At 42.7% G+C, this 138,818-nt stretch overlaps 2 protein-coding genes across 4 annotated transcripts; one reads left to right on the forward strand and one right to left on the reverse strand.

The window, feature by feature from the left end:
- The first annotated feature begins 54,103 nt into the window (after positions 1–54,103).
- On the forward strand, positions 54,104–93,672 carry RAB1A (RAB1A, member RAS oncogene family). 3 transcript variants are annotated; one of them, XM_081101121.1, is made up of 6 exons: positions 54,104–54,460; positions 73,764–73,836; positions 80,148–80,243; positions 89,959–90,054; positions 91,463–91,594; positions 91,848–93,672. In XM_081101121.1, the coding sequence occupies exons 1-6, from the start codon at positions 54,438–54,440 to the stop codon at positions 92,043–92,045; spliced, it is 618 nt and encodes a 205-aa protein (XP_080957247.1). In that variant the 5' UTR covers positions 54,104–54,437; the 3' UTR covers positions 92,046–93,672. The 3 variants fall into 3 exon arrangements, with proteins under 3 accessions (XP_080957247.1, XP_080957248.1, XP_080957246.1); XM_081101120.1 differs by lacking the exon at positions 54,104–54,460 and adding an exon at positions 62,775–62,922; XM_081101122.1 differs by lacking the exon at positions 89,959–90,054 and having other exon boundaries at positions 54,231–54,460.
- CEP68 (centrosomal protein 68) lies at positions 93,519–118,842 on the reverse strand. The gene is made up of 8 exons (XM_081101109.1): positions 118,738–118,842; positions 109,414–109,803; positions 105,867–107,393; positions 104,367–104,489; positions 101,757–101,853; positions 97,975–98,147; positions 96,850–96,917; positions 93,519–95,775 (listed from the first exon to the last, which is right to left on the reverse strand). The coding sequence occupies exons 2-7, from the start codon at positions 109,759–109,761 to the stop codon at positions 96,894–96,896; spliced, it is 2,292 nt and encodes a 763-aa protein (XP_080957235.1). The 5' UTR covers positions 109,762–109,803; positions 118,738–118,842; the 3' UTR covers positions 93,519–95,775; positions 96,850–96,893.
- Positions 118,843–138,818: the final 19,976 nt, after the last annotated feature.

The following is a 138,818-nucleotide window of genomic DNA, read 5'->3' on the forward strand; positions in this document are numbered from 1 at the left end:
CACCTCCCAGCCTGGGATGCCTAGATGACCTCAGCTGCTCTTTTCTACATCCATTCAGCTTCAAACCCAGAGGGAAAGAAAGAGCTTCTTTCCTCCAACAGCCAAACAAAAATCCTGATCCTCATTCTTATTGGCCCGATTTGGACCAATCACTCTAGCGCCCGTGGTCGGCAAACTGCGGCTCGCGAGCCACATGCGGCTCTTTGGCCCCTTGAGTGTGGCTCTTCCTAAGCCTTAGAAGTACCCTAATTAAGTTAATAACAATGTACCTACCTATGTAGTTTAAGTTTAAAAAATTTGGCTCTCAAAAGAAATTTCAATCATTGTACTGTTGATATTTGGCTCTGTTGACTAATGAGTTTGCCGACCACTGCTCTAGCCAATTGCTTAGTGACTTAGGAAGCACCTTAGCCTTCCAACCACAAAGATTGAGAAGAGAGGAGAGGTGGCTCTCTGGGGGGTGTTCTGGGGGTGCTCTTTTCCCAGAAGAATGGGGGATAGATGCTGGGAAACCAACAGAACCGCTGTCCACTACTTAATACTAAGTATCATACGTGTTTATCCTGAGATTGCCTTGTAGTTTTTTATAAAATCTTTATTGTTGCCAGACCGGTTTGGCTCAGTGGATAGAGCATCAGCCTGCGGACTGAGGGGTCCCAGGTTCGATTCCGGTCAAGGGCATGTACCTTGGTTGCAGGCACATCCCCAGTAGGAGGTGTGCAGGAGGCAGCTGGTCGATGTTTCTCTCTCATCAATGTTTCTGACTCTCTGTCCCTCTCCCTTCCTCTCTGTAAAAAATCAATAAAATATATTAAAAAAAATAAAATAAAATATTTATTGTTGAAAGTATTACAGATGTCCCCCTGTTTTCCCCATTGACCCCTTCTAGCCCACCCTCGCCCCCATCCCTGGCCTTCACAACAATAATGTCCGTGGCCATGGGTTATGAATATAAACTATCTTGTAATTATTGCTAACTTGTTTAGTGTAACTTTGAGTCTTTCAATCCAGAATTGTAGTATTTAAAAATGTCTCACTACTCATAGATACAGAGAACAGACTGGTAGTTGTCAGAGGAGATGGGGTTGGCAGGCTGGGTGAAAAATGTGATGGGATCAAGCAGTATAAATTGGTAGTTACAGAATAATCACAGAGATGTAAATTACAGCACAGGGAATATAGTCATAATATCATGAGAAGTATGTATAGGGTTAGGTGGGGGCTCGAAGCATTGGGGGAAGCACTCTGTAAAGTACATGTTTTTCTAACCACTTTGCTGTACATCTGAAACCAGTGCAGAATAATATTGAATGTAAACTGTAATTGAAAATTTTTTAAATTAAAAATAACTTTTAAATGTCTCACTAATTTTCAAAAGTTGAGAACCACTATCCTACAGTAAAAATTGATCTATTAGAGAGACAATTTGGACCTTCTCCCACTGAGTGTGTGATCAGACAGTGGAGAAAACAGGAAGAACAACTCCTTAAGATGCCAAAAAAGAAGAAGGCCTTAAGAGGAAAACCAACAAAATGTTTAAAATATTGATTTCTTAATTTTGGGTTGGAAAAGTGGGGGGTGTCTTATACACAGAAAAATACAGTACTCTTCTTACCTCTGGTTTCCCTTTCCCTTTCTGTCAATTCTGTCTTTCCTGGGTGAATTTATCCCCCTAAAACACTGTGTTCATCTTTTTACTTGCCTGCTGAAAACTCGTCCTTTCCCCTTGCTGTGGCCCAGTTTCTTACTCTGACAGCTGAGGACTTTCACAGTCTGACTCTGTCCCAGATTTCTAGTCTTTTCTTCTCCAGCTTCCCTGTATGAATCTTCCATTTTAACTAAATTCATCTGTACCCGATTTCCTAGTATGCCTTGTAATAGCCTATAAATGTTGGAATTAGGAGTAAGCAATTTAGTTTGTCACAACCCTCTATAAAGCTTTCCCCCACCTACGTCTCTCCACTCCACCCAAACTGTGGCGTTGTCCAGCCTTTGCTGCAAAAACAATCCACGCGTATACGCTGATCCTCCCTCCCTCCCCATCCGCCCATCCTCTCAACCTCTCCGGAGCTGAGGGCCATTCCACCTGCTGCCTGGTGTTCCTGCCTCTTTTCCCCTCTCCAGTCAGAGGCTGGGCTCATCAAAGCCACCCTCTCACTCGTTCATTTCCATCTGTACCAGGTTCATTGCCCCTCTCTTCTCCATCTGTAGCCCTCTGGGTTCTACTTTTTTGCTAGCTGTTTCTAATCTTCTCTGTTTCTGCTGGTTACCATTCTACCCCCGGCTTTCTCTCTCTCTTTTTTGCTTTTCTTTTCTTCCTTTATTATGCTTCTTTTCTCTCGGGTGAATGCCTTGTGGTTTCTGGGTGAAGAGACAGGCCTTCACCGTGCCAAGAGCATGCCCGTGTGACGGTTTCAAACATTGTCCTCTCAGAGCGCATCAAGCAAAACATGCTTCTCCATCCTTCTAGGCTCTTTTTCACCATTGCTTTCCTTCCTTTCCATCCCTTCCTTATAGATTCTACAGCTGTTCCTGGTGCTCAAATGCCCTGGCCTCAAAATAACAAAAACCTCTACCTCAGAGAAAGAGTTCCTATCCAGTGGGATGAATTGAGGGGAGAACATGTAATAACAACAAAAGGATTAAAGAGAGAAAAAACATTATTTGTTTCATAAGGTCTATCCTGTCATGGCCCTCGAGTTCCTCAAAGATTCCTGTGCCGGGCTCTCTGAGGACAGCTCCCTGGGCCTGGAACTGCCACTCCTCTGACTGCCATTTTAACTGCTCCCTTTCATCTTTCCAGCCACGCATCTGTCGGGGTCCCGTGGCCTCTCAGGACTAGAATTCGGTGTATAAGAAGCAGCATGCTTTGCCCCGCCCTCAGAGGGAGTGCCGTCCACACTCAGGGCAGCCTGCTCTTCTCTGCCACCACCGGCCACTTTGACCTGGAGGAGATTTTCAGGACTGGGTTTGCCACTCACCTCTGTACCACACAAACTCCACGGGGCACAGGCGAAACCCTCCAAAAGGTTCTCCTGGAGTCCTCTCTGTTGTTTGATTATACACCAGAGCACAGAACAAAAACCCAACAGTACCAAGAGTTAGCAAAAAATGTGGAGCAACCGAAATGCTCATACATTGCTGGTGGGAGTGCCTCTTCGGAAAACTTTTGGCGGTATGACAATTCCATATCTAGCTAGATACCCACCACATACATACATATATACAATAGAAGATATATTGAGGGGTGGTCATAGCAGTATAAAACTCACAAATTGAAAACCTGCTAGGAGGAATGGATAAATAATGGTTATATATTTTAAAAATAGAATTTAAAAAAGGAACGAACTACTATACATGCAATAAGGGTAAATTTCACAGACATATGTTAAGTCAAAGAAGCAAAATATGAAAGGGTAGATACTGCTTAATTTCATTGATATGGGTTCAAAAACAGACTACACTAATCTTCTGTTAGAAGTCACAATAATGGTTAGAAGTCAGAATATGGAGTAAGTAGTGACTAGGAAGTAAGCAAGAATGAGGTTTCTGGGTTATGGAATATTCAATCACATAATCTGGGTGATTATTAAATTTTGTAATGTAATGGGTTTATACATTCTTAAAATTTCATCTTGATGTACAGTTAAGATGTGTGCATTTTATAACATGTAAGCAAAAGTAGATTAAATTACCAGCCGTTGCCCTGATAGGTTTGGCTCAGTGGATAGAGCGTCGGCCTGGGAACTGAAGAGTCCCGGGTTCGATTCCGGTCAAGGGCATGTACCTTGGTTGCAGGGGCATCCCCAGTAGAGGGTGTGCAGGAGGCAGCTAATCAATGTTTCTCTCTCACCGATGTTTCTGACTCTCTGTCTCTCTCCCATTCTCTCTGTAAAAAAATCAATAAAATGTATTTATAAATAAATAAATAAATAAATAAATAAATAAATAAATAAATAAATAAATTACCAGCCATCATTACCTAAAAGATAAGGAAGGATATGAAATAAGACCAATAATACAAATAAATAATATAGCAATAAATAAATAAATAATACAAGAATAAATTCTGTGTTTCATGTACTCACAACTGTAAGCCTACATTGCTCACCCCTGTATGTTCTACTTCCCTGAGAAAGTAAACACAACATTTATGGAGAAGTTTGTGTTCTCCCAACTATTCGATCATTGCATTTTCATTATTTGATCACATGAGCCTGGGATATTATAAAGAACGCTTTAGTTATGAGGATATCCAAAGCCAAAAACCCTGGCAGAGACCTTTGTAAAAGTGAAAGTGTTCGGTCTGAATAAAGACAGCCCTCGTCCTTTGCTGCCTATGGTGACAGTTTTTGCTTCTCAGGGTTCCCCTTAGCCAGCAGCTCAGCTTCCAGAAATTACCAGCAGGGGTCAGCCTTGTACAAAAACCCACAGCTTGAGCCTTCCGTGAGTTGGAACTTCCCAGTTCTGTCAAGTTGTCCTGGCCTAAGATCTCTTGCTTCACATCTCCAGCTACACTTCCCTGCCACCACCATCCACTCCCATGATCATAACATGGACCGGAAACTTCGCTGCCTTCCTCACCCACTCCAACACACCCTCTTGTCCTTCCACGTTTCCAAGTAACCCTCCAAAAGCACCCCTTGCACCCTATCAAGCCCGGGGACCTGAAGCTTCTCTCCATCCTGCAGTTCCCCTCTCTCCTCACAACCCCTGACCCAGCCTTGGCATTACGGGCCAACAGTGTAATCACTTCTGCAGACACCTTCACCTCTCTGACCATGCCATTAATGACTTCCATGGCACTTGGCATAAAATACAAACCTAGGGCCCCCAAGGCCACGCAGGCCCCAGCCCTGGGCTGGTACTTCTCCCTCCTTGACTCAAACATTATACCTCCCACCCCACGCTTGGAATTCCTCCTCCACCAATATGAAAGTCATTTCCTCCAAGTCCACTTCTATTTTTTTTCTCTGACAAGGTGTTTACTTCCTTCAAAAGACGGTGTAAAAATATACCCCTATTCGTGTACTTGTTTGTTTAATGTTTGTCTTTGACTTGAGACCATGCGCTCCACAAAGGCAGCAACCATCCTGGTTTGCTCATCCGTTGTACAAGTAGTGCCAAGCACTTGCTGGGTCCACAGTAGATGCTCAATAAATATCTGTTGAATTAGAATATCACTCTAGACCTGGGGTGGGGAACCTTCCTCCTGCCAAGGGCCATTTGGATATTTATAACATCATTCGGGGGCCATACAGAATTATCAACTTAAAAATTAGCCTGCTGTCTCTGGTCAAACATTTAATTAACTCACATCTAGTGCCTTGGCAGGGCCAGACCAAATGATTCTGAAGGCCTGGCTTATACGGACGTTCCCCACCATTGCTCTAGCCCTTGACCCCACAAAGGCGGTGGACAGATGTGGGTCCTCTGCCCTTTAGAAAAAACGTAGCACTTTATATTTGTGTAACATTTGTGCTTTCAAAGCGCTTTCATATCCGTTATCATAGTAACTGCATAAGACAGGTTACATAAAATAGATAACTGTTATAACTCCCATTTGATAGAAGAAAATGAGGCACATAGAGACTGTCAGAGTAAAGACTAAAGCCAAAATCTCTAACCTACCCGACTGTGCATCTTAACTAGTATATGTAAATGCTCTCTTTTTTTCTTGTTCTTTTTTTCTTTTCCCTTCTTTTTTAAACATTCACAGTCTCTTGGTCAAACTTACAATGGAGAGGAAGGTTAATAATTAAATGCTCAGGCTCTAGGGGCAGACTGTCAAGGTTCCAAACCCAGATCCAATACTTAACCCGCTGTGTGACCTTGAGCAAATTACTGAATTTCCCCTAAGCTTCGGTCTCTTCATACATATTCACTAAAAGCCTCAGTTCTCCCTCTCTCTCTCTCTCTCTCTCTCTCTCTCTCTCTCTCTCTCTATATATATATATATATATATATATATATATATATATATATATAGATATATATATCTGCATAAGACATACACATACAGTGCTGAACATGGTACGTGAGAGGCACCTAATCAAAATTAATTATTAATTGTGGAAGTCTTTTGAGAATAATGATTATGTTTCATACTCCTCTATAACTAACAATTAGCACAGTGAATTTCATGGTGATATATATTTTCTAAATATGTTTTTATTGATTTCAGAGAGAGAAAGGGAGAGGTAGAGATAGAAACATCAATGATGAAAGAGAATCATTGATTGGCTGACTCCTGAATGTCACCTACTGGTGATCAAACCCAAAACCCGGTCATGTGCCCTGACTGGGAATTGAACTGTGACCTCCTGGTTCATAGGTCAACACTCAACCACTTAACCACACCAGCTGGGCTTCACAAAAGTGATATTTAACACTACATGACCTTCTGGCAGCACTGGGATTTCTGTTTTCTTGAATTTATCCTTATCTGTGAATGCTGGTGACTTTAAAGATTGGGGGAAAACAGTAATATATACCCTTGGTGTGACCATTCCCATGTGCATACCTTTTAAGACCTGATAAGTAGGCCCTGGCCAGGGCTATGCTCAGTTAGTTGAGCTTTGTCCCATGCACCAAAGGTCACCGGTTCAATTCCTGGTCAGGACACATGTCCAGATTGCAGGCTTGATCCCCAGTAGGAGGCATGCAGGAGGCAGCCCATGGATAATGTTTCTTTTTCACAAGATGTTTCTCTCCTCTCTCTCTCCTTCTCTCTCCCTTTCCCTTCCCCTCTCTCTAAAAAACTAATAATAATAAGAAGAAAACCTGAAAATTAGGAGCAGACTTTTAGTCACCTGTTCTCTATGAGTTCTCCCATTTTAGAGTCCATTTTCCTGTCCTTCTTTGGAAGGGTATAATTACTGTAATGTGCTTTCAGCCCCCATTTATCCTGGAGTGGCTTATATAATATAGCCAGGGCAGTTACCCTGAACTGACTTAATAAAGCATTGAGCTAATAGGTTAATCTCCACCCCCACAGGAGAGGATAGATAATTATAGAGTAGGATGCAAAGTAAGCAAGTCAGTTCTTTTTATGACCTTTTCTAAAGAAGTTTATTAGGATGGAAAAATCCCATGCCATTTGAAAAATCCCTTTATGCAGGATAAAGTGATAATTTAAAATAAACCTGCAAGGGAGAAGTAAAGGCCATGACCTTTTATTTCATTTGCTTGGTCCTTTTAAAAATACTTTATGCTGTAATATTTTTTGTTTCCTGCAGTTATTAATACAAATATATAGAAATAATGGCCCATAATGACCCTTGTAAAACAAACGAGTGCAAATTTAATGGAGGTTTCCTTGGAAGAAAGAACACAAATGATTAATAGGCTGCAATCTGTTAGAACAGAATAAAATATTTTTTTAACTATGTATGATGATGCCTCTTTCTCTATCTTTGTCATCATTAACATTTATTACATGGTTACCTGAGGTTACAAATCTGCAGTAAAAATTGGTTAAGAGTACAGTTAAAGCATTCTTCTCTATTCTGCTGCTTTTCTAGAATTTAGTAAACTACTAGCAGTATAGAACAGAACAGTCTCCATCTTAATGTTCAATAATCCAAAGTAATGAGGTCCAGCCTTCCAGTTTTAGTTTAAAAACTACAAATTAATTAGCTCCAATGGGTTCTCTTGTACCTACAATGTTTTGTTTGTTTGTTTGTTTGTTTTTAATGTATCTTTATTGATTTCAGAGAGGAAGGGAGGAGAGAGAGAGATAGAAACATCAATGATGAGAGAGAATCATTGATCGGCTGCCTCCTCCATGCCTCCTACTGGGGATTGAGCCCGAAACCAGGCATGTGCCCTTGACCGGAATCGAACCTGGGACCTTTCAGCCAAACCAGCTAGGGCTGTTTATGAGTTTTTAAAATAATGAATTGGGCCTTAGCCGGTTTGGCTCAGTGGATAGAGCTTCAGCCTGCGGACTGAAAGGTCCCAGGTTCGATTCCGGTCAAGGGCATGTACCTTGGTTTGGGCACATGCCCAGTAGGAGGTGTGCAGGAGGCAGCTGATCAATGTTTCTAACTCTCTATCCCTCTCCCTTCCTCTCTGTAAAAAATCAATAAAATATATTTAAAATAATAAAATAAAAAATATATATTAAAAAAGAAGATATAAGCCAAGTCAATTAAAAAAAAGATGTTCATTATTATTGAGTTAGTCATTATTTTGTAGGCTTCTTCAGAAAGCTATTTTTACCAAAAATTCTAATTGATATATTTAATGTATATTGTATCTTTATTATACATTACCTCACTTTATTTATTTTATTTTTTTGTTAATACTAACTCGAAGATATTTTTCCATTGATTTTTAGAGAGTGGAAAGGAAGGGGAGAGATAGAGAGAGAGAAACATCAATGTGAGAGGGACACATCAATTGGTTGCCTCTTGCATGTGCGAGGGCTATTACCTCACTTTAGAATGTTTTGTTTTCCCCAAGTTCTTTGTGACTCCTTTTATGGACTTGAACACTCATCTTCCTACCTGGTTTTTAATAAAGTACTGTACCCTTTTCTCCTCTGAATAAAATACGGTAATTGTTGGAAATCAGTATGACTTCTTTAAGGAGCCTATATGGCATAATTCTTAAAGGGGCAGACATTGGAACCAGATTGCCCAGATTTTAATCCATAATGTGGGATATTAGCATGATGCATCCTACCAGGCAAGCTATCCTAGACAAGATCATGGTGCAGAAAGGCTCACAGATCAAATGAACATGCTCAAGTCACACAGTTTGTTGAATCACTTCGTATATAGCGAGAAGCAAGTGGGTAAGAGATTCAGTAGATTGAAACATTTAGGAATAGGTCCAAGCTGGGTGGAGGACCACACTACCTGAACTTCCTGTTATGCAATGTTTGGCTCTTTCTGCCACACAGTCCCTGCTGATGGTGTGATTACAAAGACCAGGCAGGAAAGCGCCTGAAAAGCAAGAACAAGTACTTCTTGCCAAAAGCTGTAGCGTGCCAATTAGCCTGCTGAGCAGCTGTGAATTGTATCTGCATCTCTTGGAATGAGCACTCGTGGAGCCAGACCGGGTCTCTAATGGGTGTTACCAATGAGTGCCTGATTTTGGAGATGATAGTAAGTTATGTTAAACCCTGGCTGGTGTGGCTCAGTTAGTTGAGTGTCATCCCATGCACCAGCAGGTCGCCGGTTCCATTCCCAGTCAGAGTACATGCTCAGGTTTGAGGCTCGATCCCCAGTAGGGGGCGTTCAGGAGGCAGCTGATTGATGTTTCTCTCCCTTCCTTTCTCTCTAAAATCAATAAAAACATAAAAAAAGATGTTAAAGATATTGTGGATATGTTTGGGAAACATTTTTGAGATATATGCATTTGAAACAAAGCAGAAACACATGAGTATATCATTTTAGCACTTGGGGTCAGTAGAGCAGTTGCCTTATATTTCCACGTTAGTGATTTAGAAGGTGGTGTACAGAGTGTGCGCCTCAGCACTGGGCTCCTCGGGATTTTCCTAGTGCTCCATGGGGCCGAGGAGGCCTGGGGGAGACAGAGATAGGCGGTAGGGGTACAGGGTTGGGGAGACACCACCGTGTTCACCACTACAATGACTTAATGGTCTTATAGACAAATATGTATTGAAAATTAGGGTTGAACCAGCGTTACCACATTCTTGATTGCAGGACAAGTTTATGGCACCAAGGAAAAGCTTATTAAAGCTACAACTATGATTATCAGTAAGTTCTATCCAATTTAAAAACAAAGCATTGTTTTCCATAAACAATGCTTTAGCTACTACAGAAAACAGTATGGGGTTTCTTTAAAAATTAAGAATTGAGGCCAACAATAAATGGCGCCCGAGCACCGACAATAACTGGAAGCACCAACATTAATGGTGTTGGACATCTGGAAAAGAAGCATTCGCCTGAGCGGAAACAGCACCAATAATGGTGAAAACTCCTCCAAGCCCATGTGGATTCCTGCAACAACGGATTCCAGAGAGGAACTGACCGGACTGCTCCAGCCACAGAATAGCAGTGGCCCCACGAGAACAACAGAAGAGAAACAGTCCAGAAATGAAGATGGTGAAAACGCCATGCCATGCTAGCAGTCAGCAGATGTGCGTCGCTGCAGGTTACCCAGGTCCAAACCAGAGAAGGTCGTACCTGCATTGCCAACGTTTGTCCACCATCCAGAACTGAAATATCATTGCTGACATGTACACATAAAAAACTGTTGGACATTGAAATTGGGACACTCAAGAACTGTTGGCCCAGAAAGAAACTTACTGCAAACTGATTCCTTTAATGCCTGGCAGCAATTTAAAGGGACATGATAGAACTCTGTCCTTTCCATTGAATTTAAAAATCTTAAAACATACATTCTTGTTAAATTTAAAAAATCAAAAAGGGCGAGATGCCGTAGACCAATTCCAGCATGTCATAATTTCAAGAGTTTCATCAAAAGGTTGATGAAACTTGGGGACTCAACAGGGTTGAGTCACACATGTAGTCACCTGTTGCGAATGGCTAAAGGCATTTCCCCAAACCTGAACAGGAAACTGATTGTGGCTGCCAGACAGTTAAAGGGCATCTTAATCTACGTGTTATTGCCTCCTACTGGCCAAACACCTGAACAGCCGTAGGCTATTCCCCAAACTGACAATGCTTCTGTACCCTTTGAAACCTTACCCTTTGAAGTGTATTATCTCCACCTTGCCTTAGGACAAATTGTGTTAATAAAAGCAAGGGTCCTAGACAAGGAGGGACCCTTCAGTTCCTTTATCTGAAGGTCCTCTGACCCCCAATGCCTTTCAAAATTAAAAAAAAAAAAATTAAGAATTGAATGACCATACGATCCAGCAATTCTTCTTTTGGGTTTCTGTAAAAGATTATGAAGACACTAATTTATAAATATATAGGTAACCCTATAGCAGGGGTCCTCAAACTTTTTAAACAGGGGGCCAGTTCACTGTCCCTCAGACCCTTGGAGGGCCGAACTATAGTTTTAAAAAAAAACTATGAACAAATTCCTATGCACACTGCACATACCTTATTTTGAAGTAAAAAAACAAAACAGGAACAAATACAATATTTTTATTTGCATGTGGCCCGCGGGCCGTAGTTTGAGGACCCCTGCTCTATAGTATTATTGACAATAGCCAAATTATGGAAGCAACCTGAGTGTCCATGGATGGATAAATAAAGAAAATGCAAGTGAAATCAGACATACGAAGTTGGATTCTTTATGATTTTTTTTTACATAAAGTACAAAAACCAGTCAAAATTAATCTATGAGCCTGGCTGGCATGGCTCCTTGGTTGAACATCAACCTATGAACCAGAAAATTGCAGTTGGATTCCTAGTCAGGTCACATGCCCAGGTTGCAGGCTCATTCCCCAGTGTGGGGCATGCAGGAGGTAGCCAATCAATGATTCTCATCATTAATGTTTCTATCTCTCTCTCCCTCTCCCTTCCTCCCTGAAATCAATAAATTAATCTATGAGTTTGAGATCAGAATAGAAATGATCTCAGTGGGAAAGAGGGTGGTGATTGAGAGGGAACAGGGGGAAGCTTTTGGAATAGTGCTAATGTACTGTTCCTGGATCTGGGTGCTGATGACATAGTTGCGTTTAGTTCAGGAAAATTCACTGGGCTCTACACTTAGGATACTTGCACATTCCCATATGCACAATACACTTAGAAATACTAAGTGTTTTTCAAAGATACACAGCAACAAGAATACTCATATGTACAGTCTCTTTGGAAAACTGTTTGGCAGTATCTACTAATACTAAAAATACGTATACGTGTGTATATATAATTTAATGTATATTACCCAGCAAGTTCATTCCTAGGTATAGAAATGTGTATACATGGTTTAAAATGTTCATAACAACAACAAAAAAGACTGTTCATAACACCAGTATCCATATAACCAAAAGCTAGAAACTGCCCAAATACCCATCAGTGATAGGAGAAATAAATTGTGGCATGTATACATGATGAAATGAACAAACTACAGCTGCGTGCAAAAACACAGATGAAATTTATAACTTAAAGTTGAAAACCCAGGTATTGAAACATATGATTTCATTTACATAAAGTTCAAAGCCAGGCAAAACGAATCTATGATGTCAGAAGGGAAAATACGATTAACTTTGGGGGGTTTTGTGACTGGGTACCAGTGACAAGAATGCTTCTGGGGGTGTGATACGTACTGTGTCATGTCTCTGAGCATGACACAGGAGTGAGAACTTGGTGGAAATTCATCACGCCGAACACTGATGGCCTGTGCCGAGCCCTTTTCTGTACAGATATTACACTTCGATCAAAATTTGCTTTAAAAATGCTCTCGGGTCTGAAAGCCATTCTGATTTAAACATTCCCTAAATGCTATCTGGTCTCTGTTGTCACTTTTTTTTCGTTTTTCTTTTCAGGGTTATCAGAAAAATCATAGTACCTTCAAAAAGGGAAGGTCTTTGTTCCTCCTGGCAGCACTGTGAACATAATATACACGTGTGCTCTAGAACATTCTAGTGACACAGCATTAAGCGACATCATCAATGTACAACAGCTGACCAGTTTGGAAAACAGAATAAAATGCACCGTTGCAGTGGCACATGGCTCTTACCCCAGTCAGAGAAATCATTAACCCAGGCACTCAGTGGGGCAGGGTATTTGACTAACCTTGTAAACCAAGCCAAGGAGCAAAAGTGGGAGCTGTGGCTGCCTTCCTCCTGTGGGAACAGGGAAGAGAAATAATTTGGTGAGGAGTTCCAAGTCCAGCTGTTGGTTATCTCATTAAACATGTGACTGGGGACCAGTGACAAGATTTCTAAGAGGAAAAGCACCTTCAAGAAAAGGTTTAAGCGGCTGTAAAAACAAAAACAAAAACAAAAACAAAAACACAAAAAAACCCAACCAAAATCCCACCCACCCCCATCCCCAACCAACCCATGGAAAACTTTTAGGGGAGCTGAATGGCCTGTTGGTTTACCTACTACTACATGGTCAAAAACGAGTTAAGAAAATTTTAAATGTTTTGCCTTTTCCCAAAACGAACTTTCCCCTCCCTTGACCCCCACAGCCACGCCCGCATTTGTCAGCAGCTGCAATAAATGAAATGAATCACTTAGTGATGTGGGCCTACTCAGCCAGAAGGGGGCGGCAGAAACAGTTCGGGAAGGTTTCGATGAAGTCAGAGAGTCAGGCACTTCCTGTGCATAGCGTCCATCCCACGCGTGGCTGCCAGATCGCACCACCTGCAGTGAGCTATGGTGAAACTGCCTCAAACATGTTGAGCCGCAAAATAAACAAACACATGTTTAGCAGCTCTCCGCCGCTTAATAAATTAAGCACAAACTCCGTCTTCTTCCAGGTGAGCTCACGGTGACTGCTTCAGTGAAGGGTGGTGTATTTTGGTCCTGTTGGGACAGCCTGAAATCGGGCTGAGGATATTTTATGAACCGTCTAGGGGGTGGAAGCAATGACAACTTTGTTTAGCGACCTCACGTACTGCATGCCCCTGGCTGTTCAAAACTCCATGGTTTTTGAGGAGGGGTCCCCTGGGAACACAGCAAAGAGAACCAGCGTCCGTAAAGCAATGGCTTCCTCTGGTATTGAAATCGAAGCAGAACTCACCCCTAGGCCTTGTCATTACCTGGAAAGAAATCAGAATAGTTTCAGGACTGCCACCTTTTCAAGCACCACCAGAAAAACAAGTCACAGATTAAAAGTCCTCACCTGTGCGGGCCGGAGAGGCTCGACTGAGCGTCCTCCTGTACACGGAAATGTAGCCAGTTCGATCCCTGGTCAGGGCACATACCTGGATGTTTTTTTCTCTCTCTTTGTTTTCCTTCCTCTCTCTAAGAATGTCCTTGGTTGAGGATTTAAAAATTCCTCATCTGATTTCGTTGTATCGAATAGTTAATAGTTTTCTACTTCCTGTAACAAAATGTCAAACGGTAGAATAACTGCTGGGCTAATTATTTTTAGTGCTATATACATTTCTTTTTCATCAAAGAAAATTTGAAGACAAAAGTGGCTCCAACTAAGCTTTCCAATCTACATAGAACACTCCTTCCAGATCCAATCCAGGGTATCCGTGTGTGTCTGGAATATGGTGCTTTGCAAATACATCTATACCTAAATATAAAAAATAAAATAATTAAACATTAGAAGAAAATAGGAAAAAAATATTTGTATAACCTTGGGGATGGAAGGTCTTCTTAAGCAGGGCAGGAAATCCAGAGAAATTAAAGAAAAAAATATAGACATGTTTGACTACATAAAATTAATATTCTTTTGCAAGGTGAAAGACAACGTAAATAAAGTGAAAAGAAAAAGTGAGGGAAAATGTTTGCAATAAAAATGACAGAAAATAGCCTCATTGGTGTGGCCCAGGTTCAATTCCCGGTCAGGGAACATGCCTGGGTTGTGGCCTCGAACCCCAGTAGGGGGTGTGCAGGAGGCAGCTGATCAATGTTTCTCTCTCATGGATGTTTCCATCTCTCTTATCTGCTTTCCACTCTCTCTAAAAAATCAATAAAACATATTTTTAAAAAATGACAGAAAATAGTAAACATACTAATAAACGAAGACTCCTACAAATTAATAAACAAAAGACAATACAATAGTAAAATGATCCCATGTTATGAAAAGGTAATTCATAGAAGAGGAATTAGGAGAAGATGCTCAGTCTCACTGTGGGAGTCAGGAAAATGCAATCCTATATAATAAAAGGCTAATATGCAAATCAACCGAATGACAGAACGACTGGTTGCCATGATGTGCACTGACCACCAGGGGTTACCAGGGGTGGGCAAACTTTTTGACTCGAGGGACACAATGGGCTCTTAAACTGGACCGGAGGGCCGGAACAAAAGCATGGATGGAGTGTTTGTGTGAACTAATATAAATTCAAAGTAAATATCATTACATAAAAGGGTATGGTCTTTTTAAAGTTTTATTCATTTCAAACGGGCCGGATCCGGCCCGCGGGCCGTAGTTTGCCCACGGCTGGGTTAGAGGCTCAATGCAAGAGCTGCCCCTGGTGGTCAGTGCGCTCCCACAGGGAGAGCACTGCTCAGCCAGAAGCAGGGCTCATGGCGCGCGAGCACAGTGCTAAGGATGTCCAACTGTTGGCTTAGGCCCACTCCCCATGGTGATGATTATTATTATTATTTAAAATCTTTATTGTTGAGAGTATGACAGATCGTAATTATTTTTTGATTGAGCTATAATTCACACACAATAAAATTCACCATTTTAAAATATACAGTTAAGTAATTTTTTTCTTAGAGTTTCCTCAAGTCCATCTTCACTAATTTTTAGTACGGTATATTCACAAAGTTGTGCAAGCATTACCACTAATTCCAGGACATTTTAATCCTGCCGATCGACCCCCCCCCTCCCCCGCCCCCCCAACAGCAACAACAATCATTAGCAGTCACTCCCTATTTCTCCTGCCTCCCAGCTCCTGGCAACCACTAATCTACTTTCTGTCTCTATGGATTTGCTGCCTATTCTGCACATTTCATATAAATGGAATCATATAATATGTATGCAACTTTTTGTGTCTGAGATTCATCCATATTGTATCATATATCAATAGTTCATTCCTGTTTATGGCAAGAGCAGCAAGGGGAACTCAATATGTGGCTGAAACAAGGGGAAAAACAACCTGTAGAAGAATATGTAGTACAAAGTTAGTTCATTCACTTATTCCATCACTCAACCAGCATAACCTCTAGGCAGTGTGCTAGGGCTCAAGAACATGGCTCGGGCTCTCGCCCTGGTGGGTAGCTCAGTTGGTTAGAGTGTTGTGCCCATATGCCAAGGTTGCAGGTTTGATCCCTAGTTGTTTCCACATAAGAAACAACCAATGGCTCTACCTCAGTGGTCGGCAAACTGCAGCTCGCGAGCCACATGCGGCTCTTTGGCCTCTTGAGTGTGGCCACGAAGTTTCGATCGCACTGTACGTGCACGCCCGCACGTGGTATTTTGTGGAAGAGCCACGTTCAAGGGGCCGCAGTTTGCCGACCACTGCTCTAGCTGGTTTGACTCAGGGGTTAGAACGTCGGCCCTCGGACTGAAAGGCAATTGATGTATCTCTCTCACATTGATGCTTCTCTCTCGGTCTCTCCCCCTCCCTTCCACTCTCTCTAAAGCAAGGGAGAAAATATCCTTGTGTAAGGATTAACAAAAACAAATAAACGAAAAAGAAACAACCAATGAATGCCGAAATAAGTGGAACAATAAATTGATGTTTCTCTCTCTAAAGAAAAAGAAAGAAAGAGTCACAGAACCCCTAACGCAAGTCCCCTTCCAGGCCAGGTCCCCCCCTGGTGGGGTGCTGTCACTCAGAGAAAGGGCGGGGCTCCACACCTACCTCCCACCCCTCCATGGCCCCGGCCCATTCTCAACATACTCAGTGTCCCAAGACGAACAACAACTCCTAGGGACAACAGTCTAAATTCACATTAAGTGAAAAAGGAAGTTTGCATCAAAGGGACAAATCTGCAAAGGTTTCCGTGGCCCCATTGTAGACAACCTCGGAGGTTATTATGCAGAATGGTTTCTTTTCTCAACTTCCGGCTTCTAGAGTTGGCTCAGAAGTCTAACAAAGCCTTCTGCCTAACAAAGCCCATTTCAGTGCATTTCCAACACGATACATCCCTTGGCAACTTTCCTAGAATGTGCAAGCAGCTCATTTTAAAATAGAATCCTTTTTTCCCCCCCTTCGGTCTTTCTACATTTAGTAAGTGTATACAGTGTACTAAGTGGAAAAATAGAGTTGCCATAGTCCTTCCTCTCATTTTCTCCCCTTCTCTCTGCCCCTCCTCTTCTTCTGGACCCCTTTTCTCCCCCTTTTATTTTCATTATTTTTTGTTTCCTTGAATACATCCTTATGGCTCAGTTGTCCTGGACTTGTTATTGTACTGAACCAGATAGACACAAGTCTAGGAAATAGTAGTTTCTTTTCTGAACTTGGTACTTGGGTGAAAAAGGAGAGAGGATGCCCGGCCAGTGTCGCTCAGTGGTTGAGCTTCTCGCTCAGTGGTTGAGCTTTGACCTATGAATCAGAGGTTACAGTTTGATTCCCGATCAAGGTACATGCCCAGGTTGCAGGCTCCATCCCCAGAAGGGGGTGTGCAGGAGGCAGCTGATCAATTATTGTCTCTTATCACTGATGTTTCTATCTCTCCTTTCCTTTCAGAAGTCAATTTAAAAATTTTAAATAAATAAAAATTTTTTTTTTTTAAAGGAGAGAGGAGGGGTTTGGGGTAAAGGACTGGAGCTGGTGAGAGAAGCAACTCCAGGGAAGACACATTCCCTGCACTGATCAGTTCATTTCTGGAGCAATTACTCTTCAGCTTTCCAGGAGTGGCCAGGTTTCCAGATTTTGTTTTTCTTTCTTTTCTTTTTTTTTGGATTTTAGAGGATGTTTATTAAAGCTGGGACAGTGAAACCAGGACAAACTGGGGAAATGAGCCTAGGAGGGGCTGCTTTGGCTCACTAAGAAGTCAGAGAAAAGGGGGCCTTGGTTGACAGGTTCAGGGGGTTTGCCTGGGATGAGCTGCCACTGCCCACTGCTGCCCTGGTTGCAAGCCCTGTGGGTCCCTGAGAGTTAGGAGATGCATGCCTGTGGGGAAAGAGGAGGATGGGAGGAGGCGTGAGTGTGCTCCCGGGAGGGAGAGCAAACCAGACTTCATTTTTCTTACACTTCAAATAAAATGCACGATGCTGGGCCCAAGGCTTTCCCTGGTCTTCAATCCAGTGTCTTTTATCTCTGGATTTCAGGCTGTAGCTGACATCAATTCTCTTTCTTTATTATTTATTGTAAAGTTCCTGTCTGATCTTGGATCCACATATGATTTACTTTGTTGGTTGTTATTTCCTGAGTCATGAAGGGAGGGGTCCCAGTGTTCAGGAAGCCCAAGAGCAGATGAGATTTGCTTGACTGCTTAGCAACCTCTATCTAAAAATGAATCTTTTCAGAGTTATGTTTAAGGACCAGGACCAGGATGCGAATTTGTTCTTAACTTACAGATACGCTATTTATCCCAATTGAGATTAGACTCTGACAATATTTCAAGGGAAAAAATATTTGTTTTTAACCAGTTTATTTTGTGTAGGTAGATATGACTAACATCTTTTAAAAAACAAGTTTAGCTGTGTGATTCAAACAAAAAAATCAAGTTATCATTCAAGTTCTTTATTTTCTAAATTAGTTTCTGAATTTGATTGATTGGTTTTGTCTATGTAAGTATAAGGAATTTTTGTGAGTTTATTTGAGCCAAACTGTCGACATATGCCTGGAAGCAGAACCTCAACAAATTGAGATAATGCTCCAGAGAATGGCGGGGTTACATTTGTATTTATACATTTGCAATCTAAGGAGGGACGTAGGTGGGTTACATGAAATTCATTGGTGATAGATTAAGGAGGAGGGATAAAGCAAAGCAGGGAAACCCCTGGGATTGGATAAAAAGTAAAATGATGGACACATACTTAGGTGGGTATAGGATGAATTAACATGATAATGAAGGAATTTGTGGTATCTGTCCTGGAGCCCAGCACATTTGGTTGTGCCCCAGGGGCTCCAGAAAAAGGGAAGTTACAAGTTACCCAGACATTTCAAGGGTATGTTATCACAGATGCAAAAAAGACAGACAGGCTCAGTTAAGATAAAGGCTGACCTTGTCAGTGAAGATACTGGCCTAGGACGTAACTGCCCACCATAACTGCTCTTAAAGTTTAATTTCGGACCATCCTTTGTGGTTACTTTAGGTCTCTGAGTTTGCAAGACTGCCATGCAGGCCTCCCCTGAGCTTGTCACGTCAGCATATGGCCCCTTTTGTCCACATAAGAAATGTCCAAACCTGTGAAAATATTTATGAGTTTATTTCAGCCAAACCGACAGTAATTGCCAGGAAGCAAAATCTCAACAAATTGAGAAAATGCTCTGGAAAATGGCAGTTTCACCACTTATTTTACACATTAGAATCAACGGATAAGACATAAGGGGGTTCATAAATTCCATTAGTGGTAGATTAGGAAGACAGGGGAAAGCAAAGGGGAAAAATTTCTGAGATTGGATAAGAAGTAAAATGGATTGACACATACTTCTTTTACATTGATGAGTATAGGATAGTTAACAAGGAACACTTACAGATGGTATTTGGGGGAAACAAGGTAACAATGTGGGTTTCTGTGGTCTGCTCTGGTGGGAGATTGTGCTATGAGGTGTCTGGAAAAAACGGGGTTACTCTAATATTCCAAAGGTATGTTATCATGAAAACATTGATGAGGAGGAACCAAGATGGCGGCATAAGGTATAGACCTGTGCGTGCTGCCTCCCACAACAACATTGAAACTACCAACTATAAGACAAACAGCTATCATTCAGAACCATGGGAAAGCTGGCCCAGTGGAAGTTCTACAACTGGAAGGAAAGAAAGAAGCGCATTGAGACTGAGTAGGAGGTGCAGAGGCGCCAAGAACAGAGGTACGGAGTCGCGTGCCAGGCGGGCTGCAACTGGATGCGCAGTTTTTTTCAATCGGAAGAGGTTACAAACTCTCGAATCCACTGAGCTTGTTTGGGGTGGGATTCTGAGGTCCCAGACCCCTATGGGGAGAGGTGGGACGGCCTTGCAGCGGGTCGGAGAGTGAGGGTGGCTTTCTCGCAGAGCTGCTCGCCGGCACTTGGGGTCGCAGAGACGTAGAGTCGAGAAGAGGCAAGGAGTCGTGGAGACACCATTGCTGTTTGCTCCGCCCTAGTGATTCCTGGAGACCCTGCCCTACTCAATTTACATCCCCGCCCAAGCTGTGCCAGTGGCACAAAAGGAACCACCTGCGCTTTTGCAGCATAAACCAACAAACTGTAGATTTCAACTCCTCACATACATAAGGGACACACTCAAGAAGCAGAATCAGGTTCGGAGGAAGCCAGAGCCAGACCCGGCTGGGCCGGCGTCACGGAACCTCTGTACCAGCAAATGCACAGGCAGGTCCACCAGATCCAGTCTCACATGGGACGCCGGGAGACGGCAGACAAGCAGTCTGTGCACTTAGTAGAAAACAAAATCCAAGCAAGCATACCAGATATTCAGCCACCAAGAACACCTGGAGATTTTGTCCAGTAAGGAGCCACCCAACAAAAGACAGAATGCCAAACTTCGTGTTGACCAGTTAAAGTATGATATCCAGCACCTGCAGACTGCTCTCAGAAACTTCCAGCATCAGCGATACGCAAGGGAGCAGCAGGAGAGAGAGTGAGAGGAGCTTCTGACTCACACCTTCACCCCCAATGTGGGATGCGGCGCCCCCTGCGAGGCTGTGACGGCCCCTGTGAGGCTGGGATGGCCCCTGTGAGGCTAAGACGGCCCCTGTGAGGCTGCGACGGCCCCTGTGAGGCTGAGACGGCCCCTGGGAAGCTGAGAAAAATACCACATGATCTCACTCATTTATGGATAATAAAGACCATTGTAAACTGATGAACAAAAATAGATACAGAGGCAGAGCAGCATTGAACAGACTGTCAAACTATAGTGGGAAGCCTGGGGAGGGTTGGGGGGGGGTGGGTAAGAGATCAACTGAAGGACTTGTATGCATGCATATAAGAATAACCAGTGGACACAAGACACTGGGGGGTAGGGGAGGCCGGGGGAATGTCGGGAGGGTGGGGTCGGGGGGAGAAGGAGACATATGTCATACTCTTTGTAATACTTTAAGAAATAAAACAAAATTAAATTCAAAAAAGAAAATAAACATTGATGAGAGAAAAAAATAGGTATGTTATCGTAGATGCAAAAAGACAGTAGACAATCTCAGTTAAGGTAAAGATTGACCTTTGTCAAGGAACGCACCAACCTATGGCATGACTGCCTGCCATGACTAGCTATTAGGGAGTTTTAATTTTAGACCATTCTTGAGGTAGGCAGTTAGACAGACATGAGCAGAGCAAGGACGATGGGCCAGGTACAGAAAGTCACTAGGGTGAAAAGGACAATTGTAGAGTGGGACCTCGCCCCCAGGTGGCCTTTCCTCCCCTAACATATTGCTGGTCATGAGGTTTGGCCACAGTTGTACTTCAGCTCCAGGCACAGAAAAGCAACAAAACCAGCCACAGCTGCCCAGTTGGCATGGCTCAATGGTTGCGTGTCCACCTATGAACCAAGAGGTCATGGTTCGATTCCTGCTCAGGGCACAAGCCCGGGCTGTGGGCTCAATCCCCAGTAGGGGGTGTGTGGAGGCAGCTAATCAATGATTCTCTCTCATCAATGTTTCTATCTCTCTCTCCCTCTCCCTTCCTCTCTGAAATCAATAAAAATATATTTTAAGAGAGAGAGAGAGAGAAACAAACAGAAGTTGATTAACATGCATACCTCATGCATACATGAGAGATACCCAGGGGAGAAAAACTAACTCCCATGGTGCTTTAGAATTCAGGATTAAATACCATTTTAATGGGGAAAGGGAATGTAGGTGTCTTAGGAGAGAATAAACGATTTTTAGGAAAGATGAATGGGTTCTTAGAAGAACAGATGAGAGGTATTATAGTCTGTGGCATTTGTCTGGGTGTGGTGTCCACTTCTAATCTTCTCTCCTGAGATAAGAGTCCATCTTCCCTGGTTGATGAGATGCCTAGGGAGGGGGTTTAAGGCAGTAAATCCTCCTTCTTTTTGGAGGATCTGCCATCACACAGATATGGGGAGTTCAGAGAAAGCTCCTTTTTGCATTTTCTATTTTTTGAACGCTTTTAGCTCAAAATAATCAATACACCAAAGCAGCATATATGAAGGTGGCATATTCTGCTACCCTTCAATCCTTTACAGGGTCCATGACCTGGGGTTTATTAGGTTGCTCATTTAAAACAATTTAAGGGAGTGATTAGATTTCTTTCATGACTACTCAGTCTTAATTAGGCCAAGGAAATAGAAACTGCTGATTCTATGAGTGTGAAGGAGAAACTCTGAAGTTAGAAGAACAGTTTCCATCTTCCCATGAAAGAGTTTTGCATCTCTCCCTTTACATTTTGGTAAAATTAAGGAATCCAAAGAGAATGTCCACCAGCTTAACACTTTATCCATTTTGTTTTCTTCTCCCTTGATGGTTGCTCCTTCCGGGTTTTTCCTCCTCTAGTCACCTCTTAATCTTGAAGTGCCTCAGGGCTTCTTCTGTGGCCCTGGCCATTTTTGCATTCATTCCCTTGTTTTCTCATTCAGTCTTTTCACTGTGTTCCATTCAGGAATGCAAGAGTGTTTGGAGTGACAAGGCAACTTTAGCTGTAGGCTCAAGAGAAATTTCTGGTCCAGCTGGTATTGTTCTGTGGTTAAGCTTTGACCTATGAACCAGGAGGTCATGGTTGGATTCCAAATCAGGCACATGCTCGGGTTGTGGACTCATTCCCCCATAGGGGTGTGCAGGAGACAGCCAATCAGTGATTCCCTCATCACTGATGTTTCTCTCTTTCCCTTTCCTTTCCTCTCTGAAATCAATAAAAATATGTTGTTGTTTTTTAAAAAAGAGAAATTTCTGGCCCTCCCTTAACTACATAGAAGAATTTGAATTAGGGGTCTTACCCATAACAAGAAATTATCAGAGATAACATCTTTTGACCTATCTATGGGACAGGACAAACTTCTATTTACTAAGCATCTGCTGTTCTGAACATCCTCCGATGACCCTTTGCAACCCCCAAGGCATTCCTAGCACAAGATGTCTTATACAGCCATGTTCCTTTCTGCATCCGAACCTCTCCTGCATGTGGGATCTGTGACTCTCTCATGTATTTGGAGTTCCCATACATATGTGTATTAAGTTTGGTTATTTTCTCTTGCTAATCTGTCTCATGTCTATTTGATTATTAGAAGAGCCAGGGGGGCCAGGTAGTTCAGTTGGTTAGAGCATCGTCCTGATACACCAAGGTTGCACTTTAGATCGCTGGTCAGGGCACATACAAAGATCAGCCAATGAATGCATAAATAGTGGATCAAAAAAAATCGATATTTCTCTCCACCCCCCCTTCCTTTCTCTCTCTAAAATCAATAAATAGAAGAGCCAGAAGAACCTTGAGTGTAGAGGAAAGTTTGTTCTTCCCCTACATCTCCAATTCTCAAGTGATTCCCTTATCAAACAAAATAAAAGCATTTATAAATAGGGAAATGTAGAGCAAATATGGTAAAATGTTAAGGTTTTTGAAAGGAGATAGAAGGTATATGTATTAAATTGATGTACATGTTGAAAGAATGGAAATAAGTTTAAAAATATCATCTGGATACTGACAACTCCCAAATTGTGTCCCACACCTCTCTCCTGAACTCGACTCACATATCCAACCGCTTACTGACTTCCCCATTTAGTTGTCCAAGTAATAAACCCAAAACTGAACCCCTGATCTGCTCTCCTCCCCACAAGCCTGCTCCATCAACAGCTTCCCCACCACAGTTGATCACAAGTGCATTTTTTATAGTTGTTCTGGACAAAACCCTTGGAGGAGCTTGGAGTCTTCTTCCTCTCTCAGGCACATTTAATCCTTCGGGAAATCCTGCTGGTTCTGTCTGCAGGGCACTGTGGCCACTCTGCACCCTGGTCTAAACCAGTCCCAGCCCTATCTGAGATCATTGGGGTACTCTACCCTTTGGTCCCCTGTTTCTGCTGCTCCCGCTCAGTCTATTCTCAACAAAGAAGCTAGTGAGACCCTTTTAAAATGAACTCAAACTGTGTTCATCTGAGTAAACAAAGAAAGAGTGGAAGCTGACATTCTTCAGTAGCCCCAGGTCAGACCTGACCTCTTCCCACTTCCCTCCTGGCCCACGAAGTGTCCTCCCTGTTGTTTCTCATGCTCATGCTGCCTTCTGGGAATTCTATACTAACCATTGCCTCTTCCTGGGAGGCTCCTCCCCAAACATTTGCTCCTCTTCCAAGTCTGTTTAAAGTTACCTCTCAACAAAGTCTACCCTGATGATTAATCTTGCTCCTTCCAGCCACTGGATTCATCTAACCTTGCTCTTATTTCCTTGTAGCCCACTAATTTACTTACACACTAATTTACTTACATATTCTATTCATCATCTGTCTCTTCCACCTGACAGTCAGCTAGATGAGGACAGGGATGATTTGCTTGCTGTTATAGGCCGCGTCTAGAACTGTGCTTGACTCAATGTGGGGCATAGCACGTAGTAAGTATTTGTGGAATGAATGAATTGAATGGATTGAGCAAAGAACCTGTAGTGTGCATTTTAATAGGCCATACATTAAACTTAATTTTAAAAAAGTTTTTAAGCCAGAATCCTGAGCTACACTTCTTTTTCATTCCAGTTTGTCCTTTATTGTCTTACTACGGTGGTATTAAGCTTTCCGTGAATGGCCTCTTCTCTGAATGATTTCATTGTTCTTTTTCTGTATGTTGCAATTCTTGGAACTCTATCAATTCAGCTGTTTCATTGATTTCACTTACTTCCTTAAAACAAAATGGCATTACTTAATATTCGAGAATCAGTGTGGATTAAAGTCAGAATAAGGATGACCTCCATTTAACCTGAGAGAATTTAAATGAAGTGTCCCATGGGATATGAAGATGCACTATTGATATCCATTCTCCCTAAAACTCACCCATTGGACCAGAATAAAAAAATTATAACAGTAAGTTTCTCCCAACCTTTCTTGGCTGATTCTGTAACTAGCAGAAGCATTATCATTATGCTCCCAGGAAGAGCAATTTATATAATGCAACACTTTTTTTTCTATAGTAATTCCACTGAAAATCGTCTCTTCTACATTTCCCCGCTAGCTTAACCATATTCATAGGCATGTTAAATGCCTTTCTTAGTTTCTCAAAATAAATCTCATAGTTTTAAGTGGATGAAAACCCAATGGTTACATAGTAGATTAAGTTCATCCTATCCTTTTTACTCTGTTTTTTTCTCTTTCTATTAGGACCTGGAAACTGGTGAATTCAAAGAGAAAAGATATGTGTTATAAGGCACTGAAAATGAATTGTACAGAAGTAAGTTGAACAGAGGTTTTAAAAAAGGTCTGATCCTTGAGAGAAAGACAAAGTTAATGTGGCAAAATGTTAATAATTGGTGAACCGGGGCAAAGGATATCTGGGAGTTTTTTGCACAATTCTTGGAGCTTTTCTCTAAGTTTGAAGTTATTTCAAAATAAAGAGTTAAGAAAAGGCTTGAGCCTTAGCTGGTTTGGCTCAGTGGAGAGAGCATTGGCCTGCGGACTGATGGGTCCCGGGTTTGATTCTGGTCAAGGGCACATGTCTGGATCCAGTAGGGGGCATGCAGCAGGCAGCCGATCAATGATTCTTTCTCATCATTGATATTTCTCTCTCTCTCTCTCTCTCTCTCTCTCTCTCTCTCTCTCTCTCTTCCTCTCTGAAATCAACAAAGGTATATTTAAAAAAAAAAAAAGAAAAGGCTTGATCCCTTTGAGCTAAGTGTTAGTAAACAAGGCATCAACATGTGTTAAGCTAATAGTTGCTGGAGGTGCATAAACATAAATAACATGTGGCTCTTGTTCCCATATTGTTCACAGTCTGGAAGGGGAGAGAGAGATGTAAATAACTGTCACAGGATAATAAAGTGGGGCTAGTCTGTCTCAGCTTCCACTGAAGTGCCAGTGAATAGATATCAGTGTAGTAGCCCCACAGCCTCCTCTGCAGGGGAATGGTGAGAAAGGGGCCATTCACCTTTCCCAGGCCCTGACTTTGGCAGTAGTAGGGAAGGAAGGGAGCGAGGAGAAAGCAGAAAGACCTAAGTTCTCTGTTCCACTGCAGGGGGTTGTACCCCCAGTCAGGCTCTGAGTTTTGATTATTACAGGAAAGTGGACATTCTGATTTCTTAACTGAGAAATTGCCAATTTATTTGCTACTTAAATTGATTGTAGGGAAAGCGAGCATGTTATTGGGCAGGAACTGGGCTGACTGGCAGTGTGTGGGTTCTTGACTTCATGCAGGAAAGATTTCACAACATTTGTCCATGAGGTTTTGAGAGCATGTTTATTAAACTGGGGACAATGAAACAAGGAAGAACTTAGGTTAGAAGAAGCAACAGGAGTGACCTAGGCAAGGCTGCTTTAGCTCACTGGGAAGTCAGAGAAAAGAGGACCTCAGAGACAGGTCCTGGGGGTTAGCCTAGGGTAAGCTGCCACTGCCCATTTCTCCCCTGGTTGAAAGTCTCGTGGGGACCCTTAGATGATGCATGCCCGAGAGGGAAGAAATGTGTGGGCGTGCTCCCAGGAGGGAGCGTGCACCCTGGGCCCTTCATCTTGAAGTTTTTAAAGGCTGGGAGTTTAGGGGAGAATCTCAATAGAATACTCATCAGCTTTATGCTGATGTGGATGTGGCAAAATGAGATTTATTCCCTTAATTTCATCTGTCATTGGGTGTGGTTGGCACAAATGGCATTAATTGGATTTCTGCTATCTATCTCCATGAATAGGGTGATTTAAGGAATTTACCCCTCTGGTTCGGGAGGAGAAATGTAAACCATTTTCTCTTACTTGTCCTTGGTTAGGGAAGATAGGCTTCTGCCATTACTAGATGGCCATAAACTGCTTGGCCCTTTACCTACCTGTCTCAATTTGCCTATTCCACTGGTCCTGGCTTACGAGCCTGTCTCAAGCATAAGACTATTTTGTAAGACTGAGCAGAGGCCTCACGGGCCAATTGGACTTTCAACTAATGACAGGAGAAGAGAAACGCCAATGAATAAAAAATGACAGCATTTTACGGATATTGATCTATCAAGGAATTAGGGTTAATTTTTAAAGAGTGACAACAGTATCTATTGTTATTATGTTTTTTAAAAGATTTATCATTTAAAGATCCATCCTGAGATATCTGTGTAAATAAAATAAAATGAGATCTGAAGTCTGGTATTTGCTTCTGCATCACACTGTGGAGGGGAGGAAATGGGTACAGCACAGATGAACAACTTTGGCCATGAGTTGATGATTATTAAAGCTGAGGGATGGGAACATGAAGATTATTATAATACTAGAGGCCTGTTGCACGAAGAGATTTGTGCAATAGGCCTTCCCTTCCCTTGGCTGCTGGCACCGGTTTGCCTCTGGCACCCAGGACCCAGGCTTCGCTGCTCCGGCCCCGGGGCCGTCAGGCTTCACTCCACCGCCTGGAGCCTATGTATGCAAATTAACCGCCATCTTTATTGGGTTAATTTGCATACTCTCCTGATTGGCTGGTTAGCGTAGCAAAGGTATGGCCAATTTACATGTTTGCCTATTATTAGGTAAGATTCTCTTCATTTTTATTTTATTTTATTTTTCTCTCCACTTTTACGTATGTTGAAATTTCCCATTGTATAAACATTAAAGAAAAAGGAAAATGGGAGAAAGTTGGATTTTATTACAATCTAATCTAAGCATGTTCGCTCAACCTACTGGTTCCAGGTAAATTAAACATGTGGTGCTAGACAGGGGCTACAAGATGGCAATAAAGAGCCCAACTGGTTTGGCTCAGTGAATAGTGTGTCAGCCTGCAGACCACAGGATCCTGGGTTCGATGCTGGTTAAGGGCACATACCTTGGTTGCAGGATCCTCCCCGACCTGGGGTCTGGTTGGGCTTGTGCAGGAGGCAACCAATCAATGTGTTTCTCTCACATCTATATTTCTCATTGTCTTCCCTCTTTCTTACACTCAACCTAAAAATCAATGGAAAAATATCCTCAGGTGAGGATTAAAAAAAAAAAAAGATCAGAGCTATCAGCCCCAAACAAAGAGTATCTAATGCAGGACAGTCAACAACACTTTTCATAAGAGGGCTATTTATTTGGGTCTAGAAAGTTAATTTGTTAAACCAAAAGTGGGGAAATGATAGTGCAGGTGGAAGGAATCATCATATTCTAAAAGACAAAATTGTAAAGGGACATAGCATGTTTAGGGGATGGTGGTGACACCACAGGCCCCAAATGATGTCACTCATGCTAAAAGCCCTTGATACCAAATTTAATACCTGACCTAACTTCAGTTTCAACCTCTCCCAGAAACATAATCTTAACCAAACAGTATGGCAGTGTGGGATTTACTGGTAAGGTAATCTGACACATGGGCCCTCACAAAAAAAGGGCAATCTGCAGGAAAAAAACCTTCATGTTCTCCTCCCCCCAAAGAAAAGGTGTTCGGTCCAAAAGAATCCTTTTTTTTTTTTTTTTCTTTTTCTTTTGTTAACAGCTCCCCTGTCTCACACTTCTTCCTATGAAAACCTCCCTTGGTATGGCATGGAAAAATAAAATAAAATGAGAAAAATTAAAAAAGAAACAAAAAAATACCTCCTATGTTGCACACCCCTTGGAAAGTCCTTCTAGTTGCTTGATTGGTTGCTGCCCAATTTGTTCATGAATCACGTAATGAAACCAATTAGAGCTTCACATTGACTCGGCTGAATTTTGTTTTTTAACAGTGGCGAGCCTACCAGGGCCGCAGGGCGTGTGTACTGGTAAGATGGGGCAGAAAGGTTTTGTATCCCATGTGGCCGGAGAGTTTGCAGTGTCCTGTAACAGATTAACTAGAGCCTGCAGAGACTTTCAAACATGATTCAATTAGGTTTTATAAAGCTCCAGTGCAGAAAGAGCAAAAAATGTCCTACTATGTAGATGACGCTGATGACAGGGAGACCAATAGGGAAGTTCTTGCTGCAATGCAGTGCACACAGAATAGGTGATGATGGAGCCAAATTGAGTCCTACCAGAGCCTGCAGCGTTATTTTATCTTGTTTTCTAAATAATTCCTCTTTCTCCCTGACTTTCACAAATATCCCAATCACTCCTCACTAGGAATCCCACCTAAACTCTCCAGAGAGCAACCCTTCACATTCTCTTCCCCACCAAACAAAGATGTCCCCACCTCCTAAAAATCCTTTCTTTTCTTTTGTGAATAGTTCCCTTATTTCTATAAAACCTTCCATTCTGTACAAGTCCCTTGGCGCACCCTTACAGTTGGTAGATGGGGTGCTGCCTGATTCATGAATCACTTAATAAAGCCAATTAGATCCCCAAATTGACTCAGTTTAGTTTTGTTTTCTTGTATAAAATACAAGAGATAGCCCTGCCAGCATGGCTCAGTGGATAGAGCATCGGCCTGGTGGACTGAAGGGTCCTGGGTTTGATTCCGGTCAAGGGGACGTTCCTCATACCTGGGTTGCAGGAACAATCCCTAGCCCTGGCCAGGGTGCGACTGGGGTGCGTGCATGAGGCAATCAATCAATATGTCTTTCTCACATGGGTGTTTCTCTCTCTTTCTCTTTCTCTCTCTCCCCACCACCTTCCTTTCCACTCTCTAAAAATCAATGAAAAAATATCATTGGGTGAGGATTAACAATAACAACAAAAATAAATGCAAAGTATAGAGGATTGGGCTAATAGATACAAGCAAGCACTTGTTGTAATGTACCCCGCGAATCACACAAGGACGCCTCAATAAGTCGAATTAAGGAGTCACATTTATTGCAAATTCGGGATTACGAGGAGGCATTTCGCTCTCCCAAATCTCACAGTGATAAGATGGCCACAACACCAGATTTATATAGGCAAAGATCACAAAAGTATTGATTACATCCCAGGGTTTGGAATGAGGACCCTGGTTTGCACAAAGCAGTTTACAGAAGCAGAATTGAGCCGATTAGTTATCTACAAAGATTTATTATAGTTTTGGGTCTTTGGACCACTGAGTTGACAGAAACACATTATTTGGAGCCCTCGGGTCTTGGGATAATTGTGCTGTCCTGGTTCCCAGGTACAGAAAAATGTGCTTTCTAAAACCAGTATGACCATACCGATGGGGTATTCACATTACAATCAATAAGGTATTCAATCAAATGGGATTATTTATATAATTCAGAAAATCAAAATAACTTTTCTATTGTTAAACAAAGCAAATAAGTACAGAAGCCAAACAGCAGCGTTAAAGTTAAACTATAGTTTCTACCTGAGATGATTGCTACCATACCTCACACTCAGAGAAAATCGGATGTGGGACAAGCGGCTGAGTGTCCTCACAAGGTCAGAGTCACGCTCCCAGAGAGTGGCTGGATTAAAAGAGGTTTAAGAGACAAAATAAATAGATGTAATGGAAATCCTGGGCTAAATATTGTTGAACAAACCAGATGACACTGACAGTGTAGCATCTGTATATTTTAATTGAGATAAAATTTACTAAAATGGAAAAGGAGAGAACACACGGGGGAGGGAGGAGAAGCAGACAGCAAAGCATCATGCACAATGTAATCTACTTTTGGTTTAAATTACAAAGATAAAGGTTTAGAATATCATTAATATGATGATCTCTGTTTTTTATTTTTGTTTATCTGCATTTTACTTTTTTTCCGCACATAAAGTGCATCTGTAATATGAGGTTGTTTTAAAAATAGCAGAAAATACTATTTTTACTTCGATAGGCTGGATCCTAGTTCCATTTCACCTACCTGTGATTTCTCAGTTTACTGACTCTAACAAATATATTGCCACACAAAACGACAATGTTTAACTGGTTTAATTGTGGGAGGAATTCAACTTCATATGTAACACTCCTACGTTAGTTATTCATTGAAATTAATGAATGTTGCACCAAATGATGTTTAGTAGTGTACTTACGTCACACAAGTCAGCTTATGCATCGCATTCTGTTTGTGCTTCACTCTATATTTCCGCAGCTTTATTCATCATTATGTATTTTATGACTATTCAATAAATACGTGATGATTATATGTAGAAAAAGTTAAATTAGAAGATCTCATCTTTCTTTTCCATCAGCACTACAGTTTGGGGACAAAGTCCTGTGTTTTTGTCCTCATTTTCATTTTATTCTGTGGTTGAAGTGGATGACCCAGTTACTGTTTCCTGATTTTAAAGTAATTATATGCAGGCATGGATGCTATTGCTATTTCTACTTCTAATAGTTTTAGGACACAGAAATAGCAGTGGACTTGAAGCTAGCCTACTTGAATTCCAATCTCAATCTAATTTAGTTTTTCACATATTTGAGATGGAAAAGCAAGGCTAGATGACATCTAGAGTTACTCCTACCTCCAAAATTCCATAATCTTAAAACATTGCTTTCTTACATTTTTTCCAAAATGAAATCCTCCAAGCCCAAACAAACAACAACCACACCATATATCTATTGTGGGCATTTAGCCAGTAGCAATTTTTGTGAATGCCATCCCATAATTGGCACATGATGACTCCATAAATAAAGAGATAAAAGTCAGAAAAATTGTTATTTCTTATTCCAGAACAAATAAAAACAATAGGTTGTCTCTAGTTCTTCTGATGATCCAGTAAAACCCAAAACAAATACACTTGCAAACTGCATCTAATAAGCTTGGCAATATAAGATGCCCTATTCCTATCACAAGAAAATACAAGTTCATAATTCAGGTTAGATACTATTAACAAATGTAAAATATCTTTCTTTTATTTTCATGGGCTTTAGGGTCAGGCTAACTTGGATACAAATGATAGTTTTGACACTTTCTGCTTCATTTTCCAAAAGTATTTAGTTTTTTATTTCTACTTTTACTTTCCAGGATCATTCTCTGAATGCTAGTTTCTGTTATTTCCCAACTAGAGGCCCGGTGCATGACATTCATGCACTGGGGAGGGGGTCTTTCAGCCTGGCCTGCACCCTCTCGCAGTCCAGGACCCAATGGGGAGCCGGACTAAGCCGGCAGGTGGACATTCCCCGCGGGGTCCTTAGCACTGCCGCAGAGGCAAGAGGGGCTCCCGCCACTGCCACTGCGCTCAACAGCCATGAGCCTGGCTTGAGCATTTGCCTCCTGGTGGTCAGTGCACATAATAGCGACTGACTGGTCATTCTGCCATTCAGTCGATTTGCATTTTAGCCTTTTATTATATAGGATAGGGTCCTGTTCTTGTTTCATGGTTACTGATTGCCTTCTCACTGCATTATCTCTGTTTCCTATAAGTTCCTTTGTCCAAGTCCACATTAGAAGCTTCCTTCTGATGTCTATTAATCTTCAGGTGTCTGCTCCTATTTGATTGGGTTGTGTGTCTTTTTGTTGTTGAGTTGTAAGAGTTTTTAAATATTCTGGATACTAGATCCTTATCAGATACATGGTTTGCAAATTTTGGCTCTAATATTTTTTCTTTTACATGTGGATATCTAGTTGTCCCAGCACTATATTTTTTTAAAATATTTTTATTGATTGCAGAGAGGAAGAGAGAGGGAGATAGAAACATCAATGATGAGAGAAATCGAACGGTGATCTCCTGAATCATAGGTCAACCACTGAGTCATGCTGGCAGGGCCCAACACTATTTATTAAAGAGGCTATTCTTTCCCTTCTTGAATAGTCTTGCCACCCTGGTTGAAAAATCAATGGACTGGAAATGTATGGATTTATTTCTGGACTTCAACTCTATTCCATTGATCTGTATGTCTCTCTATATGCCAATACCACTCTGCCTTGTGTCTTGATTACTGTTTTACTGTAGCTCTTCAGAAAGTTTTGAAATCCACTCCTCACTAGGAATGTTTTCTTTTGCAGGATTATTTTGGTCACTCGTGGTCCCTTGCAATTCCATGTGAATTTAAAATAAGCTTTTCCACTCCTGCAAAAAAAAGGTTGTTGAGATTTTGATAGGGATTCCTTTGAATCTGTTAATCACTTAGGGTAGAGTTGCCATCTTAACAACATTAAATTTTCTAATCCACAAATGTAGGTTGTCTTTCTATTTATTTATAGCCAAACTAGCTAGGGCAATACAACTAATTTTTGTGTGTTGATTTTGTATCCTGTAACTTTGCTGAGTTAATTTATTAACTCTAGTAGTTTTTTTGTGGATTCTTTAGGATTTTCTATATATACGGTCATGTCATCTGTAAAAAGAGATTTTTAAAAATATATTTTTATTTATTTTGGAGAGGAAAGGAGAGGGAGAGAGAGGAACATAAATGATGAGAGAGAATCATTGATTGGCTACCTCCTACATGCCTCCTACTGGAAACTGAGCCTGCAACCTGGGCATGTGCCCTGGACCAGAATCAAACCTGGGACCCTTCAGTCTGAAGGCCGATGCTCTATCCACTGAGCCAAACCAGCTGGGGCTCTTTACTTTTTAAGGTTGAATAATATTTCATTGTATGTATCTACCACATTTTGCTGCTCCATTTTGTCCACCTGTTGATGGGCATTTAGGTTGATTTTACCTTTTGGCTATTGTGAGTAATGCTAATGTGAACACTGATGGAGGGCAAGTTGAAAAGTGCCTTAATTACTCATGAAGCACTTTTTAGTTATTTCAAAGCACTATGAAAATAACTTTTGCATGAGAAAATTAAAAAGAATTTAAGTAAATTTCACAAATAATGTAATTATTATACTTAAGAAAACAATAAAAGAAAATCTGTTATAAATCTAAAACAAATATAAGAAATAATTGGGAATGTTAGAAAAATGTCAAGAAATGACATCCTGTGTATGAGAATGGGCAGAAGAATGCAAATCTGTTGTTAGGTCTATGAACCATGCAGTTCAAAGACAGGTATCTGCTCTTGGCTGTCTGCTTAATTTAATAATTTCATTTGTATTCAAAATTCAGTCAGAGGAGGAATATAGGGGAAATTTTTTTTTTTTTTTTTTTTTTTTATCACAGCATAGAGTTCCCTTAATAAAAGAATCTTTTGTTGTCCTGACCGGTTTGGCTCAGTGGATAGAGTGTCGGCCTGCAGACTGAAGGGTCCCGGGTTCGATTCTGGTCAAGGGCATGTACCTTGGTTGCAGGCACATCCCCAGTGGCGGTGTACAGGAGGCAGCTGATGGATGTTTCTCTCTCATGGATGTTTCTAACTCTCTATCCCTCTCCCTTCCTCTCTGTAAAAAATCAATAAAATATGTATTTTTTAAAAAGAATCTTGTGTTATCTTGTCTATATCAATGCCAATTCTCAACTACAACTTTTGACCTTCAGGTATAAACTGAATTGACTCTGAAAATCTACTTAGAGCAGCGGTTCTCAACCCGTGGGTCGTGACCCTTTTAGGCAGCGGTTCTCAACCTGTGGGTCCAGACCCCTTTGGGGGTCGAACGACCCTTTCACAGGGGTTGCCTAAGACCATCGGAAAACACATATATAATTATATATTGTTTTTGTGATTAATCACTATGCTTTAATTATGTTCAATTTGTAACAATGAAATTGGGGGTCACCACAACATGAGGAACTGTATTAAAGGGTCGCGGCATTAGGAAGGTTGAGAACCACTGACTTAGAGCAAACACACTAAACCAGTGGTTCTCAACTGGAGAACTGTCTGAGACACGTGGCAATGTCTGAAGACAGCTTTGGTTGTCACCACTGCGTGTGGGGGTGGGGGTGGTGCTACCGGCATCTAGTAGGTAGAGACCAGGATGCTGCTACGCATCCTACAATGCACAGACAGCCCCCACAAAAAAAGAATTATGTGGCCCCAAATGTCAACAGTGCCATTGTTGAGAAACTTGGCACCAAAAGTATATTGAACAATTACAATCAACACAAACAAAATTTATTTTTGAAAACAACTGATTACAACGAGGCTAATTATGGGGCCCCAATATTTCCTTTCTCTGTCTCTTTCCCTTCAGCCTTCTTTCCTCCCTCCCTCCCTTCCTTCCTTTCTTCCTTCCTCCCTCCCTCCCTCCCTCCCTCCCTCCCTTCCTTCCTTCCTTCCTTCCTTTTCATACTGACATGATAGAAACTTACCTGCCATCTTCTCTACTCATTTTGGAGTTTCAGCTTTATTTTAAAGAGGTAAGAAATATGATGGGGGGAGGGAGTTCATATTGGAAGTCAGAAGCCTGGAACCAATACTACCACCTTGAAGCTGAAAATATTGACCACTGGCATAGTTTTCCTAATCATTCACTTCCTTCTCTCACGAATGGGTAGGATCAATTCTCCTTGTGGGCTCTGCTCTGGCTATACTTGGAGTTGTCTGCAAGCATCACTTCTAATTGGTTCATGCTTCAGTTGGACTGGTTGGTGCCTAACCCAAATATTTTTACTATCATCACAGAAAATAGCTATAAAAACTCTACTGCCCACCCAAAGGGTTTAGAAGGGTCCTGAAAAGCAACTGAAAGCACATTCAAAGAATAGCAACCATACACATGTAAGGTCCTAAGGAGTGAAGGATAGAAAAATACCTAGGATGACAACCCAAAGATCAAAATTTGCATGGCCCCATCTGGAGGTGCAGGCTGAGGTTCTTTTTAATTTGTTTTGATTTTTAAACGAAGTCTTTGTTTCTGCTACCATTTAATCTGGAGAAAACAAAGGCTGTTATGACCTTGAATTTGATCTCAGAGAACTTCAAATCCTTTTTTTTTTTTTTTTTTTTTTTTTTTTTTTTGTCACAGGAGAGCAAATTATGACAGAAAAGAAAAAAAATATTTTAAATAATTGGGTCATCATGGCATGGATCCATGTGAGCTCTGCTGGGACAAAATTTAATCACTTCATAAATTGCGCATGTTGATTGTGTTATAATAATCCTGTGTGCCTCATTAAACCCCAAATGCATGTCTTTCATAAACCTCATTTCTTTTCTTGCCAGCCTGACTGGATGCATTGTCTTTGAGGCTGTCTTGGGAAACAGGTGCACCTGGCTCAGAGGTAGGCAGGTGTGCAATGTCTCAAGAGCAGTGAAATTTTATGCTCTTCAATTTTGACAACCCGTGATCTAGATTAACTATTAGGGGTTCCCTCCTCTTTTTTCTTAATTGGTGCATCAATTAATAAAACTTTCCACATAGGAAAAGTAGCATAGCTCCTAAGATTTCGGACAGTCTGTCTTAGTCCATATTTAAATGGCTTGAGATGGAGTTTTCCAAAATGCATGCCTATGTTAATATCTTCTACCAAAACCATTTGAAATATATCTACTAGAATAAGCCAACTTTGTTTGATGCAACAATGAAAAATAAACCATAGAAATGGAATTATTTTTTAAAGGAATAAAGGATGTAATAAGGATCCCCACCACGTATAGTGGTGCATGTACAAGAGACTTATTTATCACAAAATTGGACAATGTGAGGTTTGCCTTCTTAAAACAGCAGTGCTACTCAACATGGGATCCATTGACTGGCACCATTCAGCAAACTGCTCGTTACTCGTCCATGACAACAAAAGCACAGAAATTGAAAGTAAGTGTCTGGGAAGTTTTACAGCAACCTAAGTATGTGATTATTTTTCTAGTGTGGACTTGCTTTTCATTTCATTTGGCAAAAGGATCAGTTCATATTGGATTGGAAATGAAAAAAATCTGGCCCTGAGATAGTGTGAGAAGTGCTACTGTAGAGGATTCTTTTGGCACTAAACTACCTTCCCCAAGGATGACTGTTCTCATACAAGTTTCTTAGGCAAGAGAATGATATTTTGTCCTTAGCTGCTCTGCTTCAAAGTGTGAAGACACAAACATCCAGTGTTTTTACCTGCAAATTCAGCTCTTTGATGGAGAACCAGCTTCCATTTCTTTTGCCCTCTAGTCTTCTTAATTCTTTCCAAATAAAACTCATTTCCTTTCAGATCTTATGCAATAGCAAAAGTATGCCCTTTGGCCCAGCTGGTGTGATTCAGTTGGTTGACTGTCATCCCGTGCACCAGGAGGTCAGGGTTCGATTCCATTTGGGGCACATGTCCAGGTGGGGGGCGTGCTGGAGGCAGCTGATCGATGTTGTTCTCTGTCATCGTTGATGTTTCTATCTCTATCTCCCTCTCCCTTCCTCTCTCTGAAATCAATTTTAAAAAGCATCCCTTTGTGAGATGCTGTGATGCTCTGGCTGGGCCCCTGTGTTTAGATGGGTGCTAAGAAATATCTCTTTCTCTGCTGCCTCCACTTTCCTCCCTCCCATTCTAGGAAGACCTGGTGTGTGATCATGCTTGCATCAGAGATAAGTTAGGTTAGCTGAGATGTGAGGTAACCTGTAATAGGATATGAGGTGACCTTCCTTCTTCTTAGTCAGCCCTAGATTGTGACTGAGGTACCCTCCTGGCCTCTTTGTTTATTCTCCTGGCCTGAGTTGCCCTTCTCCACCCTCACAAGCACATATGGGAGCCTCTCAAGGCTTCAGAGCTCTTCTGGAAGGCAACATAGCATCTAATTAAACATGAAAGGTTTAAAGTTCCTTTTGTATACATACTAGTATATCTACCTTTTGGAGGAATATATGCTTTGGGGGATGGGAGAGCTGGATAACAATTTTAAAAAAGAATTTTATTGATTGATTTTAGAGAGAGAGAGAGAAAGAGAATAAGAGAGAGAGAAACAATCGATTTGTTGTTCCACTTATTTTTGTATTCATTGGTTGCTTCTTGTATGTGCTGTGACTAGAAATTGAACCCACAACCTTTGCATATCAGGATAATGCTCTAACCAACTGAGCTACCTGGCCAGGGCTGGACAAACAATTTTTTTCATTAAAAAATTCAAACCCAGAATTAACATATACAAATTTTCTCTTTTTTCTGGATATGTTTTGTTTGTATTTAAAGAACTAACATACTAAGTCCTTTCTAGGCTCAATCTTCTTTCTTCCCTTCCCAGATGCATTTGATATCTTAAAGTTGACAGGTACGCTTTCTGTCTCTGTTTTTTTACTATTTATTTATTTATTTTAAATATTTTTATTGATTTCAGAGAGTAAGGGAGAGGGGAAAAGATAGAAACATCAATGATGAGAAAATATCATTGATTGGGTGCCTCCTACATGGCCCACACTGGGGATCCAGCCTACAACCCGGGCATGTGTGCTGACTGGGAATGGAACTGTGACCTCTTGGTTCAAAGGTCAATAGTCAACCACTGAGCCACGCTGGCTGGGCTATTTATTTATTTGTAATCCTCACCCAAGGACATGCTTAGAGAGAGGAAGGGAATGAGAGAGAGAGAAACATTGATAAGTTGCCTCCCATATATGCCCTGACCTGGAGTTAAGCCTGAAACCCAGGCATGTGGCCTGACTGGGAATCAAACTGGCAACCCTTTGGTGCACAAAAAGAGGCTCAACCAATGGAGCCACTCTGGCTGGGCACTATTTTATTTATTTTAATAAAAACTTATAAAACACTGTATCAGTTATTTATTGCTGCATTACAAATTGCTCCAGAATTTACTGGCTCAAGGTAATAACAATATTGTGTTATTATCTTTTACTGTTCTGTGGATTAATGGGGCTCAGTGAAGCAGTTTTTCATAAGATAGCAGTCAGATGGCAGCTGGGGCTGGAGTCATCTTAAAGACTTCCTCACTCAGATCTGGTGACTCATGCTGGCTATTTGCTAAGAACTCATCGAGGGCCATCAGCTGGAACACCTACGTGTTCCAGTAGGAAATGTTCCAAGAGGACCAGGCAGAAGTTGTATCACCTTATATGACGTACCTTCAGAAGTCACATTATTTCTGCCATCGTCAGAGGCCCACCCAGATTAAAGAAGAGGGAACATAGACTCCCGGCCACACACACACACACATACATATTTCTTAAAAATTTTTTTTAAACTTATTGATTGATTTCAGAGAGCAGAAAGGGAAGAGAGAGATTGATTTGTTGTTCCACTTATTTACGCATTCATTGGTTGTTTCTTGTATGTACCCTGACTGGGGATTGAACCTGCAACCTTGGTGTATGGGGACAATGCTCTAACCAACTGAGCTACTTGGCCAGGGCCTTACACACATTTCTTTCTTTTTTTTTTCCTTTTAAATATATTTTATTGATTTTTCACAGAGAGGAAGGGAGAGAGACAGAGAGTTAGAAACATCGATGAGTGAGAAACACTGATCAGCCGCCTCCTGCACATCTCCCACTGGGGATGTGCCCGCAACCCAGCTACATGCCCTTGACCGGAATCGAACCTGGGACCCTTCAGTCCGCAGGCCGACGCTCTATCCACTGAACCAAACAGGTTAGGACTGGAGTGATTTTTAATGTGGCATAATAGTACATATCCATAATCAAGATGTGGTACTAGTTTGTATGTTTTTAATCTTTTTATAAATGATATCATATGGTATGTATCATTTTGTAACATTTTTTTACTCAGCTTTATAGTTTTGAGCTCTACCTAGCACAAAAATTAGTGAGGAATAATTCATTACCCCCCTCCCCCATTTCTTTCCTTTTTTAAAAAAAGTATATCTTTATTGACTTCAGAGCAAAAGGGATAAGGAGAGATAGAAACATCAATGATGAGAGAGGATCATTGATCGGCTGCCTCCTGCATGCCCCCCACTTAGGATCGAGCCCACAACCAGAGCATGTGCGGCTGACCAGGAATCAAACCAATTTTTCCTGGTTCATAGGGCGATGCTCAACCACGGAGCTATGTAAGCTGGGCCCCTTTTCTTTCAATTGCTACTTTCTATTGCTTTTTAGGAATATATCAGAGATTGTTCATTCCCCATGTGCAAACATCCTTATGTTTTTAATTGAAATGATTTAGTATATGTTATTTTGTGACATCCTTCAAAAAAAAATACAGTAAGTGGCATGGCTCAGTGGTTGAGCATTGACCTATGAACCAGAAGGTCACAGTTTGATTCCCGGTCAGGGCACATGACCGGGTTGCAGGCTCAGTCCCCAGTGCGGGATGTGCAGGAGGCAGCCGATCAAAGATTCTCTTTCATCACTGATGTTTCTATCTCTCTCTACCTCTCCCTTCCTCTCTGAAGTCAATAAAAATAAAATAAAATAAAATAAACCTACTAAATAAATGGTCAGTACTTTCCCATGCCAGAAAATACTCTCCCAACACGAAATTTTAGTAGCTACATTGTATTCATCCATCATATGAATAGAACATAATCTTTTAACCCTTAGAGATGAAATTTTAGGTTGTTTGTAAATTTTTTCACTACTGTACTACTTGTCCTTTACTATGTATTGCTCATATAAGGCTTTCCTGACCCCTCAGGTAAGAGATGCTTCCTTCTTACAAAGCACTTAGCTTAATTTTAATAAGCAATTCATTACTTGTTTAATGTCTGTCTCTTCCACTCGACCATAAGCTCATGACAGCAGGGAACATGACTGTCTTTTTCACTTCTTCACTCCTCAGAGTCTAAATTATTGTTTGTTGAATAAATGAATGAGTGAGTGCATGAATGGAGAAATAAACAGATGGTTAGATGCATTATCCCCTTCCATGGCCTTAGTTTTTAGTATATTGCTGGCTAAAATGTATATTGCAAATTCTTTCTCTTTTGGAGCTGAAGGATAAAATTATATTTAGGGAAAGTCTCTTGCTATATTCTAAACGTAAGTGCTAGAACATCAGAATTCATGTAGATATTTTGAAAATGTCAAGTGTCAACAAAGGGGGCACACAATTTAGCTAGTGCTTGACATAGGAAGTGGCATTTTACTGCCTACAGAGTGTTGGGAGACAATTCTCCATGGGTCTCATGTTTCTTCATGTCTTATGACCAGAAGCATCAACAGTCCTTTATTCTGCACTATCTGTTGTTAATCCTTACCTGAGGATATCTTTTTCCATTGATTTTTAGAGAAAGTAGAAAGGGAGAATGCGGGGGGAGGGGAGAGAGAGAAAAACAGAGAAAAAGAGAGAGAGAGATCTATGTGAGAGATACACATCAATTGGTTGCCTCCTGCATGTGCCCCAACTGGGGTCAGGGGTCGAACCTGCAACTGAGATATGCTATGCCCTTGACTGGGAATCGAACCCATAAACCTTTGGTGTGTGGGCCGACACTCTAATCACTGAACACACTGGCCAGGGCTGTACTCTCTGTTCAAGGATAGTATAGCTTGGGAAGATGAAGAAAGTATCTCTCTGAAGAACAGAAGGTGGAATATTTGCAGTATAATAAAGATAATGTCTCCCTGTAGGACAAACATTGGGTTTGCCTACTCCCCATTATACAAAATTAGAGTTTCCTAAGCATGGGGTTCTTGTCTTGGAATGAAACCCACCATGTATACAGGCACTGCCTTGCTCTCATTGTGTCACCTCTAGGAACTAGAGTTGGGGAGTTGATGCAAGAAAATGATAGTCTCTGGATACTGCTATTGCTGTGAGTAATAAACTGCCACTAACCAAGGAGATTTGTCCTTTGTCACTAACCAAGAAGATTTGTCTTTGGTAAGTATCCACAAAACTGTGCCTGACTAACTTGTTAGCTTGCAAGTAGAATAAAAATCTCAAATCTTTCACAGTTCTCAACACAAAGCAGCTGTTTATAAACATTCATATTACTTATTTGGTGATCAGGGAACAAATGTTTTAAACATTTTATATCCTAATATAATTGATTGTCACATGTATAGATGCTTAGGGTGTTTTAGTTATGACTTAGAAAATTATGTAATTATGCTTTTCCCCTTTAAATAATACAAAATTGGCTTCCAGTTTGGGTTTTCACATAGAGTTCCTACTTTTTTTTAGAAGAGCTTTTCTGCCATTGAGTGGGAGGTGCCTGTGCCTTTGTCCATACTTTCAGGTATGTGGTTTTGGAAGTACCTTAACTCATTCCCACAGTGTAAGCTTAGCATTGCCAACAATCACCTCAAAGGCAAGGTCCATGCATACTCTTCTTTTGCATCCCTCCCGCCCCTCTTCTTATAAGGCTTGATACAAGCTTCTGTCCAGGTATTATCATTATTCCAATATGGTAGATTGTACTTTCCAAAGATCACTGCAGTGACATCTCCCACCCCACCACATTGCTCTTGTGCAATGTGACTCTGTCATTTTCTATCAAGAGGTGGAATCTCTTTCTCCATCTCCTTGACTCTGGGAAGGCCCAGTGTATGACTCTCTGACCAGTAGAATATGGAGGAAGTAATACTGGGGAAGTTCCAGGCAGAGTCCTTTGCTGGCACAGCAGCTTCTGATCCTGCCTCCTGGAACACTTGCTCTTGGGCCTTTTCCTCTCATAGCTCAGCCTTCATGCTGTGAGAAGCCCAGGACACATGGAGAAGCCACATGTAGGTGGCTCTGGGTGACAGCCCCAGCTGTGCTTCTGAGCAGCATTCAGCATCAACTGCCAGCCAGGTAAGTGAGTCATTTTGGATGTCTAACCTAGTTGAGCTTTCAGATGATTGCAGTTTCAGTTGATTGCATGAGACACCAAACAAGAACTGCTGAGCTGACCTAGTCAACCCGCAAAACCTGAGAGCTAATCCTAAGTTGTTGTTTGGGGGTAGTTTGTTACATAAACATAGAGAACCAAAACAAAGAGGTTCATGAATAAAGGATTTCAGTTAATTGCATAGTTCTAAACCCACCCTCAACCTTTTAGAATCCTTAACAACAGGAAGCGAATTTTACTCAAGATCAAGCGTGGCAGCCTGTACCTAGCAGACATTATTGAAGTAATTTTATGAATTACTAAATGATTGTGTATAAAATAAAAATCACTATAAAGTAGGGATGTTAATCCCAGATTTAAAGAAAAAAATTCATTTGGTCACCTATAAATCAAACACTTGGAAATAACTCTTCTTCCTTAATTTAAGTTTACCTGGCTTCTTGGGCATGGCCAGATATACAGGCCAGAAGCAAGATAACTTGTTTGATTACAAGTTTGAGCTCAGGTAGGAAGGTATTCTAGAACTGGTTTTGCTATTGTTGGGCAACAATTTGAATCTGATATTATTATGGTAGCCTACCATGGAGGCTCATTCATCACCATTTTTAAAGTTTTGAGAATGTTAGATCAAGATCCGGGGATACAATCTTCAGATCTCAGACCATAAAGTGTCTAATAAATAAATAAATAAATTACTCTGATGTACAGTAGTGAACAACAATTTCCTCCCAACCCCCCAGCCCATTAGCCTACACAGGGCTTCTTTCCTTTCACTACTTATGCTCCCACCTTGCTGCTCTTTCACGTTCGCAAATATACCATGCTCTTTCCTGCTATGGGACCTTTGCACATGCTATCTTATTGTCCCACCCTTGCCTCTCCATTTCTTCTTCTAGCCAAACTGTCATTTCACCTCAGTTCAAACACAAGTTCTTCAAAGATGCTTTTTTCTGAACGCTGCAGAGTAGTGAGGTGCCCCAGTTGTATGCTCCAATTATATCACAGCATGTTTTGCAATTATAATTACATATCTATAGTTGTGTAATTACTTTATTTCTCCTAAGGTCATGTAACTTATTACATGTTTATAAACAATCTACATAGCTTGTTGTATACATTGACATGACTACTATTCTATTGCTGCCATCCACATAACTACTATTCCAGGAAATACTTGACCAGGAAGATAAAAGTTACAAACATCTTTATTGTTGATTCTAGGATATTTTTAAAAGACCCATGAACTCTTTAAAATAAAGTATTAAATGAGAATTTATACAACAACATTCTTCGACTCCTTGCCTCAATTGCTGTGCCAATCCTAAACTATAATATCATGATTCTTACCCAATTTTAACTAAGACTTCTCTCTCTTCCCAGTGAAAGACTCACCTTAAAGCAGACTTTTAAAGTTTAATAAATAGCCCTTGCTGGTTTGGCTTAGTGAATAGAGCATTGGCCTGAGAACTGAAGGGTCCCAGGTTCAATTCCAGTTGAAAACACATGCCTGGATTGTGGGCTTGATCCCCCATGTGGGGCATGCAGGAGACAGCTGATCGATGATTCTTTCTCATCATTTATGTTTCTATCTCTCCCTCTCCCTTACTCTCTGAAATCAATAAAAATATATTAAATAAAAAAGATTAAAAGAGAAAATAACCAAATTTAATACTATGTATGCATGGGAACCTTGCATACATGAGAGAGTCAGAGACCCCACATGCAGTAGAGGTCTCAGGAGAGAAAGTTAAAAGGAGCTCTATATGACATTCTGAACTAAGGATGAGGTAAAGTGCCTTGGAGGCTTCAACGGGTCAAGAGCAGATGTTAGAAATGAGAAGTTTGCCCTGCCCTAGTGGATTTCTGGGAGGGATTAGGCTTCAGTAACTGAGTCCAAAAGCCCTCCTAATAGAAATCAGGTAAGGTGGTGAGAGCTGGGGAAGGTCAGGCTATAGCAAAGAGAGAGAGATGCACTCTGAAATAGGTCCAGGTTGGCGAGCCTAGCCCTTTGTCACCCTGAGCCAAGGGTATCTAGAAGGGTTCTGAAACCTAGTTAGAAAATTTCAGTCTGATTTTATGGGACATACCTGTGGCCCCTGAACACCAGGTGGCCTTGGCAATTCCCTGACGTTATAGGAATATTGCAAACTGGGGACAACTCTGTGGGAGGTGGAAGTCAGGGAACTAGGCATTCAGACAGAAGTTCTTTTCAGAGGATTGAAGACCTGGAGTTTGATATCTATGGCAGGCAAAGAACACTTTAGCCAATTCCTTCCTTTCTTCCTGCTGACCATGACTGAATGGACAGGAGTTTCTTATCTGTTAGGCTTCAACACATTGTTCCTCTTTCTGGGAAGATCGACTGAGTTTTATTTATGGGTGAGGAAAAAAACAAAAAAAAATTCAAGTAATCCTAGAGCTTACTAATAAGGCAATTTTTTCCTGAGGACCCAGTCAATGAAAATGTTGGATATTTCTTAGATATAAAGCTGTGTGCAAAGTAGTGGTGGGACAGGATACAGGGTTTGATAGAGTGTGGTCTCTGCTCTCAAAGAGCTTGAGTCTAGCTGCAAAAATAAAACATACATAAAAAATAGTAATAGTATGTAGTGCTGTCCAGTAGATCTTTCTGCAATGCAATGATGGAAATATTCTATAATGTTCATATCTAATACAGTAGCCACAGCCACATGTGGCTGTTGGGCACATGAAATGTGGATGGTGCAACTGAGGAACTGAACTGAATTTTTAACAAGTTTAATTAATTTAAATAGCTATATGTGGTCATGGCTTCTGAACTGAACAGTTTTGGGAGGACAAAGATCACCCATTTCAGGTTGATATGGACAGGGAAGGCTTCCAGGAAGGGGTGTAATTAGAATTGGGCCCTTAGGAATATGTAGGATTATGATGAGGGAATAAAAATAGATGGTACTAGCTTTTGGGAATTTTCAGAACACTGTTAGGGGTACCAGAGAGTAAATATTAAACAGAGTAGAGTCCTCTTCTGGTTTTCCTGTCGTCTATTGTATTGAAAAGATGGTAGGGCCCTGGTCGTTGTGGCTCTGTGGTTGAGCAACGACCCATGAACCAGGAAGTCATGGTTCAATTCCTGGTCAGGGCACATGCCCCAATTGCAGGCTTGATCCCCAGTAGTGCGTGTGCCGATTGAAGATTCTCTCTCCTCATTGATGTTTCTATCTCTTTCCCTCTACCTTCCACTCTCTGAAAAAACCCCCACAAACCCACATATTTATATAAAAAAAGAAAATATGGTAGGGTTTGATGAGGCAATTATCTCTCTTCAGTGCTCTCTGCCCCTTGCTTTTCAGGGGCCTGAGCAAATAATCTTTAAAAAAAATTTTTTTTTAAAATATATATTTTTAATGTGCGAGATGAGGACACATTTGTAATACCTTAACTAATAAAGAATTTATATCTATCTATCTATCTATATATATATATATATATATATATATATATATATATATATATATATTATTATTGATTTCAGAGAGGAAGGGAAAGGGTGAGAAAGAGAGAAACATCAATGATGAGAGAGAATCAATGATGGGCTGCCTCCTGCATGCCCCACACTGGGGATCGAGTCCACAACCCGGGCATGTGCCCTTTACCAGAATTGAACATGGGACCCTTTAGTCCGCAGGCCAATGTTCTATCTACTGAACCAAACCAGCTAGTGCCCGAGAAAGTAATCTTAAGGGCAATGAGAAAAGCACAAAAATGGGAATCAGAAGACATAGGTTCTACTCCTGCTGTGTCATTAACTCACCCATAAGGCTTAGTTTCCTTGTCTAAAAAGAATCAAGGGTACTGTTCTGTACCTGTGTTCCGATTCCCAGCACATTTTAGTGGAGTAGGATGGTGTAGCCAACATCACCCAGCTTAAAGTCTTGCTCAAAGTGAAAAAGAGGACTAATAGGGGGTGCAGGAATATTAAGAGTCTACATCCTCTTTACTTCCTATCTTGAGGGAGAAAAGCAGAGGTGAAGGAGTGGGTAAGCTCACTTCTAAAGTATCTCTCATCCCTAAGGCAATAGGGGTTTTCTACAGGTTGAGAGGGGCGGGAAAAGATAGAATAGAATTGGAAAATACATTAAACTGAAGTGGGGATGAGTTTAAGGTGTGTTGAGAGTATTTGGGATAAGGATAGGTATGGAGAGTGGGTGTCTGGAGGAAGAAGGTGGTGGTGATCAGGAAGTTCAAGTCCTGAAAACTTTTCCAACTGTACAATTTTCCTTAAGATTTATCATCACTGCAGCCTACTATCAAATATGGTGTTTTAGAGCAGGGGTCCTCAAACTACGGCTCGCGGGCCACATGCAAATACAAATATTGTATTTGTTCTTATTTTGTTTTTTACTTCAAAATAAGATATGTGCAGTGTGCATAGGAATTTGTTCATAGTTTTTTTTTTAAACTATAGTCCGGTCTGAGGGACAGTGAACTGGCCCCCTGTTTAAAAAGTTTGAGGACCCCTGCTTTAGAGCCTCTGAAATAAAGGGATATTTCTCACAGTCATTGGACTTCTTAAATCCAGAGTTCTGTTTGATAAAAATTCTCCTTTACCAAAATCTAGTCAGGCTTCTTTGAGCTCTATTCTCAACTAAGTCTTAAACTTGGCCTATAAAAACTATAGACTCTTAGCACAAATGATTTTTCCAATCCACCTCCCATAAACTAAGAGATCTGAACAAACACCAGGATACAGTCAAATCTCGGTTCTTGAATATCTCTCTGATCTTAAACAATTTGGTTCTTGAACAAGTTGTTCATGGAGAACATGTTGCAGTTATCCAATGAAACCTCAGTCCTTGACCTGACAACCCTTTCATACTGATACCTCAACATGATAAAAAATGTCTCTCAAGCCACAAACAAAGGAGAAAATGCATGAGTATGAGTCAGTTTACCACTAAATTTTATGTTGTTAACGTCTCAGGAAATCGTGCTGTGAATATTTTTGTGGGTTGTGTGTGTGTGTGTGTGTGTGTGTGTGTTTTGCTTTTGTTGTTGGGGAAATGAATGATTGGCACAATTTTAAAACATAAAGAGGCCATCAAGAATGCTGATGTGGTCCAGTTGGCGAGGGTCAGTGATTGAGTGTCAACCTATGAACCAGGAGGTCATGGTTCGATTCCTGCTCAGGGCACATGCCCAGGTTGCCGGCTTGATCCCCAGTGTGGGATGTACAGGAGGCAGCCGATCAATGATTCTCTCCCATCATTGATGTTTCTGTCTCTCTCCTTCTCTCTTTCTTTCTGAAATCAATAAAAAATATATATTTTTAAAAAACTGATGTGGCCTTTGCCAGTGTTTCTTAGTGGTTAGAGTATCCACCCATGCATGGAAGACTTTGGGGTTCCATCCCTGGTCAAGGCCACATACCTGGGTTTCAGGTTCGATCCCGGGCCCCAGACAGGGTGTGTGCAGGAGGCAACCAATCCATGTGTCTCTTTCACATGGATCTCTCTTCCTCCTTCCCTTCCCTCTCTCTAAAAATCAATGGAAAAAATATCGTCAGGTGAGGATTAACAACAACGAAAAGAATGCTGATGTGGCTAAGGGTGTGAAAGTGCTCATGAAACAGCAATCCCAGGCAATTGAAGAGGTAGAAAAAATGTTGTTGATTTGGTAAACAGAAAGCAATCAGCTGGTGATAGCATTTTGGAGGCAATGTTATATGAAAAAGTGAAGATGTTGCAGCTGACCTCTGGAAAGATGCCCCTGGAATGAGTGCTGACCAGGTGCTGAAAGTGATTCATTTAGGGCTAGTAGGAGGTGGTTCTTTAATTAAAAAAAATAAGTGTTTGTTTATAGATTAAACAGTATATTAGACATGTACAGTACATTAAAAAGGTTCACACAGGGAATCATTTGGGGGTCTGGAACAGATTAATTTAATTTATATTATTATATTATAATATTATATATTATAACAAATCACTTCTCAAACAGGCCTCTGGAATGAATTAAGTTTGAGAACCGAGGTTCCACTGTAGTTCTAACAGCTCAAGGCCACATCCTCAGGATAACCCCAGGTCCCCTTCCCCACCCCTTAAAATGCCTGCCTGGGAAAGCTCAATGCTGCCTGGAGAATTTACTATTTGTTCCAGCCAAAGCTTGGTGTTAGGCAGATAGGTCCCAGAACCCCTCTTTGAGCAGTTACTTTTGAAAGCTTGCAATTATAAATCTTTTGCTGCTTTCTTTCCTTTTGAAATGCAAACATTCAAGAGATAACTCATTCCCAGCCCAGGGCTCTTACTTGCATCACTGCCTCCTGTCATAAAGATGCAAAAAGAGCCTGTGATGAGTTGCTCTAAAAAAAAAAAATGCAAAAAGTTTGTCTTCCAGTTAAATGCCAATTAACAAACCCAGATGGCCTCATCACATGGACCAACCAACCCCCTTAACACTCTTCAGAGCCTTTTCCTTAGCTCACCTCAGCTTTTACAAAGTCTATCTTTTGTTTTAGTGACATTAAATTCACATCAGGCCTTTCCCCCTATTGGAATAGTCATTACTGCATAAAGTCTGTTCTTTCTGTTTTAACTAACGTCTGGTTTTCTCTGTCATTGATGGTCTTCTGTGTTGTTGTGTGTGGATTCAGAAAGGGGAGAGGTTAGGCAATGAAGAGAACTTACACACTTATATGCAAAGCCCATGGACACCAGCAATAGGGTAGTGAAGACCTGAGTGGGGGTTGGGTAGGGGCTGGGCAGAGGAGGATGGAAGGGGGTTCAAGGGGGGATGGGAGTTGTCTGTAATACTATCAACAATAAATACTGTTTTTTTAAAAAAAAAAAGAAGGGCAATTTCAGGTACAGTCATGAGCTACTTAATGACTTAGTCAATGATAGACTATATATATGATGGTGGTCCAATCCTATATAATTAAACCCTAATATGCAAATCGACCAAATGGCGGAATGACCCGTCACTATGATGTGCACTGACCACCAGGGGGCAGACGCTCAATGCAGGAGCTGCCCCCTGGTGGTTAGTGTGCTCCCACAGGGGGAGTGCTGCTCAGTCAGAAGCTGCGCTCAAGGCTGGTGAGTGCAGTGTTGGTGGCAGGAGCCGCTCCTGCTTCCAAGGCAGCACTAAGGACCGACCTCTCAGGGGATGTCCGCCTAAGCCGGCAGGCAGACATCCCCCAAGGGGTCCCAGACTGCAAGAGGGCACAGGCTGGGCTGAGGGACCCCCTACCCCAGTGCACCGGGCCTCTAGTCTATATATATATGTGGACAAAAGGGGCCACATGCTGACCTGACAAGCTCAGGGGAGGCCTGCATGGCAGTCTTGACCTGAAGTAACCACAAAGGATGGTCCGAAATTAAACTTTAAGAGCAGTTATGGTGGGCAGTTACGTCCTAGGCCAGTATCTTCACTGACAAGGTCAGCCTTTACCTTAACTGAGCCCATCTGTCTTTTTGCATCTATGATAACATGCCCTTGAAATGTCTGGGTAACTTGTAACTTCCCTTTTTCTGGAGCCCCTGGGGCACAACCAAATGTGCTGGGCTCTAGGACAGATACCACAAAATCCTTCATCATCATGTTAAGTGTTCCTGCACCCACCTAAGTATGTGTCCATCATTTTACTTTTTATCCAATCCCAGGGGTTTCCCCTGCTTTGCTTTATCCCTCCTCCTTAATCTATCACCAATGGATTTCATGTAACCCACCTACGTCCCTCCTTTGATTGCAATGTATAAATACAAATGTAACCCCGCCATTCTCTGGAGCATTATCTCAATTCGTTGAGGTTCTGCTTCCAGGCATATGTCGACAGTTTGGCTCAAATAAACTCACAAAAATTCTTTACAGGTTTCAATGTTTTGTTTTTTTACATTAACATATAAAAGCCTAAGCAACCGTTCGACCATTTGATAGGTAGTTATGATGCTCAACACACAGGCATGGAAACATGGAACAGACTGATGAATCTCAGAGGGAAGTGGAGAGGGGAGAGGGCAGGAAGAGATTAACCAAAGATTTTATATGAGTACTAGAGGCCGGTGCATGGATTCATGCACCAGTGGGGTCCCTCAGCCTGGTCTGCAGGGATCGGGCCGAAACCAGCATTCCAACATCCCCTGAGGGGGCCTGGATTGCAAGAGGGTGCAGGCCAGTCTAAGGGACCCCATAGGTGCATGAATCCGTGCACCAGGCCTCTAATAAGATTATAATGGAGCTGAAAAATTCCTATGGTGTCGTGATGTCATAGCCATTGTAAAGTCATGGTGCAACACATTACTCACTTGTTTGTGGTGATGCTGGTGTAAACAAACTACTGAGCTGCCAGTCGTATAAAATATAGCATATACAGTTACATACAGTACATAACACCTTTTTTTCCCCACCAGTCCTGTCTTGAACAGTACGTAAAACTTGATAATGATGATAAATGACTACGGTTGGTTTGTGCATTTATTATATTATACCTTTGTTATTTTAGAGTGTTATAAAACAGTATGCTGTTACGTTAGCAGCAGCCTCATACGTCTTGTGTTTACATGCCTCTTGATTCTATCATTTTTGCTTATGTTTGATTTAATCTCATGTTGCTTCATATAGTAACAAGCTGTGCAGACTTGCAGCCTAGGAGTAATAATAGGCTTTGCCATACAGCCCAGTGTGTAGTAGGCTCTACCATCTAGGTTTGTGGAAGAGCACTCTATATGGTGTTTATGCAATTATAAAAGCACCTACAGACAACATTTCTCAGAACATGTCCCTTTGTTAAGCATGGCTATACTGCAGTACTTCCACACCAAGGCAGCTTTAACCCTGACTTTGAACTGCATAGCACTGCCAGTCTTTCTCCATTTTTACCCCATTCCATCTCGCTCCTCCCCTGTTCTCTGACTTGGTTGGGGCCTTGGTTCCCAAGCTGGCAAGTAAATAGGATACAGTATTTCTGAGTCACTTTTAGAACTTCCTTTCCCCCTATACCTTCGGATTCTATGTCCTCCTCCCTGGAATATCCTCTCCTTTCCATTCCTGATGCAATTGCTCTAGGTCAGGACTCATTATTTCTTGCCTAAATGAATCTAATTACCTTTTAACTAATCTCCCTACCTCCAAAGTGCTACTTTTAAAACACTGAGCTGATCACCTCACTCTTCTCAGAACTTCTGATCCTATTGCCTAGTGAATAAAGTTAAAACTCCTCAGCAGGCATTTGGGGCTCCCCATGCTCTCATATATTTTTTTTAATAGTATATTTTTATTGATTTTAGAGAGGGAGAGGGAGAGGGAGAGAGATAGAACATCAATGATGAGAGAGAATCATTGATCGGCTGCCTCCTGCACGCCCCCTACTGGGGATCGAATCCACAACCCAGGCATGTGCCCTTGATCGGAATCGAACCCAGGACCCTTCAGTCTGCAGGATGATGCTTTATCCATTGAGCCAAACCATCTAGGGCGCCTCATGCTCTCATCTTAACCTCAATGTCTTCCACCCCATCTTCCCTGGAACTATTCCTTAAACTCATGTGTATCTTTACACTTTTAGGGTTATGCTCATACTCTTTTGTCATTTTGGATAAATGGCTCCCTCTTCCCCCTTTTTGCCAATGATCAAATGATTAATCTCTTTCAAGGCCTAATTCAAATATCATTTCCTTAATAAAAGCATTCCCAATAATTTGAGTTGGAATTATTTCCCTCCTCTGTATTTTCACCTTATATCATTTTTGAATGTCAGGTTCATAACAGGTATAACTAACCATCACCACAATGATGATATAAAGTACAGTTAACCCTTGAACAACATGGCAGTTAGAGGTGCCAGTACAATACAAAATCTGTGTAGCTACTGTATTTCCATCAAACAAAGTTCCTTTCTCTTTATAGACAGTTCCTTCTTCCCACTTCTAGTTCGTGTCAATCACGGATTTGATTTCTGTTCCTACACACCTCATATAATTTAATCTTATTTTATTATTTGTCCCTGTAGACCTTGTTTCGTGTATACATCTTTCTATCATTAGGTTGTATAATCTCCTTGCAGACAGAGAGCTGTAGTTATTCACCCTTGTGTTCCTCATGGTTCCAAGCACAAGTTCCAAACACATTTATTATGTGTCAGGTCATAACTATTTGATGAAAGAAAAAGGGAATTAAAAGGAAAGAAGAAAGGAAGAAAAGAATGACCCAAAGAACAAATGGACAAATCGCTCTAGAAGAGTTCTGATTCACCAATAGGGCAAACCAACAGGGCTCATGCCAGTTTAATGAATTATTCTGAGTTATTAATCTGAAGTATAAAAGTAGCTATTCTTAAACACCTAGACATAAGCTGCCACTGATCTCCTTGTATGTGACAGCACTATAAGATCTGAGGGGTTCTGTCCTTGGTATACAGCAAGTACACTTGTAAGTTTCAGGGAAGTTAAGGGAAGGGAAAAGTAATTCATTTACCAAGCGCCCCCACAGCCATTGTGCAATATGCTTTATTATTCCCTTTGATCCCTGCTCTGATCTGTTTTAATCTAATTCTTACAACTACACTCTCACTTAAGTTATTAGGAGGTATTTCTTTGTTGGAAAAGGAAATAGGCAATTCAAGGAAATTTAGGGGTATACCTCCAAGGGGAGGGACAGGTTAACAACTGTATTTTTGGGTGAGGATGAGTTCTTCAGAGATTTTTTCTGAGCGTTTCATTTGTGAAATCACAATAAACAAGGAAGGATAGGAGACTAGGGTAATCAACACTTTCTAATGTCTATCATTGATCCATCCAGGGTGCTTCTGGTATGGTGACCATGTTCGCTTCATTAGCCGATATGATGCGAAGGAACTCTGAAGTGCTGTTTAATGAAGTTGTCAACTTGGGCACATGGTGGAATTTAGGGTGAAGGGGTATAGTTGGTCAATGGGTAATAATAAGAACAGCCTTCTTTCCTTATTTTGGTGTCACGGGAATTGAAAGTGATTTTGCAATCACTCTTGGGAGATAATTTTCTTGGTTCTTAGGACAAGTTGGAAGATATACAAGTTGGACAATATACTGTACTATGCCCTTTGTAATGAAATAACCCAAGATAGTATGCTACAGTTTAGTGATTTATGTTCCCGAGCTGATTAAAGAGAGCTGTTAAGACCAAAATATGTGTTCGTACTACTCCTGGAGTTTCAACTAAAAATAAGTACAATTCAACCTGACGGCTAAGACGGGGACAGGAACATCTTGCAATTTTTGTTAATTCCGGGTCCCGTCCACGGAAGGTGAAGCCATTGAAAGTTGTGGAGTCGTGATGGAAGCGCTGTTCCATCCAGGAGGGTAAATCTGGCTGTGCTGTGGAGATGGCCTGGAACAGGGAAGACAGAAGTAGTTCGGCTGCTTGGAGGTGACTGCAGGATCCAGGCTGCGGAGATCAGAGCGGGGATCAAAGGAAAGAGTAAGACGTGAAAAAAGAAAGTAATAGTGCCAGTAACGTGAGTGAGGAGCGAAACTGAAACAAGGGCTTCGCGTTCCCCAGAGACGCCGTTTTCTGCAGAAGCCCCCCCCCCGACTCCTTCTCCGTCCTTAGAGGGACGTCCTGAGACCAGCATGACGGCGGAAGCCAGCAAAGGCGCCCGGGACGCAGGACCTGCCGCCAATGTCCTCCAGCCCCCTCCCCTCCCCGCCTCCAGCCGTCCCTCGGGTTCCGACCCCTCTCTCTTCCTGGAGCAGAGTCCCCAGAACGGCCCCCACCCCCATTCTCCGCCCGCCGCCAGCACCGCCTACTGCCCCTTCCCCCCCCCCTCCCCTCTGGGGTGCTGACTTTCCCGGCTGCCACGTCTCACTGATGACATCACCAGGGCCGCCCGGCCTCAGCCAATCCGCTAGGGGGAGTCCGAGCGAAGTCCTAGCCAGCGAGTCAGCGGGGCGGGGCGCCGGGAGGAGCGAAGGGCGGCGGTGAGGGAGTGGGGAATGGGGCGGGAGACAGCCCCGCAAGTACGCATGCGCCCGGAGCGCGGGGCTTGGCGGGAAGTTGAGTCCCGGCCTCCCAGCCGCACCGTCAACCCCCAGCGCCCGCAGAAGTGCTAGCAACACTCTCTCCCGGCATGCCACGCGGTGCGGCCGCCTCTGGGCTATGTAAAGGCCCCACCGTCTCAGGCTTCCCTATTTCCTGGTTCGCCGGCGGCCATTTTGGGTGGAAGCGATAGCTGAGTGGCGGCGGCTGCTGAGTGTGTTCTAAGGGGACGGAGTGGGGGAAGACGTTTGCTCTCCCGGAACAGCCTATCTCATTCCTCTCCGACTACCCGGGGCGGCGCGGAGAGTCAGGTCGGCGGCTGCAGCAGCAAGGGCGGCGGTGGCGGCGGCGGCAGCTGCAGTGACATGTCCAGCATGAATCCCGAATAGTGAGTGCAGGAGAGCACCGGTCGGCTGGGTCGGTGGGCCAGCTCTGGCAGGCTGAAAGGGGGCGAGGAGGGCAGGGAACGGGGTGGGGGCCTCCGCCGGGCTGAGAGGAGGGTGATGGGGCCGGAGGAGAGGCTGGCGGCTGGGAGTCGGGCCCCATTGTCTGACGGAGGAGGGGCGGCCTCGGGGAGGGGTCGGGCTGGAGGGGCGAGCCGCCGGGGCGTGGACCGGGTCCGGGTCCGGGTGGAGGCCCGAGTGTCGGACGCCGGAGTGTCGGACTGACGCGGAGGGACCGTGGGCTGAGAGGGGTGGGGCGTTGGGGAGTCGGCGGCAGGAAGGGTAACTTCGGGGGCTGTGACTTTGGAAGGGGGATTGTTCTTCGGGGGAGAGGCCGGGAGGGACAGCGCTTGCGGGGGGCCCTGCCGGACCCCGCGCCCGCTCGGCGGAGCTGTCAGATCGCCTGGGCGGAGGCCAGTTTACTTGTAAATCTTGAGTTTGTTGGCTCTCTCCACCTTCTCGGCCAGGTTGCCGGTAATGTGGATGTTTTTCAGGGCTAAGTGGGATTTGAGGGGAATGAGTCGATGGTGAGAAGCGTTTTAAAATTTTTAATTGTCTTTTTTTGTTATTTCCCGGAGTTCTTTAAGAACTCGCCATTGCCTTCCTAAAAAGCCTAGGCATTTGTGATTTTTTTTTTTCTAGAGGACACTTAAAGTCATTTTGCATTGTGTAGGTCAAGAAAGAGAAAGACTAATCGTAGGAGCATGTATCGGATATGACCAGATTAAAGGAAGACCTTGCTGTGAAGTTGAAAAGAGAAACGAAGGGGCCGGTCCTATGATAGATCTGCAGGTTTTGGATTACCTCCTTGGATGTTTGCAGATAGGGAATGAGGTTCCATGACGTGTCATGAAAAGTTAATGCATTTCTTTTTCTTGCTTACTCAAGAAGTCACCACGGCAGATGTGACACACCTGGCACGTTTCCTAGGAACTGCTGCTCACTTTCCGTGGGAAGACTTTGTTTGGGCTCTCTTAATGGCCCTTAAAAAAATCCTCCTACAGTTTGTATCTATAAATTAATGAATAATTGGAGGAGATTTAATTGGCATTCCTCTTCAGTGTCAGAAGGCTTTTGGGGGACAGGGTAAACTTTCTTTTTTTTTTTTTTTTCCTAAAGCAAAAGTCAGTATTTGCTCTAGAAGTTGAGTTTATTTGCTGCTTTGGTCAATTAGACGTTTTCCCTTCAAGGTCCACCCATCAGTTTAGCTGACTGTCATGTGTGTGTCACATGGTTCTTGCAAAATGCATTCTGACTTCAAGTTTTGTAATATTGTGGTTTGATGCTGAAATGTCCCCTTTTTGTACTAAACAGAAGCCATAGTATTTTGTTAAAATACTATAAGCTTTTTAGAAGTTGAAGATAGTGTTCTCATGGTGCCGTATTTGCTATGTTGGCAGTTTTAAAATATCTTTATAAAGGGCTCCAAGGACAAAGTTTGTTTTGCATAGTTGGGCAGAGTTGAACTTGAGGTTAGTAGTTTTCCTGGCAACAATAAAGTACATGGATTTGCCACTTTCTGGAGGTTTGTAAACCTCTTGTGTTCCAGAGGTTTCTTATATTTGCTACATATATTTACTATTGTACATAGATTTTTGAAGATTAATTTAATAGAACCATGACAAATTATTTAGCCTGTGATTTTGTTTCTCCTTAAAAATAGGGTAATAGGAGTAGTTGTGAGGTTCAAGTGTACTAGTATATAAAAGAGTTTGGAAAACCAAGAGCACACTAAGTGGTGTACATCACTATCATGTAAGACATTCTAGTAGTGCTAGGATTTAGGCATGTAATCCTTTCTCCCAAGGAGCTAATCATGGAATATAGAGAATAGGTTGTATGTATGTCAAATACCTGTACATATAGCAAGTTCCAGATGTGCACCATGGATTGGAACAGCAAATTTTCAAAGGAGGTTAGAGGGTTGTGGTTGGCTAGTTGGGTTCAGGAAGGCTTTGTAGGAAAGAGACCTGTTCAGGAATTATTAGCAATTGTTTTGGAGAAGCAGAGGATTTTTCAAGGGGTAAGAAGGAAGGAGAAAAAGCAGCAAGGATAGTAATTCTTAAAGACGGTGCCAAATTATCCTTCCTTTTCATTCTCTGGATTAATGACCTCAACGGAACCAAACCCAGAAACCATGTTTATATTTTTCCGGCATCAAGTATGCTAGTACCTGGCCTACTGTATTTATATTCTATATTGTGTCTAGTAAAATAATGTAAGAGTTTTGGGAAAACCTTTGGAAAAGCATCAGTGAAAATTACTTGAGGTGAGAGGACGTGATGGATATTTTATTATGGAGGATCACAAAGGCAGATTTTTAGCACTCTGACTTAAGCAGTTTCCTTTGTCTTAAATGAAATTTGTTATAAAAGTAAATAGAAAAAAATGGCAAATAGAGAAAAAAAGGAAAGAATTCTTTTATCACCGCCACACAGGTCCATTTACTTTAACACTTTGTTCTAAAATTTTAAAGTCTTATGTTTTTTTTTCTTAAATTAAGATTTGTATTGGTTGACATAAGATTACTTGTTGATAAAGTTTTATTACTGAGTGCTTTTATTTTATAATTTTCAAGTTGTAAGCTTTTGGTTTTAGAGTAAGAATAAGAACTATATCAATCACTGATTAAATTTTAAGCTGTGCCTTTGACTCCTTTCCATGTTATTTTTCTGGTTGGGGAGAATTGACAACCTCTAAAGTTATCTTTGTGGTAGAAATTAAGGGTAATAACTGACTCACTTGAATTTCAAGTACAAACAAAAACAAAAAGCAACTGGAAGTGGAATCTGAACAGTGGAAAAGTAGATGGAAAGTGTCAGAGCTTTCTTTTCTTTTTTTTTTTTTGGAGATCTGAAGAAAGATTTTGATTTCCTGAGCTAGGTAGTGAAGCAGGCAGTGATTATTTCAGCACACTGGTTAACAAATATTTAACATTTTTCTCGGGCCATAAACATTTTTCCTAATCCATTAGCTTCTAGTGGGCTTTTTAGTGTCAAGAAAATCATTTTGGCTGCTTCATCTATAACAGGGGTCCTCAAACTTTTTAAACAGGGGGCCAGTTCACTGTCCCTCAGACTGTTGGAGGGCCGGACTATAGTTTAAAAAACAACTATGAACAAATTCCTATGCACACTGCACATATCTTATTTTGAAGTAAAAAAACAAAACGGGAGCAAATACAATATTTGCATTTGCATGTGGCCTGCGGGCCGTAGTTTGAGGACCCCTGATCTATAAGGAATGTGTTAAGAATAAAGTACGTGTACCTATCGTGAATACACCAGTTAATTGCAGAAAAATGTTTATAGTAATTACCCTGTTTTTAGTTTTTATTTGCTTTTTAAAATCATGACTCCAGATGATATTGAGATCATGGCTCAAGATTTAATCATTCTTTCAAACTTTGCTCATCTGTCATGGAAGACTCAAGAAACATAGACTTTTTTTTTTTTTTTGTGGCAGCACTATGCTTTGAATAAGTCTTTTTTTAAATACATATTTTTAATTGATTTTATAGAGAGGAGAGGAGAGAGATGGAAACATTGATGAGAGAGAAACATCAATTGGCTGCCTCTTGCAGGCCCCCTACTGAGTAATGAGCTGCAACCCCCCGGTATATGGCCTGACCTTCAACCTCTTGGTTCATGGGTCGAAGCTCAACCATTGAACCACACCAGCTGGGCTGAATAAATCTATCTTTTAAGTTAAGGATTTGAAAGTAAAAGCAGGTTAATTAGGTCTCTTATCTATCTAACAGTACGTATTTTTCTCTAATGAGTATATATCATTACTGGCTTTCATATAATTTTTAGTTAGAATTTTTTTATTAGAAAAGCTGAAAATCTAAAAGTAAGTTGTTTTTGTCAGTTGTCTTGACTTTTGGTAGTGTTGATAGAAATTTGAAAAATTCAGAAAAGTTTAGAGAAGAAAAGTAACCAGTATTTTCAGTATCAATATGATTTCTTAATGTCTGTAGATAATCAACATATGTAATTCTTTGGGTAATGTAAGTTTCCAGTAGCTATATAGAATCTCCACAAAATACATCTTAAGAGTTTTATGTCAGTGAATGATCTTGTAGGATCATTTATTTATTTTAATATATTTTTTATTGATTTCAGAGAGGAAGGGAGGCGGGGGAGAGAGAAAGAAACATCAATGATGAGAGAAAAACATTGATCGGCTGACTACTGCATGCCCCCTAATGGGGATCGAGCCTGCAACCCAGGCATGTGCCCTTGACTGGAATCGAACCCGGGACCTTTTAGTCTGCAGGCTGAGGCTCTATTCACTGTGCCAAACCAGCTAGGGCATTGTAGGATCATTTAAAGATAACTGAAACTTTACAACAAAAAATTTTCTATTCCTTTTCATCATAAGTTAAAATAAGAGATGTTGACAGTTTCTTACATATTCTAGCAAATAATTTAAAAATATCTTAAAGATGGATGAACTTGAGGATCAAGTGTTCTCTTGCCAACTCTTTAGTTGGTTTTTAAAGAGAATTTTGCTTTCTGAGTAATTTTTAAATTGTTTTTTATTCTGAAAGCAATCTTAGTAATTTATCTGTGACCTAAAATCTTGTTATAGTCACATCCTACTAGCAATCCTTTGGCTGTGTTGTGTGTGTTTTCTCTCCTTGGCAACTTTTGACTGTACTTAGACGATGATTTTACTAATTGCAGTTAAGTTCTGTTTTTGATTGTTAAGAATAGCTTCCTTTTGCTAATGTGACCTCTTTTTTTTCTAATATGAAAATGGGTTAAATAAGGTGCTTTTTAAGGTTTTGATATTTTTAAAGATTTGTTAAAAAATAAGGTGAAGAGAAAAAAAAAACGGGTGTAGGATCAGTGCATGAAATATTTTAGATGTGTAGTTTATCAGTTTTACTACTCTCTGGACTACATTTTGGAGTTTTGAGATTTAGGCAAAATGCCCACACTTAAAAAAAAAAATCTTACAGGGAGAGGGTGAGGTTAAGACTGTTCCATTGTTTTCCTGTAGAGGGTGGGGCCTAGATTGCTTTTTTTTGGTGTCTGAAATAGAATTTAGGGAAGAAAGTCTAGGGCTTGGCTTTTCTGTGGAACCACCCTGTGAGTGTTTCAGATTATAAAAGAGTAATGGTGGAATATTTGGGGGGGAAAAGTAGTCCTAAGGCCTTATGAAGCCCGAGAACAAGTGTTTGTTGACGGACTGAATTAAACATGTGAAGAAGTAAGGTACAAAGTAGTAGGAAATGGACGTTTTTCTAGGTACTTTTATGACAGGTTGGCGCAGTTGGTCAGAACACCCTGCCTTATTAAATTCAAGGTTGTGATAGGTTCCAATTAAGTTTACTATATTCTATGTTTGTAGGTTCTTAATTGTGACAGGTAAAGTGTTAGTGCCTTTGCTCAGAAGAGGAGCTAGTCTTTGGAGATATTTTTAAATAATAATAGCTACTGTTTGTTTAATCAGTGCTTACTCTTTGTGCTAGCCGCTTGGCTAGGGTCTGTACCTCAGATTGTGAGCTTTACAAATAAATTCAGTGATGGGTTTAACTTGTCTGAATGTATTTCTTTTGAATAACAGTATAATTTAAGTAGAATTATACTTTGTCCTTTTCTGCCTATAGGTGTCTTCTAGTAACTTTATTTAGTACGGTATTTATTAACCAATTTATAGTCATGTACTCTTAGGAATATTTGATGACCCCTGTGGGCCTGCTGCCTATGTGCATACATACTCATAATATTTTGCATAAATTTGCAACCTGTTCACACTGACTGAGCCTATTCATGAACCTCAAGTTACGAATGCCTGATTTAGGAGATTGGAAACAGAAAAGAGAATGTTTGCTACCATTCTTTTGAAATTTGGAAACCTGAGTGACAAAAGTTTAACTTTAAATCTGGTATTCTGAAGTAATTAGTTTTAAAATGTGAGACTTGTTTGGGCATGGCTTTATTTTGATGACTTTTCTTTTCTTCCTTTTAAAAAAATTTTAAATTTTATTTTAAAAATATATGTTTTATTGATCTCAGATAGGAAAGGAGGAGGGAGGGAGGGAGGGAGGGAAGGAGAGAGGTGAGAGAAGACAGAAATGAAGAGAGAGAATCACTGATCAGCTGCCTCCTGCATGCCCCCCCACTGGGGATCCAGCTGCAACCTGGGCATGTGCCATGACTGGGAATTGAACCTTGACCTCGATTCTTTTCCTTTTTTTTAAAATTTTATTTATATTTTACTGATTTTACAGAGAGGAAGGGAGAGGGATAGAGAGCTAGAAACATTGATGAGAGAGAAACATTGATCAGCTGCCTCCTGCATACCCCCCACTGGGGATGTGCCCGCAACCAAGGTACATGCCCTTGACCGGAATCGAACCCGGGATCCCCGAGTCCGCAGGCGGACGCTCCATCCACTGAGCCAAACCGGTCAGGGCTCTCTCTCTTTTTTTTTAATGCTTACCTTTCTGTTCCTCATTAAGTTACTAATAAATGAAGTGTTTCTAAGAGTCTTGAAACAAAGGCACACTGAGTTCACAGAACATTAGCTTTCACATTAAGAACAATAGGTCATCTCTAGTGTCTTTACTACTTTAAAGTTCGTATGGTTGTAGTTAAGATAAATGCCTAGCCATGTGTAGTATAGTCTTACGTGGATTAGGTGAACTTATAAAAATAGTTAAATAGCTAGATTTTATAAAAGGACATTTGAAGCAACTTTGTGAAATATACATCGTGTATATTGGTGGCTAGCACCTGTCCTCATGAATAACATTTGTGTTCATTGCTTACTAAAGCTAATGAAGTCTGAACTCCAAAATTTACCATGATCTTTTGAGTTGAGCTAAATTATTTACTAACACAGATATTCTAAGTTAACTTTTTTAAAAGTATGCTTTTATTGATTTTATAGAGAAAGGAAGGAAAAGAGAGAGAAATGTCAATGTGAGAGAGAAACATCTATTAGCATGTCTCCGACTGGGGATTGAGCCCACAACCCGGAGATGTACTCTGGCCACAATCGAACCATGACCTCTTGGTTCACAGGTCAAAGCTAAACCACTGAGCCATGCTGACTGGGCCATACTTTTCTTTATATTTGGTCAAGTTCAGTGTGCTAGTTCATAGATGCTTTGATTCATTCTGATAGGTTTTACATATAGGACTTAACATACTGACATTTTATCATCTCAGTATATAAAATATGTTATTGATGGAATGCGGTATGATAAAAGAATATACTATTTGGAGTTGTAAACCCTGGGATTAAGTTCAGACTGCCACTTACCTCATACAAGTCATTTATGCCTTTGAGGCTGTTCCTTTGTGAAAGTATATGTATACATACATATGTATACACACACAGAGCTAATTTCACCTTGAAAAAAGGCTTGATAAAGAAAACAGCCATCGTTAGAGTATGCTAGGAGTTGAGGGGTTTTCTGTTTTTGTTTTTTAATTATGAAATATGAACTCTGCTCCTAGGTGTTTGCCAATTAGTTAAGAAGATGACTCATGTTCAAACAGGCATAATCAAAGTAACAGTATTAACACAGATTAAATCTTGTGGTACTTTTAAAGAATTAGGATGACAGGATAGATAGTGCAGAAGATTTGGAGGGGCTTAATGATTTCTGTTTTTTAACAAAGTTTTAGTTATGTTTGATTGGTTGGAAAGGAAGAGAGCAGTGAGGACGGCTGTCCGGAACCCTTGGTGCTAACTGGTTCTGGCAGGAGGTCAGCACCTAACAATCTGAGTTCCCACCAGCAGCCAGAAAATTATGTATGACGTCATTTCCCTTAATTCCATGAAGAAATAGTGCCCTAGTTCTACGGATGAGGAAAAAGAGGAAGAATTAAATGGCTTGCAAAGGGCATTCTGAGTAAACAGAATTGAAATTTTAACTCAAGGACCTGTGAATTCACAGTCCAGATATGCTGTTTCCAGTTTTACAATGTGTGCTTAACTTCTGAGAATTTAAAATTTAAGCCAGTTAATTAGGAAACTAACATTTTTGTGGTCAATTACTGTTTTTTTAATTTTAATTTTTTATTCAATTACTTTTAAAATTCATGATCAGAGAGGTCTTTTTAAAATGTTAAGAAGGGTTTGTGAGTTACATATTATGAATGGACCTTTGTTTTTGTCCTTCATATCTTGTTTTGGGTTGATATTTAAAACTTCTTTAGGCTTGAAGTTAATTATTGTATCTATTCTCAGTTTTTCTGTCCTCATGACTATCCTTAATATGTTTATTTGGGGCCTTAGAAATCATGGATGTCTTTCTGTGAGTAAAGCAGAGAATTGCCTTTCTTTTGCTGAAGAGGACACACTTGCTGCAGTCCATGCTACTATAGAGTTCCTACGTTTTGAGAGTCGTGACCAGTATGATCATAGTACCTATGACTATTAGTTGGTAAGTTGTGATACTTGTCATCCATCTTCTAGACAGAGGATGAATAGCTTCAAAGTTTTTGTCCATAGCTTTTAAAGCTTTCATCAAGTTTCCTTGTGGTTTGAATGGAGGAAGGAAAATTAATAGTAATTGCCACTTACGTTGTGCTATGCACTGTGCTAGAGGTTTTCGAGGCATTATTTCTAATCCCGACAAGAAGCCCAATTGGGTGGTAGAGGGTTCTAATAGAATCTTTTTACAGATGAGGAAATTGGTGAGTACCTTACCTCAATCATAGCTAGTATGCAATGGTACTTGAATTCAAGTGCAGTCTATTCAGCTCTAAAACCATGCAGGTGTTTTTTTTTTCTCCATCTTTAATTTCTTTATTGGTTAAGGTATTACAAATGTGTCCTCACCATGCAGGTTTTGAACTGTAAAGAGGTAGAGGACATTTACACCTCTTCCTTGGTATGTTTCTCAGCAAATATTTGGTATGTAGGTTGGAAGACCATCTATGTAGTCGTTTGTCTTTTTGCATGACTTGCCACTTCTTTCAGTACTATCAAAATTTCCCTCATTTCCCATTTTGAATTTTTGGAACACTGTTCTAAACAGCTAAAATGGAACCTGGAGAATTAATCGGTTGTCTCCAAATATCAAAGAAAAACATGCAGTTGTAGGGGTTGATTATGGGAATAGTTTTAAAAAAATTTGTTTGGCTCTTTCCTTAAATTTGGCAATTGATTATTTATTTTGATTAACAGGCTGCTTTTGTCCATAGCTGAAGGTTTATTTACTCTTATTTAACCATAAAACTAATATGTGTTCTATAAAATTCAGACAGTATAGAAACATATGAAGTAACTAAAAGTTCTTGCCTCTCTTCTCTATCCTGATGGTCAATTTTGAATTGTGTTCTGTTGAGCATAAAGTAAGTGAAAAAGGAAAGTTGATGTTAGACACAATTATTGCAATTTTTATTAGTCATTCCATACCCCAAAGGCTAATAAAATAGTGTGTAGTTTAATAGTGAATTAAGCTTTATTTGGCCACTGTACATTAATATCATTCATAGTTATGATTTTGTTTTAAATTTGATGTGAATCTAGTTTTAGGCTGTTTTCAAGTATGACATTAATAAAAGGTAAAATAACATGGTGCCTATCACGCAGGTAAATTAGTTCTAGATGAAAGAAAACAAATTTTAGTTTCCATTGAACTTTTAAAAATAGCAGGCCCTTTTAAAGGTATACTTTAAAAAATATTTTTTTTTGATTTCAGAGAGGAAGAGAGAGGGAGAGAGATGGAAACATCAATGATGAGAGAGAATTATGAATTGGCTGCCTCCTGCATATCCCATACTGTGGATCGCTCTTGCAACCTGGGCATGTGCCCTTGACTAGACTCAAACCTGGGACCCTTCAGTCCGCAGGCTGATGCTCTATCCACTGAGCCAAACTGCCTAGGGCCTTAACGGTATACTTATAACTGATACTGGAAAATTTGTATTTTGGGGCTAGTGTTTGATTAGATGACTAGACATTATTTTTAGTCATCTTCTGTTTTACTTTCGTCTTTTTTGCTTTGTTTCGTTATGATAAACTAGGGGCCCAATGCATGATATTCATGCAAGGGGCTTGGCCCTCGCAGCCCTGGCTGCCTCGACCAGCCCTCTTAGCCCTGGCTTCGTCCAGAAGATTGTCCATATGGTCGTTCTGCTGTTTGGTCTAATTAGCATATTAGCTCTTTATTATATAGGACTAGAGGCCCGGTGCACAAAAATTTGTGCACTTGGGGGAGAGGGGGGTGTCCCTCAGCCGGCCTGTGCCCCCTCGCAGTCTGGGACCCCTCAGGAGATAACGACCTGCTGGCTTAGGCCTGCTCCCGGGTGGCAGAGGGCAGGCCCAATCCCTAGTTGCAGCCCCTGGTCAGGCTCAGAGCAGGGCCGATTGGGGAGTTGGGGCGCCGCCCCCTGTCATGCACAGAGCAGGGCAGATCGGGAGGTTGCGATGCCACCCTCAGTCACGCTCAGGGTAGGGCCGATTGGGGGGTCGGGGCACCGCCCCCTGCACACTCAAGGCAGGGTCGATGGGGAGGTTGCGGCGCCACCCCCTGTCACGCACAGAGCAGGGCCAATCAGGGGGTTGGGGCACTGCTCCTTGTCACTCACAGAGCAGGGCCCATCAGGGGGGTTAGGGCTCCGTACCCTGTCATGCACAGAGCAGGGTCGATCAGGGGGTTGGGGAGCTCCCCCCTGTCACTCACAGAGCAGGGCCTATCAGGGGGTCGAGGAGCACCCCCCTGTCACTCACAGAGTAGGGCCGATAGGGGAGTTGGGGCACCGCCCCCTGTCACACACAGAGCAGGGCGGATCAGGGGGTTGGGGCGCCGCACCCTGTCACACTCAGGGCAGGGCCGATGGAGAGGTTATGGCTCTACCCGATCACACACAGAGCAGGGCCCATGGAGGGCGGTTGGGGTGCCGCCCTCTATCACCCACAGAGCAGGGCGGATCAGGGGGTTGGGGCGCCGCCACTGTCACACTCAGGGCAGGGCCAATGGGAAGGTTACGGCTCTACCCCGTCACACACAGTGCAGGGCCTGTGGCGGGGGGTGGGGTTGGGGCGCCGCACCCTGTCACACACAGAGCAGGGCCGATCAGGGGCTTGGGGAGCTCCCCCCTATCAGGCACAGAACAGCGCTGATCAGGGGGTTGGGGCGCCTTCCCCTGTCAGGAACAGAGCAGGGCTGATAGGGAGGTTGTGGCCCCGCCCCCTGTCACACACAGAGCCGCAGGGTGATCAGGGGGTTTGGGCGCTGCCCCCTGTCACGCTGATCCCGGTGCCGGGATGCCTCGCGGCTCTGCTGATCCCGGTGCTGGGAGGCATATTACCCTTTTACTATATAGGATAGAGGCCTGGTGAACGGGTGGGGGCCGGCTGGTTTGCCCTGAAGGGTGTCCTGGATCAGGGTGGGGGTCCCCACTGGGGTGCTTGGCCAGTCTGGGTGAGGGGCTGAGGGCTGTTTTCAGGCTGGCGGGTGACTGAAGCTCCTAACTGCTCCTTTTTTTCTTTTCTTTTTTTTTTATTCTGGGCCAGCTTTAGCTCTGAGGCTTGGCTCCAGCTCTTAGGCCTCCGTTGCTGAAAGCGGGTATCTGGTTTGTTTGGATTATATAATCGAAACACTGTTTCAACTCCAGCTCTGAGATCCCGGCTGGCTGCAAGCAGGTTTCTGGAGTTTGTTTAGATTCTATATTTGTAACAATGTTTCAGTTTGCAAGCTCAGAGGCCGGCAGTGTCAGGCGGGGAACGTTGGAGTCCTCCGTCACTGAAGCAAGCAAGCCTCATGTTCGCTTCAAGCTGCCTGGCTGCCGGCTGCCATCTTGGCTGGCAGTTAATTTGCATATCGCCCTGATTAGCCAATGGGAAGGGTAGCGGATGTATGGCTAATTACCATGTTTCTCTTTTATTAGATAGGATTTCTTGTAAGGGAGAGGGAGAGATAGAAACATCAATGATGAGAGTCATTGATCGGTTGCCTTGTACATGCACTTCCTCTCCCCACTGGGGATTGAGTCGCACCCTGGGAATTGAACCCTGACTGGGAATTGAACCGTGACCTCCTGGTTCATAGGTTGATGCTCAACCATTGAGCCACACTGGCTGGACTATCTTTTCTTTCTTGTTATATCTTTTCAAAGGGTGGAATGTTGAAAGTGTGTTAGTGTCCCTCAACTTTCTCTTGTGAAATATTCACTGATCTGTGAACTATGTCTAATAATCCAAATTTTATTGCATAAAATAAGAAAAATATTTTCATTTAATCCAAAAAGTTATAGTTGTGGCTATATTGGGAATGTGCCATTTCTATCTGCTTACAACTTTGACCTACTCTCCCTACCTAGAAATCACTTGCGTTATGGCAGGTGAGCTGAATGAACTTGTAAGGGTGTTAAGTCATTGAACAAACGCTCTCATTAAAAATTTTTTTTCTCCCCGCAACATCTTTTCTGGTTATAAAAGTAACACAGGCTTACTGTAGACTTAAAAAAAAGTATAAAGAAAAATATCAATCAATTGTAATACTATAATTTAGAAGTGTCAATTTTTTCCAAATCTTTATGTGTGTACACAATTTTTTAAAAACAAAAATGGGTTATACTAAATAAAGTGTTCTATAATGTTTTCACATACAGTGTTTCACATAACTATCTCTTTTGAGATTTTAGAATTCCCAGTAGCATTTTAGATTCAGAAAGCAGATTTATCCCCTGCTTCATATATTATGCAGTATGGTAGCTTAATGAAAAGAAAAGCATTTTACCTAAAAAATTTTGAACCAAAATCTGTTTTAGTAAATTTTTTAAATCAATAAACACTCGAGGATACGTTTTTTGTTTGTTTTTAAAATAAATTTTTATTGATTTCAGAGAGGAAGGGAGGAGAGAGGGGAATGGGAGAGAGAGAGAGAAATATTAATGATGAAAGAGAATCATTGATCAGCTGCCTTCTGCATACCCCCATATTGAGGATCGAACCCGCAACCCAGGCATGTGCCCTGACTTGGAATCGAACCGTGAACTCCTGTTTCATAGGTGGACACTCAACCACTGAGCCATGCCAGCTGGGCTGAGGATACATTTCTTGATTTTAGAGGGGGGGGGGGGGAAGAGAGAGAGAGAGAGAGAGAAAGAAGAGAGAAAGAAGAAAAAGAAAGAAGAGAGAAACAGTGATGTGAGAGAGAATAGGATCGGTTGCCTCCTACACGTGTCCTGATCAGGGATCGAACCCTTTGCTTTGGTGCATAAGATGATGCTCCAACCAACCGAGCCACACTGGTTGGTGATGTTCCCTTTGATCACCTAGTTAAGGTTGCATTTGTCAGGTTTTTCCCATTATGAAGTTAACTATTTTTTTCTTTCCATGCTCTGTTAGAAAGCAGTTATTAGGAGCCCACACTCAAGGGAAGAGAATTAATAAGCTCCATCTTTTACAGCAGTGGTTCTCAATCTTGGCTGCACATTAGAATCACCTGGGAATCTTTCTAAAATCCTGATTTCTGGGCCTCATCCTCCAGGAATTCTGTTTCTTTGTTACTAATGTTGTGGCCCACCCCATAACAAAGAAACAGAATTTCTGGAGGATTAGGTCCAGAAATCAGGATTTTAGAAAGATTCCCAGGTGATTCTAATGTGCAGCCAAGGTTGAGAACCACTGTCTTAGAGAGAGGAGTGTTTAACAAATTTGATAGCATATGTTAAAATCACCACAGCAATAAATATTTTGGGGAACATACTTTGAGGCCATGCAAATAACTTGTTTCTTCTTTAAAAGTTTCATCTATTGCTCAGCTGGTGTGGCTCAGTGATTGAGTGTCAACCTGTGAACCAGGGGTCATGGTTTGATCCCGGTCAGGGCACATGCCCGGGTTGAGGGCTCTGTCCCCAGTGGGGGATGTGCAGGAGGCAGTTGATCAATGATTCTCTCTCATCATGGATGTTTTTTTTTTTTAAATCTTTATTGTTGAAAGTATTACATATGTCTTCTTCCCACCCCCGCCTCCATGGACCTCTAGCCTGCTCCATCATTGATGTTTCTGTCTCTCCCTCTCCCTTATCTGAAATCAATAATAAATACACACACACACACACACACACACACACACATCTATAAAAAAAAAAAAAGAAGTTGCATCCATTAATTTTAGCATTCATTGGTGGATCTTGCCTGTCATAGTTATTATTGTGATGATCTGGTGATTTTCTATTTCTCTCGTTTCTTCTACATGTATTATTAGGAATCCTCCTATAAGGAAGATTTGTGTCTTCTCATTTATTTAATTATTTATACCCATATAGAAGCATGAATATCTATTTTATTGCTTGGATTATAGCATGTGGTTGTTTACTTTGTGGCTCATATTGTTCTGCTTTGGCCTTTGAGAGAAATTTCAGGTTGGCTCCCGTATTCTTTTAACATGCCATGTTTCCATCCATTTTTTCCCTCTAGTATTTTGCCCCAAATGTTAACCAGAGATGGCCATAAATATTCGTTATTTGTATTTCACAATGAAAAAGGTTGATTAAAATGCAAAATTAGAATGTCCTCTGATCTCTTAGCACATGTTTTGTGAAAGACACAGTGCTAGATTTTGGATACACAGATGAGTCAGTTTACCTTCACAGATAGTTATGTCAAACAAGAGTGGGGGAATAGATTCCAGACTACTTAGGGGGATAGAATATGAAGGGTTATAGCAAATTAGAGACCTGGTGCATGAAATTCGTGCACTGGGTGGCTGGGGGGGGGGGGGTGTGTGCATCCCTCAGCCCGGCCTGTGTCCTCTCACAGTCTGGGACCCCTCGGGGGATGTCCGCCTGCTAGCTTAGGCCCACTCCCAACAGGCGGACATTTCTCTTGCAGTCCGGGAGCCCTTGCTCCTTACCACCCTCCTGCTTGCTCCTTATTGCTTGGCTTGCTGCTCCTTAGCACTACCGAGGAGGTGGGAGAGGCTCCCGCCACTGCCACTGTGTTCGCCAGCCATGAGCCCGGCTTCTGGCTGAGAGGCACTCCCCCTGTGAGCACACTGACCACCAGGTGGCAGCTCCTGCATTGAGCATCTGCCCCCTGGTGATTAGTTCGTATCATAGTGACGGGTCTTTCTGACTGTTCCACCTTAATGGTTGCTTAGGCTTTTATTATATAGACTAGAGGCCTGGTGCACAAAAATTTGTGCACTCGGGGGGGTACCTCAGCCCGGCCTGTGCCCTCTCGCAGTCTGGGACCCCTAGGGAGATAACGACCTTCTGGCTTAGGCCTGCTCCTGGGTGGCAGAGGGCAGGCCCAATCCCTAGGTGCAGCCTCTGGTCGGGCTCAGAGCAGGGCCGATTGGGGAGTTGGGGCGCCGCCCCCTGTCATGCACAGAGCCACATGGCGATCAGGGGGTTTGGGCGCTGCCCCCTGTCACGCTGATCCCGGTGCTGGGAGGCATATTACCCTTTTACTATATAGAATAGAGGCCTGGTGCATGGGTGGGGGCCAGCTGGTTTGCCCTGAAGGGTGTCCTGGATCAGGGTGGGGGTCCCCACTGGGGTGCCTGGCCAGTCTGGGTGAGTGGCTGAGGGCTGTTTTCAGGCTGGGACTGAAGCTCCCAACTGCTCCTTTTTTTCTTTTTCTTTTTTTATTCTGGGCCAGCTTTAGCTCTGAGGCTTGGCTCCAGCTCTGAGGCCTCAGCTGCTGAAAACAGGTATCTGGTTTGTTTCGGTTCTATAATCGAAACTCTGTATCATCTCCAGCTCTGAGATCCCAGCTCTCTGAAAGCTGGTTTCTGGGGTTTTGTTTAGCTTCTATATTTGTTACAATGTTTTTTTAACTGCAAGCTCAGAGGCCGGCAAGGCAGGCGGGGAACGTTGCAGTCCTCCGTCACTGAAGCAAGCAAGCCTCATGTTCAGTTTAAGCTGCCTGGCTGCCGGCCGCCATCTTGGCTGGCAGTTAATTTGCATATCGCCCTGATTAGCCAATGGGAAGGGTAGCGGATGTATGGCTAATTACCATGTTTCTCTTTTATTAGATAGGATTAGACATGAAAATGACCAAAGGAAGTTCAGATTTGGGAGCAGTGGATAGGATTTACTAGGATAATCTAATATATGAGAATGGTGATTACAGTTGTAAGTACAGATTTCTGACCTAGCAAAATTATATTTTAGACTAAAAACCTGGGCATGTGCCCTGGCAGGGAATCGAACTGTAACCTCCTGGTTCATAGGTCGACCCTCAACCACTGAGCCCCACTGATTCCAGATTCTTGGGAAATAAAGAAAAAATGGTCTGACCATTTGCTCTAGTATTCTTGAATCTTTTAATAGTGATTATTTTTTTGTCCCAATGCAAGTAACATTCTCTTAGTGTGTATATTTAAAAAAGGAAAGAAGTTTGTGAGTTTGACTTTGTTTGCCTTTCTCCATGTCTCTTGTCCTGTTAGTAGTAATGGTTTGGGAGAGAACAAAATACAGTTGACCCTTGAACCAATGGCACAGTATTAAATCTGCATATACCTTAAGTGGATCCTCCACTTATGCAAATTCCCAGCTGTTGACTCATGGACAATGTGGATTTTAAAAAAGTGTGTGAAAGTGGACCTGTGCAGTTCAAACTTGTGTTAACTAGAATCTTGTTTAATACTGAGTACTATCTCATTGTAAAGAAGAGGACTCAATTCGTCATATTATGTATAATGGCTGTGAACCTTATATTATCATAAACTCATAAATTAATGTTTGAAATAACACTCTAGCACTTTAAAAGAAAAATTCCAAAACCTGTAGGGAATTTTTATGAGTTTATTTGAGCCAAACTGACAACATATGCTGGGTTGCAAGATCTGAAATGCTTCCAACTATTATTTTCTTGAAACCATAATGTAATTTGTAATAATTAGGGAACATTCATGTTTTTTCCAGCCTTATGATTACTCTGAAATAGAGAAATTGCTCTTTAAGGTAATGATGCTACCTTGGGCAACATCTGTGGCTCAAGGCTGTCCTTTATTGTAACAGGCTCCAGTACAGCTGATTCAAGGGATGTTAATTGAATGTCTGCTGGATGCCTGGCACTGTGCTGAGGGAGATTGATAAACTCAGAGCATCTGTTATGTTGAAATTTCTGTTAAAAACTAAGTAATTATAGTGGTATCAGTGGTGCGATTATTCTTGCTAACTGAAATGTAAATTCTTTTTTTAAAATATATTTTTTATTGATTTCAGAGAGAGTAAGGGAGAGGGAGAGATAGAAACATCAGTGATAAGAGAGAATCATTGATTGGCAGCCTCCTGCACACCCCACTCTGGGGATCAAGCCCCCAACCTGGGCATATGCCTGGCAGGGAATCGAACCCGTGACCTTCTGGTTCGTAAGTCGACCCTCAACCATTGAGCCATGCCGGCCGCGCCTGAAATGTAAAACATGTACTTACTCATTGCTGATGTTCAGCATCCTCAAGAATTTAACCTAATTAAGAAGGAAGCTATCAGTAGTGCTAAAGTCAGTCAGAAACTGTATTGCCCAATAAAAGTTGTATGGTATTATGTATTAATCATTTATTAAGGGTAAAATTTTACAATCATTAGCTTCCCCCCCTTTTTCATTAGGATGTCAAACTGAAAAGGCTGTTAGTTATTTAGTTCATCCTGTGCTTCAATTCCCTTCTTAATTACTTGTTTAAAGCTTATTTCTTTCTGTGAACTTTATTTTGCTGCTGATTAGAGCACTTTGGATCCCCCCCCCCCCCCCCCCCGCCTTTCCTTGAGATATAATTAGGGACAATAAGTGTACTTTGGTAACTTGGTATAACCAAAAAGATATGTTTTAAGTAACACATATCATGGTAAGCCTGGATAATAATGAATATTCAAAAAAATAATCACTGTTAAAAGTTTTACATCTTGCTTACATGTAAATGTGATAATTGTAATCCTAATTTAAATTGTGAACGATACTTGGGTTTCACCTTACATAGGTAGCATTTTTTAAAAACAAAATCACAAAGAACAAAATTGAAACTCATGTCTTCTAAAATAATAAACTGTAAATTCTGGATCGTTTTTAACCAGGGGTCCTCAAACTACGGCCCGCGGGCCACATGCAAATACAAATATTGTATTTGTTCCCGTTTTGTTTTTTTACTTCAGAATAAGATATGTGCAGTGTGCATAGGAATTTGTTCATAGTTTTTTTTTAAACTATAGTCTGGCCCTCCAACGGTCTGAGGGACAGTGAACTGGCCCCCTATTTAAAAAGTTTGAGGACCCCTGGTTTTTAACCTTTTGAAATTGCTTAATAGAACTGGTCAGAATTAGGAAGGATCTGTGAGGAGTTCCTTTGGAAACCATGGGCAGATAGTCTGTTGTCTTCAGATTCATAGAGGAATCTCTGGGGATGGTCTTTGAGTCAGGCCTGGCAATGGTCCATGTACATAAACAGAGCCTAGCTTTCAATGTTTTCTGAAGAATGCTTTAATACAAGCTTAGAATGTTCCTCAAGTTGTGTGTTTTCATAAAACAGCCTTTTATTTTTAATTTATTTTTATTGATTTCAGAGAGAAAGGGAGAAGGAGAGATAGATAGAATCATCAGTGATGAGAGAGAATCATTGATTGCCTGCCTCCTGCATGTCCCCCACTGGGGATCAAGCCCAAAACCCAAGCATCTGCCCTTACCAGGAATCGAACCGTAACCACCTGATTCATAGGTTTACGCTCAACCACTGAGCCACGCTGGCTAGGCAAACAGCCTTGGATTTTACCACATCTTTAGTTTAAAATATTTATCATATAGGGTTACCAGAAGTTAAATGGTCCTTTTTTTTTTTTTTTTAAAGGTAGAACTTCCAGGTAGATGCTAGGGAAGGATCATAAACGCCCCTTGGAAAATTGCTATGAAAAAATGATTTGATCTTGGAATTAGGAGGAGAGATTTGTTTTACTGGCAAGAGCAATGGAAAGTTAACTCTGTATCCTAATAATGTAAAGGGAGTGGTATTTATCTAGCATAGTTCTTTGGGCTCTCCAAGAAAGCATATCACTTATGTTTTATTTCATTCTTTCCTTGGAAGTAGTTCACTGATCTCAGATCATTGGTGACATTGCTTATTTTACTTTTAGATAATTCTGTCCTGTGTAGTGATTCATCAAAAGAGCTTCTGCTGTTGGTTGCAATTTTGGCTTCTCTTGAGCTATTCATAGGCTTTTCAAGAGCTGTAGTCTCCTTCAGTGAGCTGTTAATTATTCTTGGTATATTTTTGTTGCAGAATTTACAATACAATATGCCTTTTATTAATGTGATTTTTTTTTCCTTTTTGCAGTGATTACTTATTCAAGTTGCTTCTGATTGGAGACTCTGGAGTTGGAAAGTCCTGCCTCCTTCTTAGGTTTGCAGTAAGTTGAAATTGAAATGCCTTTAAAGAAATTAATGCTGTGTACATTTTCTAGGTAGACAAAAGATTAAGCTGTTTTATTCACAATAAACTAAATCTTCCAGAATTTATATATTAAAGCAGGGGTCCTCAAACTATGGCCCGCGGGCCACATGCAACCCACCGAAAACATTTATCTGGCCCGCCGTGTATTTTTGCTGCTGCTGTGTGCATAGGAATTTGTTCATAATCTTTTTTTAAACTATAGTCCGGCCCTCCAACGGTCTGAGGGACAGTGAACTGGCCCCCTGTTTAAAAAGTTTGAGGACCCCTGTATTAAAGTCTTCGACACCCCTAGTGATACCTTTGAGTCTTAAATAAAAGAAATGCTGTTGTTCTTAAAAGAAACTCAGCAAAGTGTGGTTTATAAAATCAGAGTTGATAGTCTTGGTAGAGGTCAAACAATGTTTCATTCCAACTTGGGTGGTAAGGGAAGGGGAAAATAGTTGGCCTGTGTTGAAAGCAACTTGATGGAAAACAACTTTTCAAGTAAAAGTTTAGCAAAAGAAAAAGAAAAAGCAGGCCTGGCACATTTTGACAATGGTGCTCTATATGCTGAAATTTATCAACAGATAAGTGACTTTCAACCTAATGAATTCACAGCTTCCTTTATAGTATTTATCAACTGCCTTCGAATTTAGCGTATTTTCTGTCTCATTATATCTTTGGTTCTCAGAGTGTGGACTAAAGGCCCTTGGGGATTATCAAGACCCTCCCAGTGGGTTGTCCATGAGAACAAAACTATTGTCTTAATAATACTAAGCTGTTAGTACAGACAGTCCTCGGCTTACGTCGCCATCTCCCATTTATTTATAAAAAAAAAGTTCCATTATTTCGATGTATGTACATATGTGCTTTATGTTTTTTATTATTTATTTACCACAAGTAAAGGTCAGTAATTGTTATCTTTCTTTTAAATTTACTGTTTCACTTCATTACTGCTGTGCATGTGCTCGATGTGAGTGACGTAGATGCTTATGTAGGTGGGTTCTGACTTATGGCGAAAATCGCATTACTTTGCACTGTAGGAATGGATCTCTGATGTAACCCGAGGACCTACTGTATTTACTAAGTAAATAATTACTTAGTACTAAAATAAATAAATACATTAATAAATAAATTGCCTTTTTCACTGTGTTGATATTTGCTCTGACGATGCAAAAGCAATGGTAGGGTAAAACTGCTGGTGCATTAACACAGCATATCAAGGCAAAGCTAAGCCCCAGACTCTATTCATGCTCATTGTATTCACTTCTATTCACTACAGGGGGAAAAAACCATTTTCACTAAAGAGTGTCTTTGATAAAACAGTAAAAATGATTATTCTAAAAATCTTGTTCCTTGAGTATTTTTTAAATATGTTGTGAAAAAATGAGGAATATGCATAAAACACTTTGTCTAGTTGTCTCAAGGAAAAGAAAAGCAATTTTTTTTTAACTTGAAAGAACAACTGATAGACAAACTATAGTTATGAAAAATTGGGTATTGGCAGACATTTTCTCAAATGAACTGAGATTGTCATTTAAAGGAAAATATTTGGCAGCATTCGCTGCCTTTAATAAAATTCAAACTTTAAAAGAAAATTGGAATTTTAGAAAACTTATAATTCACCACTAAGAGCTTGGCAGCATCTCAAAAAATAAATATGACCTTTTTTGGTAAGATAAATGTTGATATTAATGTCATTAAAAATAATTACATTATAAAAAATGAAATCATGGAAGTACTCGAATAACACATAGGTGATTCTTTAATATGTGTGAAAGAGTATTCTGATAAAAAAATTAGAAAAGATTGTTAAATTTGATTGCATTAAAATTAATGTGAAACATAAAAACAAATGGTACTAGCAAGAAAAATATGAGGAAGGGATGATATTGTCAGTATATAAAGCACACTTACACATTAATAAGAAAATATGCTTGTCCTAATAGAAATATGGGCAAATACATGAGTAGGCAGTTCACAAAAGAAGAGATACAAATTAAATATGAACAAATGTTCAATTTTATTTGTAATTAAAGGCTTAAAATTAGATTTTACTTAATTTTTATTAAATTGGCAAATACTAAAATTGATAATAGTTCCTAGTATTAAATCAGCAATTCTTGGTAGATGGGAGGAACTGGTGTATCTCTTTTTTTAATATGTATTTATTTTTATTGATTTTAGAGAGAGAAAATCATTGATCTGCTGCCTCTTGTACACCTCCCATTGGGGATCAAGCCTGAAACTCAGGCATTGCCCTGACCAGGAATCACACCAGGACCTCCTGGTTCATAGGTCAATCCTCAACCACTGAGCTGTGCCAACTGGGCAGAAATGGTATCTTTTGATGAAAGTGGCTATATAGTCTGAGAATTTCGTGTTTCAAAGAAAATCCTCTTTGAAATGCCTATTGATCTAAGTTACAGGTTTTCAGTACTACCTACACAGTAAAATCACCCAGGAGCATTTATAAAAAAATACTGATTTCTGGATCCCCAAAATAGATACCAGGCCCAAAAGATATTGTAAAGAAATGTATAGTAAGCTATGGGAGCACAGAGGAAAGGATCTCTTAACTATTGGCTGAGGAATTGAATGTTTGGACAGTTAGTATTGCCTGGGCTCAAAATTGAAGCGTGAGTCAAAATTGCCATGTGATCCAGGGGCTGGGGTATGCAGAAATGGAAAACTGAGAATTTGAACAGAAGGAAGAGCATGTGCAGTGGCTCAGCCATGCAAATAGGAGTCATTTAGGGGTTTATATGAATTCTAGCAAAGCATTTATAAGTATTTCTAACAAAACACCTGACATGTAGAAGTGCTAAGTGAATGTTTATTCATTTTGTTCTCTATCCACTTTCTACAGTGCCTGTTACTTATTAGATATGTAATTAAAAATAAATAATTTCAAAATGAATATCTAGTGATGAGGAGCATTTTGTCAAATTGCAGTCAATGCTTTTAAATGTATTCTTTTACCCAATGGTTCTGCATGTGCACAAGTGTGAATCTATGAGGAGAATAAGTCCCTTAGAACTCCCTCCCTCTGATCACATTTTATAATTTAAAAAGATATTCTTATTGATTTTTTTTTAAGAGAGAGAGAGAGAGACAGAGAGACAGAGAGACAGAGAGAGACAGAGAGACATTGATGTGAGAGCACATCATCCATCAGCTGCCTCCTTTCAAGTTCCATACCCAGGATTCAGCCTGCAACCTTTTGGTGTATGGGATGAAGCTTAACCAGTTGAGGACAGCAGCCAGGGCTACAGTTTTCTCTAGAGTTTTGTGTGTTTTTTTTAACCCTATGTATGGTCACATTCTGCATTATCAAGAGTTTCTCACACTCTCATTTTCCCCTTTTTGTTGGAGTGTTGTAATGCAGATCTCAAGTGTTGTCTCCCTCTGTGTCAGCGATTCTCAACCTGTGGGTCGCAACCCCTTTGGCTGTCGAATGACCCTTTCACAGGGGTCGCCTAAGACCATCCTGCATATCAGATATTTACATTACGATTCATAACGGTAGCAACATTACAGTTATGAAGTAGCAACGAAAATAATTTTATGGTTGGGTCACAACATGAGGAACTGTATTTAAAGGGCCAGAAGGTTGAGAACCACTGCTCTACGTACTTTTGTATGAATTTCCAAAAACGACATTTTCATATCAAATAACATTGCCATTGTTAACTTAGAAAATAAATCTCCCCGATTGTCTCAGAAGTATTGGCATTATGGTTGATTTGAATTAGTATTCATTCTTGGTCCACACATGGTTCCATCCATACATGGTCCCATTTAGTTATTTTGCTGCTTAGTCTCTTAACCTAGTTTTCCCAACCTCCTCTTTTTTTCATTTTATTTATTTTTTAATTGATTTCAGAGAGGAAGTGAGAGGGGGGAGAAAGATAGAAACCTTAGTGATGAGAGAGAACCACCAGTCGGCTGCCTCCTGCATGCCCCCAACTGGGGATCGACACCACAACCCAGGCATGTGCCCCTGACCGGAATTGAACCCGGGACCTTTCAGTCTGCAGACCAATGCTCTATCCACTGAGCCAAACCAGTTAGGCCCAACCTCCTCTTTTTTATGTGTTTTTCTTGTCATTTACTTTTTTTCAGAAACCAAGGAAGTTTTCCTATAGATCGTTCAGTATTTTAGATTTGTCACTTTGCTTCCTTGTGGTGTCTTTAAACTTGTTCAAATTCCTCATGTTTCTGTAATTGGAAGTAAACCCCCAGAGCTGTGTTATCCTTATGGTATCTACTAGCCCCATGCAGCTATTTAAATGGAAACCAATTAAAATTGAATAAAATTAAAAACTCAGTTCCTTTTACTCAGTTGCCACTTGGGGCTAGTGGCTACTGTATTAGCTAGCTCAGCTTATAGAAACTCCATCATCAAAGGAAGTTCTGTTTGATAATGTTACTTTTAATAGTTTTAGTAAATAGTTTTATCTATTCTTCCATCCTAGTCCCCTTATCTATCCTTTGATTAGATTTAGGACCATCTTTTTTGTCAGAATACTTAAGTGGTACTTTGTGCTTGCTAAGATGGTTCAGTGGGTTTAGGTGTTGATAGCTTGATCTCTCCATGTATCTTTTCACAAGCATTAAGAGTTTTGTTTCCATTCAAAACAGATAACTTGAGAAAAACAGGTACAATTTTTAAAGTTTAACATTGGGTTAAACATTGTTCACATAAAAGCTTATACACAAATGTTCATAGCATTATTTATAATAGCCAAAAGTAGAAACAACCAGATGTCCATCAACTGATGAGTGCATAAACAAAATGTGGCATATCCATACAATACACACTGAGTGGCCAGATTATTATGACCACCCCATCAGTACTTCATTGACACTTCCAAAAGTACTGAATATTGAAAACTTCCTAAGAAAATACTCTCAATGCTTTATTATTATTATTATTTGCATAACTAATTCACTTCATTGTACTGATGGGATGGTCATAATAATCTGGCCTGTCATAATAATCTGGCCACTCAGTGTATATTATTCAGCCATAAAAAAGGAATGATGTATGCCCAGCCAGGTGTGGCTCAGTGATTGAGGGTAGACCCAGGAAGCAAGAGGTCACCAGTTCGATTCCTGATCAGGGCATATGCCCAGGTTGCGGGCTCGATCCCCAGTAGGGGGCGTGCAGGAGGCAGCCAATCAATGATTCTCTCTCATCATTGATGTTTCTATCTCCCTCTCCCTCTCCCTTCCTCCCTGAAATCAATACAAATATATTTTTTTAAAAAAGGAATGAAGAAGAACTAATACATGGTATAATATGGATGAACCTGGAAAACTTTATGCTAAGTTAAAGAAGCTAACACGAAAGGCCACATACTGTATGATTCCAATCTTATGAAATGTTCAGAATAGGCAAATCCATAAAAACATAAAGTAGATTAGTGGTTTCCAGGGCCTAGGGGAAGAGAAGGAAATGGAGAGTGACTGCTACTAGGTACAGAGTTTCATCACAGGATGATGAAAATGTTCTGGAGTTAAATAATGGTGTAGGTTGCAAAACCCTGTGAATATACTAAACAAAACCATTGAACTGTACACTTTATTTTTTAAAAAATATCTTTAATTGATTTTTTTACAGAGAGGAAGGGAGAGGGATAGAGAGTTAGAAACATCAATGAGAGAGAAACATCGATCAGCTGCCTCCTGCACGCTCCCTACTGGGGATGTGCCCACAACCAAGGTACATGCCCTTGACCGAACTCGAACCTGGGACCCTTGAGTCCGCAGGCTGACACTCTATCCAATGAGCCAAACCGGTTAGGGCTGAACTGTACATTTTAAAAGAATAAATTTTATATTGTGAGAATTTGAAAAAGTCATAACTAGGAAATAAAATTGATTTCTAAAAAATCCAGAAGAGGAGAGTGACATGGTCATTAATTTGTGGTGAATAAGTGGGATTTGTGGGTAGGGAGGAGCTAGAGTTTCACTGATTAGCAATTAGGAAAATTATTCATCATTGAAAATATAAAACCTTTTCCTATGTAACATATGTAAATAATTTGCCAAGAAATGTGTGAAAAAATTAAAGAATAGTTATTGAACAAAATATTAAGAAAAACCTGTTAAATAGTGCTTTTAATCAAAACATGAAGTAAATACTGGAGCAGGATGGAGTGGTTGTTCTCAACATGTTATACCTTTTAACCTTATCAACTTTGTATATAAAAGTTAGCACTGTTTTCTTATTTACTCTAGTATTGAACATTAATTTTAATCATGAACTATTTTTCTCTTCAGGATGATACATATACAGAAAGTTACATCAGCACTATTGGTGTGGATTTCAAAATAAGAACTATAGAATTAGATGGGAAAACGATCAAGCTTCAAATAGTAAGTAATTTTTGAACTAGAAATTTTTGAAAAAAAATTATTTTGATAAATTTAGAATATTATTTATTTTTTTAATATTTAACAAAATTAAATTTGAAGTATTTTAAGCATCATGCATCCATAATAGAGTGGTAGAATAAGAATTGTTCAGATTAAAAATGACTTGTCTAAGATTATCTTCCTCATTGAATTTCCTCTTCATAAAGCAGAGAAATACATGTTTTAAGTCAAACTTGTTCTTTTTCTTGTGCTTTTATCAGTGGGGTCTAAGTTGAACTTTACCTTGTCTTATAGCAAAAGTATGTTGAGCATTTTGTCTATGTCTTTTTCTGTGTTGAGTACTATGGAACATGAAAAGAAACCTAGGGAGCGGTTCTTCATATGTGGCTTAATTGAGTACAGTTGACCCTTGAACAATGTGTTAACTGTGCAGACCCACTTATACACCGATTTTTTCCCAGTTGACTCATGCAGCTCATTTGACCTAGGCAGTTCAAACCCAGATTGTTCAAGGGTCATCTGGTGGTTGGGAATCCACACGTGTGGAGGACAGACTTAAGTTATTGGCGAATTTTTGCACTGATGGTTGGCATCTCTAACTTCTGGGTTATTCAAGGGTCACCTGTATTTTTTTTATTTCTGTTGTATTTATTACGTAGTATTTACCAACTCTTAGAAACAGGATTTTATCTGAAAGGAACTTAGCTTTTCTAATTTGTTGCATAACTCAGAAATTGATGCTGATTTAATTATTTGCCTATAGTTCGTAGCAGAACCAAGTGGCCCATAGCTCTGCCTTCAATATTTTGTGTCCTTGTTCCATCCTAGTCCCCTTATCTATCCTTACAACCCCAACCCCAAATTAAAAGTAGGCAATTGTAGTAGTTCAATTATTATCACTTCAATATGAGTCTGGGACGATCAGTGTGGACATATCTGTGGTCTTTAAAAATAATCTCTGGATATCTTTTAGAGCTGGCTATTAGTATTAAGTAACATAGAAAACTAGTGACTGTTCTTTTTTATGGAATTGGTAATACACTGAACTGGGAATTCTGGATTTGGAGTCAGAAAACTTGGATTTGATATCTTCATTCTGGTATTTACTAGTTATAGAGTTATGGGTTTAACTTTAGCCTTTTTCCTGAGACTGTTTCTTATATCCAAAATGAATGTGAAAATACTTGATTTATGAACAAATAAGGTAATTGTGAGAACCAAATCTGGTAGCTTTGTGTATGTGTATACAATAATGTATGTGAAAGCCCTTTGTAAACTTTTGGGCAGTACAGTAGTCCCCCCTTAGTCTAAGACCCCCAGGGGATGTCTGAAACCACAGATAGTATAGAACCCTATATATACTGTTTTTTCCCTATGCTATATACACACACCTATGATAAAGTTTATAAATAAGGCACAGTATGATATTAATAATCTATAATAATAAATCTATAATAATGAAAGCATAATATGCTAATTAGACTGGACGTCCTTCCGGACAAAGTCGGGGCTGTGAGGGAAGCCTGGGTCCCAGGTGCCAGAGGGAAGCCAGTGCCGGCAGCCGGGGAAAGGAAGGCCTACTCTGGCACAACTTTCGTGCATTGGGCCTTTAGTATACTATATAATAAAAGGCTAATATGCAAATAGACCGAACAGCGGAACAACCAGTCGCTATGATGTGCGCTGACCACCAGGGGGCTCATGCAGAACATGGCGGGTGTTGGCCAGGGCGTGGTGGTGGAGCAGGTTAGTGGAAGTGCCAGACTAAGGCGGAGCGCCGATCGCTGTCATCAGGGTGAGCCTCTGGTGGTTACTGAAAATTCTTTGTTCCCACCTACCACGGTCCCGCCAGTCACTCACACCTGCTGCCAGCGCTGGCCCTGCTTGCACCCACAGCTGGCGCCAGAGCCATTGCTCACATCCACTGCTGGTGCCCGGGCGCCGGTCCCAATCACTTAGCGCCATCAGTGCATGCGAGTGGCTGCTGCCAGCCCTGATCTCCCCTGAGGGCTTCTCCATCTCCCCCTGCTCCTGAGGGGTGATAGGAGCAGCAGCCACCACTCACACCTGCTGATGGTGCCGGCCCGGTGTCCACCTGCTGCTGGCACCGGCCACAATTGCTCTGCGCCACCGTCAGCGCATGGGAGCTGTGGCAGCAGAAGCGGGGTTGCCAGCAGACAGGGGACCGGGGGACATGGTGGGAGGGGCCGGGCAGGGGCACAGAGGATGGGCCGAGACCCGCCCCTGTACCTACCGCAGCCTCTCGGCACCCCCACAGTTCCTTTCAAGGTGCATGAATTCGTACACTGGGCCCCTAGTACTATAGTAAGAGGTATGTGAATGTGGTCTCTCAAGATGATACAGTGCCTACGTGATGAAGTGAGTTAGATATGCTGAATGAAGGGGATGATTCAGGTCAGGGGTAGGACTGAGTGTAATGATGCAAGATTTCTGGCACAGCTCAGAACAGCATGCAATTTAAAACTCCGGAATTATTTCTGGAATTTCCATTTAAAGTTTTTTTAACCACGGTTGTCTGCTGGTATCTGAAACCGTGGATAAAGGAGGGACTATTGTATACAAATGTTACTGAAGATATGACATTTTTCCAGAGAGGTAATATTTTTTTAGTTCCTCCCTTATATGACTCTGATGAGGGGGAAAAAGGTACATTAAAAAAGAACTGTTGGTTTTGCTATAAGTTAACACACTTGGCATTCCAAATTAGGACTTGCAAGGATATAATTTTCTGAGTGTGTGTGAAATACTTTAAACCAGCCTTCCATATTGATCCCCCCCAATTATATGTAGAACTTTATACTTGGCACCACCTAAAGTAAGAGGCATGTTTCAGAAAGCTGCACCCAACCTTCTTAACTACTGATGTGAAATGGTTGTATGTGTGATTATTGGTCTCCATAAGGTTTGAATATATATTTGTGAAACATTCATATAGTGCTACCTTCTTGTGGCTGGAATGGTTCATAATAGGTCATTCTTTGAGTCTTTCTTTGTCTTTGGGAGTAATTTCCTTTCCCTATTTGAACATTTTTGGGAAGCTCGCCAGTTTTTCAAATAAGCTAGTTCCATTTGTAAATAACCTCTAATTGTTAACTCTTTATGTTGAGCTGAAGCCAGTTTCCGTTCACTTCTAGCTCTTATTCCTCTGCCTTTTGGAGCTTCCTGAATGAGATTAATTTCTTTTCTGTTGGCACCTGCCTTTATTTTATTGCCCTTTATTTTTATTTTATAATCTTTATTTTTTTAAAAAATTTTATTTTTTAATTACATTTGACATATAATGTATTATATTAGTTTCAGGTGTACAACCAGTGATTACACAAATAATTTGCTAAGTGATTATCCAGATAAATCTTGTACCCATCTTATACCATAGTTACTAGAATATTATTGATTATATCCTTTTTGCTGTACTTTACATCCCCATGACTATTCTTAACTATCAATTTGTACTTACTAATAATCCCTTCCCCTTTTTGACCCATCCCCCCAACCCCCCTCCCATCTGGCAAACATCAAAATGTTTTGTCTATGAGTCTGTTTCTGCTCTGCTTGTTTATTTTGTTTTTTAGATGTTGACAGATATGTATTTATTGCCATTTTATTGTTCATATTTTTAATCTTTTTTTTCTTCTCTTTTTTAAAGAAGATCCTTTAACATTTCATGCAATACTGGTTTGGTGGTGATGAACTTTAGCTTTTTCTTGTCTGGGATGCCCTGTATTCTTTGATTCTCAATGGTAGCTTTATTGGGTAGAGTAATATTGGTTGTAGGTCCTTCCTTTTCATCACTTTGAATATTTCTTGCCAATTCCTTCTGGCTTGGAAAGTTTCTGTTGAGAAACCAGCAGATATTCTTATGGGAGCTCCCTTGTAGTTACCTGCTTTTTTCTTGCTGCCTTTTTATTGAATTCAGAGAGGAAGGAAGAGGGAGAGAGATACAGAGACATCAGTGATGTGAGATAATTAATTGGCTGCCTCCTGCATCCCCTACTGGTGATCAAGCCCACAACCTGGGCATGTGCCCTGAACGGAAATCAAACATGACCTCCTGGTTCATAGGTTGTGCTCAACCACTGAGCCACACCAGTTGGACTTTTCTTCCTTCTTTTAAGATTCTCTTTGTCTTTAACCTTTTGTATTTTAATTATGTGTCTTGGTATGAGCCTCTTTGGGTTCATCTTGTTTGGGACTTTCTGTACTTTCTGGATTTGTATGTCTATTTCCTTCACCAGGTTAGGGAAATTTTCTGTCACCATGTTTTCACATAGGTTTTCAATTTCTTGCTCTCTCTCTTCTTCCAGCACCCCCATGATGCAAATGTTGGTATGCTTGAAGTTGTTCAGAGGCTCCTTACACTATCTTTTTTCTTTTTATTCTTTGGATTGGGTGTTTTCTTGAGAGTTTGTTGTTGTTGTTTGTTTGTTGCTTTTATTCCAAATCACTGATTTGATTCTTGGCTACATCTATTTTACTATTGATTCCCTGTAAATTATTTATTTCAATTAGTATATTCTTTTTTATGGTTTCCATATCTTTTTATGTTTTCACTAAGTTCATCTATTTTTTTCTCTAAGTTCATTGAGCATTCTTATAACCAGTGTTTTGAATTTTACATCTAATAGATTGCTTGTCTCCATTTTGTTTAGTTGTTTTTCTCGAGTTTTGTTTTGTTCTTTCATTTGGAACATGTTTCTTCTCATTCTGGCAGAGCCCCCCACCCCCCATGTTTGTTTCTTTGTATTAGGTAGAGCTGCTAGGTCTCCCAGGCTTGATAGAGTAGCTTAATGTAGTAGGTGTGCTGTAGAGTCCAGTGGCACTCCAAGCGCACCCCTTGTGTGGGCTATGTACACCCTCTTGTAGTTGAGCCTTGATTGCTATTGGCATGTCAGTGGGAGGGATTTACTCATGGGCTTACTGGCTACAAGGACAGGCTGTGAATACACGGTGGAGGGTCAGCTGTGCAGGAGTCCACCTTATGGAGAGGGATTTACTTCCAATGCTGCCGAGTCTGCCTCTTGAGTGTGTCACTTGTGGAGGTGGTTGGGTAGTGCTTCATTGTGATCTACAGCTGTTCATGGGTGCCTCCTGGGAGGTGTAGGCCAATGTCAGTCGCCACTTATGTTTTGTCCAGTGCCTCCTGGCATGAGCTACAAAATGACCTGCAGATGACTGCTGCTTGTGCTGGTCTTAGAAATGCTCAGGAGAGACCCAGCTGCTGCCACTGGTATTGGGCCTGGGGCCACTTAGCAAGAGGTATGAAGCATGTTGAGGCCAGATGCTGCTTGTTTAAAAGGTTTTAGGAAAGCCTGAGGCATGAGCCAAGACAGGCCATTCCAATGGGAAAGTCACTGGAAACAGCTTGAGTGGGCCTGCAAGTTGGGTGGGGCAGAGTCTCAGGGAATCATGGGTTCTGGAGATGGAGAAGACAGTGACAGCCAGGTTGATGGAGACTCAGATATGGCACCTGTCTGACATCTCTGTGCAGGGAGAGCTAAGCAAAGGAAAAATAGCCTCTGCCAGCACTTCTGTCTGGGAGAAAGCTGCCCCTCTAGCTCTCACCCTGATGCCAGACAATTCAGTTCCTCCTGTATACCCCTGGAGCCTTTCAAGCTCTGCCCCAGCGCTGGAGCTTAGAGCAAGTGAGTCAGAGTAAGTCCATGCTTGGGCCTTTTATTAGGAACTGCCTAGGCCCGGCTGGTGTGGTTCAGTGGTTGAGCATTGATCTATGAACCAGGAGGTCACGGTTCGATCCCTGGTCAGGACACATGCCTGAGTTATGGGCTCAATCCCCAGTAGAGGTTGTGCAGGACCCAGCAGATTAATGATTTTCTCTCATCATTGATGTTTCTATCTATCTCCCTCTCTGAAATAAATAAAAATATATTAAAAAAAGGAAAAAGGAGTTGCCTGGGATTCTAGCAGTCCTCTGTTTCACTCAGCCACAATCCCTTCTGGTTTTTATAGCCAGAAGTTATGGCAATTTCTCTTCCTGGCACTGGAACCGTGGGTTGGGGGGCCTGGTGTGGGGCTGGTATCCCTTTCTCCTCAGGGGTGTTGGACCAGCCCAACCCTTTCTGTGTCTCCATCCCTCCTATCAGTGTTGATGTGGCTTCTTTATATCCTTAGTTGTAGGACTTCGATATTTCAGGTGGTTTTGAATGGTGGTGGTTCTGTAGTTTAGTTGTCATTTTGAGGTGGTTGTGGGAGGGTGTCAGTACTGCCCAGCTTGCCCTTTGTGTTGATCTTATCACAATCTCTACATCTGAAGTCAGTGTTTCCTTTCTGGAATCATGTTTTCAGAATCTTTTACAATTTGAGTTACTTTTGCATTTTATAAGTGCCTTTTATTAAGATGGACTCCTGAAATAAAGTACGATACATAATCTAGCCAGTGTGGACTATATGAGGTAAATCCTCCCTTAATTTGGATTCTGAATTTATTTTTTCCCCTCTTGGATGACAGGGACTCATGGCCTTTTCTCATCACTAATCCATTCAAGGATAGGGGAAAAAAGACACCTGAATTTAACAACATTTGCTATCTCAGTTAAATTACTTACTAGTTTGGATTTTATCGCTTTGGGTTTGTAACTTTTTAGAAAGTCTTATACTTCATGACTATAGCTTTTAAATCTGAATGCTAGATTTTACTTTTATTTGCTTTTTTAAATATATTTGTATCGATTTCAGAGAGGGAGAGATAAAAACATCAATGATGAGAGAATCATTGGTTGGCTGCCTCCTGCATGCCCCACGCTGGGGATCAAGCCTGAAACCAGGTATATTCCCTGACTGGAATCAAACTGTGACCTCCTGACGCTCAATCACTGAGCCATTTCGGCTGGGCAGATTTTACTTTAAACCCATTACATTTCATCTTGCAAGGCTTGAATTATCCTTCCAAGTTTTGTGGGTCTTTCAAAACCATTATGTTGATCTATATTTTAATTATCCTTTCAGCTTTTCCTTTTTAAGTGTGCCCTCTGGGTCTTTCTCAGAATTAGTGATTACAAAACATTCAGTAGGGCAGGGCAGGTACGGGATCCAGACCCACAGCATGAAGGCATCCTTCTGTGATTGTTCATTGATGACTCATTTATGGACATGCTTACGTTACACCAGGCAATCCCAAGAGGTTCTAGGTTACAGAGAGAAATGATTAACATAGCCCCGTGGTCGGCAAACTGTGGCTCGCGAGCCACATGCGGCTCTTTGGCCCCTTGAGTGTGGCTCTTCCACAAAATACCACGTGCGGGCGCACATACAGTGCGATTGAAACTTTGTGGCCCATGCGCAGAAGTTGGTTTTTGGCCTGGGCGAGTCTATTTTGAAGAAGTACTGTTGATATTTGGCTCTGTTGACTAATGAGTTTGCCGACCACTGACATAGCCTCATAGACAGAAGGAGAGATCCCATTTCAGTGGGACAAACCTGGGAAAGTCAGTAAACCTGTGATTAGGAGGGGTAATGAGGATTATATACAAAGGGTGATCAGTTACAGAGGAAGGTACTATTAGGATGTAGAGTCAGGAGTTTTCATAGTGGCAAGGAGACATCAGAAAGTTTACTCTGTGGATGCCTTGCTTAATCACTTACAATTCTTTGTTAACATTTATGCATAAACAATTTCTTCCTTGTGCTGTCTTTGTGCAAGTGGTTGATGGGTGGATAAGGGAAGGAAGAACTTTCTTCTGTATATAATCCTTATTACCCCTCACAGAGTACTTGGTTTTCTCGTTTGTCTCTCCCACTTAAATGAGATATCCTGTGAGCGCTGTTTCATTCATCTCTGTAACCTTGAATCTAAGTGCCTTGTGTAGTGTAAGCATTTTCATATTTTACTGAGCAGCCTCTACAGTTAGGCATTTTGCTAGGCATTTTACAAACGTTGTTTATTTAAACTCATTTAACAATTCTATAAGGTGAGTTACTCCAAAGATTTATAGATGAGGAAACTGTTAATTGACTGTCCCAGCGTTAAATAACCAGGAACCTAGATTTGATGTTTTGAAGTCAGATTGGCTTGACCCCAAAGCTCAGGCTTCTCCAAGGAATCCTGAAAGACTTTTGACACCTTTTTTAAAAAATATATTTTTATTGATCTCAGAGAGGAAGGGAAGGGGGAGAGAGAACAATCAATGATAAGAGTGAATCATTGATTGGCTGCCTCCTGTACGTCCCCTACTGGGGATGGAGCCCGAAATCCAGGCATGTGCCCTTGACCGGAATCGAACTAGGGACCCCTTCAGTCCACAGGCTGATGCTCCATCCACTGAGCCAAACTGTCTAGGGTGACTTTGACACTCTTTACTGATACAGATCTAAAGTCTTTTGGGCTCTCAGGCCAGTACTTTGAACAAAAAAAAGAATGAAGCTGTTGTGACTTGTTTTCATTTGTTTTAGATAAATGATGTTAACTTTATTTGATTCATTAACTTTTCCCCTGGAGCAGTGGTTGGCAAACCGCAGCTCGCGAGCCACATGCGACTCTTTGGCCCCTTCAGTGTGGCTCTTCCACAAAATACCGACTTCTGTGCATGGGCCACGAAGTTTCAATCACACTGTAGGTGCGTGCCCACACGTGGTATTTTGTGGAAGAGCCACACTGAAGGGGCCAAAGAGCCGCATGTGGCTCGCGAGCTGCGGTTTGCCAACCACGGCCCTGGAGCATGTTAAATTACAGACATTATATTTTACTCCAAGCATAGGTTGGTATGCATCTCTATTTTCCTATGTAAACATTTATCACATCTAGCAAAACTGACACTAAGGCAGTCAGTTGGCTGTATTAAAATTTCCCCCCAATTTGAATTTAACAGCTCTTTGTCCGCTGGAAAAGAAAGTGATTTCACTGAGTGCTCCTGAAGCAGTTTTTTTTTTTTTTTAATTTTGCCATTTAAAACAAAGAGGATCAATGCCAAGTTCACAGATATACTCCAGAACTTTATAATCTCCCTATAAAGGCTATTGCATCTTGATCTTCACTTGTCATAAACTTCAAGTCCATTTATTTTTACAGTAACTATAAGTTTTCTTTCAGGTTTTTTTAAAACCCAGAATTTTAATATAGTAATTTAAGTGAGTATTTGTTTTTGGTGTTTAAGTCTAAATGGTGAAGTGTGGCAAATTGCTTTTAAAATGAATTTTATGAAAGTATTTTGAATCAGCATCTTTACATTGTTTTCCCTAGGATTAAGATAATACTTTCCAGAGATGGTTAAAGTGCTATTTTGACTGGTAGTTATCTTAATTAGATCCTTTCAGTGCATTCCATGATGCTAAAACATGCTAGCAAATGGTACTGTCTTATGTGTGTTAAAGGGATGTAAGGGCAGCAGCCTTCCTAATCAAATCAACCTGTTTATGCAGTCATTCCGAATGTTTTGCACAATTCTAAGAATGGTAGGGAGTATGAAAAGTATGACGTAGTTCCTAATCTCAAAGAGCTGCTGTAATATTGGTAGCATAACATAAGCTAAATTGTAGGCACTAGCTTCTTTTCTGGACCTTCAGGTATTGGGCAGTTATCATGCAATTTAGTAGTGTGAGCACTGGGGGCTAATGTTTCCATATCAAATCCTGGTCGTTTCTGTACACATGTAAACAAACTAAACTGTTCCCCCTCCTCCTGCCCCTTTCCCCAACTCTAACTTAATGGAATTGTTTGGATTTCTTGATTATTTTATAATAGTGGGACACAGCAGGCCAAGAAAGATTTCGAACAATCACCTCCAGTTATTACAGAGGAGCCCATGGCATCATAGTTGTGTATGATGTGACAGATCAGGTAAGTTCCAGGAGGAAATTGTGTTACAGCGACCAAGTAGGAAGTTACTATTTGATAAATAGCCATCCATTTTATTTATATGGACAAAAACTTTGTCCACTTCCAAATAAGTGAATCACATAAACATTATTTGGGCACCTAATGAATTGGTCAGCTAAAATGTCATATTTTCCTTAAGTAAATAGAAAATTTAGTACAGGGGTCCTCAAACTTTTTAAACAGGGGGCCAGTTCACTGTCCCTCAGACCGTTGGAGGGCCGGACTATAGTTTAAAAAAAAACTATGAACAAATTCCTATGCACACTGCACATATCTTATTTTGAAGTAAAAAAACAAAACGGGAACAAATACAATATTTGTATTTGCATGTGGCCCGCGGGCCGTAGTTTGAGGACCCCTGATTTAGTATTTGGTTTTACATTTGCTTTCAGGGACCTTGGTTATATTTATTACCAACTAAAAAACTGATCGTTTTGACAAGAGTTTATAGTGAGCTGTTGTTATTTGGCTTATACCATGTTCTTGGTATTAAATATTAACAAATTTGCCTAGTAGTTAGACTTGTCAGAATTGCCAAAAAACAAGATTATGAGTCTGCCTGTGGAGGATATTCTCGATAGGTTGAGCTAGAGGAAGATTTTAGGAAGATAAAGAATATCTGAAGATGAGCTTTTGAGAGAAGGGGTGGTGGGGGTATAGGGATAGCGTGAAGAATGTACTAGTAGTCCAAGGACCATAAGAATTGTTGATCAGAAAATTAGAAAATTTCAAGTTTTTTTTCTATCAAAGAATAAAAGATAAGTGTTTAGAACTTACTTTTCTTGTAGCAAATGGTGTCACTTCAACTATGATATAGTTAATTAAGAGATAACTGGAATCATAATACTTTAGATTCAATGCCTTGAGAAGTATTGGGTGAGTGATACAACAGGAGAAAAATGATGCTAATTTCAAATCTCATGTCATTACCATGAAATACTTAAAAAAAATTTCTCACTAATATGATTGTGGTAAAAAAAAACACCCCAAGCATCTTTGGACCCATTTATTTAATATTTTTTGTCTCTAGTAGTAACAATCTATTCATAAACCAAAATAATCAAATTTCAATTCAAATTTATCAAATTTGCTTGAGCTATAGTTTGATGCTGAGCTGTATTTCTCTGTCAAATAAGGTGTTTTTATCCTCAAGCCTTCAAATTCTAATTTATTTAGGTAAGGATAGTCATTGTAATATTATCAGTTTACTTCTAAGCCAGCAGTATAGTAATTATCTTATAGCTGGAGTTGCTTCATTAACTCTTCTTAGGTTAAGAAAACACTTCTTTTATCACTTGCTTCATTAGAACAGTTGTTATATTATAGTACAGAGCTATATTATCATCCTTAAAAATGTCTGTCTTCTTAGGAGTCCTTCAATAATGTTAAACAGTGGCTGCAGGAAATAGATCGTTATGCCAGTGAAAACGTCAACAAGTTGTTGGTAGGGAACAAATGTGATCTGACCACAAAGAAAGTAGTAGACTACACAACAGCAAAGGTATGTTTAAAGTTGATTTTCAAACTGAATTTGAAGGCATTGAATTTGAATTATGTAGTGGGGAGTCATGCAATGATCACAACCACCTTTTGCTTTTAAAATGTGCACTAGAATACTTTGAAATGACAATTTCTTAATGGTGTCTGTTTGGATTCAGTGAACTTAGTCTTTCCTCACTGCCCATTTTAGACAGAAATGCACTAAAAGTGAAAAAGATTTTTTCAGTGTTAATTGTGCTTTATTATTCTCTTAGGAATTTGCTGATTCCCTTGGAATTCCATTTTTGGAAACCAGTGCTAAGAATGCAACGAATGTAGAACAGTCTTTCATGACAATGGCAGCTGAGATTAAAAAGCGGATGGGTCCTGGAGCAACAGCTGGTGGTGCAGAGAAGTCCAATGTTAAAATTCAGAGCACTCCGGTCAAGCAGTCAGGTGGAGGTTGCTGCTAAAATTTGCCTCCGTCTTTTTCTCACAGCAATGAATTTGCAATCTGAACCCAAGTGAAAAAACAAAATTGCCTGAATTGTACTGTATGTAGCTGCACTACAACAGATTCTTACCGTCTCCACAAAGGTCAGAGATTGTACATGGTCAATACTGACTTTTTTTTTATTCCCTTGACTCAAGACAGCTAACTTCATTTTCAGAACTGTTTTAAACCTTTGTGTGCTGGTTTATAAAATAATGTGTGTAATCCTTGTTGCTTTCCTGATACCAGACTGTTTCCCGTGGTTGGTTAGAATATATTTTGTTTTGATGTTTATATTGGCATGTTTAGATGTCAGGTTTAGTCTTCTGAAGATGAAGTTCAGCCATTTTGTATCAAACAGCACAACCAGTGTCTGTCACTTTCCATGCATAAAGTTTAGTGAGATGTTATATGTAAGATCTGATTTGCTAGTTCTTCCTTGTAGAGTTATAAACGGAAAGATTACACTATCTGATTAATAGTTTCTTCATACTCTGCATATAATTTGTGGCTGCAGAATATTGTAATTTGTTGCACACTATGTAACAAAACAACTGAAGATATGTTTAATAAATATTGTACTTATTGGAAGTAATATCCAACCGAATGGTGATAAGTATTGTTTTAATTCTTACGGTTAAAGGGAAAGAGAGCCTTGTATTATTCCTAAAACATCCATTTGTGTGTGCAACCAGGGCATTGTAGACCTACCTTAGAGCAGCATCCATTATGCTTTCCAGATAATATACCTAATAAATGACCTAGGGAAGCTTTCTGCTGGGTAGGATTTTACCCAAGCTTAGTGGTTCAGGGAGATTAAATTGTATGCAAAACAAGTTTAGGATGTATGCTATATAGTCTGTTATCTTTGATCCTTCTCTAAAACCATCTGAAATGGCTTCATTAATCAATACTTTAATTCTTTTATGTGTTCAAGGTGCAAAGTATCACCTTTCCTTAATTGGCAAATGATCAGACTAACGCATGTGCTAATATTTCTTCCGTGCTGGGGTCAGATGTCAACTATTTTATCCTCCACAATTGTGTAACTTAGGTTGGAGGAGAGGTAAAGCATTAAAGTAGAAAGAAGGAAAATTTTACTATTTGATTGCCCTAATTTTAGAAATGTCCCTAATAATTAGTTGAAAACATGAACGTTAGATGGGAATAAGTGAGAGAAATATATTTATTTCCATGGAATTTTGCACATGTGAAAATTTTGTTAAATAGGACCTTAAAGATTCTAGGGTTTGTTTTTATTGTGAGAAACAAAAATCTTTTGCTAATACTGGCATTTTAAGGTAATAGAAATCAAAGACTGTTTTCCTTGGGGTTGAAGGTAGCCGCCAAAATATTCTTTACTTAGGGGCTTGGGATGTGTTTGTTGGCAACATATTTTATGGTGGGGTCTTGAATTCAGTGATAAAATTTAAATTAAAAACAAGCCAAAAACTAAAGGTTTTTATTTTTATTTTCACTAAACAGGCAATTGAAACACATGGTACAAAAATAAGTGGTAAGATTATTGTAAAATGAAATGGACAGAATATTCCATTTAATTTTCCATCTATGAGAATTTCACAATAAAATCATAGTTTTACTTTGTATTATAGATGTGCTTGTTGGATCTATTCATCCTCTCATAAGGCAACTGAACTCAAATTACCAAATTGTTATTTGGGTGAAGATTTTTTAAAAAATGTTTCAAAAGGTTTTTTGGGTTTTTTTGCTTTACAATACGGTATATAAAGGGGGAAATAATTCAGAAACTATCTTCCAAAGTAATAAACGATACAAATGTTAGTGTGACACCGTGCACTTCAGTTTTATATAGCAAGTTGTTCAAACTGTCAGTTTATTCTTGGTGAGTTGGCAAAAAAACATATGAATTTCAGATGTAAGCATATTTACATACTTAGTTTTGAAAATTTTAGTGTTCTTTCCCCCATGACAGTCAAGAATGGAATGGAGTGTATCTAAACAAGATGTTTCAGCATGCTCCACTGTTTGCTTTTATTAATATGCCAATAAATGCAGTCTTGAAAAAAAAAAATCCCATTCCTACCCCCTTTTCAAGTACACCCATTTCAAGCTACTATGGGGGGCTTTTATCTAGTCACTTGTTGAACTATAAACTGTAAGTGGCTGCCATGAATTAGTTTATGTAAGAGTAAGCTAAATCTAAGCAGTGCAGTCTCCGGGAAATCCTTGCAAAATGATAGCTTTTCTGGTCTAAGCAGTAACTTCCTATTCTTTGACCTTGGATTGAAACTTCCTTAAGCATACATAACATGTTGCCATTGCAGCATATTTTTACATCAACCCTTCTTTATGTCCCCATTTAAGCTTCAGAACAGCCCTGTGTTGTTGACATTGTATTTGATTTGCAGATGAGCTCAGCCATGGAGCTGTAACAAGAACCTAGGTCTTGAAACTAGCAATAGAGTTCTTAGTACTGCCACTTCCCTGTGGACTTACCTTTTACTAATTTAAAGGGACTACTAGGAAATTTTCCAACAGGTAAATTTGGGATTTGATAATCACACTTATGCCACCATAGGCCACTACTGTCCTTCAGGCTAATGTGTACCCCTATGCACTGGCCAGCCAGGCCACTTGAACTGTAACTCAGCCATGTTGACTCATGGAATTGTTGCTGGCATCTTCCTAGGCTGAAACAATTTCAGCTTCAGTTTTAAGGGAGGTCTTCAACTTTTTATAGCACCGCTGGAGAAGTAATTAGCCACTGTGTTGATATTCCTTAGTGGCATTCTCAGCTAGGTCTAGAGTGAGCATCCTTCAGTCACACTTTATTTCAAAGGGGATGAACAAAAATCTTTTTGAGTTCATCTCTAGGTAAAGTAGTACTTTCTTGGGAAACAGTACTTTGAAATAATGTACCCTGAAGATTTCTATCATTACAATTACTAGGTTGAGTCGGAATAGAATGGCATATGCAACATTCAATTACTATAACTCTAGCCAGTTTGTTTCCATAGGATTGTCATCAATTTTTTTTTCTGACCTATAGACTTGTTTTCATGCCTATCAAATAGTACTAGCAAATAACTGGGTTGAACTCTTAATGGCTACCCTGTAACATACTCAGTGGAAAGTCAGTGGAAAGGCATGTACCATTTTATAGCCACATCAAAGGGAAGATGAAATATAACAATATAAAAACAGGCAATTAGACATATGTGCCTTTTTAACCAGTTCTAGGCTGTTAAAATCTATGTATGGAATCAAGATTAATATGAAGAATCATAATATAGGCAGAATCTTCATACATAGTTTAATTCTGATCATGCCCTTAAACTAAGCATTATGGTAAATCATACCATAGTAGCAGCAGGCACTTGAAATACTGAATTTTATATAGCTACTATTGAAATTTTATATCATTTCCCAGTGACTATGCAGTCTGAAATTTTAAAGCAGAAAAAGTTACATTTATAATAGGACTTTAGTTCATATGGATATGGGTGAGATGGCGTTAAAGAGTATGTGGCTCAGCCCCCAAAACTAAAGTCCTAAATTTCCTTTAAAGAAAGTAATTTGGTATTAAATGTTTTGTTCTGAGGGGTATCGGAAGTTTGCTTGTGAGAGTAATTGTTCCATCATCATCTTCTTTTGATTCAAGATGACTTGTTCATTCTTTACAAACTTAAAAGATCTTCCTTTTTAAAGCACCTTCCTGAAATGAGAATCTGGAAGGAGTTTGAAAAAAGATCTGTAAGTGCTTATCTCATATATTTAAGTATGAAGAACCCTTTCCTTAAATCTTAGCCCACTATAATACTAAACTTACATGGGGGGAAATGTGCTTTTCTCATTCCATGTTAATTCATAGCCCAATAGAAATGAACTGATATTTGTTTTTGCATTATCTGTGGTTACCGGCAATGGATGATTGCTTTGCTTTAAAAGCTACAGAATCGATGTTTTAAATGGTTGATCTGTAGATTTAATTCTATCAAGGTACTTACACGTCAACTCCCAAGCAACAAAAAATTCCTTTTTGCCCTTCACTATTTACAGCCTTAGTTTCTGTAGCTAACCAGGCTGTATGACCCTATCCATGCCCTTCCCTTCCCTGACCGTGGACTACCCTTCCACAGGAGAGTAGGAATGGAGGGGAGCATCCTCCTCGAGGTACCCTTTTTGATGGCTCATTAGTCCATAGACTTGCTGTAGCTCAATGGCAATTCCCAATGTCCCCAACACACTGTCCTTTAAGATATTAGTTAGGGAGGCAGATGGACCCCGAAGCCCTGAAGATGACAAAAGGTCTAATCCCCTAACTAATTTCTAGAGGAATCTTCTATGAATTTAGAGAGTTAAAGTCTCTTCTAAAGTCTTCTAAATGGGACTTACAAACCTAAGCTTCATTTTTATGAAAAGACCCAAGTTCCTGACCAACCAACCAATCACTTGAGTCCTCTTGTATGCCTGAGAGTACTGAGTATTTGGTACCTTATTTCTCATACCAGCCTTCTTCACATGATCTCAGTGCATGGACTAGTTTAGGAGCTGTCAGCTTTTTATTAACTGGGCAGAAGGGAAGAAAGACCTATACGACTATTAACATTATTTTATCAAAAGACTGCAAAGCCTCATGCTCTTTGCAGAGAAGCACCAAAGGAACACTTTAGTTGGGAAGTATTCGTTTTAAATGAAAAGAGTAATTCAATAGCCCCTTATTTCAGGGAAGAGAAAGGCATTTTAAAGCTAGTACATTAGCTTTAAGTTTCCCCCTTGATTATCTGTTAAATGGCTCTTACTTTCTTCCTGAAAGTTTCCCACCAGCCAGGTTTTGGGAGACAGATTACATCTCTGCCTGAGAAGATGCCTGAAAGAGAAAGAGAAGCATTTGTTATAGGAAGAATGCTGCAGAGGGGGGAAATACAACAAACATTTTAGAACCAAAACGACTTGCTCAATTTCTGATACAAATACATGGACTCCCTGCTCTTGACATACCTGGATTTTATCCTTTACCTTATTTTGTCATAGTTCTAATCTGGAAAATCTGAGTTAGACACATTTTGATTGGAGAGGCAATTGCAGAGACAGTATGGTCCAGTTGTACCAAAGAGGGTACCAACTCCCTACACTCTCTCAGCCCGTCTCTCCTATCATTCAGTTGGACCTTTCCAGAGATCAAAAGAAAGTTGTACTATTAAGTTTCCAGGCATGTTACCCCCAACTATCCCCTCCTAGCCTTTTGTGGGAAAGGGAGGTGTGGGGAGTTACCAGTAACTGGGTCTATAGGCACTGGGTGCTGTCAGTAGTTGCTTGGAGAAAGAGTATCAAATGAGTTGGGTGAGAAGAGCAAGTAGGTATAGATAAGTTTTGCTGCTGTTGCCCTTGGGTGCTGGTGAAGGGACTGCCATAGAAATGAGAGCATGGCATCCTAGTCCTCAGCAGGCAGCACGGGTAAAGCAGTAATGGAAAACACAGCAGTGAGCCTTTGTCCCCAAAGGAAGACTCCCCCCGCCCCCCACTTCTTCCTGGCAATGGTAGCATCTCCTCCTAGCATCTCATTTAAAAAAAAAAATTTTTTTTTTTTTTTAGCCTCACCCAAGGACATGTTTCCATTGCTATTTTTTAGAAGAAGGGAGAGAGAGAACGTGAGAGAGATGCATCAGTTAGTTGCCTCCTGCATGTGCCTCAGTTGGGGATTGAACCTGCAACCTGAGTATGTGCCCTGACTGGGAATTGAATCCACCATCTTTCGGTGTATGGGAGGACGCTCCAACCAACTAAGCTACACCGGCCAGGGAAACATCTTATTTGTTTTAATTGCTCTTGGCTCAAGCTTCTAAGAAACAAGCAAATGTCAGAGCTGTACCCTAATCCAGCACTGGGGTCTGAGGAGGGGTGTTCTCTTGGGTTATTCTACTTACCAGGCTCATCCCAGACACATCAGCACTACTGTGTGCCACTGGTGTGTCATCAGGGATGAGGGTGCAACCAGCCAGCATGTCCACAGAGGCTAAGATTGTGTCATACAGGTGATCTGCATGGCTCTCCAGCTCGCTGGGCTGCTTTGAGATCCTCCTGAGGGCATCCTTTAACACTAACAAAACAATTAGACCAAAAAAATCATGCAAGTTATTTTCAAAAGAACATACAAGGGTGTGTAGCATTTTACATAATGGTTTCAGAATGTCTACTCTTAACTGAGTCTCCAAGAAACACTATTGTACTGGTGGATCTGTTAACTTATGATTAAAGTGAGACAAGAATTTCTCTGGCTTCACTTTGGAATTACGTAATTCATAAAAAAGCAGGCATAGTTCTGTGGTGACTGGTATTATCTGACTTTTAGAGATAAGACTCAGGGCACACCCAGATCATGTGGAGCAGAAGGCTTAAATGAAAAAACAACAAGCCAGTATTAGGGCTCCTGGTCTTACTACCAGGTCCTATTAACTTCTGTTGGCTGGGGGACTATCATTTAGCATGTGCATGGGTAGTCTGGTAACATTTGGGGATTCCTTGTACCCCTTTTTGTGAGTTCTAGAGCAGATTTCAAAAGAAAATATCTAAAATCAAGCAAAGACAAGATGGTTAGCCAGCCCAGCATGGCTCAGTGGTTGAGCGTTGACCTATAGACTAGGAGGTCATGGTTCAATTCCGTCATGGCACATGCCCGAGTTGCTGGCTCAATCCCCAGTGTGGGGTGTGCAGGAGGCAGCCGATCAACGATTCTCTCTCATCATTGATGTTTCTATCTCTTTCCCTCCCTTCATCTCTGAAATCAATAAAAAGATATATAAAGTGTTCATTTGAGAAAGGGATGGGCTAGGTTCAGAGTGCATCCCATACAACAAGTTTGTTTTTTTCTTAAAAACTTTTATTTCCTTTGTTAAACAGAAAGCCTGCTCTAGTTTCCTGTGCTTTTATCAGCTGTGTTAACACTCCCTAGTTTCCTGCCTCAGCTGCAACATCTGCCAGCAGTGGAAGGGGGAAAAGGGAAGCTGTGTATCTGCACAGGATGCTGACGGGTGGGCAGAAGCACAGGCTGGCTGTGTTGAGATCAGCCCCAAGGGAAGCCACACCAGTGCACAGTCATCAGGGCAAAGTGCTGTCCTGACAACTCATGAGAGCTGTGAGGGAAGGCCTGGCAGAGGAATGCGGCCAGGGTGCACAGGACAGCTCGCCTGTGAGGGCACCTGGGATGGGCTCTCCCCTCCACGTCCACCAGACCTTTGCCCAGTCTCCTGTGTGCTGTCAGTGGAGTTCAGGGGACTTAGATATTTTTGAACTTCTATTTTAGAATGTTAGTTTGGTTGGAGTCAAGTAAAAGGAAAGCTGGGAATAGGAATGAAATATTCCCAGTGAGATCTTATGTTTTAACTAGAGCCCGATGCATGAAATTCATGCAAGAGTAGGCCTTCCTTCCCCCAGCTGCCGGCACCAGCTTCCCTCTGGCACCCGGGACCCCGGTTTCCCTTGCAGCCCCAGCTTTGTCCAGAAGGACATCCAATCTAATTAGCATATTACACTTTTATTATTATAGATTTTATAGAGACCTGGTTCAGCTTGAGGCCAATAGGTTCCAGCCATTTGATCCAGTATAATGAGTAGTTTGTTGAGACAGGACTGTAATGAAAACCTGCCAGATTTCTGTGGAGAGGCCTTTGGCAGGAGGCTGAGATCAGGACATTTTGGGGGGAGTTCATCTGGCTTTCCATCCCCAAGGTTATGCTGTGGCAGAGGCTGGGGAGCAGTGTCTGTGCTTGGACTCTTACCGTGTGCCCTGGAGCAGCGATCACCAACCTTTCAGACCTCATGGACCACCCGGTTGGCGACCACTGCTCTGGAGTACACCTAGCTGGAAAAACCCTGTGAATATCAAGGAGAACTTGTGATTTCCACAAAGCAATCAGGTTCCTGGGTGCCAAACAGGATGGGGAGGGGCAGTGTGTCAATCTGAAAGAGACCAGATACACAGAGCCTGAAAACTACGAAACCCCCAAAGCCTCTTATTTTGACAGTAGAACACTCTAGGCTCCTTTGAGAGAAAAGCAAAGTGGGATATTTTTATTACAAATTAAGCACTGAGAAGTTTTCTGAATTGTTTTTTAAATGAAGGTCAAAGAACCTGTCTGTCGCCTTTAAGGGGCCCATTGTTACCTGTGGCTTCTGGGAAGAGTTTCCTGGTATTGAGCTCCTTCCCTTCCTGCTCAGGGCCCTGCCTGCACCTCCAGACACTGACAGCAGCATAGGAGCCAGCATATAGGGGCTGGAGCCAGGCTGCCATTCCTTGTGTGACCAAGGCAAATTCATCACTCCACTGGGATGACAGTAATAATAGTATACATCTCACAGGGCTGTGATTAAGTGGGGAAAAAAGTGAACTGCTTCAGCAGTGTCTGGCACACAGTGTTCAGTAAAGTGCTGGTGTGATTACAGGTAGCAAAGGAGCTTGGCATACTGAATTTCTGCCCCAATCAAAACCAAAAAAACCCTAGTGCAAGAGAATACCAGAAGAGCCAAAACAACGGCTTCCCAAGGGCTGGGGACTGCAAAGGTCTCATGTAAGTCACTGGATAAGCACTACCCCTTGGAAATCCCTGCAGTGTCTCCATGGCTCCTTCAGTTCTCAACCCTGGTGATTTTTCTTCCCAGGGGACATTTGTCAACGCTGGAGATACTTTCGGTTGTCATAACTGGAGAGGGTGCTACTGGCATCTAATGGGTAGAGGCCAGAAATGCTGCTAAACGGCTTAGCATGCACAGGACACCACTTTCAAAGAAGTACGTGGCCCAAAATATTGGTAGTGCCGAGGTTGAGAGAAACTGTGCTCTACCACCTCTTAATATGCACCTGCCCACTACTTCTGGTCAGGAAAGGGCAGCCTCAATGCCTCAAGCCCGCAGGCCTTGCCCAGCTTTGCTTATACTATTTGTTTCTAGCATAAACACCATCTCCAAATCTGAGGCACAATTTAGATGGCCTTTTAGCACTTGAATGTTGAGTCTCAGGAAACTAGGGGCTGCTTTTAGGGACCCATCGCTTCATTGCTTTGACCTAGCATTCTCCTACCTCATCCTCCATATCACATCCACCTCCAGCAAGGGTAACACCATCATAAATTCTTGCACCATGCATGCTTTATTGTACTCGTTTGTGATTTTAACATTTTTCTACCTTGGAAATCCACCCTACGAAACAGGCTTGAGCTTAGTTTGTGCACCACTGTCCGCCCTGTCCCCTCTGTCCACTTCTTCAGTCTATTCCCTCAGACTAGATTGACTGCTCTTGAATCCTGAAATTCTTCTTGAAAGCAGATAACCAAAGAGGGGAGTTCTGCCTGCTGGAAAAGGAGAGGAAGCCTCGAGGGCTCCCCATTGTGAACACCCTAGCCAAAAACCAAGGACAGCTGGATTAAAACTAGCATTCCCAACCCGGACACCAGGAAAGATGAAAGCAGAAGCAAGAGTGTTGCTCTTACAAGCTTGACACTTGACTTCTACTCGGCTTTCCTTTGTGACTGCCTGCTACGTGGTGCAGCTGCGGGGGCAGTGATGATGTGAGGGGCTGACAGTCATGGGAATCCAAGGCAATGGGTGCATGTGGGAGTGGCTTAGGCACTACTGGCTCCTTACCAGTGAGTGTGTGGAGCCCTGGACTGTTGCTGACAGGCTGGCTAAATTCAAAGCCTCTATAGCATCTCACCTGGGGTGTTATCCAACAGGCACTGAAGAAGAATCTCCCCTTCCTGTAAGACATTCTCCGCCAGGGACTGGTGTTCATCTATGTCTTTCTTAAATTGCTTAAAGTATATCAGAAAAAAAAGAAAAAAGCTTCGTTACTTTCATTTTATAAAAGTTATTCAAAATGATCCCTTGTAAGGGTAGCTTGAGTCCCCTCTAACCTAGAACGTAAACCCACTGGTCTTCAGGACTCTCCAAGTAAAGAGCGTGAAGTTGAACCACCTCTTTGGAGCCCAAGGTAAATACAGAGGCAATCTTTTTCTGTTTAAAGTTTGACAAAAGAGTTTTCCCCCTTGGTGGAGCCTGGCTTATCAACAGGGAGTCAGGGCTTCCTTCTTGTGCCACACCTCACAGGGTAGGTTCCCTTTAAATTCACAGGCAATGGGATTCTTAAAAAGTCCTCTATTCTAATGGAATTGGCAAGTAAGAGCCACAAGAGATGCTGTTAAGGTGACCACAGGGACTGCTGCCTCCCGTATCCTCCCTTAATAGCCTGTTCTGTGTAGACTTTAGGCCTTGGGAAGGCATCAAGGAAGCTGAGTCTTCAAACGAGCTCATCTGTTTATCCTCACAGGTACCACTCCTTGTCATCGATTGTTTTTGATGCACCTTTAGCCCCTAGGTGTAAGAGTCAAAGCCATGACCACTTTTAGTGTAGGGTCCAGAATGTGTTTCACATTCTGGTTATAATTTTCCTCTTGGATTTACTATATTCCTGTGTTCAGCCCTAATACTATGCTTATTATGTTATGTAGTACTCTTGATGTCTATATGCTGTCACAAACCCAATGCTATTAAGACAAAGTATGTGACATAGAGTCCAGTTAAAATACTTGAATACATACCCATAAGCATGCATATATTGGGTATGTAACATGGGTCAGAGTAGCTCGTACATGAGGAAGCGGGTGACGGAGTGGTCCCACAGTTAGTGGTGTGTATGACACGAGGGCTAGGCTTCGCTGACCTGCAGGGATAACTCCCAGCTCAGATCTCACCTCTACCCACAAAGCAAGAATGTTGCTCTGGTTGGCCTGGAAGTTGATGCACTGGACAGAATGAGGGACATAGAGGGAATGGAGTTGTTTCACTTGGCACCTGCTCTGATGGGGGTGGGGCTGAGGCACTCTGGAAAGGCCACCCAGGTAAGTCTAACAAGGATAATTTCCTCTCCCCACAATGATGTTGCCCTTGGGCCTCTGAGAGGTGGGCCCAGCACATGGAGGACTCATACTCAGCTTTGCTTAGTGTATTCTAGGCAAGGAACTCTCTGCATAGCAGGCAATAGCATTCCCACTAGTGTAGAGCAGCTGGCCCACCCAGAGGAGGCTCCTCCCTTAAATTTTACTTGGCCCCAAGTTGGAAAGCAAAGGCCCTCCGTCCTGCCCGGGTGTGGTGGGAACTCTAGGCTCAGCCCAGCCTGGTGTGGCCCTGGTCAGGAAATCACGGCCTCTTTTGCTGAAGGCAATCGGTCAGGTTATAATGTGGGAGAAATTCAAAGAACTGTCCCAGAAAAACCCTTTCTAGACTAGCATCAGGCTGAGACCACAAACACCCCTGCTCCTTCATTAGAGGTTATAAAGATTTGGCCAACCAGACGTGCCAGAAGTCATGGTCAGGTCAGTCAAGGTTAACGTTATAATTAGGGTAACTGTATAATTTATCATCCAATTCAAAACACTCTGGGGTGAAGGGGAGCCTATTGATAATTATGCCAGAACAGTAGGCACAAACTCACCTAAATATTTTCACCCAAAGTAGTAATCAGAACCACCATTAAAGAGATTTTTGTAATTACAAAACCTATTTTTTTTAGAGGCAAAATTCCCCCAAACAAAAAACACTGAGAAGCAAATAGAGCTGTGTCTTTGTATAAATACCATCAAAATGCCCTGATATGTTCTGGAGTCATATTTCAGCTTAAACACTTAAGTATCAGTCAGTGCTGTCCAACAGAACTCTGTGGTGGTGGAAACGTTCTACCTGCACTGCAGCCCCTGGATCAGTGGTTCTCAACCTTCTGGCCCTTTAAATACAGTTCCTCATGTTGTGACCCAACCATAAAATTATTTTCATTGCTACTTCATAACTGTAATGTTGCTGTTATGAATCGTAATGTAAATATCTGATATGCAGGATGGTCTTAGGTGACCCCTGTGAAAGGGTCGTTCGACCGCCAAAGGGGTCTCGACCCACAGGTTGAGAACCGCTGCCCTAGATGAATGTGGGACTACTAAACCCTTGGAAGGTGGTTATTGCAACTGAGAAATCTGGATTTTTAATTTTAAATAGCCATATGTGCCTAGAGACTCCATAATAGTACAGATGTATACGTCTCAATCCCTGAGATATTTGGAAAATTACATTGGAAATCACCCTTAAATATTTTTGATTGAGGATAAATGTATTTTCTCTATTTGGCTTAGGAAATAACTGATACATTTTAGTTTTTTGGCATTAAGAATTTGAAAAGGACCTATGATTCGTTTTCAGGTAAAAGTCAACTGAGCCACAACATGCTATTTAAGCTTTTACTTTGTAATCAATTGACTTGGCCCCTCATGAGTATTACCCGGTAAAGCTGCAGAGAAGACTTGAGACTCGTAAGGCTCGACTTGGGTGGAGTCAAGTGGTCGGTAACATCTGCTATGTTATACAGCCAGTGGATCAGCTCGTCTAGCTGACAGCAAAATGTCTGTGTAGACAAATAAAAGACACATGCTGTTTACATTTTCAAAAGGCTAAAAATATCCAGGAGCTTCAGAGGGACTGCGCACCGGTCCAGAGCACCCTTCACTTGAGGCTTCGGTCTCCTGTCCTCCCGCCTGTCCGCACCCCATGACTCCAGGCCTCTGCCAGGGCAGCAGAACAGCCCACCTTGCTTCTGTCTCCCCTCGGCCTGACAGGACTCAGAAAAGCCAGCCCTGCACGCGAACAGAGCAGAGGTGAGGGCAGGGATGGGACAGCACAGAAACCAGTTCCTAGTTCAGCACCTCTAACTATGGGACTGCTGCTGGGAAAAACGTGGACATAAATGACTGGTTATGACTCACCTGAATGTTCGGCGGACAACTGACAATGCACGCCCATTCTGCTTCCACACTGCTCAGGGAGTAGGGCCCCTAGAATCCTGCTAGCTACTCGCCCTGGGGAAGCTGTGAGCCAAGCACTTTACCTCATCATTTCTCTAGCTTTTACCACAAAGGAGGGTACATGCTAACATTTCTCCTACCTGCTTTACAGTACAGATGAAATCATGCACAGGATATCTTGGGCAGGTTATTGCCCGCCTCCAGTGCTAGGAACCATCTCATGGGTACACAGCCCTCTGGCCAGCCACCCTGCTGTGGTGCAGATGGGGTATCCACGTGCTCACCTGGGGCTCTCCCAGTGTGCGTGCAGAGAGCCACATTTCTGAACATACCTGTGTCAGGACTACACAAAGCCCACCCTCCCTCAACACGAATTATTTCATTTAATCCACACAACACCCTGAAGTGTCACATCTCATTTTGGAAAAGCAAACTCAAGAGATTGAACTGAATTCCTAAGACAGCAGTGCCCTGATTCAAATTCAGATCAGCTGACAGCCTTGTTCCCTGTAATAGTCATTATATCCAGATATTCTTGGTTGGTCCATGAGAGGTTCAGTGGCCAAGCAGTTGAGGAAATGGTACATCTAATAGCCCCTAACTCTGCAGTCACACCACTTTATTAGGTTGAGGCTCTGAGAAGGCCTGCAGTCAAGAGAGCACTTACTTGTGCAGAGTACCTCTTGATCTTCAAGGTCAAGAGCTTTGGGAAGCAGCTTGGGGTAGTAGTCAAGATCTCAGGCTCCAGCCCTTGCTAACTGTAAGTGGGCAGGTTGCCTAACCCTTTGCTGCCATTTTCTCTGTGAAATGAGAACAACAGTCCTTATTGGGTAGCGAGTTGTGAGGATTAAATAGGATAAGGTACAATACAGTGCCTGGCACATGAAGTGTGCTCCATGTTACTAAGTTTTGTTATTAAATCAGTGGGCAGGGGGAAGAAATGAGACACCTTTACACAAGCCTCTTAATGTTGAGTTTACCTTCACACAGTGCATGAGTGATTCTTTTCCCTGCTCTCTTCCTCTCCTGGGAGGTTGCCCATTGCGGTCTGGGTCCAAGAATGTCTGCCGGTCCAAAATAACTGGTAAGGAGGAGCGTGTTCTCAGAGGTCCACAGGAGACCCCCAGTGCCTGGCTGCTCACCAGACTGCCGTCCCCTGCAGAGTCCCTTGCATGGAGAAAGGAGCGGAGCAAACAGTGGTTCTGCTCCTCAAGTCCCCCAGGCCCTCTGGGGACAGCCCCAGAGGGAAGCTGGCTTTGGCTGGAATCCGATGGTAAGGAAGTGGGCCCATCACTGTTCGACACATCCAGGGAGCTCTGCCCTTCGGCAGCTCTGGTGGGCAGGGTCACCAAAGTGGGAACAGAACCTAGATATGAAACCAAGCTAGAAACCTGTGTCAGCCGAGTGGGTAGGGCAAGATACTCGTCATCACTTTCTAAGTCCTCTTCTGGTTTCCATCCAGACTCCATGCAGGCAGGGCGCTGGACACCTTGGCCAGCCCCCTTCTCTCTTTCTGGCCCAGATGAGGGCCATCTTCTGTCCCATGTCCTCAGTTGGGGAGGGCCCACCTCGAGGTGCTTGCCCGCGGTCCGCCAGTCCTTCATACCCCTCAGGGCTGGGTCTCTCCTTTCCCAAGGAATATCCTTGCTGCCTGCAGCTCTGGGAGTAGATGTGAGCTGGCTACAAGATGCCAGCCCCACGCTGCCCTGCTCCTGGGGTACTCCAGAGTACCACCGTTTAAAGCTTGGTTCTCTGGGCCCAGAGAATGGCAGGGCACTGGCATCTGCTGGTGGGCAACTGTGGGAGACATTAGTGGGTGACTTTAGAGTGCTTGCTGGGGAGACAGAAAAGCTATCCAGGTCTACACCTGAGTCCTGCAGGACAGGATCAGCCAGCACGCGGCTTTCCAGATGCCTTGGGAGCCAAGGCCTGGGCCTAAGTGGGTAAGTATAGTCCAGCAGGTCTTCATACTCTTTATTTGGGTTCCACAGGGGGGAGCGGCGGTCAGGGGAAGGCGGCAGGGAATCTGGCAGCACGCAGGCCCAGTACTCGGCTTGGAAGGATAGATGCCTCCTGCGCAGCCCAGGACCATCACCCCCAGAGGACACAGGCTGTGGAGACCACTGGAGCTGAGGCCCTGGTCCCACCATGGAGGGGGCCGACTGGGGGCCAACCAGCTCCAGGGAAGAGACCTTGGCAAGGGAGCAACTCTGAGGCTCCGCCTTCTCCTGGTGTCCTTGGGAACTGCTGCCAGGGGATGAGGCAGAGACACTGCAGCCGGGAAACGGAGGAGCGGCGGCACCTGGGCTCACCAAGGACCTCCACTTTGACGAGAAAGGGAAACCTGAGATGTGAGGCTGCTGGCTGAGGGCCAGCACCCGCGGTGACTCCAGGGGGGATGGGTCATCTTCGGTATCAGCATCATGTCCTGAGCAAAGGGCTGTGGCTCTGGGAACGGTTGTAGCCTGAGGTAGCTCCTCTGAGACAGAAAGCCTGGTTTCCTCCATCTGCAATGAGAAGAGGGAAGAAAAAGTGATAAGTAAGCTACATTTCTTTCTTTCTTTTTTTAACATAGATGTATCATAGTTTTACTTATTTCTTTTTAAAAATATATATATTTTATTGAGAGAGAGAGGGTTAGAGAGATAGAAACATGGATGAGAGAAGAACATCACTGATTGGCTGCCTCCTGCACATCCCTACTGGAGATCGAGCCCGCAACCCAGGCATGTGCCCTGACCAGGAATTGAACCTACGACCTCCAGGTTCCTGGGTTGATGCTCAACCACTGAACCATGCCAGCTGGGCTACATTTCTTCCTTAGATGATAAATCGGGAGTTTTCTTTGGGGAGCCCAGGTGACATTCAGGAGAGGTCTTGATATGAGCCTGCTACCCGACGCAAGAACCAGATAGAGTGCTGCTAGTGGCAGCATGAGACTTCCCAAACTGATCCTACCCTCAGTCCTTTCAAGAGTTCTTCCTCCAGACACCCTGCCTGTGAGAACTCCGAGCGCTTTGGCATGCAGAAGCTCGAACACACTGCCTAGCCTTTCAGAAGAGGATAGATGAAGCCTCAATCATTCTGTCACTGACAGGAGACACATCCAAACCCACTTAGCTCAGCTCAGTTCATATGCCAGTGGTAATAAATAATGGCAAAATGATCATTCGTCTCAGCCGCTTTACTCTGAAATTTTTATCTGCTTGATGAAGAACTTGCCCTGAGGGAGGCCAACAGCACAGTAGTTACAGCCATGGGCTTTGGAACAGACAGACCTGGTGCTAATCCCTAACTGCCACCTTCCAGATGTCTAACTTTGACCCTTGCTTCCCACACCTATAAAGTGGGGATAGTAATAGCACCACTTCCTCAGGACACAAGGATTACATGAGCTCATGTGTGAAAAGCACAGGGTGAGGGCTCAACACAACAGGAGTTACAATAAGCAACAGACTCACATCATGAAACAGCCCAATTGGCTTACTAGTATTTCCTGCCTCACTGAGTCTCTGACTCACAGGTTCCCTGAGCCTCCCACCACCCTGGCTCCCAGGCAGGTGGGCCCAGCTTCTTTTCTCCCACAGTCACGCTCACAGGCTCCTTGCAGGATGGGGCTCCATAGTGGCAGCATGCAACAATCAAGGCCACAATGACACTGAAGAGATCAAAGTCATTCCCATGAAAGGGCTTGGCAAGCAGAGCATAATAGGATGTCAGAGATGGGAGGGATAGGTCACACAGGTCACCTTCCAATTATACGGAGGGCCTGAAAGATTCACTGATTTGCCCGCGGTCACAGAGGCAGGCAGGACTCCTTCTCCATGTGATTCCCACTAGGCAAGACTGCCCTGCACTCAGGGAGGCCCAAGAAATTTTCCTTGCCCAGCAACAGTGCTGCCCACCACAGGGCAGCTTTGTGAGGTTTCCCGGGTCCCAAGGACATACGGTCTTAAAGCCCTCAGGAGACCACAGCCCTGGGCCCTCCTTCCTCAAGTCTCCTCAGGGCCCCCAAGGCCTTCGGATCACCAAGTCAGAAACAGGACAGGGCTCCCCCATTGAGAGCATTCCTGGCCCACCCCTCTGGGTCACTAGTCCAGGGGTGGGCAAACTTTTTGACTCGAGGGCCACAATGGGTTCTTAAACTGGACCGGAGGGCCGGAACAAAAGCATGGATGGAGTGTTTGTGTGAACTAATATAAATTCAAAGTAAACATCATTACATAAAAGGGTACAGTCTTTTTTTCAATAGTTTTATTCATTTCAAACGGGCCGGATCCGGCCCGCGGGCAGTAGTTTGCCCACGGCTGCTCTAGTCTCTTAAGGAACAGGGGATGCTGTGGACAGAGCCCGCTGCTGGCCCCAAGGCCCAATTCTCCAGATGAACCTGTAAAACAGAAATCACCTCCCCCAGGCTCCCCCAGTGCCCCATCTTGTACAGGGACTGGGAAAGCATGTAAAATGGTGACACAATGCTGGCACGCACTCCCAAAAGACAGCATTAGGCAAATCTACAGTGCCACTGACCTTAGTAGCTACCTGGCTTCCCACAGAATGCAGATCTCCTGTCCCCACACCGGCAGGAGGAAGCAGGCAACTGAGAGCAGGCTGAGATGCACCAGCCACTGGCTCCCTGCTGGTGTTGCTGGCCTGTGACTGGCAGGCTCCAGAGGGGCAGCAGAGAGGGGCAGGTAGGCCCTCTGTACCCCACACAGGGGAGGCAGGCCCTCCCTCAGCTTCCAGGCGTGGTGGCTGCTCCCCACTCACAGGCCCTGGGGTTTCCACCTCCTGCTCTCTGCAGCTCCACCGCCCACAGGACGGGGCCTTTGTGTCCAGGGATGCCTCCACCTCTGCCTTTTCTTCTCCCAGGGCCATTGATGCGTCCCTAGGTCGGGGTTCCCTGAAGCCTTCAGCTGCCTATAAAGTGGGAAAGGGAGACAAAAAGATAAATTCTCTACATCTGTGTAAGGCAATCTTGCTTTTTAATTATTAAGAAAAACTTTTTATTTTTGGCCAAAGGAAAACAGACAAATGATGGCTACTTCCTTAGAGAAGAACAGAGGCCCAAGTCCAGCGTTTCCTTGGCCCAAAACCCTCCCGAAGGGAAGGCAGGAACACAACATTTTGTCCTCTGCTTTTACGTGGCCTGTGCCAGGCCCCAGCAATAGGGACCAGGAGGGTAAATGCAGGCCCAAATCAGAGACAAGGCTTAGTCCTCACTAAAGTCACCTTTTCGTCCCTGTCCCTTCAGCCCAGCCCCACTGGGTAAGAGGCCTGGCTTGTGCCAGCCCAGCTGCGGATCTGTTGTCGAAACGCCCCTGTCAGCAGGTGGCTCTGGCTTGGCACTGACTGCTCTGCTCTGCAGATCAAGTCAGGGCACGCCCAGGCCTCGGCTGAACCCAGGGTGCTCTCGCAGTGCCCACTCTGCCCTGCAGAGAAGGCAGGACCCTCTCAAAGCACAGAAACCATGCCCCAGGTTGTGGGGCAGGTTGAGAAAAGATAGATACACAAGGCAGCAGGCGAGGAGGGAAGAAGGAACACATAGGAGGCGGATCTGAAAATAGGTCTGTTGCTATAAGAGCTTTGGAAACAGCAGGAGACCCCCTCAGACTAAGTGTGTAGGCTGCTGCTGGGAGCACATCTATGGGAGGATCTGGAAGGGGAACAAGGGACCCTCGAGCACCCAGGATTTCAGCAGCTGCCTGAAGTACAGTGGGCCAACCCCAAAGGTAAAACTTGGACACAAATAGCCTTGTTTCCTCAGAGACCAGGAGGTGAGTGATGGCAAGCAGATGGGAAGTCTGAGAAAGTGGAGGAAGCTGTGGATGTGGGCTTACCCTGCTCAGCTCACACACCAGGAAACAAAACTATGTGAGGACAGCTATCCCGAGACCATCCATACAGGAGGGTCCTGCCTGCCTGCCTGGGCACTGAGGCTCCGAGCCACTTCAGAGGCCACCCTAGGGCGGAGCACACACTTCACATGTACCCCTGTTTACTTCTCACAACCACCGTATGTGGATAAACTAATCAGGAAAACTATTTTTTTTGGACAATTTTAATATATGGCTGAAAAATAAAATGTACCCCTCCGCTCTTGTCCCTATTTCTCCCTAAAAGGAGCCAGTGCAAGCAGGGCACCATGACAATGCCTGGCACAGTGTCAGCTAATGCCACCATGGTCAAGGGGGCTGTATGTGTGACAGAATCAGTGTAACAAGTTATAAGGAACAAAGTCCAAGAGAAGGAGAAAAAACAACCTATTTTTCATATAAATCAAGCAAAATATTTACTATTAGATAATGCCACACACAAAAAAACAAGAGGCAAACAGTCTCATTAATTGTATGTATGTCTCTCATCTTCTGATACATATGCAGCAAACACAAAAATCTATTTCATCCTTCTGTTTTTGACATAAAAATAGCAAAATGTATGGGACATGCTTTTCTCTTCTTTCAGACAAAATCTCTTAGCGATCATTCCTTAGCCTTACACAGCTTCCCTGTTCTTTGTATCACTGCCCAGCACTACAGTCCATTGTAAGGCTGCACACTAGTTAATTTCACCAGTCTCTTACTAGTGGACATTTGGGTTATTTCCAGTCTTTTGCTACTACAAACTGCTGCAGTGAATGCACGAACACACATCACTGGCATGCATGCTGGCACCCCCACAGCATAAATAGCCAGAAGTAGAACTGCTGAGGCCAACGATCCCTGCATTTGTACCTCTGGCATACGCTGCCAAGTGCCCTCTATGGGATGGCATCAATTTATATTCCCACCAGCAGCATGTGAGGGTGCCAGTTTCCCCTGGGAGGCAGGTCCTTTTATTCTCATTCCACAGGCGAGGAAAGCAAGGCTGAGAGAGATTCCACGCTAGAACTGTGTGACCAGAACCTAAGCTCTTTATGAACCAACAAGGGAACAAGTCACAAAGCAGAGGCACACGAAGGAGAAGAGTGAAGAGACTGATCCAGCGACAGTGACCAAGTCCTGCCGAGGTAGATTTTCATGGAGCCACATCCTCACCTTGTGGCTATTTAAGAAACTGCACATGAAGACATGTACAGGCAAACTGCTCTCACAATGATGGCGATAAACTGAGCCCATGAGCAGGAAAAATCAGGGTGATGGCTGAACCTGGCCCCTAGCCCCTAGCTTCTACTTCTAGCTCCATTCCTAAACTCCCTACTGGCTGGTGCTGGGCCCTGATAGGTGGCAGCTAATCTCCCTTTCACGCCCTGACTTCCCCCCTCCACTAACGGGTGTGGTTTTAAAATGGGGCTGGATTAAGAGGATGCTGGGCAAGAGATGGGTGCAAACGAATGATCTTTGTCTTTGTTTTGATGTTTTGTTTTTTGTCTTGTCTGGATTCCAAAATAGAAAGTGTCCATTTATCCCGGGGGGGGGGGGTTGTGATTTAGAATTATAAGCGATTCAGGAGACACCCCTAGGTCACTTTCAAGTATACACACAAACCTGAGCTAGGTTAACAGTGTCGCCAGAGGCCTTTTAGCAACCAGTAAGGAGGTCTGAAATTTAAAGACTTTCATGGAAATGGTACTTCTGAAAAGACAGATTACAGGGGGTTATTTTCTCATCTGGATAAGCAGTTTCTTCATAATCTCATTTATTAATCCGGCAAATTCTTTCCCCCCTGTGCTACACAAGTTTATTATGAGAATCACACAGATACATGTAAAAGAATACAAAGAGAAGGGAGAAGTCCCCTGGGTAGAGATAACGAGGGAAAACTCCTTGAAGTAATGACTGCTGAAGGCAGACCATGTTGAAGAAAACGGTGGCCTAGCCAATGCCCAGTTTTCAGTTTCTAGGGCTTGACCCTGTCTGCACTGCCAGGTGGGCATCCGTAATACTGCGCCAAGGTCCGGCCCTCATTTACAGGTTCTAGATTGTACACACCATCCTTTCTGACCATCTGGGTTTGAGAGTGGAGGTGTGGGGTCTGCTTGGACCCTTCCAATGAGAGACAGTTTACTCCTTTTCAAAGCACCCAATGATCTTATGCTCAGTCTGATAAAAATGACTTGCTGGGCTGGCCAAAACTGTCCCTGGTTGGTAGCTTTAAAAAACCTGGTATTCTACGTGGGGCTTCCCTGCTCTTAGCTCACATTTGACAGTGCTCCTGGGGGCTAGCAGCTCTGTGGTGGGCAGAGGCCTCAGTTGGCCTCCTAATGGAAGCACCAGTAGGTTGCATTGAGTGACTGGAGGCCTCAGAGCACAGACAATGAACAATGAATTCAACCCTCCCATCTGAGAATGGTCCGTACACACCATATCTGCCAAACCAAGAGACAAGCCACATAAGCTTCAGGATATTCTGGGGACCACCTGCACTTTGCTGTTAAAATTCTCCACTAGTTTCCAGGACTTGCAGAGGCCACATGACCTACCAGATATAATTAGGAGTGATGTAGGCTGGCTTGGCTTACTCCTACCCTACAGTAAAAATATGCTCACACATCACGCATGTGGTAACACTAACTCCATGAGCCTGGACATCTGACCCTTCCTGGTGTCTGGTGCATCACCCTTGTGCAGTCCTGTCCCAGCTGCCAGGGCTTCCTCCCACTTGCTCCTATCCCGGATGGAGGAAGGAGAACTGTGAACTGGGGGTGTGTGTGCGTGGGGGGGGGGGTATGTGGAAAGATGTTGTTCCTCTCTTCGCTAAACCACTCAAATATATGAATGATCAGCTAGGGAGCAATCCTCCTCTGATCAGAAAAGGACTTTCCCAGAATTCTTTAAATCATGAGCTCCCTTTGAAACAATCTGATTTATACCAACTTTTTCTTGGAAGGGCCATCTTTGTACCTGAGCATGCAGACAGCCACCTGTACCAGCAAGGGCAAGGTGTTTCTTGACACAGCAAGTCCTTACCAAGTCAGGGGCCAAAACCCCAACACTCGCGTTGTTTTCACAGGAGGCCACAGGTATAGTGGCAAGTGCCATGCACACACGGGGGCAAAATCTGACCAGAGAACCAGACAAAGAGGCTCTCAGTACTGCTCTTTCTCACAGAACATGAAACTGCCAGCAGGAAAGGAGGAGGTAGAACCCAGTGCTGTAGGTTGCTGGAAGGCTTCTGGGAACTAGATTAATAGGAAAAAGGAGCTCAAAGGCAGAAGCTCATCTATATGTGGGAGGCAGCATGAAAGGGGGTAAAGACATATGTTGGAGGAGGCCGACAAAGGGGGCAGTCACAAGAGGCCCAGGCCTGCCTCAGAGCAGGGTGGATGCCAGTGACACTGTGGCTAGAGTTTTGAGAATGGGAGGCCAATGGCCAAGAGCAATTGCCGTTCCACCTGCTCCTTCCCTGGCTGCAGAAGCCCTGAAGCCCCTTAGTCGTCCACACTGGTCCCGCTTCCCCTGTAAGGCAGGTCATCATGAGTGCTGGATCCCCTCCTTTGCAGGTGGAAGTTAAGCAAAGTGAAAAGGAAGACCAGGCTTAAACCTGCAGAGGGGGAGATATGGCTCCAATGGGCTGATGCCATCCTCAGGATCCTCGGGTACCAGCAGCCCCTTCGCCCCCCAGGGCTGCTTCCCTGCCTTTGCTTAGTGAAAGAAAGGGTACTCTGGGCCCTAGAAGGAGCCACTGGGTCCTTTTAGATCAGTGGTTCTCAACCTGTGGGTCACGACCCCTTTGGGGGTCGAACGACCCTTTCACAGGGGTCGCCTAAGACCAATGGAAAACACATATATAATTACATATTGTTTTTGTGATTAATCACTATGCTTTAATTATGTTCAATTTGTAACAATGAAATTGGGGGAACTGTATTAAAGGGTCGTGGCATTAGGAAGGTTGAGAACCCCTGTTCTAGGTCAATGTGGTGGGAAGGCTGTTGCCAGACTGCTCTCCACCCCCCCTTTCTCACTCGCTCACTCACTCACTCGCTCACTCACTCACTCACTCACTCACCGGCTGGCTGGCTGGCTGACTGGGACCTCCAGACAGCCTCACAGCAGGCCAGTCTTCTAACCTGTCCTGAGAGGTCTCTGTGCGACCTTTAGAGAGACACAACTGCCACATCTACAAGGAACTGAGGACTGAGCTCCTAGCCACCCTCCCCTAAACCCCAAGCTCTCCTTAGCAGTCAGCAGACTGTTCCCGTCCAACCAAGCTCAAAGTGCGAGGATGATGAGGACTGAACATGTCAATCAACTGTACCCTCTGTTCCCACCAAAGAGCAAGGCAGGAAAACAGCTTCCCTGGAACAAAAAATTGCTCCTACTGTCCCAGGAAGCTGGCCCTGGACCAGTTCCACAAGCCAGTGCTTTTACTGTGCCGACAGTTTGCTGTGAGCCCATCAGGCGACACATATGAAGACGGATAAGAATCTTGCTGAATTTCTCCAGAGAGGCTATGAAGAATGTTACTCAAGTACCCAAACCAAAGGGTCCTATTAGAGAACCCAGGAGACAAGAATTCTCTGGTCTCAGTAAGAGAAACAGCTGTTTCACTGAGCAGCCTGTTGATTTTTATAATTCATGGCAAAACGGATTTTTAAAAAATATTTTCTCTTTGCTTTGGCTGCTAAGAAGCTCAGGACCAGATCTGTGTCCCACCCCAGCAAAATATATAGGACAGAGAGGCGGTCATTTTTGTACTGATCTTACCCCTGACTTCTCTCTTCTTTTACCCTCTCTGTCTCAATCACTTTCATTAAAAATCCTATTACACTGAAAGTATCCTGGAGAGATTCCTCAAATCATTTTTTTGGAACAAAATAAGAGGAACTGTTAAAAAACAGAATAACCGCCCTGACCGGTTTGGCTCAGTGGATAGAGCGTCGGCCTGTGGGCTGAAAGGTCCCAGGTTCGATTCCAGTCAAGGGCATGTACCTTGGTTGCAGGCCCATCCCCAGTGGGAGGTGTGCAGGAGGCGGCTGATCGGTGTTTCTCTCTCATCGATGTTCCTAACTCTCTATTCCTCTTCCCTCCTCTCTGTAAAAAAATCAATAAAATATATTTAAAAACAAAACAAAACAAAATAGAATAACGTGGGAAAAGCTCCTAAACCCAAGACTTCATTCCAATACCATAAGAAAACAAAACCTGTTTATCAGAACTTCTAAAAAGCAAATGCAGATATTTTTGTTAGTATCTTTCTATTCAAAGTGTGTATGTAGTCCACGGGCCAGGATCATCTACATCACCGTAGAGCTTGCTGGAAATATAGATTCTCAGGACCCACCTCCTACACCTGGAATCAGAATCTGCACATGAGCAAGATGTCCAGATGACTGGTAAGCACCATGTTTCAGAACCGCCAGGTTAGAAAGCCCATGTCTGCACTGTGACGCAGAACTATAATGGCTTTATGCACATTCACGGAGTGCCTATCTTATGCTGGGCTCACAGAAGAAAATTGATGGCCCTGTCCTTAACGTCTTTCTAATAGGACACTAGAAAAAGCTCACATCTTGTGACAGGTTTTTAATGGCTAATTACAGAATGTCACAGCTGGATGGGAGTCCCCAGAAAGAACAGCATTCCCTAGAAAGGATTCATGATTCTCTGTGGCTTCAGTAAAAGCAGAATCAAAAATCAGAATTCTGTGACAGTTAAAAGTAGTGGTTTTGTTTTGGAAACTCCAAATAATTTAAGAGAAACCAAGGGAACCTACAGCTGGAAGGAAATGTATAACTTAGCCTGTTTCCTGCAGCCAGAAAGTGGTACAGGAAAGCCTGGAAGTGAGGCAATCTCCCCGAGGGGTTACCTCTGCAACCTCTAGGGCTGGCAACTAGGTCTAGAACCAACAGAAGATTTCTTCCGCTTTTCACGTTTATGAACAACTTTCAAGACAGGAACCAGTTTCTTCATGAAAAGAGATTTGTTGTAAGGAGAGAAGCGACAGGGCTCTGCCTCGCTCTGGCTGAACTAACCAACCATCCTAAAGATTTTCCGTCAACCACACCAGGACGCCTTTTACTCCTCTGCTCATTTTGAGTAGGAGGCCACATTTTGAGCATATCCATTCCCATCATCATACTTGCCAAAGTGTTATTTGGTGCTTCAATCTCCAGTGGGTCGCAAGACTAAAAGCATAACGAGTTCATTTCTATGGAACAGAGGCGTACCTTGAGACATTGCGGGTTCAGTTCCAGGCAACGGCAATAAAAATGAGTTACAATATTTTTGCTTGAAGGGTCTTGCCTTCAATTTGTCTAAAATGCAACCTCTGTGCAAAACAATAAAATGAAGTTTGCCTGTATGCACTTGTACTGAGGGAGGCTGGGGTGGGATCTGAAAAGGTTTAAGGGATTTTTAAAAATCAAGAAACACACAGGACAAACGCAGACAGGTCCTACAGGGTCAAAAGCAATGTAGATATTTAGTATTAGCGAATCTGTTCAAGGATCTGTTTATTTTTATCCTAACAACTGCTAACAGCTCCAGAACATTTCCTGTGTGCCAAGGACTTTGCTGAGCACTTTCTGTCAATTACTTAAGCCTCAGAACCCAAGGAGCAGCTCCCATTTTACAGGTGAGGAAACTGAGACATACAGAAGTGTAATCACTGGTCTGGAGTTACTAACATGGAAGAGCTAAAGTCTGATTTGACTCGGAGGTCTCCCTATCCTGTAAGAACAAGTGGTCCAACAAGGTAACGAAAGTACAGTTTTTGTTTTGTAAACTTTTGGGCTGTGCTGCTGATTTTTTGTTTTCTTTCGGCTTCCTTCAGTCAGAGTGGCTTCTGTGTCCCAAGCACTGTGCCCGGGGCTGGGGAAACCACACCGCAGCAACAGAAGGCAGCCTGAAGGAGGGAGTGGCCATCAGTTGTGGGGAGGGGGGAGAGCTTTAAGAAGCTTTCCCAAAGAGGCGAAACTGAGTTCTTTGCTCTTTTCTGTACGGAGTGGCCCAGAATTGATGGATCCAAGCGGTGGAAGAAACAGGGATGAGAAGCTGTGGCCTCTACTTCTTTTAACCAAGCCCGAGACCCTTGATTTCTAACATCACACACTCTGCCAAGCATTTTAACAACATTCTTCATACCCTAGATCTAGGAGCTGTCGGGGTACTTACCAACGCTGGCAATCTTGGGACTACCTCCTCCCACCCCACACTCCCCACTGAATTCCCAGTGAGGTCCAATGTGCTCCGGCAGGTTTCCGCTCATTTTTATTACAAACAATACACCGAACTCAACCTAGACAGCCTACAGGGCCTGAAACAGGCTTTGGACAACGTGCCCCTGGGCCGCATACAGCTGTTCCCGCGATGGCAGCTGGAAAGGCTGGCCCTTCCAGGCATGAGTGAGATATCTTGCGTTTTCCCCTTGGCAGCCGTGGACAGCTGCATCCGAGGCGACCAGAGCGCATCATTCGCCGTCCTCTTCCCGTGGGAATGGCCCTGGCTGCGAGCCTGGGTCGGAGTCGCTTATACCCCGGGGCACCGGGCCCCCGGCGTGGGCGCAGGGTCAGCGGCACAATCCCGGGCGAAGCCCGGAGGGAAAGTGCGTTCCCGGGAGGCAGCGGCCCAGCAGCGGCGCGGCTGCGAGTTCGCCGGGCCACGCGCGCCCCACCCCCCGCCGCGCTCAGGCTTCCCAGTCCCGGCCTCCCGCCTCCGCGCCCCGACCCCTGGCCGCGCCCCGCGCCCGCCGTTCCGTCCGCAAAATGGAGGCGAAGGCACGAGGCGCCCCGGCGCCCAGAAAGCCTTCGTGCCCTTCCAAGTGGGGGACGCGAGGCCCGGCAGCCCGCCCCGTCTCGCAGACCCGGAGAGCCCGCAGGGCACAGGGGGCCGGGCCGCGCGGGAGGGGACCTGCCTGGGCCGCCGCCTCCAGACCCGCGGATCCCCGACGCCCGCGCCGGGCACTACCTACCGCGCCTCGGCCGCTCCGGACGCCCCCAGCAGGCCTGCGGCAGCGCCCGCGGCGCCAGCGGCCCCATACGGCAGCCCCGCGGCTGGGGTCCAGGTGCAAACCGCTGCCCCCGCGCGGGAGCCCAAACGCTTGGGGCGGGACCCGGTGCCGGACACGCCCTTCGCATCCCTCCCGCCTCCGGGCGGAGGGAGCCGTGGGCGAAGCACGGCCAATCCCAGCCCTCGGTCCAGAGAATCGACCAATGGCGGCCCTCTCCTGCGAGAAGAGCCCACCCCTTGTGACGGATTGGCGTATGGGAGGCCGGATCTCCTTGGGGCTCTTGGCCTCCGTTCCTCCCTCGCCTTCCGCGCTCGCCGCTCACGTTCGCTAGTTCCGTGCCCGTGGGGTCGTGCGAGGGCGCGTCGTCTGGCGGCGCGGCGGGGCCGCCGCGGGCGCTCTTTCCCGGCGTGTAGGCCGCGCCCTCAGTCTGCATTCGGTTATTCATTCATTTTGCTCGGAGCGCACTGCTGCACGCCCGGCGCGCCGCTAACGGGATTCCGCCGAGCAGGAAACTCTAGAGTTGTGTCACTGCTGCCGGGCACTGCCGGAGTGGGGGCAGAGCACGAGGAGGTTAGAGGCTTTGCCCTGCCCAGGAGTCACAAACTTTTGACAGCAAGAGCAGAAACTAGCCCACAGATGATTTTTTTAAAAAAATATATTTTATTGTTTTTTTACAGAGAAGAAGGGAGAGGGATCGAGAGTTAGAAACATCGATGAGAGAGATCGACCAGCTGCCTCCTGCACGCCCCCCAGTGGGGATGTGCCCGCGACCAAGGTACATGCCCTTGACCGGAATCGAACCTGGGACCCTTCAGTCCGCAGGCCGAGCTCTATCCACTGAGCCAAACCGGTTCGGCTGTTTTTGTTTGTTTGTTTGTTTTTATGAGACTTCAAGCCCAAAGGACAGCAGCACTTGTGTGTTAAGTAACAGCCAGCCTATACATTTGTTACCTGCTTGACGTCTGAAGGCATTTGTGTTTGTGACCCTTGGTCTTCTCTGAATATACAGCTGGAAAGAGAACAGGTCAGGTGGAGAACCAGGGCAGCAAACCCAACCGAAGGGAACTTGATGGGGGGGTGGGGGGAGGAGGGAGGGATCAAGGCTGAATGAATAAGATTTCAAAAGTTGCCCCTACTGGTTTGGCTCAGTGGATAGAGCTTCGGCCTGCGGACTGAAGGGTCCCAGGTTCGATTCCGGTCAAGGGCATGTACCTTGGCTGCGGGCACATCCCCAGTAGGGAGTGTGCAGGAGGCAGCTGATCGATGTTTCTCATCGATGTTTCTAACTCTCTATCCCTCTCCCTTCCTCTCTGTAAAAAATCAATAAAATATATTTAAAAAAAAAAAAGATTTCAAAAGTCCGAGGGACTTCTAGGTGGTAGAATTTGACATAAGCAGAAAGTAATTCTGAAGTTAGCAAAAGACCAGCACAGTCCTGACCCGCTGTGTGTGTCTGGTCCCATGTCACATCCCACCACCTTCATAGGCCCACCCTGATCTCAATCAGATGTGCACGCTCCCTCCTTGGACCTCTGCAGCACGCCATGTGTACCTTTCCTGTGGCCTGTTTCATTTTCTACCCCGTATGGTGTCCTCATCTGTAAGAGGGGATCGGGTGGATGGCTCCTGAGGGTCTTTTCTGCTCTGACGTTCTGTGATTTTGTGTCGTAAGCATCTTTTGTTTTTGCCTGCCAAGTAATTTTTCTTTGAGGAATTGCCTAAAATCCCCTGGATCAGATGGTTCTTAAGGGCCTCCCGAGACTGGAAAGGGGGGGAGAAAGGGAGGCATGACGCCCAGGCCTGGCCACCTCTAGTCCCTCCTCTAGTCCTCATCGATGTGACCCAACCGGAGGTGGTCTGAGCCCTTGTCTGGGATTTCAGAGCGGAGGCTGGGAGAGAGCGGCTCATTCTTTTCCTGCGGTGACTCTAAGCTTGCGAAGTAAGCCTGGAGCTGGGTATGTGTATAGTCCTTACGCCGGAAGAGCTCCAGAACCAGATCCAGAAATGGGAGAAACCCAGGAAGGCCAGGCAGCGATGATCAGCGAAAGCCATGCTGCTCAAGTGCTCTGATTAGAGTGCAGGCCTGCACTTTTCATGTTGCCATGAATTGTTTTTCAACTCTTCTGTGATATTAAATATCCTCTCAAGATTCATGGTTTTGGTCAGGATCATTGACTTGGCCTCATGTAGGTCGTGTGCCTGTGTTCCGGCTGGTAATAGGCAAGGAGAGTTCTGGTTTCTGCTGTGGCTTCTACTGGACTCATTGGCTTCTAGTGTGAGAGGAGGGGCCCGGGACTCAGAGTGGGGTGGGCTTCCCCCAATTTCAAAGGATGTTCAGATGCTGGGTAGCCAAAAAGAACTCTACTATATAGTCCATCTCAACATCCACAGACATGCTTCATCTTGTGCTCTCAAATTTAAATAAAAATACTCCCATCCAAGATAATGCAACCATCTCTCTTACAACAACAATAAAAATGTTACTCATTTCCTCCCCAAATGAGGACAGCTCAAAGTTTCATCAGTTATTAAATCTGGCCCACGTCCAAATGTGTAGGTGATGATGCATTTTTCCTCTAAGTTTCATCATCATCCTATCTCCGTGTTGGAAAGTGTAGACTAAAATGTAAAGTTCACTCTCACTGATATACTTTAAATGCAATAATGAAGAGAAGGGAGACAAAAGAAAAGGACAATTGCTAAAAAGTCTATGATACAGCAAGGAAGGAAATACCAGTAGAGGCTACACTCTTCATTTTTACTACTGGTAATGAATCTGTACTGGTATTTACAATTTCCCTTCTCCACTATCCATTCCAGTTCTCTTTACATTCAAGCTGACCAGAATTATTTACCTGGTGGGTTAACCCCATGTTCACTCATGTGTAGGCAGTACCTCTTCAGTAACTTGTATCTCTGCCACAAGAGTGATGAGGTGCCCAAGGAGACCTCCTGGACTCTAATCGTGTTCCTTCTCAGTTGCCTTTTGCTGATCTGACCAAAAAAATAGGTATGATTTTGATTCATTCACACTGGACGACTATCGTGTTGGCTGTTGTCATTTTTTATTGGACAATCCAAAGGAAAAGAAGTCAGTGCCCTCTGACTAAATAGGTATTGCATGTTTTAAACATTGTGGCACACTGGTTGAAAATGGCCAGTGTAGAAGAAGGAACTTTGCTTGGCCTATACACGCCCGTCCCACTGGCAGAAATGACATGCACAGAGGAAGCTGACTGGGGTAAAGACAATGACGTTGATTTTGGACTTAGATGAAAGCAAGACTTTCAGATGGTGCTGATTTCTAGTCAGTTGGAGACAAGGAGCTGAAGTTCAGGAGTCAGGCTGGAGGTAAAGATGAGATCGTCAGTCATATAGCCCAGCTATAGCTAAAGCTACTGTTAGGGAACAGAACGAGTTTGATCACCGGTGCCTGCAGAGCCAAGCACTAAGCACAAAGGATTGCAGTGGAGAAATACTGGCTATTTTATCGACGAAGGGCACCATCCAGGAGAACAAGGAAGCATTTGCTCAAAAGCCCGAACTCCCTGATGGCATATAGGTCATACAGGCACCGTGAGTTAGGAGTTTGGGGTCATGCTGGAAGCTGATTGGTTGGAGGTGAGGTAAGGGTAGTAAATCATTTCTTCAGGCCTTGGAGACAGCTCCAGGGCTTGTTCCACTGTCCCTCTGTCCGGTTTCATGAGAAAGCAGCCCCGGGCGTCACTTTACCTTCGGGCTCAGGAACTGAAGCATCATTTAGGTCAGGATGTTATCTTTAGGCCCAGAGGCCTGGACCATGTGGCCATAAGTCAGGTCCCGGTTACTGTTTTCTTCCGCCTTGGGGTTTGCTGGTTATCTGGGGGGAAAAGGGTAGGTTTCTAAGGGGAATGTATACACTGGTGGGCCAAAGTAGGTTTACTGTTGTGAGCATGTGAAACAGATTTTGTTCTTGTTTTATTATTTGTTAATTATTGTATCATTTTTCATACGAGCATGTGATTAGAGAGAGAGAGAGAGAGAGATGTGATTTGTAGAACTGGGATTTCAAGCTAAACTTAAAGTCATAAGGCTCCTCAGTTTCACTACAGACAGGACAGAGATTGCATGGACATGGGAGGGAGTGTAAGCATGGAAAAGCCAAGGGCAGTTGCTGTAATAACATCCATTCTTTCAGCCATTTTACCAGAACTTCAGAAATTTGCATCTGGCATAAAAACGTGGAGTGAAGAGGTTCTGCAAATGGTATGATGTCCAGACTGCACCAGCATCTATGTGCCGCCCCCAGATTTCATGTCTAACATTAGTTTTTGATGACACTGCCTGACCATAGCGTAATTTTGGGATACTGATGTAGTATTTACCCCCATATTTCCTCCCCCCCCCCACCCCCCACCCCCCCCCCCCCCGCAAGCGTTCACTTTCATCAGGGGAGGTTGGGGAGAGCTGAAAGAAGAAGTTGCCTGCAACACACTTCCCTTTTTGGCTTTGTTTTCAAAAGTTTAACCCCCCTGGATGACTTAGTGTAGAGGAGCAAGGAAATGGCTCCGAGGGAAACCTGAGCCTCCTCAGGCTGGGGAAGGGGTCCAGGCTCCCTCAACCACTGGGCCCTGGGCAACCCCTGGGGAGGTGGCCGGACCTCAGAAAGAACAGTGAGGGGTTCCCAGCCTCACCAACCACCCATGTGCCCCCCGGGTGGCCTGTAAGCTAATGGGCTATTGGAACCAAGGGAATCAGCTAACCTGAGACAGTGGAGGCCTCGGCAGTGACCACAGATGACCCCAGACTGCAGGGTCTTCCTAGGACCTCTCGTGGATTACGTGAAACAGAATTTCCTGTTGGTTTGGAGTTGAAATTAACTTGATTTAGATCATTTATTCCAGAGTGGAGGTTTTTAAAGGTTGCAGGGGATGAATATACTACATCAATAATACTGCCCTGATCATCTTTGTGCATTTAGCCTTATTTATACTATACACAGGGTTTTGGTTTTTGTTTTGAAGGTAGATTCACAGAAGTAGAATTGCAAATTGAAAGGACATAGATATTATTAAAGCTCTTGATACATGACCTAAATCTCTTCTGGATGAGTTGTACCTTTTCAGATTTGTATTTCAAACCTAGGACCTCTTGCCTGGCTGGAATGACTCACTGGCTGAGCATCAACCTATGAACTAGGACCGTGGTCAGCAAACTGTGGCTCGCGAGCCACATGCGGCTTTTTGGCCCCTTGAATGTGGCTCTTCCTAAGCCTTAGGAGTACCCTAATTAAGTTAATAACAATGTACCTACCTATATAGTTTAAGTTTAATAAATTTGGCTCTAAAAAGAAATTTCAATCCTTGTACTGTTGATATTTGGCTCTGTTGACTAATGAGTTTGCCGACCACTGAACTAGGAGGTCATGGTTCAATTCCCAGTCAGGGCACATGCCCGGGGTTTCAGGCTCGATTCCCTTTGTGGGGAGTGCAGTAGTCAGCTGATCCATGATTCTCTCCCATCATTGATGTTTCTCTTTCTCTCTCCTTCTCCCTTTCTCTCTGAAATCAATAAAAATATATTATAAAAAAAAAACCTAGGGCCTCTCTTCAGTGGGGTGGGGTTGAGGGGGCAGATTGGAAAACTGTTAGGAGGCTATTGCAGTAGCTCATATGAGACATGAGGAATGGCAGTGGGGAGAAAGAAAGGCGAAAATTCCAGTGCCGTTGAGGAAGTGATATCAGTAAACCATCTCCCCGTGTGGGTGAAGGAGAGAGCAATCAAGAACACCTTACTGATTTCCAGCTTCAAAATCAGAGTAGATGAGAACCTATCAACCAAGAGGCAGTATGGCTTGGTGGCATGAGCCCATTTTGTGGATCTAGTTGATCTAGTTTAAATCTCTGCTTCCCACTTCATTAGCTGTGTGGCCTTGGGCAAGTTGTTTGAACTCTGAGCTCATTTGCCTAGATTTACTCATTGTGAAATGGCCATAGTAATTTGTCAGTCTCCCAGGTTACTGTGAGGATTAAATGTGAAAATGTTTTAAAGGCTCTTGGCCTATTATGGTTTTAAAGACATTAAAGAGGCTCTGGCTGGCTGGCTCATTTGGCTAGAGCATTGTCCCAATATACCAAGGTTGTGGGTTCGATCCCCAGTCAGGGCACATACAAGAATCAACCAATGTATGCATAAAAAAGTGGAACAACAAATAAGTCTCTCTCTCAATCTCTCTCTCCCCCCCCCCTTCTCTCACTTTCCCCCTTCCTCTCTTTAAAAATCAATAAATAAAAATGTAAAAAAGAAATGAAAGAAAACTGACACTATTGATAGAATAAGATATAAAGACTTAAGAGAATGAAGAGTATGTGTGGTTTGGGATAAGTTGTGTTTAAGATACCTGCATGAGATTCCATGCAGTAGACTTCATCTCTGTATACTTCTCTTTTTAAAGAGACCTAGAGGTATGAGAAGGACTGGGAAAGAGAGGGTGGTGATCCTGCTCTTGGGAGTAAACCAGAGGGCAGTGCTGCAGTTCTCAAGTATGACCACAAGGTGGAGTCCATGTTGTCGCATAGAACTTTTCAGACTTGACTGCCCGGGTGGTAGTGCAGCATTTACCTGCAAAACACCCGGGGGGCATCCCTTCTGTGCTCAACTCTGCTTTGCAGAAGTTCCCTGACTTGTATGGTGGGGGCTGCAGTTTTTGGGAGGGAGTCAGTTCTTTCCCACCATAGGGTTTTAGCTTTGACCTGGTCAGGGAAGTTTTCTTTCCAGATGGTCACTGAGATATCTGACTAGGTCAGTGGTTCTCAACCTTCCTAATGCCGCGACCCTTTAATACAGTTCCTCATGTTGTGGTGACCCCCAACCATAAAATTATTCTCGTTGCTACTTCATAACTGTAATTTTGCTACTGTTATGAGTCGTAATGTAAATATCTGATATGCAGGATGTACTTTCATTGTTACAAATTGAACATAATTAAAGCATAGTGATTAATCACAAAGATAGTATGTAATTATATATGTGTTTTCCGATGGTCTTAGGCAACCCCTGTGAAAGGGTCGTTTGACCCCCAATGGGGTCGTGACCCACAGGTTGAGAACCGCTGGACTAGGTGCAGAGTGAACTGCACACTGGGTTTCCTGAGAGCTAGAAGCACTTTTCTATTTCTGAAAGTGGACTTAGAAAAAAGGGAACATTTAACAGAATTCAAACGATTTCTTGGTGACGTAAACTCTCTTCCCCACCTGCCACTTAAAAGGAAACGAGGACATTGAAACAGTTGAAAAGGGAATGTGTGGCTGAAGGCACAGATCTTCCCTGCAGAGTGTTGGGGCACAGTAAACCTCCTTAATCTAGAGAAAACAAAATTTCCTATTAACAGGAATTACACTGTTATCAGCATTACACTAGTATAAGTGGAATGTATGTGTGTCCCCTCCCTAAATCCGTATGTTGAGGCCCTAACCCCCAGGGTGGCTATATTTGGAGTAAGAAAGTAGTAAAGGTTAAATGAAGTCACAGTCTTTTTAAAAAGGTAAAAATAAGCCTACAAGTAACTAGAATGCAAAACATTATAAGGCTTGGGCTAGATATCATTGGGGGAGTCATCCCAGCCCACCGGCCACTCATTCCCCTTTCTCGAACCTGTCCACCTGCCCTGGGAAGGGGCAAGCAGCAGCTGATGCAGGAAGAGACTCTGTTGTGAGAAAAACAAACAACAAATCACAAAATGGAGAAAGAGATGGAGCATGTCAGTAGACATGTCTCTGCTTTTGTGTCCAAAGAATCTATAATCCCCAAATGGCTTTTGGGATGTTGCACCTACTTTGATTTCTTGCTGATTCCAAGTTACCTTTTATATCATTTATATAGTTAATCTACACAGTATATTTTCCACATGATAGAATACCCCCCCCCAATGTCTTTATTGATTGTAGAGAGATGAAGGGAGAGGGAGAGAGAGAATCATTGATCAGCAGCCTCCTGCATGCCCCCTACTGAGGATGAGGTCTGAAAACCAGGAATTGAACTGACGACCTCTCCATGCATGGGACAGTGCTCAACCAACTGAGGCATACCAGCCAGGCTAGAATAGACTTTAAAGGTGGGTTTCACGTTACTTTATGTGTCTATTTTAATTTCCTGCCTGCTCGATTAGCTCCCTGCTTCACAGAGACTTCTTCATGAACCCTTGCTTAACAATCGGACAGGGCTTCTGAGTATTCTGGGACACTGGTGTCTACTAATAAACTGGCATAAACCGTTTCTCTAGCTCTATGTCTCACTAAAGGCTAAAAATAATATGCAGAATGTAGATATAAAACGTATCCATTTCCTCCACCACAAAAGATTATTCACTGCTTTTCAGGTGGATGAGATTGGACAAATTACTTAACCTTCATTTCTCATTTGTAAAATGGCAATTACAGTAGCGCCACCCTCACTGGGTTGTTCTGAGGATTAAATGGGATTATCTGTGTAAACCGCTTAGCACAGGCCCTGGCACATCAGTAAACCAGGCGCTCAATCCCAGTTGGCAGCTATCCAGGTGAAAGGAATGAAGAGTCTCTCTAAATGCTGCCGTAGAGGGATCTCTAGTATGTACTGTGAAGGGAGGAAAACAAGGTAGAGAGCAGTGGCTAGAGTATGCAACCATATTAAATATAAATATTTAATTTATAAATATAAACACTTATGATGAGGACAGGGACGGGAGCCAGACTGCTTTGAACATACCTTCATTTGTAGATTTGACCATGGAAGTAGTTTGCATAATTATAAAATAACATTCAAAAAATGTAAAGCCATCCCTAAAAATAAAAAATAAAATAAAGCAAACAAACCAGTTTTGGGGATAACTACCCAGAGAAGGAACTCTTATAAGTGACTGTAAAATAGTCATTTAGGTATACATCTCTGGTGGCTATACCTTGAGGACAAAGGGAACTGCCAACATAAAAGCATTGCACTGTGTAAAATAATCATAATTTTGCGGGCAGAATTGCCTTTCTGAGATTGTTGTGTGTTTATTGGGGTATGATAAAGCAAAACACATTATGACATTGTCATCCTGTCATTCCCAAAGCAAATGAAAACCAGGATTGTCAGCATGGGAGGAAGGAGATATGGAGGTGAGAGGGAAGAGAGCAAGTAAAATTCCCATAGTCCTGATTTTGAATGCGAACTTTCAGTCTGAGTTCAGAATGTATTTCTTGGCTCTGTCCATGGAAAAGGACTAGAAGTAATGACCAACCATGTAGCAACGAGCATTCCTGAACTCCAGGTTGTGGACTCGTGCATTAAAATGTATTAATTTATAGAGGTGACTGAGTGATGGCATAGAAGACTTACTACCTACGTTTCCTGAGCGAAGGAGAATGCCACATCATGCAGCGCCATGGGGGAGCACCAGGTCCCATCAGGAGGCAGGAAGAGTGAGGAGAAACACGGGGCAGGGACTTCATTGTGTTTTTGTGGGACAGGCAAGGCTGGGCAGGGTTAATAGTTTAGGTCTGGATCCTCTGAATCATGGCGGCGGGCTCTGGCCCCTAGGGGTGGGTTCTAGTTATCTGCTATCTGGCCCTGGGTTGGTTTAGGGCAGTGGGAACATGGGCTTGGTATGTGAGAGTGAGATAAAGGAGGTGGTTGGGGGTATGAACTTGGGGTTGGTTGGTTTGCGAATGAAAGGTGCATTGGCAGGTAAGTTATTATTTTAGGAATTAGCAAAACCTGGGAGGGGCAGTCTCCTCCCAGTGAGCAAGGCTCCGCAAGATGTCAAAACATCAGAGAATGACATGATTAATACATCTCAAAGTACTATTTCCCACTGAAAGGAGCCAGCAGTTCTTAGAGAAATTGTTGGCTCCGGGAAATATATGAGATGAGCCTAGAAGATGTTGTCATACTAGAGATTAAGGAAGCTTTCAGAGATGGCTTGGGTCATACCAAGAGGGCTCAGGAGCCAACGTGAGGAGCCTGCCACTGGCCAAAAATAGGATCATTTTAGCGTCAATAAGAATAAAAACTGCAGTGGATCAAAACACATCAAATACATTTAAAGTCAACTCAGTATTTTGAAAGCTGGCAAACAAACAAAAAGAATCAAGCATTTGATTTTTCTGTAAAAACTGTACCACTCAGTAACCAAATAGTAAAACAAAAGGCATCTTCTTTGTTTAAGTGCCGTATGAGGGATAATGGAATCAGACGATCACCATTTGATAAGCCCGCATGTTTTAAAGGATCTAGGTGTGGAGTATCAGCACCTGATGCCATAGCAAAACAAGAAACAAGTAGACATGAAGAGCCTCCTGCTAGCAGCGGTTCTCAACCTGTGGGTCTCGACCCCTTTGGCAGTCGAACGACCTTTTCACAGGGGTCACCTAAGACCATCCTGCATATCATATATTTACATTACGATTCATAACAGTAGCAACATTACAGTTATGAAGTAGCAACGAAAATAATTTTATGGTTGGGTCGCAACATGAGGAACTGTATTTAAAGGGCCAGAAGGTTGAGAACCACTGTGCTAAAGGAACACACCACTCCCCAGGAAGCATTCTTGCAAAGAAATTGAACCCAAATCTGAACGAGCCTCTAATTTCAACAACCAAATTATAAGAAATTCAGAGGAAAGAGAAACACATGAAATGATGCCATCATAGAGTTGTAGTCAGCAAAATCCACACTGTGGGAAACTCTCCTGGCTAAATACTCTTCTATATTAAACAAATTAATTTCAATGAAAAAATTTTAATAGGGCAGGGCTGTAGGGGTGGGGGACATAAGGGTAAAGAGATGTATCAGTCAATTGTCATGTGGAGTTGATATTGATCCTAATTCAAATAAACCTTCAAAAAGTTATAACTTTGAGTTTTTTTAAATAAATTTTTATTAATTTCAGAGAGGAAGGAAGAGGTAGAGAGAGATAGAAACTTCAATGATGAGAATCATTGATCAGCTGCCTCCCGCAAGCCCCACACTGGGGATCTAGCCTGGGCATATGCCCTGACAGGAAATTGAACCTCCTGATTCATAGGTCAATGCTCAACCACTGAGACACACTGGCCAAGCTAACTTGAGTTCTTATCTGTTAGAGACATATACTAAAATATTTATAAATAAAACTCTATGCCAGTGGTTCTCAACCTTCCTATGCCGCGACCCTTTAATACAGTTCTCCATGTTGTGGTGACCCCCAACTATAAAATTATTTTCGTTGCTGCTTCATAACTGTAATTTTGCTACTGTTATGAATCATAATGTAAATATCTGATATGCTATATGTGTTTTCCGATGGTCGCGACCCACAGGTTGAGAACCGCTGCTCTATGCTGTCTTGGATATGCTTCAAAATAATGCACGAGTGGGATGTGGGTGGGTATAGATGAAATGGGATGGTCAGTGTGTGATGAATACATAAAGGTTCTTTATGCTATTTGGTTTACTTTAGTGTGTATTTGAGGTTTTCCATAATAGAAAGGTTAAAAAAAGAATGTGAAGGTGACAGAGGAGGCATTTAGACAGGCCTGAGCAGAACAGCAACAATAGGACAGGTACGGAATGTCACCAGGGCGGAATGTCAGGGCGGAGTGTTCCGGGTGCCTAGCAACGAGCAAAACTAGAGAAAACAACTGCTATAGGCAAGGCCCTCACCCCCAGGGTCACCCTTCCTCCCCTACTATGTCACTAGTCATGCAGTTTAGACCCCCGTAGAGGAGAATGGCCTCATAGGACTCCCCTACAAGCCTTTGCACGGCCACTCCCTTAATTAAACATTAAGTCCCCAGGACAATGATCAGCATCAGATAATCTTAGGAACAAGGCTTCAGGTCTGTTGACCACAGAGACAGGGTTTTGGTCAAACTGGAAACATTATCTGAAACAGTTGTGTTTCAGCTCTAGGCTCAGAGAAGCCCAGGTGAAGAGATGCCATAGCTGACATCAGGATCAGATGCAACGACTAATGACCTTCGCACCAACCAATCAGTAGAGACCAGGACCCTGAAGGGACACGCCTGGAAAGCTAATGGCTATTCCATCGAGATCCTCTCCTGAGACCGCCCCTAAAATCCCTGCCTTTGGAAAACAGATAAAAACCCTTAAGACAAAGAATCCAGTGCATGCGCTCTCTAGAGCAGCGGTTCTCAACCTGTGGGTCGAGACCCCTTTGGGGGTCAAACGACCCTTTCCCAGGGGTCGCCTAAGACCATCGGAAAACACATATAATTACGTGTTGTTTTTGTGATTAATCACTATGCTTTAATTATGTTCAATTTGTAACAATGAAATTGGGGGTCACCACACCATGAGGAACTGTATTAAAGGGTCGCGGCGTTAGGAAGGTTGAGAACCACTGCTCTAGAGCCTGCTGTACCACTCCCCCCACTTCTTCCCTTAGGCCGGTATCTTTGCTTTATTTTTCCTGAGCTCCAAGGACCCTTCCTTTGCCTCGGTAACTTGTATCTTGAGTCCATGCAACCCAGCTGGCCCACTTTTTCTACCTCTGTGACTTTCTCAATACACTTCATGTGCCAGAGTTCTTGCTGTGAATTCTTTCTCAGCTGAATTCAAGAACTGACGTCTAACCCTGTGGTTAACAAAGTAACAACAATAAAATTTTAGCAATTGTTCCCTCTATGCCCAGCCTCACAGCTCCAGCGTAGCTCATTAATATAAAAAGACCCAAAGACTAGCAGGGCAGTCAACACTCAGTTTTCAAATTCTTCCTTAATATAACTGAATAGAACTTTCCAGGCACATTTATAATAATATCCTATTAATTCTTATGGAAATTAGATAGTCTAGATTTAATTCATCATTCAGACAACCAAAAATGACCCTTTTAAGTTAAATGCTAATTATTTTTATTAAGCTTTTTGTAAATGTTTTATATTGTTTCCTGTTACAGGAAATTGATTTTTACAATTTTTTTTTTTGTAATTTTATTACTTCAAGTCATTGTTGAGAAACCTGAGGCATTGTGCTGTCTGTAATCCAGCCTGGGGGGCAATTTATTTTTTAAAATATATTTTTATTGATTTCAGAGAGGAAGGGAGAGGGAGAGAGAGATAGAGCATCAATGATGAGAGCATCATTGATCGGCTGCCTTCTGCATGCCCCCTACTGGGGTCAAGCCCACAACTGGGGCATGTGCCCTTGATCAGAATTGAACCTGGGATCCTTCAGTCCACAGGCCGACGCTCTATCCACTGAGCCAAACTGGCTAGGGCAAGCCTTGGGGTGGGGGTGGAGGTGGGGGACAATTTAATTGGTGTTATTAGTGTAATTCAAAGCTCTGAGACTTTTATTCTTTTGTTCTATCTAGTGATCTTCCTATTTCCTCCTCCTTTTTGCCATTCCCATATAGGCTTGACACCCACCTCCCCCCCCCCCCGCCCCCAACCTGCTCCATATACATCATTGTAATCTGCTCACTGCTATCCTTTTACAATCTTCATCACAGTCTAACAGGGTGCCCCAACACAGTAAGCACTCAACAACCATTTAGTGAATTGGGTTAAACCAGGGAAGAATGGAAGGTAGCCAGAGGAAATAAAATAATTAAGCTTATTAAATCATTAACCTTAATTTTAGACACATCACTTAAGCTGCTGAGTGTAGTTTGGTAATTCATGCCTGAGTTCCAAAAGGTTGAGACTGCCAGGAGTCTGGCTGCTGAATTAAAAGGGGGTTATGGCTTTATTAAATACTAACAGGTATATTTGCAGGCACACATAATTGCTGCTAATTATACCACAGGAAGAACAAAAGTAGAAAACTGATAAAGGAGTTCTGTTACTACTTCTATTATGAAGAATAGCCCTTGATTAGCTTAAGTACAACCCCTACCTTCATTGTAGATATCAATGTATAAAAGTATTAGCTGTGAAATTCCAAGGTACTTGTTGAAAGCAAAACACTTAAAAAAAATCTTCATTGAAGGATATGTTCACTGATTTTTTTTTTTTTAAGAGAGAGAGGAAGGGAGAGAGAGAGAGAGAGAGGAGAGAGAAACATTGATCAGTTGCCACCGAACACACACTAACTCGGGATTGAACCCCAAACCTAGGTATGTGCCCTGATGGGGAATCGAACCCCCAACCTTTTGATGTATGGGATGACACTTTGACTAACTGAGCTACCCAGCCAGGGCTAAACACATTTTTATAAAAGCAGATGAAATATATTTTAAAAAATTTTTATTGATTTTTAGAGAGAGAGAGGAAGGAAGAGGGATAGAGAGATAGAAATGTCATTGACCAGCTGCCTCCCATACTCTCCACCCCCACCAGGGATCGAGCCCACAACCTGGGCATGTGCCTTGACTGAGAATTAAACCGGGGACCTCTTGGTTCATGCTCAACCACTGAGCACACTGGCTGGCCAGGTGAAATATTTTTACTAAAGTAAAGAATTAAATAAATTACGTGGAAGGAAAAAAATCCATAATCTTCATTTAAATGGTCTTTCCAACTAAAACATTTGCTCTTTACCTTACCTATGAGACACATCTTAAGTGTGTCTTTGGTAGGCAATCAATTATTTCTCATTAACTATAGTTTTGCTCAGGCATAAAAGCTTAGAGTCATTCTAGATTCCTCCAGAATGGTATTCAATCTCATCCATCTCATCATGTGGCATTCCATCCATTCATAAATTCTATTGGTTACCTTTGCATTACCTTCAGAATCCATCTGGAATCCAGCCATCTCAGCATATCCACTGCTGCATCCAATCCGAATCACCATGCTCCCTCTCCTTAGCCTTGTGTTAGCTCTTATCTGGTCTCCTACCTCCACCACTGTCTGTTCACTATTTTTTAGCTGGGCCAGTTGTAAGAAGACAGTCTTATCATGTCTCTTCTGTGCTCAGTACCCTCCAGTGGCTCCTATGACACACCTGTCCTCATCATGGTCTAGTTGTCTACCCAACCTGGCCCCTGCCCGCCTCTTGGAACTCTTTCCCTCCCTCTACCCCTCAGCTACTTTGCTCAAATTACGTTTTCTTTTCTTTAAACACACTATAAATATTTGCTGAATAAATGAAGTACAATAGTTTCTGTATGAATGAATGTATGAGATCTATAATAATTATAACCAATAACTATTAGTATAAACTATTATGCTAGCCCAGCTCAGGGAGATGCTATTTTATCCAATTGTTTGAAACTGGTGGTCCTCAGCCTTTACCTGGGAGGGCTTATTAAAACTCAGATGGTTGGTCCCATCGCTAAAGGTTCTGGTTCAGCCTTAGGTTCTGGAATGGGCCTAAATATTTGCATTTTTGGTCTAAATATTCCAGCTTGGAAGGCCAATGGACCATTTCGAGCAGAAATCTGGCTAATTTTGTCCTGCTGTTCCTAGCTGTTCTTTGGATGAAAAAGATTAAGTGCAGAAGTATATGGGGTTAAAAAACCTGAACCTCATTTTTGGACACTTAGCCACAAGGTGGCCCCGTAGCTCCAGAAATGACTCCATTGGTCCCCAATAAAAACAGCTGTTGCTTGGAGAAGTTCCAAACTTCTGTTTTTAAAAGTGAATTTAGCTGCAGGACCAGTAGTTTGTTGTTCACAAAAGGCTGTCATGGGACATGTGGGTGGCTTTGTCAGCAATGTAAGATTCTGTGTTCTATTAGAAGTCACTGCAGTCCCTCCGAGGGAAATGACACAGGGGAAAGGAGATTTGAAAGTTGAAAGATGAAGGGAGATTTCGTTGTGGCCCAGAAGGAAGAAAGTGTACCCAGGACAAATGTCCATCATGCCATCCTGCACAAAACAGACACCCCTCACACCCCCTCACACCCCTCACACCCCTCACTTCACACCCCTCACACCCCTTCACACCCCTCACACCCCTTCACACCCCTTCACACCCCTCACACCCCTCCATACCCCCTCACACCCCTTCACTCCCCTCCACATCCCCTCCACACCCCTCATTACTGTATGAGGAGAAAGGAGCCTTTCACTCAAGTGCTGGCTGCCCTTCCCCGACCTCTTCACCTCACTCCCAGGCGGACAAGGGGGCCCGGGCACAGCAAGAGTGGGAGAAAAGAACAGGACTGAGGGCCTGGCATGCCGTCTTCCTGGGCATGGCATGGGCACCTGAGGAGGAGCTGGGCTGGCAGCTGATGGGCCAATGGCATGAGCGCTGAGGAACTGGGGGGCAGGGAGGCAACGTGTGTGGACGCTATGTACGGCTCCTCCCTGTCTCCCTTGCCTCTTGCTTCTCTTTCTTCGTAGAGTGAAACCCAGTTTTATACATGAACAGAGTCTGGAAAATGCATCCAAGTGAGAACATGCAAAAGTGAAATGTAGACTTCCATATTGCAAGGAGGTTTCCACTCCCAGAAAGGCAAACAAGGCTGTAGCATTCCTGATGGTGCCCTGTGCATTAGACATGTTTTTCAGTACTACAGTTTTAGCACTTTACATGTGCTCCTTACATGGGAACAGGCACTTGCTCTTTTTACCTGATAACGGTCCTGTTGAAGAGATAGATTGCTTTGGGTACTACTAGTAATCTTTAAACTACTCAAGTAGCCATAGAACAAGTATTGCCGAACTAAGAAGCTGATACCGCAGACACGGATCCACCGGCTGGTGGGCAGCATTGTGAGAGGGTTTGAAGTACTCACTCATTCACCAAAGTCTGCCTTTGTCATGTGACAGGCACTTAGGGAAATCCAGCCCTTGTCTGGAATAGGGGGATGTGTCCTGTAAGTGGGAGCTGTGACCCACCCTGCCTGTTGGCCCTCAACACCCATTCTAACTCCTCTACCTTGCCGAGCTATTTAAAGCCTGGGGAACTAGAAACCACTTTCCTGCACTTCCTTGAAGCTCTGCCAAACAGAGGCACCCGTGTGAAACCCAAGGTGAGGCTGGGAAGGCGGAAGCGAGAAATATAGGTTAGAGCTACCCTGGGAGGTCAGGCTGCAGTAGCTTGGCGGGGGGTTCCCACTGCCTGGTCCCTAGGGTCCCCGGGGCGGGGTGCTGGGCAGCGGCAGCAATGGAACTTCTTAGTGCCGTTCTTCTCAGAACTCTTTTTTTTTTTTAATATATTTTATTGATTTTTCACAGAGAGGAAGGGAGAGAGATAGAGAGTTAGAAACATCGATCAGCTGCCTCCTGCACATCTCCCACTGGGGATGTGCCCGCAACCCAGGTACATGCCCTTGACCAGAATCAAACCTGGGACCTTTCAGTCCGCAGGCCGACGCTCTATCCACTGAGCCAAACCGGTGTCGGCTCTTCTCAGAACTCTTAGCTGCGTTGTTCATGGCTCCTGGCAGCCCACCTGTTCCCTTATCCCCAGAAGTTCTGTCTGCTTCTTACTCAGCCCTTTGCTTTTCATAACTAGAGTGGGTTCTGCTGTCTCCAACTTGGGAATTCTTACCAAGAGATTACCCAAATCAAAGCTTCCAGCCGGGCTCCAGGAGATCTGGCATGACGTTATCTCTTCAAATCCCCTGAAGTTGGGACCTGTCTCTTGTTTTATTCTCTTCCAGTTACCTTTCACAGGTTTGACCTCTTCTTCCCATGTGCTCTGATGCTTATCAGTCAGCACGGCTCCAGCACTCCCTACCCGACGGCTGGTTTTTGCCCTGTTTTCTCATCCGGTTCCTTGGAGGTGTTTATTTTGACAGCCAGCCTCACAGTCTTCCTTGGCACTTTTGTAGGACCAGTAGGGCTCTGTTCACAAAAGGCTGCCTCATGGCGCTGTCACTTGGCGGTTTTTTGGACAGCGATCACCATGAGGAAGTAAACACATTGACTTGCGCAACTCAAAACGGACACACAAACCACAAGTGCTCACTGATCCAGAGCTGACAGCATGGCATGCTGTGAGAGCTCCCATCGGCCAAGGGCGCACAATAATACCCCACCCCTGGCTAGAAGGTATTGTAGGAAATAAACCTATGTCAACTCTCTTCTTCAATACTGCAATCCCTCATGTGAATGGCACTCTCAGCTTTAAATATGACACCACTAGGGTAGTCTACTTCTCTGGCACAAAAGGGCAGATGGCAGGAAAGTGGAATATAGGCATTGAAAGCCACATGGAGATATATCTGCCCAACAGTGACAGAAGGCACCTGTGCTAAGAGAGGACAGACAGTGGCTAACTGCAACTCTAATGCCAGATTCCAGTGTGTGTGGGAAACCTCCCACAGGCCAAGCAATTCTTCTACACCAGCTGGGTGTCCTACAATTCAACTCAGTTCTGACACTATCTACCTGGAGATAGCATCAGATCCACAGGGTAAGGGCTCCGTCCTATAAGACTGCCTCCACTACAGAGGCCAATTGCAAGCCCAGGCAGGCTGTCACCTGAACTTTTGACCAACTGGCTATATATTAGGCGTTTTCACATTTGATTGATTTGCTAGCGTGGCTCACAGAACGTGGGAAATGGTTTACTCACTGGATTACTGGTTTATTATAAAAGGATACCTATAAGGTAAGAATCCACAGATGAAAGGGATGCCTAGGACAAGGGCAAGGAGCTCCCATGCGCTCTCTGCAAGTGTCACTCTCCCCTCACCTCCACGTGCTCACCAACCTGGTAACTCTGGGAGCCTCATCCTTTTGGGTTTGTATGGAGGCTTCACTACTTAGGCAGGACTGATGAAATCATGGCAAGCAATTCAACCTCTGGCCCCGCTCCCAGGAGGTTAGGGGTGGGACTGAAAGTTCCAACCTCCAGTCACATTGTGGATTCTCCTGACAACCAGCCCCCTCCTTGGGTACAAGTCACCTCATGAACATAATCTCAGTCGTGGTTGAAAGGGGCTGGTTATAAATAACAAGAACCATCTTACCTTTATGGCTGGGAAGCACTTTTAGGAATGGAGGACAAGAGACCAAATATTGTAACAAAAGATGCTTCCCCTGCTCAAGGTTTTGGGGAGCTTTGAACCAGGAACTGTGGGCATAGACTATATATATATATATATATATATATATATATATATATATATTTTATAAATATTATACTAGCTCAGTGGTTCACATATTAGAATCACCTGTGACTTTTTAAAAAATGTAAATCACCAGGTCCCACACTAGGCTGATGGAATCAGAGTCTCTGTGGGTAGGGCTGTGGCATTTTATTTAAGCTCAGGGAATCCTAATGAGCCCTCGAGGCTGAGAACCGCTGGGTGGGGCTTCCCACTTTGCCCTACTCTTTCCTGTGAATGTGGCTTTTTCTGCTCTCTCTGTGGACATCTGAGGATTTAAGACAGTGGTTCTCAACCTTCTGGCCCTTTAAATACAGTTCCTCATGTTGTGACCCAACCATAAAATTATTTTCGTTGCTACTTCATAACTGTAATGTTGCTACTGTTATGAACTGTAATATAAATACCTGATATGCAGGATGGTCTTAGGCGACCCCTGTGAAAGGGTCGTTCAACCGCCAAAGGGGTTGCGACCCACAGGTTGAGAGCCGCTGATTTAAGATGAAGTAGCCACACAGGTTTTTCTACCAAATAGCATTTGTGGGTGGAGGCCAGCTTCCTGTCCAAAGGCTATCTCTTACACAGACCAGGCCTGTATGGTGGGGATGGGAGCTGGACAAGGGTATGAACATACGGAGGAGGAACAAATTTTCCCCTATCCTTAAGGTTCTTCTGGTTGGTTGACTAATCAAATAGACATGAGACGGGTTAGCAAGAGAAAAGAACTAAATTTAATACATATGTATGGGAACCCCACATACATGAGATTCAGAGATTCCCACATGCAGGAGAGGTTCAGCGAGAGAAAGGGGGATTGAGGATTATAAGAAAGGCATCCTGAGCTAGGGTGCCTTGGGGGCTTCAAAGGGTCATTGCAGGATGATAAAAAGAGCAGACATGCCCAACTGGTGTGGCTCAGTGTTTGCGTGTCAACCTATGAACCAGGAGGTTAGGGTTCGATTCCCGGTCAGGGCACATGCCCAGGTCGAGGGCTTGATCCCCAGCGTAGGAGGCAGCTGATTAACGACTCTTATCATTGATGTTTCTATCACTTTCTCCCTCTCCATTCCTCTCTGAAATCAACTATATAT

Source organism: Myotis nattereri (genome assembly GCF_964212035.1).
Source record: "Myotis nattereri genome assembly, chromosome: 10".
In the NCBI taxonomy this organism is placed as follows: Eukaryota; Metazoa; Chordata; class Mammalia; order Chiroptera; family Vespertilionidae; genus Myotis; species Myotis nattereri.

Excerpts from the sequence above, each read along its gene's own strand:
- RAB1A (XM_081101120.1), top strand. The coding sequence starts at position 62,894 with ATGATCATAGTACCTATGACTATTAGTTG. Across the intron at positions 73,837-80,147 it reads GCCTCCTTCTTAGGTTTGCA|GATGATACATATACAGAAAG; the intron begins GTAAGTTGAAAT and ends TTTTCTCTTCAG. Across the intron at positions 80,244-89,958 it reads AAACGATCAAGCTTCAAATA|TGGGACACAGCAGGCCAAGA; the intron begins GTAAGTAATTTT and ends ATTTTATAATAG.
- CEP68 (XM_081101109.1), bottom strand. The coding sequence starts at position 109,761 with ATGGCCCTGGGAGAAGAAAAGGCAGAGGTGGAGGCATCCCTGGACACA. Across the intron at positions 101,854-104,366 it reads CTTCTCTGCAGCTTTACCGG|CAATTTAAGAAAGACATAGA; the intron begins GTAATACTCATG and ends ATATACTTTAAG. Across the intron at positions 96,918-97,974 it reads ATGTGTCTGGGATGAGCCTG|GCATCTTCTCAGGCAGAGAT; the intron begins GTAAGTAGAATA and ends TTTCTCTTTCAG.